At 41.7% G+C, this 144,179-nt stretch overlaps 2 protein-coding genes across 6 annotated transcripts in view; both read right to left on the bottom strand.

The window, feature by feature from the left end:
• Positions 1-49,241: 49,241 nt before the first annotated feature.
• LOC111268410 (uncharacterized) lies at positions 49,242-114,036 on the bottom strand. Of its 2 annotated transcripts, none has more exons than XM_022847391.2 (6): positions 113,306-114,036; positions 73,472-73,989; positions 56,905-57,069; positions 55,994-56,162; positions 55,509-55,781; positions 49,242-51,697 (listed from the first exon to the last, which is right to left on the bottom strand). In XM_022847391.2, the coding sequence occupies exons 2-6, from the start codon at positions 73,970-73,972 to the stop codon at positions 51,183-51,185; spliced, it is 1,623 nt and encodes a 540-aa protein (XP_022703126.1). In that variant the 5' UTR covers positions 73,973-73,989; positions 113,306-114,036; the 3' UTR covers positions 49,242-51,182. The 2 variants fall into 2 exon arrangements, with proteins under 2 accessions (XP_022703126.1, XP_022703127.1); XM_022847392.2 differs by lacking the exon at positions 113,306-114,036 and adding an exon at positions 84,547-84,933.
• A 30,073-nt stretch (positions 114,037-144,109) lies between these two features.
• up (Troponin T, skeletal muscle) overlaps positions 144,110-144,179 on the bottom strand; it is a 7,829-nt gene continuing 7,759 nt past the window's right edge. For all 4 annotated transcript variants that reach the window (XM_022847390.2, XM_086971689.1, XM_086971687.1 and 1 more), the window contains one exon: positions 144,110-144,179. This exon is cut by the window's right edge and continues 246 nt beyond it. The gene's annotated coding sequence lies outside the window, so the exon portion shown is untranslated.

Raw genomic sequence — 144,179 nt, 5'->3', positions numbered from 1 at the left:
GAAAACAGTCGATATGGGCCGTCGTAACAAAAGCGCAACACCGAGCTCTTGCCATGTATCATTTTGTTGTAGGTTTGTGTAAGCTACTTTTTCGTACACAAACCAATGCAGTGTTCTTATACGTTAAGAAACGTTTGATGGAGCACTGATATAGTAGTAGACTATATCGGGGTGTTCGTAGCTGCCAAAACCCCTTACCATTAAACCCAGAGAGGATAGACACGTGATTAGTTTCATAATGCAAGCTTTATCGTATGCTAAAATGCCAATTTTTAATACATATGTTTCTGGATCGTAAGGTGGTATACTAAGATTTTCTGTTCATGACATACACGCTCTGAAGTACATTAGAATAGACTTGTTCTTACATTTTCAGTTCAGCTTTCAATTAGACGCTGACCTCGTTGATATACAGAGTAGAGGTAAAGCTACTGTGGACAGGGGCTACGTGATCCACGTTGAAGGAAACGTTGATCATAAATTTTAATGCTATAAAACCTTAACGAGCATACTGGTCAGAAATTCATCCTATTCTAAAATTTTTCAAATGAGATTATCAAGGTTTTCTTCGGGATGCTGCTGATAACGAAATAAACTCGTCACGTTTCCGTGTTTCTGCTATACTCTGACCGCTTTCAAAGCTACTCTTTAGGTGCATACCAAAAACAAGCCATATTTTATACTGACATTCCATGATAAACGTAAGGGCTTTGTGGGTTAGGGTGAGATGAGGCTATATGGGATCTAGTCTTTCGAACTGGATGCTAATTCTAAAGGGAAATGAAAAAAGTAAATGGCTTCGCAGTACAGCTCAGCTTGGTAGAAATGCGTATTTATGTATTTACGCCAAGTAAAACTAAAGTCGTGTTTCCAACTCGTTGTTGTTGTCAACAATGTATTACATTTGATCGCTTTTGACGTTGTTGGCATGACACATTCAATCAAAATATGCATTATCTTACCAGTAATTACGATTTTACCATGAGGACTTACCATACATAGTTATTGATACCAAAGTTATGCATAGACACGATAGTTATACAGATTTCAGAGCAGTCGAGCTGGCTTTGCCTTTTCTCAGTCCTCGATCAAACTGCAACTGGTAAATGTGTCAGTACTTATAAAATTTTCTTTAGTTTCGAAAAAAAAAAACATAAACCAGTGGTAAACACGACCTTCTACGACGTAGTAGTAAATGTTTATAAAATATCGTCTTTTCTACCACTGGGCTAACGCATTTGTTGGATGAATAAACGGGTATCATGACGCATTTCGTGTTATGTATTTCCCACTAGTGCTGGGTTGGAAAAACAATATTTTAAAGATCCGATATCATTAAACAAAGTATTCCTTTTTTCTACTGATTTTTTTTCGTTTCGCTTTTTGGCCCTTTTACTTTTTTTTGGACTTTAGAGCCCCACAATCTGCAATCGATATTGGTCCTATTATTTTTGATCTTTGCTATATGACACTCAGTAACGAGTTTTGTTACCCCTTTTTCGTTCTTTTTCGTAATGCACCTCTTTTCTCCTGTGGGCTTCTTTCTACTTTTCAGTTATCTGTATTTCAAAGGTGGCAAAACTATAGCTCGCTTCTGCAGCAGGGTTCGTTTCTATCATTGACCGTAGCCTTCGTTCTTTTCTCACAGCGGGCTTGCTTCGTTCGCAGCCTTTTAATACACATCGGGAGTTCTACACGAAATGCCTCGCAGGACACGGCGCGGACCGTTCTGTAGGTCCAAATGAAAATAACCCCTTTTAGAGCCCGACTAATCCAATTGCGCTCCATCCCCGAAGAAGGCGTCGGTGTGAGACTCACACTGACGTCCGTCCAACCGCTGCGACTTGACTGGCTTGCACTGTTCACAATAGTCCACTGACCAAAACGACACTTAAACTTCGCGAGCTAATATTGTATCGCTACCGGTTTTCATTGACTACGGGGGAGGCCTCCTTCTGTTGTAGTTTTTACCGCAACGATAGCGATCTTTTTCCCCAAGAAATCAGTCCTTCAAAGACCAACACAGTCCAAACCTCCCCTAGCAAACGGGCGTAACTTGTCTTCGTCTTTGTTAGCAAATCCCTTGAAATATACCTAGCTAGCCTCGTTCGTCTAGCCGCCCATAGTGTCACTGGGCTTCCCATCAACCCGCTTATTTGGAGCTACCTATTCTTACAAACTAGGCCGCCGGCTAGCTCCGACGGACCAGCAAGCAGCAGCTGAACGATCAAGTCTTCCACTGTTCCATCTACTTTCTGGGTTTGGCTTTCCTTTACTTTTTCGTTGTCACAGTCTTCTCCGTTTATTTCTTTTGCCCCTTTTTTTTCGTTCTCCATCTTTAGCACTGTCTATTTACCAAGCCACTGTATCTTCGTTTCTATTCCGCTTTTCTTCTTACTTTTCCCATTGATTCGGCACTGACACCGATGCCAAACAGTCAACGTGGATGAACGCCAACCACTAGGGGGGACGGGAGCCAAGTCGAGATGGTGCCGTAGATAGTGCGCCGATGAGATGTACAGGGCAAACTTGAGCAAAAGCGATCTCGGCGGGTCTTCCGTTCGTTGTTCCCGGCAGCGAGCGACTACAGGCCAGTTGACTGGTGCCTCCCAGTACTACCGAAGCTGCCGCCGCAGCGTCAACAGGATAAGTTCTGTCGGTCGTTGGCGGCAGGTGATATACGTAGACGAGCAGACCCCAATACTAACCACCTATCTGCCAGCGCTTTCGACGACCAATGACCGGGCGCAAATAGACAGGTTCATTGATCGTCCTTCGAAGTCCGCTGTCGTCTCTTTGGCTGTGCGTCTGACGACTTGATCGGTCGGAGCGGTGTGCCCAAGGTTAGTTTAACGAAGGTTGGTCTTCACCACGACGTAAAACCAGAGGGGCTCTATTTCCTGTACAAATGATCGCTGACCTTTGGCAGGAACGAAAAAACCGCGGTATTTTTATTGACGCGACATGTTTATGTCTATACGCTGGATAAAAGTCTCTTGAGCTGGACCCGTTACGTCGAAAACTATGACAGTTGTATATATATAATTTACTGTGTTATACGGTACAAGCTACCGAATCCTTGTTAGGCATCTACAAAGCGTATCGATTGACATATCTTTAGTCCGATGGAATTATACTGTCTGATAAACTGGTCGACATGAAGTAATGATAGAACAGCAGCAATAATCCTCATAAAATAGTAATTCTGAAACATAGGAATGCCGACAGTGGTTTGTCTAAACCAGGTGTAGTGGAAAAAGATGAACAAATTTTGACCTACTTACTATATTTCCATTTTTCTTAACGATACTTTATCTCATTTGGCCCGGCAGCAGATTAGCCGAACGACCTATGCTGTGCCGTTATTGCGTGGCTCATAGATCGTCATTCTAGTTCGTCTGCTGTAGTAGTGACGAGCCCTTCCGGATGTGTGATTTGAGGTATGGCATTCGCGTAGCTTGAGACCGTTACTGGCCGCATCGCAAAAGGCAAGCCGAAGTGGTCGTGTTTTAGGAGAAGCTCCTAATGTAATACTACGAACCTTTTCGTCGTCAATAATTCAGCCAGGTCAATATAACCAACGTAAGCGGATGAGACTTATAGATATACTTCAAAGGCCTGCTGATTTCTTCCATTTAGGCCACATTTACGGCGACGTTCATATGGGTTATACAGTTGAGCTTAACCCTGTTGCCTACAAAACAGATGACTCGTCCAGTGGTTTCCTTTTGAAATTAGAATCTATCACGCAGAATTCGAATGCAGTGTTTTGCTTTTCTGGCGCAAAGGACACTTTATAGATACGTATCGCGATTGAAGCATAAAAGATATAATTAACATTTCTGAATTTGACATTAACAAGTGCGTAATATAAATAGCATAAATGAAAAAGGCTTCCCATAGAGTTATCATAAAAAAAATACCTGAAACAAAGAGCTGTAGCACATGCTGTGGAGCTGTATCCATAACGGTTAGCTATCAATCAATTAGAATACTTTGAAACTGGTACAAAAAGAACGTTCAGTAGATCGTATGGGCTCGTAATAGTTTCGCCTAGGCGATAGCATGCGTATCGCAAAATATACTTATGATTTACCGAAAAGATGACACAGGCCATTAGGTGCTAAAATTTCGGTTCTTCACAAAGTCATACTCTGTAAAATGTCGGATTTCTAATCCAGAGAACATTTCAGAAAGAACGAAGAAAGACCAATAGGTAAGTTTAGACAAACAGCTACAGGTTGTGTTCCGGGGACATCTATCGGGACATCTATGGCGAGAAGGACGGAACATTTTTGAGAACTTTTGGTTTGGAAAACAAAGACCCCTCGATGGTACCACCACAACATGATGCTAGAGGGCTAGAACTAGGTATACCACGTTTCTCATTGTATCTGCACCGAAAACACATAGGAATCGCTTCGCTTAGTTTTTTTTATAGCTGACCTCCACTACTATTAGCGTTTGAGTATTCCGGTGGTTCGAAATCTATCTTGTTACCCAGCACGACTCATACTGCACCTCCTACTGCCGCCGTGCTTATGTTTTATCTGTTTTCTCACCTTCTCCTGCATTGCTTCTATACTGCATTAAAATGTTCTCCTGCCAGTTAATTCTTCCTAGATTCGACTAAATCATTTAACTGAGTGAAGTTCTACAACTAAGTTGTTTACGCCCACTCGGGACGTTCGAGCAGGAAAACAAAGAAACAGCATAGGCTGAAGTACTAAAAAGTGAACAGCAGAAGTATCCTGTTAGACAGATATAAAAGAGGGCAACAGACAGAAAATATAGTGAAGTTTTGATAATATTATTCGCCCGCTTTTTGGGTACTAGCTAAACTTTAGAAAGAACGCAACTGAATCGAGTGTTGAGGAAAAGAAAATGATGTAAATGCGTTTGAAACAGAAAGATAACTATTGTTTCGCTTTGAGCAGAGGTAACGAATGAAGTTAGTACCATAGTTCCCTCGTGTGGGGTCGGTAGTTTTCCCGCTAGATTTGCTCAATAGCCTCTAAACGGCACTCATCTTCCGTTCAGCATGTAACTTTTCATCATGTTGCTTCCGCCAGCTTGACGTGGACTCGACGTAATGACAAGGACCCTTTGCTTTTTCCATAACAGGGTAGATCGAGATACGGATCGCGGACTCGAAACTGAGTACCATTTGGCCACTTTATTCTCTGTTTTCTATTCTAGAGGTTATCCTAGAATGTGTGGAGTTGTGTCGAGTTTGTGCTAAAACACGTCTGCGCATCGGCGGATAGGCGCCCATTACTGCTTACTACTGGTACAGTAAAGCTCGACATCAACAAAGCAACCAGCGGTGCCAGTCCTTACTGCTAAACCTGTCACTGCTGCTAGCCGAGGACCGACGACTACTGAGGATTCGTTGACGTCGTTGGCGGCAGAGACATCGCTTTAAAATGATTAATGTGTAAATAATGAACCGAGCTGATTTGCCTCTCTATAGGGTTTGCCCCTTTTGTTTTCCTGCCTTTCGACTTTTCTCTTAGTACCTTTCGTCCTGGCGCAAAAACGGTAACGGCAGCCGGACGGTGACAAGGCTCGTCGAGTCGAGGTGCTTTCGTTTCTCTTCTCTTAGCTACAAACAGCTCAGAGAATATTACATCATGCGTAGTATTCTCTAATCTGTTTCCCTGGCGTCGTTTCGCCACCTCGTTCTCGTTACCTCCAAAGTGGGGGGTAGCCGCTATCCAGTGTTCTGACTTTTCTCCACAGTCGTCCTCTAGCGGCTAAGCTCGCATTTGGTTTTGTATTCCTGTTCTGCGAGTAATGTGCGCACCAGAAGCCTGCTTTTCTGTTTGTTCCTATCGCATTTGCTGTGCGTCGTCAGACACAGCTTATAGTGAACTGTACACTAGGTTTCACCCAACGGACAGCCTTTTCTGGCGTCCTTAATAAAAAGCCCCGGGTCCTTACCGAAAGCAAACACAAACAACTTTACTAGAGACTACTAGTTTTGATTTCTTAGCTGTTCTTTGTATCCTCATCCAACAAATACCGAGGGTCTCTGAGCAAGGCAAGTGTACGGTCCTGTTTCGCGCTTAGGGGAATACACATGAAGGTATGGCCAGTTACGCCAGAATAAAATGTCGCCGTGGATTTTTATTTCAGAAAACATTTCTTTCGCATTCGCGATGCTATATACGATTTTCAAGTCTCATATCATTAAGAACTTATATGTATGCCACTGTAATGCAATAGTATGCATATTTAAAAGAAAACTGCTCAAATACCATGAAATGGTAGACATTTTTTTGGAACTTTAAAATGTCACACTTTTTTACAATGTCAGAGCCTGTATGATACATGTATGGTTATTTAGACGTAGCTAATAGTTAGCGCTTAGGCTGAGGAAGCACTATGTGTTTGTTTTGCCTATTCCTAACTTAAGAGATTGTTGTTTATATGCATACGCTGGATAGTTCATACTAACAGTGTATACCGAAAATAACCACCGATCTAACTAGAGGGAGTCCATCTGAGTATTTCGCAAGAGTTGGTGTACTTAGCCTGAGTTACCATTTTTTTTTTTACTAACAAAATAAATTATATTAATAGATATTGTAAGAAATTTATTATCACTATCCCCAGAAACCAGAAAATTCTAATTGGGTGAAATATAGAAGTTGGTCGGAAATATTGATAGGATTTAAAAACTAGCGAAAGCTGAGGACGGGATTTTAGTCATGAACTAGTGATATTTATACTGCATTGTAATATTTATTGTTGCAAGGCCCTACTAAAGGTTTGCAGGACCGTACCCTATTTTCGTTACAACAAGACCTATGACATCACATTAATTACTACCGAGTCCTTAGAATATTCTTTGTAGAGTAAGTACGATTTAATATTTAGAGATGAATGATAGCAAAATGATACGATCGTACTTCTTAGGGTCAATGCTTTACCCTTGAAATAGTTGATGCGAGAAATTCTGTTAAATCGAATACTTTTGCACCTTTCAGCGAGATAGATTCTAGGCTTTATCACAGGTACTGGAAATTTGTGAAATTGCCATTGAAATTTTATGTAGTAATTACTGCAACCGCGCTAGTATTCGGCATTTATTAGACGAGACCCCTTCTACAAAGGTTAATTTCAGATTTTTTTTGCAAAATAAATAGTGACCTATACTAGTGCACAGGTCTCGTCCCAAAAAAGCGGAGCACGATCATTGCATGTAAAATTAGAAATTCTGCTAAAATCTTGGATGAATACTCATGTATATAACAAATATGAATTTTTATATTCCTGTGGAACATAATGTGTTAGCGGCTATAAATCGTTCAGTTAATACGAGCTTCGCACTCTATAAAGGGTTAATAATTTATAACAGCACAATCAGCCCCTTTTAAGCACTTGCAGATATTGTCTTGATAAGTCGGCTCAAAAATTTTAAACTGGCATCAAAACGCTGTGCTTTTTACAACCATCCTTGAATCACTCATATTTACGTAGCCGTACTCATTCATTACCACATCCTGTCGACGCATTTATACTCGAAACCATGTTGGAATACTGCGTTGATCCATAGTAGATTCCTTTTCAGCGAAATTGAAAACCCCCCGAAGTACATTTAGTGCTTACTATATTAGTAAACGCTATGTTTACATTTTGTAAAACGTACCGTATACTTTGGTTTCTATATTCATTTTATAGAACTTCAATATTTGATGCAGATTCTATATCCCCTATCATGACCATAACTGAAAAAATTATCACACTTGTTTCTGTCTGCTTACCATTACATGCGGGTCCCTCTATACGCCTATCAGGGTTGTTTGTTTAGACGTAGTTTTTTCTTTTTTTTATATTTGACTATTTTCTCGTAAAAAAAATCAGTTTGTTACACGTCTGAAGCGATGAACGATGAAAGAGATATGTCAGTTAACTTGTAGGTTTCCGCAAAGGCAAAAATGTATCTGACAGCGGCAAAATGCCGTTCCCTTTGTGACTGAGACAAAGGCGATCCCATGCGAAGTCAGCATATTTGAAGCCAGACACATCTGGGCCAAGTTGTCATTTATTTGTTTAAACTTGTGCGTCTTGGTCGACGGTTTCACGGTGAAGTGGTGTCAAACATTTATTGTAGTAGTGGACTTCAAACTCCAAAAAGTGAAACCCTCCAATCCTAGGATCATATCCTTCAACCATTAAGGGTTGGGAATTTCAAGCCGAAAGTTAGGCACTTATCCTTGCTACTAGAATCTCGCATCTTAATAGAAAAATATCCGTCCATCCCGTTATTAGCTTTGCCGTTTTTCTGTTAGATAATCCTGGTCTGCAGTTCGAACTATTTTCTCAAGCCCGGTCGTCCTCCCGAGCGAAGCTACTGGAACGTGTTTGTCACCGTTGAGCGAAGCTCCACTCTGACAAAGCAGACATTATAACCCTTTTTTCAATATTGCTCAGATCCTTCTGTCTGAGATTTCGTATCCACTGCTTGACTAAATCCTATTTGCTGATAGCATTTCATACTGGTTCGCGGTCATTGATCATGTTAGAAATTTGGTTTCTTTGTGTTCTGCACTGCGGGTGTTCTGTCATGTGAACTTCGAGAAGGACCTATTTCGATGCAGCCCGAGGCCTTGTAATGTTCAACTGATCCAAAGATGTCACGCCATGTTACGTCAAATTAGACTCAGCAAATCTAACACGAAAAGCTATTGAGCACATCGAATTTGTTCGCTTTGAGATTAAAAATCTGTAGCTATGATGAATCACGAAGATGGAAACAAGTTTTAGAAACAACGGTTGCTGTCTGGTAGGTCATAATCTCTCTCGTGTCGTCCTCCATAAGCTAATATATAATAAGCATTTTTAACAGAAATAGCTATTAGGCTGTTACAAGCGAATCCGATGAACTTTGGAACTTTAATGACTTTCAAACTAATCGTTAACGATATTTTCTAAATTCCTAAACGATATTTTTTCAATCTGTGTCGGAAGTACCGTTTTTTTTTTTATCCTTCACACGCTTACTTTAACGCTTTGACAGCTCTGGACAGCGAGATAGATACCGTTCGCGTTCCCATATATATGTAATTGCTTTATCTATGGCTTCTCGAAGTGGATCGACATTGGATATGCTTGTCGATCAGTCGTCCTTTTAAGGGGATCATAAGCCCCGTCCTCACACGCACTTAGGCAGAAAGAATAAAAGGATTAAAGTCAACGATGGATATTCCCTTGCATCATCCAGAAAGTAATTGAAGTATGGGGATGCGGTGTGGCGTTGGTATCAGGCAGGCAGACTGCTCTCGATTGCCATGCCAACGGTCCATGAGTCTTTTGAGAAAACCGAAATAGCGGGCTGCATTTATTATCTCATTTTCGGCAAAGTAGCAAATACCTCTGACGTTTATTGCAAATACCATTATCACTTCACATCAGTATCTACTCGGCATTACCGCAGAGATCCTCTTCAAAGCAACGCCCTTCTTTCACGTGACCCTTCTCCGGCAATCGTATAGATCAAACCCAGCCTTGCCTGTACGCTTCAGGAGTGTTTTTTTTCTGTTGATTAAAGTTATGCATATCGCACGTGGAATACCCCACACGTAACCTATGTAGCCTGAAGCCGTTTCACGGGAGACCCATTTTTTACTTAGTTTCCATGTTTTTAATATTTAGGTTATAATGGAATACGTTGCAAACCTTTTCAGCTAAGGCAATGCGTTTTATCCTCGCGTCTGGTCACTTTTACTAGTGTTCAACACTCCAGTCCTTGTTCTTAAAATGTTTTCACTCAGTGGTTTCGAAAAGATCGGAGCGTTTACCCTGCTACGAGCGCATGGTTCAAAGGTTATTTAATTTTAAAGTCCGCCGGATTTACTTGTAACAGTCTAAGAATACATAGTGCCGAAAGCAAACAAAATAACTAAAGTTGTTTCTGAAATTGTCGGAATGATTAGACTCTGAAGGTCTTCGTATGTTGTACACTTCTGCCGCACTGTTATAATTATTGTGCTGATTAGCTCCGTATATTAATTTTAACCAGGAGACATCTATGTTGGAGAAGGTACACAATAAGAAATCATAATTCAGGCTGAATGTGGGTTCCTAAAAAAAAAAAAAGATTTAATGAAATTTTGTAGTTCAAAAGCAGAATGCATGTTAAAGTTTTATCTTTGGATGTTAGGCATTCTTCGCCTAACAGTAACAGAAATAGGCCCTTTTTTTAATTGATAGGAGTTCTAATTTTCAATTTACATTGATTTCGAACAAAATTTACTGGTGCTTAGCAGCGCAACTGCTCTAATACATCAAATGGCCTCCGGTGAGCAGGCTTCAAAACAGAGCTAAGACTACCGTGCAAGACTGTTTTAATCTGTTCCGGATTTACGTGCTAACAACGTCAGCTATCACACAAATCCATAAAATTAGAAAAGTTATCATTAAAACCGATATTTGTCTATAGACGTGCACCTACAAATGTACATTTAGCTATTCTCTACACAAAGTGCTCTATTTTAATATATTTTATATCTCTCAGTGCGGGAATATTTATGGTCATTGTCTAAAATATAAAGCTTGTATCTCACGCTTCTTTTACTCGACCTATCTGTGCATCGTAAAATTGTATCGTGCAAGCATTGCTAATGTGAAGCACTTCGACATTTTTGATCCAAGTGATTTTGGATAGTAGAAATAAAGTTCTTCTCCATTACTGATTGGTCATATCTGGGTTCTTTGCTCTCTTGGCCGCCGTTCTGGCTGGAAAATTGCTACAGACAATCGTTCTATGTCACAGATGAACAATATAGCCTTATCAGTACCGTAAAAAGTTAGTCAATTGTTATATGTATCTGTTGCTTTGCGTAGCATCTTTTCATAGAAGTTTATTAGGGAAGTGAGTGCAGTAGCCGATATACCAAACAGCAATTGCCAATTTCTACTAGGCGCTAGGGCAGCTTTGAATGGACTTCTGCGCTAGTTTTGAATTTAACACTGGAATAAATACCTTTCGAGATAGGTCGACTTGAGAATTAATGAAGAAAGCCAACCAGCAGCTCGTAGTTGATCTTTGATGGAACAACACGTGGTAAAATGTTTCAACGACTTTTTCCCTAGACGACAGACGTGTCGATAAGTGAGTAAATAGCACACCTGATTCCTGGTCGTAGTATATGCGAATTTGTTTTTATTATAGAAATAAAGTTTTTTTTTCTATTCTATCCGTTGTCCCTATGGCTGTAAGTTTAATTCAGCAGCGCCACAAAAGACACCAGTAGCCTGTCGGCACATTTATCGTACGCTCTTTCAGTGATTGACATACAATGAATTAGCTGGAAATGCTCAGCTTTAGCTTAGACTACTTTGCATCATTTGACATCATGGCATCTAGCCATACTCGCAAATCTGCACAGCGGAGGACGCAGTAGTTAAGCTTATGTATGCACGTCGTCATACTTTATCACCCGCAACTGCATACATATTTTGCTTCACTTCCTCTTTTCTCATATCCTACGTCCTGCTTCTAGCCTTAAATAGGAGACAGATTTACTATTCCGTTCCAGTTTCGTGCTGCTTGCTCGCTGCTAATAGTCACTCAGTGAGTTTTAGCCGCTTTTGCTGCAATGGATATCTTTTCTGCTTTCTCCTTTGCCTAGTCTTTCGCCCTACGTATTCAGCCGTAGGCTCTTTCATTGCGCCCGCGGGTGCCACTGTCACGCACGTGGGGCGTTCCGCAAGCGCAGACCGGCGTGGTTGGCCCGCTCTCACGTGATCGATTCTGATGTCAGTAATACCTCAGAGGTTATTGCTGCTGTACGAAGGCGGCCACACCAGCAGCCTTCGTCACATCGTCCGTCTTGTCCTAGTCATCCCAACCGTTTACGCCACAACCGCTCTTGGCTCTGACGGTTTTTGATCCTCATCCACTGTGATCAGCTTCAGCCCACGCTGTCTTCGGCTCTCTGACACAGTCCTTCTCGTAGCCGTTCATATCCCGTCGGCGTCCAATGCCTCAGATCGACGCATTGGTGCAGGCAGCGCCGAGGCAGAAGTCAGCCAGTGGGACTCATTGCCGTTTTGGGAAGACGATTGGGAAAATACGAATAGTCAACTATGAATATTTCATGCTCCACTGGCGGCATTAATGGTCGCGGGGCGCTGGCAGTTTTTCGCCATCGGTCCTGTTTCAGCCTAAGCAGCTCGAATATATTGCTAGAGAACGCCGTACAAGTGTGCAATGACTTGGCAGGCTTTGTTCACCATCTGTAGTGCTAACAGCTACACATATGGTCGGCACTGCAGTGTGCAACCGCCCTCGTCGGCCATACCGGTGTCCTGCGCTACACGTTATAGGGTTACACAGCTCTGCTTGCCACAGATAGCAGCAAGCAGGGAGTCATAAAGACGAAGATACACGGTGGCCGGCGGAGGCAAGCGTACACATCGGCGGGCAACCATAGGCGCCATTGGCAGTAGTCACCTAATGACAATAACAACGATGCCGAAAACGACAATAGGCCCTCGCTCACGCCGATTGACACTCAAATAACTAGCTAAGCGCGCACTCTCCTACCTTTAGCCCTTATTTATTCCCAAAAATAATATTTATTTACACAACATCGAAACAATTGTTGTAGCGGGTAGTGGATGGCTGAGCAGCACCAATTCGTTTGTGGTTCAATGGCATACCCCCCCCCCCCCCTAATTTATTATCACACATATAGAAGTTTTATACATCATATCTTGTTATAATGTGTACGTGCGACTACCATGTGACACACATTTATATGTCCTTCGTAGATTATAAAGGACATTAATAATTTATAAGACCTTATGGAATTCAACTCGTTTCGTAATGTAGCTCACTCTTATCTGTATGCAAACGTTCGATTGTTAGGAAACATGTAGGAAATATCAAAACGGTCACGTAGAAAACGTGCCTGGAGAGATTTTTTAACGACTATATAAATATATAGCTCAACTTAGAATGGAGACACAACCCACCTTTGGATTTGTTATTTTGAGTGAAATAGCGATTCTTGAGCGGAACAGGCCAGGTTACTTTAGGGTAACATGAGTTGAAAAATAATTCTCAACATCTGCCGCTTTCATTGATTAAGTTTTTTCACAGCGTTGATTTCAAAGTAGATAGTAAAAATTCACTATATAAACGGATTATCCTTGTGTACAATTAACGTAACCGCAGAAGCAAGCGTTACGCGATGCGAGACGTATTTCGCTGATCTGTGCAGTTTCAAAATTTCTATAAATTGCTTGCAAAGATTAGAAAAGTTGACTGCAACAAAGATAAAACAAACTTTCAGAGCTCTCATCCAAGCCGCGCTGTTCTTTCCTTCGGACACAGTTCGTTAGTTAAAAACAAAAAGCATTAAAAAGTCGCTCTGGCAATTAGCTCTGCTTCTGTGATTCAGAGACAAGTGAATCCTTTGTGGCGAGCATAGAGTCTAGTTAGTTCGTGTCTCGAACGGCAGGTGTCAACAACAGAAGGGTACAATGACTTCGCCTGTCTCATGTACCGCATACTCAGAGGCATGCGACGCTCAGTAACGCTTCACCACCTCCTGCTCTGGCAGCCAAGGCGTTATACGTTAAACTTACCAGCGAACCAATGATTAGACGCAGTTCGAAATTGGCAAATAGCTAATTGATCTAGTCAACCAGGCTTGTATGCAGTATAACGAAGGATGAGATTAAACGGTCATGCGTAACTTAAGCGAGAATTCCCTAAGTTGCTATGAAAATCGTTTGACCATGTCTCCGGCATAATAATCAAAGTTAACATTTTCCATAATATGTTCTTAAATGGAAAATATACATCTATAGGAGAGCTACAGACGAGTTGCTAATGCCGTTATGATGCACAGCCCCATATATCCAGCATTAACGACAGGCAGTCCTAGTCTATACTTGAGTTTATTGAATAAGGCGGCATAGGCGCAATTTTAAAGCATTCTTCAGTTAAAAAAATTGCGCGTTTACTTTCGGCCACGATGTTCAAGCCAACATGTTTCTAAAATTATCAAGGGTCTAGCTACAGTAACATGATTGAATGTCTAACGGCAATATCGACTCGAAACGTTTTGTGACAAAGAATTTATATTCGACCTTCTACATGCTACCAATAAGAGGAACTATATTACACTTTGTATCATGTTAGAATCTTCGAAAACTATTGTACATGTAGCATCACATAGAGAAACATATCGACTGTTTGGATGTAAATTCATTAATCACCAGTGTAACAAGCAGGCGGTGTAGGATCGGAGCCGAGGTACGTTAAGAGTGGTAAGACATTAGCTGGCAACGCTGACGGGCGTTTAGACGGAGCACTCGTTCGGTATACGCATGTATGAGGCTCAATGGCCTGAGCTACGCGATATTTGCTCTTATGTATGAGTTGAGATTCAAATCTCGACAAATGCCAATATTCAATTCAGAATAACCGCAGTTCTTTTTAAAGATGCGGATGGCTAGGGATCGAGCCTTCGATATTATACGTTTTGTTGGCTTTACGTGAATTTACGACTAGTTACTAATAGACCTAAGTAGACTGATTTCGACGGAACCCTACTGCCTCTGGGGCTCAAATCAAAGGAGGGACGGACCTCGACACTGCATGTGACATACGCAGATCAAGAAATGAATTCAGTGTCTTAAGAATCTGCTTACTGGAGAAAGTAATAGACGGAGCGGAGGATCACATTTTTTACCTACCACAACAGCGTTTGACTTAGCTTCTCATTCTGTTCAGCATTACGAGGATAGACTCCCTATAAATATCGCTAACGGCCGTCGCGTCGGGGGGCTTCCATATGGGAAAATTTGTGACAGTTTATGTAGCTGTAGTCGTTGGCTTGCTTCACTGTGTACATAAAGAACTCGCCTAAGATGTTGTGATTTAGGGTAAATGCAATGGTAAGCATGGACTGCCCATGCGATGGATCAGCTCAATAATCTAAAATCTGGAGCTCGTAGTTAAAGTCTTAAAAAATTTAAATTCTCAGGTTTCGTGGACGCAGAGCAAAAATATTGATAACAGAAACATATGTTAGGATATGCAGCTGAATTTAGCTTGCCATGCATTCAATACTTGCGGATCTTACTTTTATGCTTCTATTTTTTTGCCTGTCTTGAGCAACCCTTTGGAACGAATTCGGGCATCTGATGCAAGAGCCTGCAATACGGCGCTTCAAGCTTTAGACCGCTATCTTCAAGTCTCAGAAGTTTCTGTTCCACCACCTACAAAGGAACACAAAAGTTCAATTTTTACTTGTCTCCTTTGAATTTTCCAGATTCTTGAAGATTATTTAACGGAGCTACCTTCTGGCTATATATTAGTCCTAAATAGAAGATCCGTAGAAAGCAAATTTACTTGGACTCGTGGCTCTTGAACTGTTGAGTTTACCGGCATTATTATTTTTAGTATCTCGCAGAAAGCACAATGAAAAGTTCTGGCTGAATCTATTTTATATAATAGAATTTCAAAGCGGCAAAGAACGTAATACAAAATTCAGGCTGCGACGTTATTTTCATGATATCCGTGTTCGTCGGAGCAGTCTGAGTGCTAGAGAGTCTGACTGAATTTAAAGACAGATCTATATTGAGATCATCGGCCAGAACAGATTTGATCCGGGGCAAACTCCATCTTTCTTGCAGCCAGACTGTCTTTGAGCAGACAAAGCCCAGTTTTGCGATCGGGTGCTTTCTCTATAATACCTTCTAAGTCGATACCTAACTCGAGACTGTCGAAGTGAATAGAAGAAGAATATTAAAATTGACTTAATAGTTTGACTAGTTGATACGGCAGCTGCGTGTATATGAACAATTTCATGGAAGATGTATGATATTAGATAAATGATGATAGATAAATGATATTAGGGATGTAGGAGAATGCCTATATATATAGGCATTCTCCTACATATATATATGTACATAATCGGGAACTGCATACTTGTTCAGCTAATACTACAAACACCTGGAATTGCTCATCTGCAATCTGCAATTGTGGCAGATGTTTGAACAGCTATGAGTCGATACGTGCTTGTTTTCGAACAAAATCCCATAGTGTCATACGTAGTCAGTTAGGCAAATCATTGTCCTATTTATACCTTGAGTGTCGCGTAAAATTAAGATAGGGAGAAAGACCACAATCTGCTTATATTTATCTTTTAATTAGAATCTAGCAGATGATGCATGTAAATTTAGAAAAAAAAATTAGGTCCGTGTCGTGCGTAGAATTGCTTTAAAGAGTAATGTCGGTATGAGTGCCTCCAGATTATCTCCCATCCCACAAATTTCAGAAACAAATCAGCCAAATGTTTCAAAAAGTAATCATTTGTAGCACAAACCCATCTTCAAGAAAACTCGTCCGCTTACCTATATTTACTATCTGAAGCATTCATGCCAAGAATTTTTGAGGTATGGCTAGATTATTGAAAGCATTAGGCAAGCTCAGAAGGACTCTTATATTTGTATTGTTTCGTTTGTCTATCTTTGCGGTATGACATGTCATGTGTTTGTCATGATGGGAAACTACGTCTTTTCTGTTCACTATCTTTTTCTTTTGTTCTTTAATCAGCTTTCCGCAACTTTAGGTTTAAAACTCTTTTATGGTGGACGTTTAGTTCATTGGCGATATCGCAGTTTTCGCGATCTTTTAAGCTGATAATGCACCTTGACCATGAACGGTACGATATTTTTGGTTTGGGCAGTATTTGAGCTGTTATTGTAATAGGTCTATAAAATATAGCGGATTTTACTCATCTGCGAGGCGTTTCATCCTATGCATGAGGGCATTCTAGCTACGGTGGCACATATACAGTAAGTCAACTGTAAGAAAAAAGTGACACAGGTGACTCGATTCATCGTATCTAAGGTGGTAGCCAATAGAAGCGGTCTATAAAGGGATTAGATTACAAATTTTCCTAACGTCAGGATTTCATCATAATCCGAACCCTATGTTTTGTTCATAATCGACTTCAGCGTTGAAACCATCATATGCGTAGGTGTAATGTACAATAGCATTATGACATGTTTTCAGCTTGCACTACCTTTGAATATATCCGGTCAATCTATTTTACTTTGGAAAGCTACTTATCGCTCGTCAATCACTTTCACAATAATACCTACAATTTATCTAACTACGTACAGAGATGTACCTCTTCGTTTAATTGTTCAGCAGATATTTGCTAGTAGGATAACAGTAAAAAGTGATACGTGTACAAACATTATTAAAAAACGGTCTTAAACTTAAATAATTACTACTCATGCAAATAGTGGCTTCCACTCTAACAGAGGTTTTTCACGCTCGAATTAAAAATAATTTTAGGTATATAATGCATGGCTCTATAATACGCCCACAGCATCAGGTCTTTGGATAGACACATATAATATAATCATATATATTACTAGTAAGGGTTAGTTTCTGGTGATTTGTTTTTATACGTTGCTCGTGCGCAATTGTTACTCGCAGGCCATCACTATCTAACTCGCCATTCTCGTTACAGACCCACGCACCTACCTTTAGCTATTCTTTCATTTATCACTTTTACATAAGTTTTCCTTTTTAAGTATATATGTGTATGTGCATGAATGTGGTCATGTGTAGACCACGGGCCAGTAAGTAATCGGTAGTATCTCTAGATTGAATTGTTCGATTATAAAAATGAAATCGTGCCAATTTGCGGTCCCCAGAATTCTCTGACTATTTCTTTGTGTTTGTCGCTTATCCACTGACGCTCCCTTTAATTTTTCCCTTTCGAGTGCATTCTCTTCGGCTTACAGAGCCCCGTTTATCTGTTTCGAACTAGCAGACTTTCTTCAGTCAACCGACAACCGACCTCGGCAGCCGCCAGCGAGACCTCCACAAACGATTTCGCACTCCTACTGGTACTGCGCGAATTGACAGGACCGATGCAAAAACTCCAACGTTGAAATGACTAGACTCCTTTGCGGTGACGATGGCGAAGAGCCAACGCCACTCACCGTAGAGTAATGTGGCCGTGCCTCCTCGAGGTGGGAGGCCGCAAGCGAGAGAGGGGTTTGAACGGTGAGGGAACCAGAGCCTTTGAACGGAAAAAGCCAGGGGAATAGCACGTCGTTTTCAATCGCGGCAACGGCAACCATTATAGCAAACTAGCAGGTTCTTGTGGAGATTCGTAGATGAACCGGTAGAGAGCTCAAGGAAAAGAAGCAAGAGTCGACGAGTGTGGCGAGAAGTTAAAAGAGCAAAGGAGGAAGCTCACAACGGGTGCGGAAAAATCTCCTCACACGTCTTTTGGGTTGTTGCGCACATGTGCTCGCTTGTGCCGTCCCACTAAAAGTGGCATGAAGCCGCCAGACCGCCAGTCGCAGCTTTGCTTGGCACGAGGCCCCGACACGCTTACGTACTATACATATAACAAGTCTCTACGCCGAGTGCTTCTATACCCTGCTAATAGGCCGGTCGACCGACCGGCCGACCGCCCGTCCAACTTGCCGGTGTATGGCAATTAACGGGAAAACGAGCGGGAACTGCAGCAGACGCTAGAGTACAGCATGATAGAATAGTACTCCCCCTATCCCACCCCGTATCCTTCTTGCCGCACCAACAGAAACCATGAGACATATGTTATGCCCTGGAACATTGGCACCATCACGCAGCAAACGATCGACCGGAAAGCAAACAACGCAGAGAGCTTTTACAAAACCGGGAGTCCTAACGCATGCAAGCATGGCCAACAAAAGAGTTAAGATGACTCTACTGTTACGTAAAACGCACACGAAAAGCAAAGCGACAGGATGACTAGTCGGTAATCGTTTTCGATGTAACAGATGACGAAGACTAGACGAGATAGAGGCTTCGTAAATACGGTGAGGTGGTAAATATGCACTAGCACATAGCCGTTCACCGGTTATAATGACAACAACGTCACAAATATAAGATACGCCACGCAAGACAACGGCTTATCGTTCCTCTGCTGCCTATCTTGATGCTATTGTAGTTAGCATTTCGTGGTTTATTATCAGCCTGATTATGATGCCATGAGGCAGTAGCAACAAAGTCGATAAAGCAGTGCATAAGGGCAGCTATACATGCTTTAACCAGGCCAGCGCGCCCTAATGTACGGATGTCAAATAAAAGCGCTTCCGGCTTTGTTCCCAGAGCATTCATAAAATTTTAGGAATTGTTCTTTTGTTGCTCATCGCACGGTATACGGGAAAGGAATATTGTATACGCTGGCTGCATTTTTGTTTGTGCGCCCTACATACATCTATCTGTGCAGGCCGTAAGAATGGGCCCCTAGTGATTATGATAAATATTGAGAATATATGAATTGTGACCCCGATAATGATGGCGTCTATGATGGGCATCCCTCTTGTTGTAAAGCAATCCATTCTAGAGTTTCGTGTGCATTCAGTATATATGCTCTACTCACATCTGACCTTGTTTTCTTTTTTCGTCATCGTTACAAGACATTACCAAGATGCCTTTTCGCATACTGGCTCCAAGAGCTCCAAGAGATATTGCATTTTGTCAGGGTCGCATCACGATTATCTTAGTGATTGATTCCATTGTTTTTCCTTATGCAGTAATAATGTGTATGGATATTCGTTGAATTTCAGAAGCGCTGAATTGTCTGATGGTGTCATCACAAAAATAGCTCAACGAAGGGATTATTAAAATTGATTGTAAATGTAAAAGAAACTAATAAAGCGTTGATTAATCTCAACTATGAAGCTATATAGGTAAAGCATACATACATACTGAATATCTTGAGGGTGTAAACACGTATTTTGTACGAAATTTGTTGATCGTGTAAGCATACTTCAGGGTAGAACACTTAGAGTACACTGACGGACCTAGCTAAGGCCTTCGAGGCATATCGAAACGACACTTGGAAAAAAAAGACCTTCGTCGCATCCGAAACGTCTGGTGTTGTTTTTTATATTATATTAGGCTTAGCATTGAAAGTGTCGTTTTGCGTAATCTCAATTCAATGGCTGATATAAATATAGATATCACAGTAAAACAGAGGACCATCTTTTTAAATTGTTTTGATGCGGAAGAAGCTATACACCAGTTTTAAGCTCCTTTTGCGTAAATAATTGTCTAAAGATTTTAATGCAATTTAATGCAGTTCTTCTTTAGTTTATCTGCTACTCCTGGCGAAATAAATACAATCGTAGCCGGCTGTAAGCTCCACTCTTTACTCATAATGGTTTACTCCTTACTATTAGAATATGTTTTTTTTCTAACCATTATTTTATACGTACAAAGGGAAGTTTAATGTTTCGTGATTTACACATCCCGTGCTTTCCAGCCAACTAAACTCAATTAGCAGAGAAAATTTAAATGAGCTACATTGTATCTCTTAGTCATTGGCTGCAAAAACAAATCTATCAATAGAGAAATAAATGATCGAGACGCTTTAGAGCACAGTCACCTAGAAATAGACGTAGTCACATACAAATTTCGAAAGTAATCCAAAATGATTCACGACATGTTTTAGCTAGCAAAAGCCACTATAGTCAGATCTCCAGTATTTGCCCGCGTTGTATCTGTCTCTATTATATGAAAGACGATATATACTGAGGCGTTTGCACCGATCGAGTACTTCGAAGTACCACCAGATACGGAAAAAGGCAAACAGAAGCTTCAAAAAGCGAATCCAGTGGTGTCGAAACGTATTTCTGGGGGCCTCAAGACTCTCTTTTTTCCTGTAATGTCATACTTTAACTTGTAGTTAGGAAAGCGCCGTCCTTTACCTATTTAATCTTGTATATACATTCGTTTTGGATTATTTACGCAAAGGTCAAAAACAACCGATTCAGTGTGACACGTTCCTCTATCCAATGAACAACCCGGTGGCGCGGAATTTCCATACAACTCAAGTGAACAGAGAAATAGATAGATTAGCTCTCTAAAGGACACCGTTTCGCTGCGTTGAAAAACGCACAGATTAACATGATCAGTAAAAAAACACGCAAAAATACGCGTAGAGGCTATCTTGGAATCTAGGAGGCTTAAGTTTGATCATGACGGGAGGCCCGACGGAGTCGCCATATTACTGTGTTCATTTGATAAACGTTGACTTAATGTATAACTTGCAGCAGCCGCAACGTGGCAGGTCATAGTTAAGTTGGGATAAGTGAAGCAACATGTAGATTTTAAAAATAATGCAAGTAGGTTGGATATCATGAAAATATTTGTCTAAACTTAAAGCTGATTGCAATTAGGCCTTGCTTGTAAAGGAATATATCATTAAAAATCTCGTCAAACTTAGATATATGACTGTAGAGCCTCGTAAGGTGAACCGCTGTTATAGTTTTTAGTGTTATCAGGCATATATACTGCTATAATTAAGGCTATGGAATGAGGGCTCGCTGAATCTTTAGTGCATCGCTATAGCGTGATCGTAATACAATCGGTTGTGTTTAGAGGGATATTTATTTCCTGCCTTTAAGTGGGGAAACTTAGAAAAGCGTTTTAAAACGCGATATAGAGCGGCCTACAGATAAAGGTATTTATGCTTATATACTTGCGCTGCAACCTATGAATTCAACTAAATACAACTTTTTTATTCGTTTTTATTTTCATAATTATCATGTCAGCAAAATATGAGTTAGTTCGTTATATTAGAGTTGCATTTAGAGATGCAACTAAAATAGATCACCAGAACTGATCTCTAATGCAGAAAAGACAAGTGCTGCTAACCATTTCCGAAAACGCGTACGTACGTGGGTCGACGAATAATATAAAGCTAGGACAATATAGTTGGAAGTGCTCAATGGAGGGACAAGTTAGTCAGGCCAACAATATTTCTATGTAAGTGACCTGCCGATTATCGGACCCTGCCGAGCTTTCGATTTACCTTACCTCATTTCACTATCCCGGATTTCAGGACGGTAGTTAGAAGGGCAAGCGAAACAGGAAAAAGGGCACTTCTCAGACCTGCTGAGTGAGTGATTAATAATTCAATAATAGGCCAGGAGTTGCTTGTTACAGGCCACGGACACTGCGTGGTGCGGTTGAAACAAAGGAACTAGGCACATTGCTGTCCCCAACCCAGAAAGAGAAGCTTAAGGAAGAAGAGAAACAAAACTAAAAAAATTGATAATAAAGAAAAAAGAAACTTATTTTCTCCAAGGCTTGGCCGGAACCAAGTTTTACCTGGTTCGTTCGTCGAATTCACGGGCCTATTAGTCCCTGCTATGCTAAAACAGGGTTTTTCGTTAATACCGATAGAAACTTAAAACTTCAGACGTGAGTGTCGTTTCAATTCTGAGTGTAGACATAAACAAACGTGTCGGCGGGCTGGTAGTACAACCTGCTCAAATAGATAGGGTAGCATTTTAGTATAGTTACATAGTTTCTTGGAAAGTTACTGGGTTTTAAAGTAAACAAAAAGAGAATGAGGAGAAGATAGGTACGCAAGAAGCCAATCCATGTCTAGGTAGGAGCCTGCAAACCGGTCGTGTTTTAGCTTAAACCTTAAGGCTTTCCGAGTAAACTGAAATAAGGAACAATTTTTTTACGATCTCACTCTCTCTCTCTCTATGTTTCAAGTCATAGCCGTTAGGCATTTTATCAGACAGCTCGCTCCTAGACACAAACAAAGTGTGTCTATGTCTGGACTCGATCCTAGATCACACACAAGTACGTTACCCATTAAGCTATCACGGAGACATCCGTTTGGGGCCACACGCTTCTCACGCACAGTATTTGGGCGCTCAAAGTACCTATTTTACGCTAAGTAAACCTATCTGAAAATACTATACTTACGTTATTCTTTACTCTTTATTGCAGCGAGCCTTAGCTAAGTACTAACAAAAACTATATAGCATCCTTCGTAGAGAATATTGCGAAAGCGTCGAATGAAGGTTGTTGTCCTAGTAAAGTAACAGTGGTACCAAAAATGGACCTATTCAAGGCTCCGGCGACGAGATGACAAAAACCTCGTAAACGCCTCTTTATCCCAGTTGGATTAGTTAAACAGCGGAGAGATCTGTTGAAAAGTTAAACAGACGTTCAGCTGTATTATGTGTTTGTCACGTTTGTCCGTTTTATGAACACCAAATTCTCGTCCTATGGAGATTTCATCATAGCGCCACAGAGGTATGGTAAGTGGCAATAGGGTACGAAGCAACTAGAGCATAGCTGCGGTGGTTGGCCGTAAGTTAAAAGTGAGGGCAACTCTCATGAAAGAGTGTAACATTGCACCTACTTTCTACAGGCTGACGACGTTGCTGCAAAAATAGTCAAATGAAAAGAATTCCAAATTATCTGTTTTAGTCACCGACTAAATACCCGAGCAGCCCACGATGCGCTATCGAAAAAAAAAGGAAAGGAAAATAAAAGACGTAGAAGCGAGCCGTGGGCGAAAACTGGAAGGTACGTGTAAGACGAAAGCCTGTCAACGAAACGTATAGACGCAAACAGAAAAATGTGAACGTTTTGAAGTGGAGAAAATCGCAGTGTGTCTGGGAAGCTCTCGGTGGGTGCACATTCGACCGAGGTGATCGAGCATGCTAGTCATCGTAAATCACGATCGAGGAATGCCCGAATCCAGGCAGTTTCAAAAAAAAAAACAAAGCAGCTTGCCGTCGAAGCTTCTGACAAGTCTTATAAATAGCAAAAGCAACGTTATTGTTACTGATCACTGCTCGTTGTTCGTGATGATGCATGCGATGGATCTGTACAGCATGGCTAGCTCTGGAACATCGTAGTATCGGTAATAAAGCCAAGAACAAGCCGAGAGGAAACGTTGGTGAAAAAAACCGCGACACCAATAGATCGAAGATTGGAAACCATTACAGTTTGTAGTGAACATAGTAGTAATACGGCCAGGGGGTCAACGCTGGAGAACGACTTCGAGCGTAAAGAAGGGGAGGTGGCGGTCAGATAGAGAGAGGGAGAGAAGAAAGGGGGGGGCGAGCAAAGAAACTCGGAACTGTCGTGAATCTGGTGTAGCAGTGTAAAGGCGTAAACTGGCTGGTGATATATTGCCGCGCGTACCAACTGTGTTTTGATTGTCCGAAAACCCAAAATATCGAGGAACTAGGGAACGAGTAAGCGTCATCGCATTGTTTTTCGGAGCGACAGCAACACGAGGAGTAATTAACCGAGACGCAGATATAATCAGGTGTTTCGAAGTTATTCGAAGCGTTAACATCTACTATTTAGGTCGTAACAAACAGACCGAATTATCAACTACTGACGGAGGATTTCGATCTGTGTCTCGATGCCCTGGAGTTATCTTCTGTACCATCAGGCGAAAAAAATAACTTCAACAAATTAAACCAGATATTGGCAGCATAGCCGAAAAACGTCAATGCGTTAAAACTATTTAAAAGGCGAGACAGCTAGTATTAAACGATAAATCAAAGCTTTAAAATTTCTACGGAAAGCTCTGTGTATCAAGGTAATAGCTATATTTGATCAGGCATAAGTCCTGCTAGAGTAATGTGCTGGCAAGTAATTTCATTTATGATACAATGTTGAGAAAAAGCATATTGTAGTGATGAGATGTTGTATCTTTACACATCTTTCGTTTACACATTGTTTTTAGTAACAAGACCGCCGCGGAATCTGACATTTCCACTGATGTCTTCACTAGTATATAAGTCTATTCAGGTTTCTTTAATTGAAAGTGTTCCTAGACCTTGACCGACGCTCGACCAAAAACGTTTAACAGGTTTATAAGTTTCTTAAGAATTACTGCAGCTTCCCTTTTCTATAAGAAGCCTCATTTCTGTTGCCAAACGATAGATAGTCTGATTTCTAAGGCGAAGGCTGACACTGCTCACAAAGTTCACACCTTCCATATTTTTCGTACATGCGCCTTGGGTATCTCTGGCCTAAATAAATGTTGTTAGCTTTACATCCGGTACTCACGTGATACAGATTGCTGATTCCTGATACAAAACATACTGAGTCCATGCCCGGCTTCGAAACTGGGCCACCATATATTTATTTGCTAGCTTAGTAGATAGACAGTTTAATATTTTGGGGACTCCAGTTGTAAGTAAAACAGCCGTACTGGGACATATTTTGAAGTGCATAATATTATCTAGTTTGTAAAAATAAATTGATTTCTAGTTAGTTAGTTAGTTAGTTAGTTACTCTTTGTAAAGCAGCACCCTTGCAGGTGACAGAAAGATTAATCCATTAGCACCTATTTATTTGGTTCCTAAAAAGTCTGCGGTACTGTGATGCTCTTGGGAATTAGGGCTACATTGTGAAAGACTAGAGTATCGATAGGTCTGGCCGATAACGTATCTACTTACGGCTAGAGCTGTCAAGCGAGTATGCATATAGAGCATATAGAGTTCAGAAGTGTTCTGGGGTGGACAAATGAAACACATATGCAAAGTGAAGCTCTCAAATTGAGGAAAAATTCAGTGGTATGTTCATCGTAACGGTATGCATTAACTAAGGCCAAGCAAAACCCTGCTTTTTTTTGTTATGGCAGACAACAGCGCGTCGTAAACAAAGATTACCTATTGTCTAATTTTTTTTTTTCAATCAACGATCTAGGTTATTGCCAGTTTCATGCGGTCTCTAAAAAGCGCAAGGAAGATTCTCATGAGAAAAATTGGAAGGCCTTTAATAGCGTTTAGATTTAAAGGGCGTTTTGGAAAAGAGAATATCAATTGTAGACTAGATGGTCCAAATAACGATTCGTTTCTTTTTGACACTTCTTGGTCGTTTTAGGCCTTTGCATTTTTAAAGCCTTTGGCCTGCCATTGGTCCAAAATTGAATCCCGCTATAATCTATTATATATCGCATATTTTAATAATGCTCTACCGAGTTTGAATTTACTAATATCGCATCACGCAAAATTACTGTTAGAAAGTTACTTAGTGATTAAAGAAAGGACATTTTAAAGATGGCTAGTAAACGGTTCGCTGTAATAGCTTGACTAGTGGTTGTATTAGATAAATAGCACTGCCAGGAATGACCCCTTTGGCACGTGCAAAAGAGAGCCATTTGTAATATTTGCTCTTTCGTTTAGATAGAGTCTTAAAAACACAGCATATAATAAATAACGTTCCGCTTTATGCATATATCTAGTATAAGTTGAGGTTATAAAAACCTTTTCAATCGGCTTTCGTTTCCAATACTGTCACTATTCTTATTGTGGGTTCAGCAAAATCCAGTGTTTATGGCCTGGCCGTTTTCATCTAATATTTCCATTGTGTTGTTTTTTTTTTTCTCAAGAAGCAATGTGTCTTCGCACACTTTCTGTCACCGGTTTCCTCTCTAGGAAAGATAAAATGTTACTCGTCACTGTTGGTCGACTCTTATTCTCTTTTCCTTCAGGTCAATAATATCCAGCTGTAGCAACACCGCAATGACCCTACCGTCTCCAAATGTACCTTCGACCGACTCGTTTGACCCTTATCCAGCTACGTCAAGCATTGTCTGCTCCGCCTTACCTCGTTTTGTGTAACTGTTACGTAGCAACCGTACATAGCTACTACTAGCATAGGCCTCATGGGCCGGTCAAATTGTGTGCTTCGTCTTTGGCGCAAAAACTCCGTCCAACGCGGATCGTCTAAGGTCTCCGTGTTGAGTTGGTTGCCCAGCTATCGCTCAGCTTCGTTCAATAAAATTGTTTTTTTTTAGAGAAATTTGCTATTCGCTATTATGGTGGCGGTGTTTTGGCGACCCCCCCAGCGCCAGACGCTTGAGTCTTTGCCGACCAGTCACTGACCGAGAAGGTTTGGAGGGGGTCTCTTCGAGGGATAGACTCTTCAAAGTAAACGGTTTGCGAAGCTAACAGCGAGCCTGGCAGCAGATGACAGCGAAACCAGACTGTTGCTGTTACCCCGGTTGTTGATGACAACGTAGTCGAGTTTTATCGCATGAGAATGAACAGAGGAACGGGCAAGCGCTGTGAATCATAGAGAAGAATCTCAAGAGGATGGACAACCAAGACCAGTGCCATTAGCAGTAGCACGAAGGAACAAATGGATAATTTAATTTAATCTCATTTTCACTACACCCAACAGCCATCGTCATCCGCGAGCCCTATGCCCGCCTTTACCCCTGCTATTCTTGCTGTTACTGAAACTTCGGGCAGCGCCGGCGCTTCCGTCACGGAGCTGGGTAGCGGTAGTTTTGCTCTGTCTTATTTAGCTCCATTGTAACTACCTTGAACAAACCAGTCTGGGATGGGGGCTAAAAGAGCCGATAAAAAAAGATCATTCGATGATTCTTTTGCGGGATCAAGGATTGTGGGAGAAAGAGAAGAGCGAGTGCGGACGAGAAAAGATAGTCGCGTTGAAGTTTCCTTTTTTTCGACGTGCGTCACGTCTGAGTAATTCGGGCCAGAAATGAGATAGAGCTAAAAAGATGTGACAGCGGCTAAATTATGATTTATAAACACTTGAGGCGTGCCAAGAGTTGAGATTAATCCTATTAACAAGTTCATGTAGGTTTATCTAGGCTATTATGATGTTATTGAAGCAACAGATAGATGTGTGTCGTCGTTTATGTTTACAGAAAACATATCAAGTACTAAAACAGCTTGTTTTAATAAAAGTTTAAGTCTTCGAGACAAACATATTTCAACATAATATTTTTTCGGCTTCGCTTTCAACCCTGCTGTACTTCGATAGGTTCCTGCCATCTTGTGTCACGATGTGCGTCTCCTTTATCATGGAACGCAACAAAAAGTATACTGTATAGTTAATTACTCTCTAATTGTTGTCCCATTACGACTTCTTCCAGTAACTATTTATATTATGAAAAGCAAAATGCACACCTTCAATTCAAAATCATTTTAGAAATGTATAGCTTCGAAAGATATGTCCCTTACAGCTTGCTCTGCATTCTGCCATACCTAGAGCATAGTTACTAGGTATCATGAATGTACACGACGTACTTTTTTATGGCTTCGGTATAGCCATAATTATACTAGACATAATGAATCTAATCTATGGGCATAATTTGAATATATTTAGATGTTGCGTATTTTTCATGTTCGTCTCATTATCCGTATATAGTTAAAATAAGCCATTTTCCCTAAGTATTTAGATGGCACATATTATGGTAGCTAGTCCATCCAAAAAGTTATGGTTGTATTCTATCAGATAATATTACACATTGTTATTAGCTATTTTAATTTAATCTAAAACAATGTCTCTATCTGTAGATTCCGATTGTCCTCACTTCCTAAGCAACCAAATCAAATTCAAGGTAGGAGAAAAATGCGCTTGACAGCCACTCAGACCGGCCGAAAATCGGCTGGCAACAACTATAATTTAAAAGGGGCTCTCTGGATGGAGCAAAATAAGCTACAATGCAAAACAAGAAGATTTCGTCGCTTGAAAGCTAGGACCGACGATATACACAACAATAGGAAAAGTAGGACCAATATAAAGTGCCGCTATATACCCTTTTGTCGACTTGCATCAATATAAATGTTGCTATTGTAGTTCCTTTTCGAAACGACTGCTACTCTTCCAACGTCTCCCGTCCTCAGTGTGACGTTTTCCGTGTACTCGTTTATCGCAGTGGTTATCACAGTCGCTGTCTCCTGGTAAGCAAGCATCCTGGCCTCGATGTCTTTAGAAACCAGTTAAACGGACCTGAGCACAAGGCAAGCCCACCCAACACAGTGCGTTGACGATCGACACTGCTGAAAACAAGCGAACAGCTCTCCGACATCGGACCATTGGGAAGTATTAAGATGGGCAGAAAACCCGTCGTGGCCGTTTTACTTTGTAGACGAGCAGCAGGCACCAGATATCTGAGATGCCTCACTTGGCTGATGTATAACAACCTATACAATGGTGGAAAATGCGTCGTTGGTATTAAAACGTTTTTCTTTGAAAAACGAATTAGCATTATAACTACTGCATTGTTATGCAGTCATATAAGGCTTAAAGAGGATATGGAAAAATCTTGCCACCCTAGCAAGTTATTTAACATTGTATAAAAGTTCAGCTCTTATAATTGAAGTGATGAGAAAATGGTCTAGTCGGTTAGCAGTAAAGTGAAGTAATATGTAAAAGGTGGTTACATAGGTCTGTGAATCATCATCACAGCAGCAGTACATTTGAAAAGTTAGTTTGATCACAGGCGAGAGCTGCTTAAAGCAAGAACATCGCGTTTACGCATAATTTATTTATTAACTCTGTTTATTTTGGAAACCTGTGAATGTTTCCGCTTTTCTTTGAGTTAAGGAAAGCCTATTCCAGGCTATAGCAGCAAAGATTTTCAAACCTCGTAGCGCATGCGTCGTATTTCTATGAGAAATTACAAGAAGTTTGCGTTTTAGAGGCTTCGGGTGAGATAATTAACAAGATACCAATCTAGGCTTTTGCGTACCAAACTATTCAAATACGTTAGCAGTTTACTTTATACACGTCAGACTTCTCTATGCTATCGAACTTTACATGCACCACCGGTTCGATCTATGGAGCTTGACAAATATGTGTTAAATGCGTTTCTCAGATGTCCTCTGAAAAATTTGAGATCTTCAGGTAAGTGGGTTCGAAGACCCCCAAAACACTTACATTGTAGCCCTCGCCATCGAGATTTACGGATGATTCCCTTATGAGTTATTTGTCTGTGAGATATCTTAGGGTCTTAGTCTATTTGAAATAGCGTAGCAGTCTTGCAAGCTCGAGTTCCATGTTTCGATAAAACATATATTTCCTATTATACAGAGATTCATTGAAATACTATTTAGAGAGAAAATCTCCAAGCTAACTTTTTGTCCATTACTGTAAAGACAATTTTTATTTCAGGAAAGAACTGAAAAACATCCAGCTTTTATCCTCCCTCATCCTGCCGTTTGTTGCAATAATTCTATTGTAATCGAACAGTTAACTCATTTCTATCTTACACAAGGCAAATTTAACCATTGTAATTCCCCCAAGTGATACTTAGTAAATCGATTTAACAGGATAACGGGAATAATCTTATACAGTTGAAGTAACGTTGGACAGACTATAGGTAAACGCTTATAACCGACTGTTATATTCAGAAGCATCTCTTGGCTTTTCATTGCTTTTCTCTTTCATTCTGCTTTTTTTTTTGCCAAATGGTCATAAATTTTCCTACGAACTAGCAGAGGAATTTTTCCTTTTGCTAGCAGCGCCGCGTATTTCCATGGCAATTGGTTGAACGATACTTTTCCCTGTTGTCCCCAAGTGTATTCGTTTCTCTTCTTTTCGCAGTACAGCATAAGCGGTTCCTTAGTTGCACGAATCCTCATAAGCACGATAAGCAGACAAGCAAGTCATTGTGTCCCTCGCGAATGTTAGGATCCGTCGATAGTGCTAGACCATAACCGTCGTCGTGCCGACAGAGAGCCTAGGGACCTCTTCTATGTGACCGGAATCTGGGCTGATTGCATAGCCTGCTATATGCCGTCGTTTACTACGGAATGTTAGGAATGACGTCCCTTGTTACAGCGCAGAGATTTGCCACGAGTGGCAATTAATATAAAAAAAAAAAAAAGAAAAAAAAAGCCTGTAATCGCTAGCCTCGGTCTAACGATAGCTGTGGGAACTATTCGGGTGTACTTCGAAGATAAGACAAAGGCTAACGCGACAATGATTGAGTTGATAACGAGCATGAAACACATTGTGCCGCTTCAGATTTGCATCGGGTAATTGCTTGTGTCTATACAAATGCAGCGAATTGTGCGTCTCATTTCGTCATTGCCATGCATACGTCTATAATAGTTCGCAAAAGTAAACTCAATGAGGCTGTCCCATTGATGACTTCGCTTTGAAGGCATTGCATCGCTACGTTCAATAAAGGGTCCCTGTATTTCGTTGAGGTGTACTGTTCCTCGTATTGTCTAACGACAACGCAGAAATGAACGACATGACCCTAAAGGGAAATTATATAATTGATTTGCAACCGCACATAGAGGTACAAATACGGTTTTCAATAAACCTTGAGACCTTAGTTGACTCCCGGCGTAATACCAAACTCTACGCAGAATCTTTCAGCAGCACTATAAATAAATCTAGCCCAACAGAAGCGACGCAAATAATTTATAAGTATTTTTGGCAATGCCACTTCAAACATAGCATTTCGACACAACACTATATTGGTAATATTTGCTGGAACCTTCACTTCGAAGTTTTACGACTCTCACATTCTGCTCCTACGGTATATGCTTCGCCTATATCGATACCGGCGGCAAACAATATCAACTCTCTCGAATTCAAGGAGGATACTTCGTCAATGTTTATATAGTTTTCTATGCTGTTTGAAGAAACCTTATGAAACTCTGCCTTGTTTTGCTCTGTACCTAAAAATACGAGAAGAGTGCGTCTATTTGCAGCCACTACCATAGATTTTTCACCTGCGGTCTTTTAGTGTCTGTAATTTCTGCTATAAACCTCACTTTAAAATCTATTATTTTCTTTTTATCTTTAACATCGTTAGTCATTGCGACTTGTTCCCTTACATATATAATAAAAAGGAGGAGCATTAGCCTTCGAGGAACCAGAACATATACTTCGTTTAGCTTAATAACCCTCTGTGGCCTAGTGGCTAAAACCACATAGGAGGACAAAGCACTCGAGGAAAAGACTAGGTGCAGCTACTCCATAAATAAGGTCAGCGTCAATGTTCAACACATAATAGCATACTTTCTTGACAAATTTACAAGCACACAAGGCCATAATAATTTGTGTGCACCTACACTGCGAAATTACAACCGGAAACGCTATGATACTAATTCGTCGGCTCGGCCGCTTATACCATCCTGCTGGGCCATAGAATGTCTTTCCATGTAAATATTCAAATATTAGGATAACCCTGAAGTACTTATGTTATATGTTTCTGAACATTTTTGTAAAGCAATGGTAGCGCTTCATAGCAACATATTAAGAACAGCCGTGCGTAGAATGCAGACCGTATCCGTACGTCTGGAACGATCATGCTCTATGTAAGCGATGCTCATTTTGCCCAAGCTATTTAATTTACTGTGTAATTTCATAGCGTCGCCCTTATTGAGAATACCACCATAGTGATTATCTAGTATTTATTAAGAGCTATTCGTTTAGTCTAGCATAGTAACGGAGAGAGAGAGGTGAGTTTTCGCATGACACCGAGCTAATGGAGAACTCAACTCATTAACAGTTTCCTATCATCAAAATTTTGTCAGGCATATCGGGGAAAGTAATAAGTATTAAATATCTAGTTATCTCTTTCTTAACACTTTTTGTCCGGATCACTGATAATGAATTGGCGAAGAGGCTCTGGGTTTGTAGTACTGTTTAAATATCATTATCTGCCAATATGCTTCATAGAATGGGAAAGTACCCAGATGTTATCCTTCTTGTTCTCCTGATATCGATCTGACTTCTATGCAACACGTTCTCAAGGATTTCCTAGTAAAAGAAATGTATGCGCACATGTCTATTATATCGTATTCTTATTATTTTTCAACGTAAATCTTTTACGATTGGGGCAAATGTAAGCTTCAAGTGAAAAAAAAAGACATATGTTTGCAATTTGAAAGATAGCTCATGCTCTAAATAAACTTTTTTTTAATCTGTAGGCCTGCTTCTCAAAACTATAAATGTATATATTTTACTTTCACAAGCCGACATATCCTCTGCTCTGCGGTTTCAACTGTGCAGATCTATGGAGTTTCATTGTTCCACTAGGCGTCAAGTACTCGTCACACTAGGCTCATTACTTGTAGAATCATGTGTTTGCTCGTATCAATATCGCTGGTGAAACCGTAAAACGTCCCTATGTAATAGCTACCTTGGTCTTCGAGGTCTACACAACCAGCGAAAACAGCCAACTTTAAGTAGCATTAACTTACATTTCGAAAATAATACTTCTTCAAGTAAAAGGCTATGGAATTATTGGTTAAATTATATTTGGGATAATACGCCTATGTGATAGTTGGCATTTTGTTTCTGCCGCTCGTCATGCCTAAGTTGAACCAGAGTATTCCATTTTTGCCTATTTTAGAACAGAGAATATCTGGTTTTTGTTAGTTCTTTTTAAAATATTGTTTCTTGTGATGTTCGTATCATCAGTTCATTGAGTTGGTCCAATGTCCGTATAGAATTCATAAAAGGTTTTTGTTGAAAATACAGGTCTCCGATCTTGCTTAGCTTGTGAGAACTATCAGAATATAGGGCACACGAATTTCAACTTCGCTGTTTATCAAGTCGGCGTTTCTTTTGCTCTAGTTCACAGAACTGACACAGGGGCTGTATCTTAAGGGTAGTCGACCCATCGTGAAGAGTTACGCCGAACATATAGCGATGTCTGGCGTCGACATCGGTGGATGAGGCAAGGAGCAGACGGCTGATCACTAGTATTTACCAGATGGAAATTAGACAATGACTGACCCCTTGCCTGGCTAGCATCACCACCGTAACCACCAACTTGATCAATCGTAGAGTATGGCGGGATTAGACGAGAGGATCATTAGAGTTCTGGGATCCTTGTCTGACAGGTCAAAATATCGTATCATACATATGTACGCACCCATGTACACGCTAACATGTAAGCACTCAGAAGGTGTTTGTCTGCTGGAGAGGTGTCTAAAACCCGATGAGCTCGGCTCATCACTGTGCGATTAGTCTCTACTGCTAGCAACGTCTCCATGCTTTTCTCCGCTAGACTTTTTTGACCTGACTACGCCCTTATATCTTGAGTATCAGTTCATAATTAGTGTAAACTAGGCAAGTCACATCAGTTTAATTAAACGAGTAAGCAAAAATATTTCTCGAAAGAATATACGAGCACCACAAGACCACCAGAGACAAAATACGTTCCAGCATTATGTACTTAACACGGCCTGCGCATCCTTATCACATAATGAAAGGATAACTATCAATAGAAAACATTCGGTATGAAGCCTTAGGGTGAGTTGTAAGCAAGACAAGTAAGATTTGTTGAAGAATATTGCATTTGTCTAATGGTGCTTTTGGGTGGAGCAACTTCCCTGAGAGTTGAATCGTATGCATACTCAACGATGGCAAACTAGATAACTAGCATTATCCTCGTAAAACTCAAATTCTAGACGGATCGTACTTTTTTAAAACTCTCGTCTCTCCCTCTTAAAATAGATCTTTTCTTTGCGCGCATTGGAGACTGTAGACGAGTTCAAACAGCTATTCAGCTAGCTAATTGATGGTAAACGCTAAGAGGCAGAATACCGTACGTAAGTTTCATGTTTTACAAAAAGGCTTTCATTTCATTACCTTGGCTAGGATACAATTGTTATAGAATACAGAGACAGACGAAAGACCTTTTTTTCACAGCTTCCCTACACATAAAGAGAATACCACAAGTAAAGACGAAATCCCGTTTAACCTTTTTACATTATTATTAGGCCACGCCAATATAGCTTTACGTATATTACTTGTATTTCCGGGCCTATAATCGCTGAATTATCGCTGGCTAGCGATACAGCTCTCTTCAAAGAAAGTGTGGTTATCGAGCCATTGAATCTCGAAAAATGGCTCCAATTAAGCACAATAGGAACGGAACAATGGAATAATGATGACGACCAGTGCAACAATAACAGGTTATGTAAGCGACTAACGATATCACTTCAGGAACGTGGTTGTAGCTGACGCTCTTTAAATCGTCACAAATAATCTATGTTGCAACTCTTGGGCTTACGTGCTTGAGTATTGTGAAGCTCGATTACCAACTTCTTCGTCGTCTCTGCTACCCTTGTCGCGGTTATTCCCATCATCGTCTATTACGGAAGAAGACTTACACCACTGGGAGTTAGTCTAAAAAACGCATGACGCCAAGATGCACATTCACGGTTTGCTCAGGCTTCTAAGCCGCGCTTCATCCGACGCAGTAATGGCTCATAAGGGTAGCACGACGAAAACAAGCAAGAAAGGGCACGTCTATGCGTGCAAGTGTTTGTATATATGTGTGGCGGAGAGCAAGATGCAGTGAAAAGGGAAACAGGAAGACTAACGTGCTTTTATCTTCCTTCAAGCCATGTCTTATTTCACATTGGAACAAAACTAGGGCTGGGGCGCCTCAAGGCAGCCAGCCATCGAGTCGTTTCCAGCCAGGCTTGCTCCGCAGTTGCGATGAGCCAGCCTTTGTCTCGTCGCACTTGCGACTTGCCCTCTTTCATACTCGGGATGGCGGAGACCTGGTCCGCAGTGAAGGCGCCGTAAGCCGTGGCGACCCCTAACTCCATCGTGGAGTTCTTTTTACGCTCCTTCGGGTGATTGCCGACGTCACCCATGTCCATCGAGGCCCCTTCTTATACACAGCAAAGCTGGCTACTGTTCTCTGGCTGTTTTGCTGTGCAAGTGGCGGCAGCTGGTCGCGGCACTTTGCGTTTCTTAATCAACTCCTTTTCCGACGCCACCACGACTGATGTTGCTGCTACTATTTTCGGAGCTTTCAATTTTTCGAAAGCGCGCGCCCAAAAAACCAGACACTTATTCTACAACCAAACATCCTTAGCTCGACACCGCTACTTCCTTGCTCGCGATTCTTTACTCCAGGTCAGGGATGACACTTTTGGCGCCTTCGGCCGTTCAGACAAGAATGCACACTTATCCATAATCGAGCTAACACACGCATGCACTTGGTGGGTGTACCAGTAGAACGACGTAACAGCAGCCATAGTTGGTTCTGTCAATGTCCGCACGTATCCCAGTCCCCAAGCGCTGTTTATGGGCTCAGAAAACGACCCATAGAGAAGGGCTTTCTTTTGGGCTCCAACCTCTTGTCCTCTTCTACAAAACAGAGGTGGGATAAGAACGGAGAATCTAACGACATCCCCACACTGCAGTCTCTTGAAGTCTCTCGGGTGACGAACAAACCAAAAGGGAAGACCGCCAAGAAAACCAGATAAAGCAGCCGACAAACCCTCCAGCGATAGAGGCTCACATCTCGCCTCCAAGTGACAAAGAAACTGAGAATAACATTTGACAAGCTGTAATATTAATAACCATGTCGATGATCTGCAGGTCATTTATCTCTGGATCTAAGCGCTTAAAAATAAACCGGGTGAATTCTGCCGCGCATAATCGATGAGACACAAATATGTCGTATTGAGTTCTCAGCAATCGAAACTGACATCTATTCAAAATTATTTTTCAGTTTCCCTGTGGAGAGGAAGCCATGATTGTTAGCCGAAGGCCGTGTTAAAATCAGTTATTATCAATACTTTACTGAACTTTTTGGCCATAGTTGAAACCCGTTGGCATAATGAGCCTGTCTGATGCATGTTGCAATACGCGCTTCATCAACTTACCTAGTAAACAAGCAAAATCGCATTTTGGATTTTTCTAATTTAGATAGCATTTACTTCGTCAATCCATTGTACCTGCAGATGAAAGCAATCATGAACACAGCACGTCTAGTGACCGACATAATACAAATGTATATGTAGTGATGAAACGCGATCTTTCTTTCCTTTGTTCGTTTGTTCAGTCAATTTGATGAAACGATAAACTTGTGTTTATGGTAAGGTGAAGGAAGCCGAGCGAGCAGAAAGGCAAGACCTGTCTACAAGTGTTAATTGCCGTATTTGTCTTGCTTTGATCCCTACTAGCGTCTGATATCCAGAGGCAACAGGCTTCCTATTGGGATAAGGCAGCTATCTTGCTAAACTGCTATCCTAACTGCTATATCGGGCTCCTTCGCTGTTTTCAACCGCAGTGTTGGGTCATTGTGTGTGGCCTTGCATTGCATCCTACAAATTGTAGTGGCCATGCCTTTTTACACGACTCGGTGATTCACTGTTTCTATCACTGTTCAAGCTTCACACATGCCCGTTAGCTGCACGACACAAAGATCCCTTTATATGATCACCGCAGTAGTCAGTTGTCATCTTTGATATAATACCCTTGAAGTCAAAAAAGATGCGTCGTCGAGTTTGCAATTTACCCACAACGCAGAATCTGGGCTGATGGAAATAATTTAAAATAATAATTATGTCGCTCTTGCTAATGAGTGTAATGAATATTACTGCTCTTCATTTGCGGTTGCTAATTGGGCCTTCGTGAGCGTTGTTACTTCGTCTTCATATAAGAATAGATATACCTTTTCTTAGATGTAATTAAACTAATGTTTACCTACTCATCGAAGCCATACTGTTGGCTGTAGATACCGAAAAGAAGCCCAAGTAAACGAAGTATTTGCAAGAAACCATTCATGCAAGTAAACGATGCTAAAAATATAAATAAATATTCATCAAATACGTCAAAAATGAAGCTAGTTAAACGGACGTAGCTCTACCCAGAACTGTGATAAAGTAGTGCTCATATCCATCATTTTGCTAGGGGTTACCATTTAGTCACCGACATTAGGTAACTCCTATTCTTAAGTGCAAGTCTCTGCATTAGCTCGTATTCTTATACCCGCAAACTCCAAGGTCGAGCCAAGTAAAGATAACCAGAAGTGAGATCACTACGAGATAAGAAGTAAAATTAGGTCATATACATATCTGGCAGGTATAAGCATGCTGATAAAAAAAGAACGTATCTCATTAGCGTCTAGACCAGCTACATAACGATTGACGTTAGCCAAACGAAATAAGCCAAAACCAGTCTGAGCGCCAGCATTTGATATGTGACGCTTTAATATCGCTTGCATAGCTTTGTGTACGTGTGTCAGGTTTGTCTTTATGTATAATTGTCTTTTGCACAGCTCGAGCTAGAACGGATTGTTTCAACCGTAGAGGGTCAAGTACTTTGTCAAGTGGCCGTACAAAGGTCTGAAGAAGTAGACAGAGCAAAACACTAACTGGATCTCCGCCTGGGAAATGCGGCGTCGACGTGCGCGTGGACGCGGCGACTGTTCGCCTGATAGGAAACCTTGGGCGGGGCTAAAGCTTTAAGGTAATCGGGATTAGCGAATAAAAGTATAGCTAGATACGACGCTTTACTCAAGTACTTCAACGTGCCTTCGGGATCTTTGAGTAGTTTTCTTAGCTACCTCCTCAGGTTTCTATTGGCGTTTTGCCCCTTTGATCTTTACTCCAGCTGCCGCTGGCGTATAGGCAATCCAAACGATCCCACCACCACCACGTCTTATTTTTTTCCCCATTTCTTCGGCGTTTCCCACGCACCGGTGCGGCAGCCCCACTGTTACGGCCAAGCCGCCGGTCGTCGCAGTTCTCGTCATCGCCATCTCCACCGCCGTGCGTTCGCCGGTGTAGCGGCCGCCACTGCCTTTAGCTTCGGCTCTCGGACTTCTTACCCACTGACACTTTTGACAAAGTAGAAAGTAATCTTCTTATCCTCTGCTGACTCTCCCAGCCCTTTTCGACCCACTGCTCTTCATTCTGTACCGAGTCTTGGTGGCCTTTTGCCCCCGCCCTGGCGGCTCGACTCACTGTCCCACCGCCGCGCCGGTCTGTGCAACCCTCGCTAGTGCTATCCCATAGTACCGTCGCCCGTGACCGACACATGGCAGTCGACTTTGTCTCTTCGTAGTGCTGCTGGAAGCCCGGACGCTTTCTTGCCCTCTCTAGCGTTCCCTTCGCCTAGCTAGTGTTTCGGTTTGACTCTCTTCTGCTCCGTTCACATTTCATTCCAATCAATATTCTTAGCTGTTTCCTTCAAACTCAGATGCCCAGAGGTACACAGATCCCTTTTGTACATGAAATAAAGTATCAGCCACCTTTAGGACAGTATCACAGTCCGCCCGTTACTGCCAGAGTCCGTATCGCCGTACAGCCGGTGAAGTGCAAGAATTTAACACTGTGTGACGCTAATGCGAAACGAGAATAGTTATATTTTGCAAATCTTGTTCTAATTACTAATCAGTAGCATATTAGATAGGTATTTAGTAACATTTTGGTGCGTAAGAGGCTTAGGCAAGTCCTAAGTATTGGCAACGTTATACATTGGCGATTTATAAAGTAACCTTCCAAGTCACGGATACAAAAGTATGAAACACTCGCCATCTTCTCTTTGAAAGTGATTGCGTAGGTAGCCTTCCATATAACGGTATATATAATCTTCGATAGGACCTTCGCTTTAATTTTCAAAGAGCTAATGCATAACATTTATGAGTTATAATAACGTGGTTTTGAAAATATACTACATTTGTAAACAATTCACTTTTTTGCCCCATGTAGGAAAACATATTTTCGAATTAAACAATTATCCGTAGTGGCGTTCTTGTGTAAGTGGCATCCTCGTTCGGGATTTGCTCAGAAAATCACCTGATAGTAAACAGCACCAGATTTAACAAGCAACTCCAAATCACAATTTTTGATCCAGAAAAGTTCTCTTTACCTTTATGTATATAAATAGCCATAGCCTCAAATCGTTTCAGAAAATATTTTTATCACAGAAAATGCTTCTATTTATTATTAGCACCGATGTAAATATCATTTAGAATTATAATAATGGAACACGAATTTGTTACTCGTTTTTGATTTACAAATAGATCTAATAGCTCTCACCACAGCAACTCATCTTCTCTTAAAGTATATTGGCCATTTGAAGAAAAAAAATCTATCACGGTTGTCCCATTCGTGACTTCAGAGGCGTATCAGAAGCGACTGGCGCTCAGAACCGTATCATCAAGTGAGCCAGCCCTACTTTATAACCGGCGGTAAACGTCACGTGACGTTGCGTCATGTAGCCGTCGTCATCGATGAATTCGTGTGCTTCAGTAACGAAAAGTGACAAGTGCCGTAACGAGAGAATAGTCCAGCCGTGTCGCACAAAGTTCACCCAGCGTCCTCCAAGGGGCCGCATTATTACTTGTTCATTACGACGATGAAATGGCCTAGAGGAGATTGGTAGTGGCGGTACCAATGGCGGCAGAGTTCGAATTCCACTAGAGATTCCCTCTAGTATGCTTAGATAACCTCAAAGAAGAACGGAGCCTATGGAATTGAGAAAAGGCGATGGCGATAGGGGCATCTAAAAACGGTTATCATATTGCGTCGACCACTAGGTCCACACAAACTATGCTTTCTTGCCCCCAATACAGGTACCATATGGATGATTTACGCTCCCGATGGAAGCGTTACAGGAAAAAACGCCACGTTTTCTTATTCAATATCTCTGTACAGGCATCTTCCGGCAGTCTAGCTAGAATACGGCGTGCTGAGGAAACGTCTGTAATAGACGGAAGAATCCCGATGCGTACGGAAGTTTTCACATTCTCCGTTTTATCTGCCGTGAGCGCTTGGCGAGGCAGAGATTTCACTGGCTTCCGTTGTACCATCGGACAACCACAGACGCCTAGTATACACCCTATTCTTCTTAAATAGCCTATGTGTATAGTGTCCTTAATAGGTCCGTTGTTTTGTCGGAAGACTTTAATAACAACGTGAGCGTACAAATGTGAATGTATCACTGCCGCTGCCTTTTTTGAATTTGGGGGAGGTTTTCAAACAATCATTATTGTCATCAGTAACAATAAGACATCGTTCCGTGCATCGAGTGGGCTCCAATTTCTTGTCATGCTACCTCTGCACTTCGTTTTCTTTCGCGCTCTCCATTCGTCCCCATTTTCAAATTGCGTCTCATTTGGCAGCCAGCGCCCAGCGCCTCCTGCGGCTCGATTCGTTTGACGGCGTCTTATTGGCACCGTAGCTCGCGGTGCGCCACTTTTGCCATCGCTCTATACAAGCCACATTGCATGCAACACGGGTTGTATTGAGCAGCGGTGTCAACAGCAGAATTTCTTTGAAGAGAGAAAGTTGGGCGTCGCAGTGCCGCACTGAATTTTGCGGCACGCTTCATCGTCCTCCGCTGTTCTAGTCCGACAGAAAAAGAAACGGCAGTTGCGTGGTAGCAGCAAAGATAGGTATCAGCCACGCTGCACACATAATAGTCAGCGGCGCATGTTCGCTAAGGTCCAGTCCTGCTAGTCCTTCCCGTTACTTTGCGTGGCCTAGAACCTCTCCATAGCTTTCATTGCATTTTCTTCTTCTTCTAGTTTCCTCCTCTTAGCTAGAAAAACGTAGGAGACCTTAAGTAGGCCTGCCCTTAAAGTGACAAAACGAGGACACTCAGAAGCGCCAACACATCAATCGCATCCCAACCAATCGGCCACGTGGACGATTCTGGAACAACAACAGCAATAACAACAAACGGTGGTATTATTGTTACTATTATTATTATTAGGAGGCCATGTTGGCTGCTGCTCTGCCGTCAGATCCCTAACGCTCAGTAGAGGCTTGAAAAGTATGAGGCAAAAACAATGTTGTTTGTCCTACCCTAAAGCAACCCTAAAGGACCGTAAACCGCATGCGAGTTCAGGCAAGCAGCAGTCTGGCAAGTCAATCCGTGGTAGGATAGCACAGAGTTGGATACCCGGCAGTTCCAAGCTATAAAATAGCATAGGTCGCGTTCGACGGCCTCAAACGCTCTGGGATCTAGCTCTGAAGAAGAGAAAATAAGTAGACTCACGCTTGTGTTTGCGCTTGTCCATACCTACTTACCACGGCTTCTTGCCCATAATAAAAGAAGTAACACTGACTTTTTATACTGATCACTCACACACATGAATAATGCAAAAAATAATTTTACTTTCTGATGTGGACGCTAAATGAAGGCTATTTATTTATCATCAATATGACAATGAACAGGAGTTATCCATAAATTAAACAAGTCTGTTTGATCATTTGGTTAGTCGATAGTATTTCGTGCTGTATATGTCTGCTGTCCAAACACACCGTTCTCAACGGCTGACAAGTGCCAGACTGCTTGTCCGCCTACGTCGCGTGTGATTTTTCTCCGTATGTACTCTTCCTAAAAGACGCAGACAAATGTAAACGCCGACGCGACCTTTTTGATAGTTCAGACGACAACCCATACGCATTCAGCAGTAGCAGCAGCAGGGGACACATTGCTTTAACGGTGGGTCAGGCTTTTCCTCGTTAGTCAGGACTGTAACAAGCAAAGGAAAGAAAATAGGGTAACGCCAACGTGAGCCCTAGCCCTTGCTTCCTGGCTTGACTAGGATCGCTACCTAATATTATTAAAATATGGAACGCATGCTAAGCGAGTGAACGAAGGTACGGAGAAGAGCATGGAGAAAACAACGCAATGGGAAAAAGCAGGGGGTTCATGTGAAAGGCAACTGACCATGTCGACCCCGGAACGTTCATCGGTGGTGACACGACGTTCTGTCGTTGCTTTGGTAAATGCTCAAAAGCGCCAAAGAACAGGCTTTTATGACGGGTCAAACTGCTGGGAACCTCCAATCCTCTGCTGGGGACTTGCCCTCCCGCGGCGACGAAAAAGCTGAGATTCTCCAAGAAGTGGGAAAATCTCCGCTCTGCGACCGGCCACCTTTTCTGGAAGTTAAGATAGGGTAGGATTGCGGGGACGATGAAGTCGAGCAGGAACAGCAGGATCCATACCGGTTGGGGTGTAAAAAGAAAAAACAAAGGTATGTACGCGGTTGTTCATGGGGAAGGTTTCTCGTTGGGTACCGCTGTTACAAGGAAAACGAAATTAGCGAACGGAAGAGGACTAAAGCGACAAGACGACGACTGCGGCAACTAGCAAAGAAAGATGTCATTTCCCAACCAACGCGTCGGATAGAGGTCAGCCAGCTGTCTATCGGACGGCAAGACAGCCGTAAGGTTAGGCAAGCACGCAAAGACTTGGCAAGCAAAGGAACGGTGCTGGCGGTGATACGTTGATCGTATTGTAAGGGCGGCGAACTAGTAAAGAAAAGGCAAGCCAGGATTGGTCAACAGGAGGGGCGAGCAAATACGAAGAGGGAATAAGAACGCAAGGCGCAGAATGGGGTTACAAGGTCGTCTAGACAACGATGACGACCACTAGACGGACTGTGGACATCCACCACAATGGACACAGGGTGACGAGGCCTCGAAGCTAAAAGTAAGCACGTAAGGTTCGTCAACTCCGGATGAAAAAAAGCGGAATGAAGTTAGGCAGAGCAGCGCAGCGGGGTCTAAGAGCAGGGAAAAAAAAACAAAATGGTTAAAAGCAGGATTGGATTAGGTATCGGAAGAAATTTAGGGAAAACTTAGCCACTGTCCGGTCGGTCGTTCTTAATTGGCAGGTCCATATCTGCTTCGGAGGACCGCCGTTCCCGGAATTCGCAGGGAGCAGTGGCAGTAGACAGTGAATGGAGGCCACAAGATTTCCCCAATGACTTTTCACTTTATAGCTGTTAGCTACAAAGTTAGGCTAGTTACTATTTTTTTATAGTATGCGTTAAGCTCTGGAATAAAGGATAACGTGACATCCAAATCCGCAAAAGACTTAATAAATCTAACCGTTTAGAACATCACATACTGTCTTATATCTTTCACGTCTAGAACTGATATCGCATTGGAAAATTCAAGTGATCGACGGGCCTCGTATGGGGTAATCGTTCAGCATGCACCGCCCGGATTCACAATTAGAGCCTCAAAAAAGTGACAATGTGAAGTAAAATGCGCATCGATTGAGATATTATTTATGCGTTTCATACTGTTTGAAATAAATATAAACACACCAACAAACACTTAAATGCTATTTTATCCATTTATCAAGTTCATATATGGGGAAAGTATTGCAATACTTCATGTCTAGAGAGCTCACTTTTTCCGAACGAGCTCATAATAATACAGTCGTCTAAGTCGAATAAGTCAAAGCCTGCCCATTGCAAAAGTCATTCTTAGTTCGCCCGTTAAGATAACATAAATCAATGTGTAAAGAATGCTTTCAGTTCCAGTTGAGCTAGCTGATATTAAATAAGTCATTAAAAAAGCCCGCAGAAATTTACTCAACAGATGAAAGCTCATGTGATCTCGTAAATCTTCGCAAAAAATGTAGTAATCGCATACTGTTAAGCCATCATCTAGGGGTTTTTATGATATTTTACTATTTAATAATTGGAATGATTGCAGGCATAAAATACCTAAAGAGAACTTCTCAACTCTTGATGTATGTAGAGTTATGAGCTCTAATGGTAAGAACGCCACTTTCCCGTAAATCTCGATTTTTTTTTTGTTCAGTAATTACCAGTGCGGGTAAATGTGGTAGAACTAGAATTGAGTTGTTTGGTGTAGTCCTAGATTTTCCTATCTGAAACATGGCCCATGACGGCGTTGTGAGGCATACGACAGGACCATCAATCGATGACAGTGCCTATAGATAGAAACTTGTGTAATGTAACAACAGAGTTTCCTGTTTAATTTACGGCAAGGTAAGACTTAGTTAAGACTGGCTGTATGCGATACATCTACTCTAGGCGCACAAAATATATCTGATAGTCATTATGCCAATATGCTTATGTATACACCCTTCTATTGTAACAACTAGCGATACTGCAGTTTTGCAGGTTTGAGTAGGAACTGTCAACAAGATAACAAAAATCCTAAATGTCCATGATATTCTTACTGTGAACATTTTGTTGGCCCACTTGTGTCCTACGCGCATCATATTTTATATCAGAAAAGACGTTATATCGTTTATGCTTGATTTTTGTTCGTCTATAAATACATTATATGGCTGGTTTTTGTTCATTGGTTCTATGTTATTCTATGAAATTGGTTCAAGTTATTTTTATTGATGTGTGAAAGTTGCAATGAAAGTTGTTTGCTAATGCTAAACCATGTGTTATACACGAGAAGACAAATATTCCTAGGTGCTTCAGTTGTATATAATTTACATTTTAGATCTCAGATAAATATTAGGCACAACATAACATCGCTGACATCGAGCACGGTTGCTTGTTTTCGCCTTCGCTCTACGACCAACAAAAGCTCAACGAAGAGTAGGATTGCTAGTGGTATAAAGTGGACGCGGAAAGTTTTTTGGAAGATATTTCCAGCCTCCACAGCCCTCATTTACGGCACCGTATTGCCCCTTTTGGTTCGTAGGTGACGCCTAAAGAAACGGCACTTGTAAACAATCCAGAAAGATTCATGAACTATTTCCGGCAAAGTGCGCAGCGAAAACAGATCTGCAAGACCCTCTGTTCCTTTTTGCTTCCTCAGATATGGCTGCGTCTTATATTGTGGGGGTTGATTGAGTCAAATTGAATGCCATTAGCGTTGGAACATCATTTACGGACCAATTGGCGACGGTTGCGGCTACAGCAGGCCACACTTTCTCGTTCGCCTACGTCCTGCGATCCCTGTCTCAGTCTTTATTGTCAATCCTGTACAATACGATGCCAGAAGTGCACTTGAGGTCAAAAGCAATTGGTTGCAGAAGCCAAACGATTCGTTTGCAGGCAAATAGTCGTCATGGTAGAAGCTGGCTCGAAATCCAGAGTTCGATAGACGAACACGCATGGTCGCAGCTATTCGGCCGGCGCTGCAATTTGTCAGCAAGTCGTCATAGGCGGATTAGGCAGGAACTCTGTTGTTCATTGGCTAAGTTGGCTAGCTTGGCCATGTAATCACGTGCTTAAGGGTATTTGTTTGTGATACGTTGGAGATCAGTTAACCTCAACTACTCGCAACAGTAGCATTGCACTGTTCTGGCCACTGCATCGTTCAGCTAATAGCATTTGTTTTTTGTATTGGTTTTTCCTTTCTCTCGGTTGCCAGAGAGGATCGAAATGGCGATGGGTGCGCTTTTGCAGTATGGATCTCCTTGGTCTAACATTGTCCATGTAGATGCCTTCATATGGGTTTACATTTCACAATATATTTCACAGTGTCCGCAAACCCCTACATTAATACGGCCTTCAATGTTTTGCTCATCTTTAAAAGGAGCTCCTTTGATATACTATTTTCGTATTCTAAAAGTTATGTAGCACCAAAATATTTGGTACTGAATTATAATAAATAATAATAAACATGCGTGCTAATAATATAACCACATAGTATTTTGTGTACAGTAACTATTGTACATCAGAACAATCAAACGTCGTTCCATGTTAGTAACGATAGCTATTAACTACGTAAATTATAGTAATTATAAAATTCTATACTACTTTATGTATGGCAAACATTGTAGGCTGAGATCGCGAGAAGAGACCCCATATCCAAAAGGAATCGCCTGTCTCTTGAATAGCAACGGTCATTTCTTTCTCTCTTTTCCTCGATTGACCTTTTTTTCTATAGGGGACGTGCATTAACAGCAAGGATTTGGGGGCTGACATCTGCCTCCGACGTTCGTCTATTCGTTGACACGGTTACTCATTGCGGTAGGATCATTTTCCAGTAAAATAAATAAATATGGTTGTTAGGTGGAAAGCGTTGCAGGGCTGCATAAGCGCGCGATGAGGTAGAATAACATTGGGCGCTCAGCGTAGGTTGGTGGTCAGTCTTGGTGGAGACACCTTGCCAGTGATGCCTATCATAATGAAGGATATATGCTGTAATCATACGAGAAATGGCAGATTGTTTCTACGATCAAATTCTAGACCCTTAGCTCCTCATATCGAAGAATTTCTAAAATGCATGGGAAGAGGATGGCCAGCAGGCCATTATAAAAGATCGTACAACGACATGAAAGAAGCGGGGTGCGAAAGTTTTCTCAGTATTTCATTTTTGTGCTTCTTTTTGCAGCTACAGTACAGATAAGGCTCGAACGGTCATTACGTAAAGGTAACATCCGTACAGCCTAACTATTCATTGCAGGTTTGCAATCGTAAGCTCACTCATCCGAGCCATAGTGATGGTAGCATAACTACCTAGTTTTCATTTAGTTCTCATATATTTAAATTATAATATTTGCTACCCCCAAAGTAATGTTCGGCACGCGATACAAAATTAATTTATATGCATGGAAAATTGTTCAGATATTTATACACTATTATAGTATCAATCTTTAAATATTTTTCGAAAAATCTATGCCATATATTATCATTAACGTAAATAAGATAGCCGCCAGAAGGAGCTTTCTATAACCAGAAATGTTTACAGAAAAAAAGATATATAAATAAATTCTCGGGATTAACAGTCAGAGTTCACGAAAAGAACTCGCAATATAAGAATCGTTGAATTGTGGAAATAGGAAACTATAGCTCCTATTAATCTTAAAAAAGTAAAATTAAAAATTTATTTGTTTTTCTCGGAGAATCGTACACGCGGCATGTCGATACACAATTTAAAGCGCCAGATTCATACATTTGAATATTCTAAGATCTTGTCATTAAATATCTGACTGCTCCAATCAAAGACTGCGGCATTAAGCTTAGCTTTAAAGCCAGACAGCTTGAGGAGCAAAAGGGTCCTATCATTTTGTTTAGAATAGGGAACTAAGGGATCTTCTGCTGTGTTCAACCCCGCTAGAAATGAACTTATCTTTCTATTTCTTACTCTCCTATCTATATATAGCCTACTGACGCAGCGTGCCATTATATTATCTGTATGCTGAAAACGAATTTCAAGGCGTGTCGGTCTTACAGAGTAGAAAAAAAGGAAGAAGAAGAAAAACGCAACAGGAAGCCAGCCTATTTGCTTTCTAGCAACGGATTTGCCCATTTATTTAGCGTTTGAAAGAACTTTCCAGCTTCCTCCGCTCCGACGTCGTTCGCAGGCTTCACCCTGGTCAGAGAAGCTTTTTAGAGTCTAATGACACCGTAATTATACCCATTATGGGTGGTGCTATATGGTGAAGGCATACATATACTTAAATCTGGCACCTAACAGGAACTCGAGAATAAGTCGAGACCAAGTCGGTTACTATCTATGCGGCGATCTTTACTATGAGTTCACCAAACGTACATATATTTCTATATATAAACGCTCCTATGCATATGCTAAATATCGCTATATTTCCTGAACGAAGGGTTGAAAATGAGAGAATTGATTAAGAGTTCTTCGTGTGTTTTACATAACCGATGTCGTCAACTTGTTATTACTGATGGAAGTGAACGGACAGAACAACTAAGGATAACAATCAAGTCCCGATCTGAGCTGATTTCAAACTTATATACAATGGTCTTAGACAAATTGGTTGCGATACTGAAGTATGGCACAAATACGTTGCTACAGTCTTCACATACGGCTTGTCATATGTGAATTCTTTGGCAACGTACTCATTCAACACCACTCTTCTGGGGCAGACTACAATATGATTTTTGCTATTACGTTAGAGTTCAGTGCGTGAAGGAACTGTGTAGTATCACTGAATTGAGCACCATCTCAAAGTAACTAGGATATCTCCTAATAAAATTTAGTATAGGATGTTTTGGACTATTTTGCTGAAAGGATTTTCTGACAAGTTCTTCCTTCTAACGGTGGTATAACATGTTGGATATTAAAGCAAGTTAGGATCATCTTGTTTACGAACGTTTCAAAATATCGATACGAGTCTGCTTTCTAAAATATCTCACTAGTATATAGTGTTTTTTCCCGTAATCGGTACGGTCGAAAATTGCTGCCGTTCATAACTGAGGTTTTCACTGATTCCGAAATCTATAATTATTAGGTAGACTAAACACTTGTTTCGAGATAGGCTGTACAACTCATTCGCATAAATACATTTAACTCTCTCAACGAATCTTGCCCATTCAATAACTGTACTGCTACCAACTTCCACCATGACAAACTGCAGCAGCCATCGATTTTTCTCATTTTTATCTGCTTGTTTTCCTGTTTCTTTCAGAAATGTGGAGTTTGTTTCTACTACGACTACAGCACATAGTGTCTTGACATGGCCGCTTTATACGTCTGTTCAAATTCATTGTGAACCTGGTTTTTAGTTACGTCATTCAATCAAGGCCTGACTAACTGGACGATAGCATTTTTTCATGAGATCCGGGGACCGTCTCAGTTGAGCACTTTACTCAAACACTATTTGTCCCGGTTATGAAATTACCGCTTTTACCAAACTGACGTCTATCGCAGTCTTAGTGTTAGAATCCTATTCGATCGTATCATTTATAGCTAAGAGTGCATCAGATATAGAATACGTGTAAATGGGTTTGGTAAAGAAAAAGTTCGGATAGCCAAAATACCGACCACCAACATAGTTGTCCCTTGACTCCAAAAAATATTAGCCCGTTCTGATACTTCAAAGGGGATAAAGGTGACGCATAACAGACGAGTGATCTGACAATATAATATTTTTTCACAGAGCAATCTATAAAAAGTTTCCACCCGCGACGGAATAATGTCTTCTAATTAGACAAACGGGAAAATTACTGTATTTTTTTTGTAGAATGTCGCTCTTTCTGCTAATTAAACGTATCTACAGGTATCCTCTGAAGCACAGATGTGTTTACGAATGTCATACATTTAACCTAAACGTGAAACAAAAAGGCCAAAGTTAAATAATTTCGCTTTTTCAATGGCGTGTGTGAACACATTAGCCGCTTACAGTCTATGTGTTGTACATTATACCTAACATCTATTGAAATTACAACACGTATCAGTTCAACGGTTTATAATCACTAAGTTTATTCCATTCGGTCATACTATACCTGGCCTCGTTTCTTTCGTTTTCTTGTGTCTTGTCTTCTTTCGTGTCGTTTAATAATTGCTTCTGCTAGTTCCACCACCTTGTTAAGTCGACTATGACCCGTCAGTATTTTGCTAGTTCCTTAATGTTTACCTGTTTACATCACTTGCCGGCGTTCAACCCACTCTTGTCTGTTCCCCCTTGCTGAGCTTTCTTCGCACGGAAATCGTCCATTCATTCCTCGTAAGTATCTGTTATACCTAGTAGACATATCAATTCGTACTATTCGATTAATTCTATCTTCTTCATCAGTATCTGAAGAGGCCCAGATCATTCGTACATAAGCTTAACGCAGACTGGCTCACCGTGAAGCTTCGATAGCGAAGTTTACAGGTGCGTTGTCTGTGGTAAGTTTTGACATATCGTATATTGGCTCTTCAAATCAATGCATTTCACTTTCTTCTCCTATTCATGACCGCCTGTTGCGTACTGCCAGTAATAAAGTAACTTTGCTTCCTTCTTTACCATATTATTTGTTATTACTAGCTGTCATTATCTCTATATTAATGTCATCATTCATCGTTGAGTCATGACTATTAACACTACGCATGTACAAACACCTCGACATCTCATTGCAACATCCGTTTTGCTTTCTTTCTTGTGGTGGTCATACAACTCCTTGTTTTTAGGAGCCGCTTCCCATTTGAAGCCCGGCCGCATATTTACCTCGTTGAGCATATACCTAGCAGCTGTCACACTACCTAATATAGTACAGTCATTGGGCGTTCATTCGTTAATCCATACATGAATTTCACTAGTCATCTATATTATTATAGTCATTCATTTTGTATATATATTTACATCCATCGGTTCATGTTGGGATTCGTTTCCCATTCTATTCGTGTCAAACTGGGTAGGATGGGGGTCAGTGGTGTCAAGCGCATTGCTCACGAAATCCCCGGAGTTCATTTCAGAAAATTGTGGGTGCGGTCAGTATCCTCAGCAAAAAGCCGAAGGGACAACTTTGTCATAAGAGGCCCAAACCAAAATGGTGACAAGATTAAATATATGTTCCGCTTTGATACGTCGCGTTAGACAGTTAAGGGTATTCGTTGATTCAAGCCAGAACGAAAGCGTCTAAGGCTCGGTCGAAACACTCGGAAAGCCATCGCCTTCCACCAATCAAATATATTCCATCATCGCCGTTTGTTACTGACAGCCAAAGTTTAAAGGTGATTAAATTTAGAGATTTGCGGTAACACGACGGTTATAATATAGGGCCCTCAGGCACCACAACCCAACATCTGTTTTTACTTTCTCCTCTCCTGTTACGTCGTCCACTTTTTCCTCTGCGTCTTGTACTGTTGGTTCGTCCAGTTTTAGCTTTTCATTTATCCTATCCCGTAACAGGCTCTCTGTCTAACTTAAACCTATCAAAGATCGCATTGACTCTGTACGGCAACTGAATAGCAGTTCGACGATAGATACGATCAGTCGTCCGAAGGAATATAGGCATGCATTGTAGATGACGACGATCTCGTCCTAAATGGCCGTTCTGCTCATTGTCCACGTTTAATCAGTGTTGTATATTTATACTAGAAGAAAGATGGGAATACAATCAGGAGGAAACTACGACAATCGGCCTTAAATAAAAACAAATAAGAGAATACCTATAAGGTCTTTCAGTGTCTCTCGACGGCACTGCGGGACAGTCCATAAATATCTTTAAACAAGGGCCCAAAGGTAGCGCTACTGGTGGTAATGTTTAATCATTCGCATCTATTTTTGTAAATCATTTAATCAATCGTTCGTATAGAAGATAGAGGTATTATTGGCGTAACGTCAATAAGCCAACCCATTCCGCCCAAGTTCCATATGGTCCTATCGGAATTAATTCGTCGATTCCACCTAAACTCTATAGTGCCAACGACCAAGTCGTGATTAGCAGGGTGAGCAGAATGGGAGACGACGCGGTATTTCTTCGTCGGGCGGCCGCTGTTGTCGCCGTGTTGACCTTCTGTTGCTCTGAGTAGCCTTTTTTCGGCTCGAAGTCCTCGGGTCGACAAGAGGTATGCACCTGGTTGAAGCTTAGCTGTTCCTGGGCACGTTGCACTTCAAGGGCGTGTGCGACCGTCGTGTTGTGAAACTCTGATGGTTCTGAGCAGAACGTTGTATTGATCGCATGTGACATCTTAAGTACGGCCTGTATCCAGGCAAGCCGACAATCACAGGGGATGAAATTTCCTCGCAGCTGACGAACTTCGGGGCTAAGTCCGTCTAACGATCCCGGAACTAGATTAGTGATACGGTTATTAACCAGCTTCACTGATCGCACATTCCGTGTACCTGCAAACGTTGCTGCTTTGATTGTTTGAATTATGTTGCCCTCTAGCAAAATCGTATTTGCGTCCTTTAGACCCGTAAATGCGCCTGTAATCAAAGTAACAAAGAAGCAGCAAATTAGAGCAATAAGAATTTTGTTATGAAGTTAGAATTATCTGGTAAAAAAATTCATTAAAACGATAATAACCTTATACTATGCCAATACTAGCTTTATACAGCGGCAACTCAATAGAATGACACAACCTATCACTTACTAGTATGATTTATATGTACTCGTACACCATATACATTTCTCTATGGCTTTTCTATGTTTCTATACTATGCGCTCAAAGAACTGTATTGTAGGATAGCCTTGAGAAGAAAAGGAAGCGGTGTTTAGATCTTTTCCTCTTTTCACGCCTCTTTTCCTCTAATCAATCTACCCGAAAGTTCCAAGACCATTCGTCTCAGCTAACCATTTCTTTTGCGCCCACAACTGCCAAGTTTTTCCTCATCAAGAGCAGCGTAGCTAGAACAACACTGCAGGTTTGCAGGTAGGAGAAATTGGAAAGGGTAGCAAAATAACGCTCACCGTATGGCTGGCTTACGTCTGCGTTATCAGCCGTATTTTCGATATTAAATTTTTGTAGATTTTTAATACATGACCTACGGCGGATATAATTGACATAGTATCCCAACTGTCTGATTTCCGGTCTTTTATTTCGTCGCATTTTTGACAATACAAGCTTCCTTGTTACACACTACTTAGGGTTGGTTGCAACTTGCAAGCTCACGCACGTGCGCAAATCAGCGGCACAGCTGACAGCAACGCTACAAGAGGCCTCCGCTAATTCAGTCCAATATAAAATGTAGTAAAAGTTTGTGAGGGGGCATTATCGTGTTCTGTCTACAATGGATGTTCCTTGATGACACTAGCTTGGAGTAGCGGAGTTGACTTGCTATAAGTCTTTCGTTTATTACGCTAAAACAGTATAAAAAACAGACGAGGACAGAGCACAAGCGGAATGAGAAGAAGTGAGAGGTAAAGGAAAGGGACCGGTAACTATAAAAGGTCAAGGCAGGCCAAATTAAAAAACTGATGCAGAGAGAAAAGAGCAGATGTTCATCGAGTATGTCTTCATGCTTTTTTTTTATTACTTAAACCACAAAACAATTCTGCTCGACAGAGGGAAAAGAAAAAAAAATGAAAACGCAGCACTCCAACGGCCTCTTTTATTCCTTCTCGTGCAGGACTACTCGCAATTAACCAACAATTCCACCAGTGCTTGCGCCTTCTACGGCTTAGGAGCAAGAAGAACTTTATCCAGGAAACGCCGGACCTAGAAGTTAATCTAGGCAGTAGTTAGGCATAAGTTAAGGTCCATGAATACATGGGACCCCATGTTAGTGTTATGGACCTCGTCAGGTAAGTCACTAAATTTCTTGACGCATATTATCACCAGGATTGTATGGTGGCTTCCTATTTAGTAGCTTACCGTCGCTAGCCGAACATGGCATAAAAGGAGAGGAAGCATTTATAAGAGCTTCTGGATAAAAGTAGCTAGATCTATGTGTACACAAACGACGGTACAAGGATAGAAGGCAATCCGATAAGCGGACAAGAAAGTAGTAGCCCTCGCTGTCACAGCTTCCGCGGTCGTCATGTCCACAAACACTTTCGTGGTCCACACGGCCGTTTTCTACCCAGCTTTGTAGATAGTCACTCGATGCATGTGTACGGCTAAAGAGGCATATAGAGCAATAGAGCGATGAAACGAAAGATATATAGAACCAATATTTCGAAGAGGACGGATGTCGCAAGACAGATGTGTTCAGCACTCACAGGGTCTTTCCAACGGGTAGAACGCACTGAGGGACCGTGTTTGTTTAAGCAGTGTATAAGGCTTTGACAGACGAGGACCCTTCAAACTCATAACTCCTTCCAGATGTCAAAAATAGCAGAATCAACCCTTTAAGTATCCGATGACAATCTGATACGGACACAGCGAGAGAAGTTTCGCTAAAATTCGAAATGAACGTTCCGTAACTGTCTTGAAAAAAGGCGGTATCATTTGTTTGCTTCATCATCACTTGACCTCATTTGAAATTTTCTTTGTAACTCTAAGCTATTTACCATACTCGTACGATAAAAATCTATTAGAAACAAGTGCATCTTTTGCAAAAATCTGGCATTGCTTACGATAGCAAAAAGTGAATGTGCGTTACCTATGTATTTCAGATTTATTTGTAACGTCAATTACGATAGGACAAAAAGGCCGTTACACACAGTTTATTAATGCACTCACCAGAATTACCGATCAGAGATGGTATTTAATATCCTATAGCTAGAATAGGCCTGAAGTAGCAGAACCTGTCACCTGTAGAACAAGTTCCGAAAGTCACACTACGGTCATCGATTTCGTTTTTTTGCGTTCGGTGAAGGAAACGTATGGCATAACAGTGTTAACATACTACATTTATCACAACCTTTACTACTTTTGCAGTTGTTACCATTTGCTACCAATACAATAAGCTATAGCAATAATAATAGTAATAATAAGAGAAACTATAATAGAAAGCGGGAAACGGAAGGCTTTCAGGGCTGATGGGCAGGACTGACAGAGAGACTGAATGCGTGGGGAAATGCGCGCTCTAGAGGATACAGGCACAGGAGGGGCAATGGGGCCGATGAGGAGGAAGTTAGAGCCCAGTTGAGGGCTAGCCCTGCCAATACCGACCGTGGCGGCACTCTTTTTCACGAGAGAACGACACCCAGCAAGGGGGACTAATGAGCTATTGGAACAAGCCAGACATGTCATCAGTCATTCATAGTTTCCTCGTTTTATGCCTCGCACAGCGAAGGCATACAGACAGAATGAGACGCACATGGATATACACAGGAAACAGGCATGCAGTGACGCACACTCCACCACATGTCCTGCGTATTAGCGCCAGTCCCACGTGCCCGTTAGACTCTTTGGCTGTGTTCTACCGTCTCCCGGCATCCATTCGTCTTCACCTCGGGCGCCTTCATGTTTCGCAACAAAGCAGGACAGCTGAAACCAGCCGATGAAAACCGAAGGTCGTCTATTGGCTAGGGTAGTATAGGGACGAACGGTTAAGAAAAAGGGTAGTCGAGATGCTGGCAGCAATAAAGAAACGACACAGACGGCTGAATAGTAGTAGTACAAAGTCACATTCATGGGCGAAGATGAGCTGGTGGAAGCTGTGAGCAAAAAGCAGAAGGCAGTGGCTACGAACTCAACAACGCAAGGGCTATTGCGAGTCGAGGAAACGAGCTATGGTGCTGTGATGTCAGTTGTCATGGCGTAGAGTGGAAACGTAGGTAAGCTGCGTTAGTTTAGGGAAATGTAGAACTTGCAATGCTGATTATTTATTTTTATTCCCATTTTGTGCTGCCCGTCATCAAGATGATTCAAGCAACGGTTAAAGAAAGGTATGATGACGAAGCTCTAATCGGAGCATAAATCGGATAAGAATTATGTTAAGGTTAATTTCACAAAAGCTCACCTGAAAAATAAGGGAAAGTCGCGTGATAAAAAATGCTCTATCTACTGTTAGCTTATAGTATAGTAAAGCGCGGAAAGCGGTTACTGAATCAAGCAAGTTAGAGTTTGTCATCGTTTTATTATTTAGGTTTGAAAGTAAATTATACCTTAACTGAGTCTAGTATATCGAAAATAGTCGACTAATGGCTAACCAGTTCCAATCTCTACCTGGTTCAGATGTAAGTAATTATGGTAGGTACCATGGTAGGCAAAAGACAGCTTTACTGATTCAATTTGGGCTTCTTTCGGAATGTCTCGCGTCGGATGAGCAACGATTGTCTTTATGTGTGAAACTATGGGTTTGTATGATGAGTGATCCAAAGATGTCTGGTGATTAAATGTCTGCACACCTGAATCAAAAACGCGTACGACTGAGTTACTGATAATGATGCGATCGACTTTGTTTAATCCTCGGAAAGCAAACTGTCCAATTGCATCGGATTTCATTTGGTCGAACGCTAATTCGGTGACATTTTCCAGGCCGTGGAACGCGTCTGCCTGAATTGTGTCTACACGCAGTGGCATATAAATTACGCCGACGTCGCGAATATCATTAAATGCCTTTGTCTTGATAATCACTAGAGGATTAGCATCCAACGAAATGTGCTCAATATCTCGCGAATCTGTAAATAATAGGTAAATATATATATATATATAGAGTAAATAATAGGTTCAGAGGTTGCAGAGATACACGAGATATTTCAGTGTTTTTTCTTGATAGTACCAGGATTCACGTTTGACGCCATCTTGGCGCTCCGTTAGGGTTCTGATAACATGAACGTACTGGTATGTTACACTAACTGTAGACACGATCACTAATTACATTAATACCTACCAGCAAATGCGTTTGCTTCAATACTCTGGATTCGGTTGTATCCCAAGTTAAGAAACTGGATATGTTGCAGCCCCGAAAAGCTATAACTGGCTAGCACGGTTAAAGGATTATTTTGCAGACTTAGCTCTTCCATATGCTTTAGGCCTCGGAACGCGTTCGGAGCTACTACCTGCAACAAATAAAGCAAGTCAGTGGGTCCCCTGCAACAACTTCGTAATCCGCATCGAATAAATGTGACGGCAAAGAAGAGAACGCATGATGAAGACACGTCACGAATATATAAACTATACTACCGGGCTACAGTCACTGGTGTAGCACGTGGTCAATGGCTTTTACAATAGAAGGCGTTTAGACGTGTTTGCCTTTCGTCTCTTAATGCCAGTAATAGCCGTTTTCTTTTCGCTCTTTAGCTTCTTTACGTTTAGTCAAAAGGATGCTATGTGATTAGGTATAGTCTTGCGCCAGCCAGTTTAGGCAAACAGAAAACCCCGGCGTGCCCAACTTAACGACCCTTCTGAGACCGCGCACTCGCCATAACACGCCGCTGTTTGGGACTATCATTACCATAGTTGACGTGCTGTAGGCGCTGAACATTACTCGTCTATGGCTTTCGACTGGTTTATGGTCATGTCCTGCGAGACACTCTGTTTGCCAAAGAGAATACAACATTCTTTCCCTTTCTCTCTCCCTCTCTCTGTACCTTCCTCTTCCAGTTTTCGTTCACTACTTTCACAAACACATGAGCCGCAAAAAACTAAAGGCCCGCTCGTGTTTCTCTGCATAAGGACCACCGTCCTATGCAGCTGGTCGCTAACTAAGCCGTCCTTGAGCTTGTACGCCTTTCTCTAAGTCCTGCCGTTGTCTATCCTCATATTCTCCCCGCATGTGTCTTATCCTGTTTTCTGTCTCACCGTAATCTGGTTGTTGTCAAGCAGAAGCTTTTTGAGGTGCCTGAAGTGCTTGAACGCGTCAGTTGGGATGAGCGAAATGCTGTTGCTCATCATCTGTATCTGCCGCGCATCCTTGGGTATATACTTGGTGGGGAGTGAGTTTAGTCCCGCTTCCTGGCACAGGATCTGTAAACATAGCAGAACAAGAAAAAATACAAAGTGAGGTGAGTATTCCACGAGTAATGAAGAAAACTTCATACGCTCGGAGATATGTGGGTCAATACGACTTCGACGAATGGTATCTAGCACCAACCGGCACGGTAATGAATGGATGGCATACAGCTGTCCAATACCAACAGCGACAGTGAAGACAAAAGCGCCGACTCGTAACCCCGCCGACATCGCATATGATGAGTTCAGCACCTCTATTTCAACTTTAGCTAAAGTAAAAACACGGATAGGGAGAAATAATCTAACACGATCACGTTTGACTTCATTTACATATACTACGCTACAATTTCACCTATCATGAGAGCCAGGACAATTTATGTCTCTCGTTATTTCCTCATTTATGAAGGAGCACAGACAGTGTTGCAGAGGTATATATAACTAAGGTCTAGTAGCTTGCGTGCCTGCATCATACTACTAGCATTAATACATGGCGGTCGTACTAGCAGTAGTTGAACGACAAAGGAGGCCCATACATTTACATGGACACACCAGCCTCGGTGATCAGACATCGAAGAGAAGGTGAAACGAGGACTGATAAGAACATGCCCAAGATTGGATGAAAGATGACGACACCGACGATCAAAGCGACGGCGCGTGGCGGTCGGCGATTTGGAACATCGTTTGGTACGCGAGCCACATCACACTGTACGGTATAGCATACACGCTCTTTCTCTTTCATACACATACATGCACATATACACATATATGCTCAGGCTAGCGATCAGCGGGTGTGGGCTGCACACGCCTGATGGTCTATGTAAATTTAGTGTCGACATCAGCTCTCGCTTAGCGTAACGCAAGAAACTCAGCCTAGCATCGTAGAGAGATGCATTGTTCACTTGACAAAGGACGTAGGGAAACAAGCAGCAAGACCACGGTAGCATCGGTATAGGGTAACTGCGCATGTAGTCAAGAGACCGGCATGGAAAAGCAGCTGAAAGGACCTCATCAGGAAGTTTACTCAGACCACGAAGAAATTAACGCTTAGAAGGAGGAGAATGCGAACGAAGCAACTGCAAAAAGGAGCGTCAAGAGCAGAAGAACGACCGAAAGCGTGACCGGAGAGATTCCCAGGAGAAGTCTTACAGTTCGGAGAAATGCCTAAATATTATACCAGTTCCGCTTACCGGGTCTAGTTTACTTTCTTCCGTGATCTCACCGTCCTTGAACCTCCTCTGCTCTTTCACGTATCGTCCTGTATCCTTGGGCGAGTCAGCATTTCCCAATAATGAAAAACAGAAACATAATCTGCACCACCAGTGTACGATAGAAACGCGTATAACGTTGCCCTATAAGATACCCGGCGCACATTTTTCTCAGTAAACGTTTTATGCTGGCCACATAGACCATCATTCAGAGGTGGTAGGGGAGCTGCTCGATCATTCCCTCATCTGACTGAAGGAAGGCGTTAGTCAAGGAGACAGCACTTATTAAATGATGATTCTTTCTCGACTACTACAACTGCTGTTACTTTTGTGCAGATTTTACTTGTCCTGTTTTCTCCAACAGCGCACATACAAATAGTGAATGCTGAAGAAACATACGCACACAAAGAACGCTATACACGAAAGCAGTGGCTCGTAAAAAAATCAAAGCTCATATCGCCAAAGGCTTTTTATTCAAGTCCTCGGTTCGCTACCCGCTTACTATTATCACCGACCTCGTGCTATTTTTGCATCCACTATATCCCTAACCATGCTAGGTGTCCCCCCCCCCCCCCCAAAAAAACCCTACAAGTTAAACTGCCCCCTCACTTGCTCTATGGTGAGAGAAAGTATCAGCGGTGCCTACATTAGCATCTTGTGCCTTTGCGCTGTTAGTGTACAATCTCCTTTCGACCACTACCGCTTTGACGAGAGCACACTCGCGCACTTTGACCTAAAGAGCACATCGCCATTGTCAGTACGGCCAACGTTAGCCGAACGACGTTGAAGGGCAGACGAGTGGGACAAGACGATCTTTTCTTGCAAGTCTTGAATAACGTTGACGCCACTACTAGCATCATTCTTTAGTTCTTTTTGCTGCCGCTTTATTATCATCGACGCCGTTCCCGTGGTCGCTACTAACGTTCTCCTTCCTAGGATTCACTAAAACTGACGAAAACGGAAGGTCACAACTCCTCGAGTTTCTCCTTGCCCTTCCTAAGCACAACCAGACCGCAGTAGACACACTCGACTCACCGCCCCGTTTTCAAATACCCCTTTTGCCTCCCAGGCCCTCACTGACTACAACAACTTTGGACGCGACGAGGAGGGTCTTTGTCCTAAACTTGTTTAACTTGGCCATCAAGAAGCAGCCGTTCGGATCCGACCCGCCTTGGTTGAGTGAGTGTCGGAGGGCTGTACCTAAAAGGCAATACTCATCCGACCAAGGTAAAAGAGAGGACAGATCCACTCTGCCTTTGGCAATTGAGCCTTCGTGGCTCGAGGCCCCAAGCTAGTGCTCACCGTCTATCTTGTTTTCCCTCTAGCGACTAGCATTCAGTAGTTGAGTTCCTCACGTGAAACTTGCTTCCATGCATATTTTCAAATAAGAAGAGCACCGCTTTGGCTCCTTTGTAGTTCAAGGACGACGACGTTAACCTGTTGGTAATCAGTAATACTCCTAGCTAGCTCGTTCCCGACCAGTAAATAGTGTTCGTTGCTGGCACGTAGCGAGCCTGACACGAGACGCGAACATTACAAATCATGGTGGTGCAGATTTTTAGACGGTTCGTCGTACTTATGAACTTAGTACTCAGATTACTCGACATAGCGCGAAAAACATACATATATGTATATATAGATGATTCATTTTCGGGATAACGTTAATGTTTCCTATACATCGAACAGATGTGTGGATGCATCTTTTTATAGTTGTCAATAGAGATATTTCTGGGTATATTGAGGCAATCTTATTTATTTAAAGAATTAATGCGACCCGTTTTGTTTTATAATATTTAACTTAAGAGTGGTATTTTGCTACTTATTCATTTTAAAGTAAAATAATCCACCTTACGCAGCTAGCTATAATTCTAACAACGAAAAACAAAGTACCACAGTCTCTAGCCTTAATTTTCAGGTAGTGGACGAACTATTCTTTGAGGGGTCCGTTTTCTTTTTGTTTAACTAAATCTTGTCTCCGTTTTATCTGTACGCATTTTGATTTTTTTTATATTGATTGTTCTATAAGGCCTATGTATTGCAGGTCACTTTTTTACTTCTAGAGCAGAAGTCGAAGTCAGCTTTAGCCGATATTAAGTTGGAATTGCACGTTTGACGTTAAATGATTTCCAAATTTTATAGTCTTGGGCAATCTTTGATATTGACAGTAATAATACCGGTACCAGTCACGTTGTTCTTAATTCGGTTTCCATGAAATTAGCTCATATATATATATATATATATATATATATATATATAATTAGGTGTAAGCAAAAAGTAAATGAAGCATCACAGAGTTTAGAGTAGGAAAAGACAGAAAAATGATGCGCAGTGTTCAGTGAATTGATATAAACAACTTCAGATATAAGCAGGACCGGACCGCAAGTTCGTTTTACAAGGGGGACACCCATACTATCGACCACCATCTTGTTTTAGTTCAGCTTCGTTGTGAGTCCTCATCTCTCGCTACTGCTGCTGCTTCTGTTGCTGTGGCGGTAGAGAAGCTGCCAGCAGAGGTGAATTAGGCCAAAAAAAAACTGAAACTCTAACAGCAATCGCCGCCAATGAAGTGAGATTTAAATAGTATCCAATTGCTTGCAGGAAAATAAACAAGTTCTTTACGACAAGCAAAAGACGCCTGTCAAGCAGCCTTTAGCTGGTAGCCGGAAGTTCCGTTAGCTGGCCACCGCACGTCAATGGTGACTGCCGGAGAATAGAAGCAAAAAAGAGAAAGGAATTTAAGAGAAAACCCTTCATAATATATTTTTGCTTGCTTTCCGTTTCATTCAGAATAACTTTAAAGTTACCTACTTTAGCCATATCTTCTTTGGGCTTGTTAAGGGAAGGTATCTTATATTAGGTGCTTTCTATCTGATTAAATCGAGACGAGTACGAAATGTGGTTTGGTAGCAAAGAGGTTCGGACAGTAAATAGAAGCCACCTACTGCGGGTTGCTACTGCCTCTCTTTCTGCGATGTTTAAGCTAACTTTCTACATTGGCGCTTTTCAACTGTATATCAAGCTGTATCGCTTATGAAAAGAACTTGTCAGTAGTGGATTTTTTCAAGCGTGCGTACAGAGTACATAAACTGTATCAGAGAATAGTTGTAGTTCAAACTCACCGTTTTTTTTTTTCTAAAAAAGTTATGAAGGTCGGCGACATAATTTGTGAATGTTTATTCATGTCCACTTCCTCCTGCTACTATGTCTGTCCTGAATACTACACAACAAGTTTACTGGGGTCCCTTTTGTCGTTTAAGCTTGTTCTCGGAGATTTACTGAGCTAATCTTGCGTTAAACGCATATAAATGGCCAAATATCCTTAGCCTCACCGAATCTCATTTTGTCGAAAGACTTTCCACTTTCGTCTACGATTGTTTCCAGGTAAATTCGCCGGTATCCAATCCTTTGTGCAACGCAGGAACTAGGCTTGAAAGGCTATATATAGGCGGGTAACACTACAGTCTAGTCACAAATCTCGTACGTATTGAATATGGGTTGTGATTCTTTAACGATAGTGATGATAACATTGCGCTTTGGCTATCCAATAGAGAATTTTCTATCTAGGTTGTAGTTAGATCGGGCACGCGATGTTTTCACTCACCAAAGCCGCACATATATTTAAAAGTAGGTTTCAAGAGGTAGCAAGAAGAAGGTAAATAAAAACTTAACTCGGTACGTATAACTATTTATAAATGGAGCGTTAAATCGAATGAAAAAAAAGACAACTTTTTTTTTATTGTCATATTTTTAATACTCTATCAAAACAAAAACTTTTAGGTAAGGAGCAGCTTTGTTTTACAAAAGGGGAAATACGCCTTTACACAATTGTTCAGTAAAGGATATCAATAGGAAAAAAGAGTTTCATTCTGTATATTTTTATTTCTTAAGCTTTCGACAAACTTGGATGACAATCAATACAAAGTCAGATCTGTGGATCGGTGGTAATTTCTGCAAATACCTTTTATGTGTACGTCAACGATGGCTTTAGTAGTTCATAGCCTTACCCTTTTAGGCTCTATTCTATTTCCTTTGTAACCAATAATTCTGCCAATGGTTGATTAAAATAAAATTGTATGATTAAGCCGTAGCCTATTAAGGGTGCAGTGAGCTGTAAGATGTCATCAGTCAAGTGATGCATCAAAAATTATGTAATTATATTGTAATATAGTAAGATTCATAAATATATTTTTATTAACCGATCAAGCAACCGCAGATGCTCTTCGAAACGTCTAACATCAGGGCTAAATCTTGTTCAACGTATCGCCCAAGTAACTTAATCAGTTTCCTTCATGTGGAATACAATGTGTCATTATATTCCACAAGAATTCTGCAGTCGATTTATGTAGGACCCTGTCATAGCCCAGTTGATCTCTTGCTATAAGTTTTGAGAGCCTTATCAGACAACACATCAAGCAGATTGATTAGGCCAGTATCAATCAGCTACGAAGCTGAGAAGGGCGCCGTAGATCCATTGGACGTAAATATTCCTAGTCAAACAACTATAGGAATGCCTGCTTCATCGACTCTTAGAATCAAACGAAACTTTTAACTATTTTAGTATGAGACCAAGTGATTTGCAAAGTGATGTCCAACCTTAGCGTCCACAAAAATCACCAGAACGAAAAGTTTTGGTCTCTTCCAAGATCATCACGTGTCAAAAGAACAGACTTTTACGGCTTACTTTACAAGTTCTGCATGGTAGTGTAGGCACTTAAATGTTTAGCTTAAATGGTTAACTAATAATAATGTATCACATTGTAAGTCAGACTTTTTGTTAGTATGACATAAGAACCATGAAAACGGTCTTTACATATGGACCAGCGGAACCGATCATATTCTGGATAAGGATTGGATAGAATGAATCCAATGTGCCGACCTATTAGAGCGAGATGAAGTGAATCCGCGTCAGCGGACATATAAATGCAGACGGGTGTATATATTTGACTAGAACTAAATGATACGTCTGTTACGACGGATGTAGTGTACAACTATTTCCTTGTAAGGCAAATGTTCCCCATATGTCTAGTATAACGCTGTCTCTCACTAGGCTCGCTTCTTGATATTTATATATATATATATATATATAGTAATTCAACGAGCGTCATTTATGTGCCCTTTTAGAAGAATATAATAGAGTTTTTCATCGCTGGTTGGAATGATAAACAACAAATAAACTAGTGACCGCATCTCGCGATGATTGCTTTCTATGTCGTATCGTTATTTTCAATGTATATTTGTTATTTCCTGGTTGCTAGAAGTGTCAACTCTTCAATGATCTCTCTATAATTTAATTGATGCTTAGCTTTGATATACGCTGTCAACATGGATGCCAACAACGTATATTAATTGAAGACCTTTTTTTTTTGGCGACACTAAGTTACTGGGCGCTGCGGGCGTCACGATTATGTATTTAACAAAAAAAATTAATTGATATTACAGTGTTCATCTGAACATGCTGCTACGATCAGCAGAAACGGATTCGTTGGGAGAGTTCGAGCCACCGTATTTTAGCCTGTTAATTGAGTGGTCATTTTCTACTAGATCTTAGTTATCTGTTCTGAAAGGATAAACCAAACAGACGCTGTTCTTTCTCAGTATCGGTATTTAAGCTTTCATTACTAATTTTCGATTTTATGCGTGGGCCCAACTAGAGAAGAATGTATTAAGAAGATTCGTTTACTGTAGTTGAAACATAACATTTAACTGAATCAGACTCTGAAGTTCATAAAATCGGAGGCGTATTAAATTCGATTGCCCACCTAGATGCTCTCGACGTGTGCAGATAGTATCATCCGAAATAGATACCCTGTCTACCTCTACCGAAGTTCCGGGTAGCGTTTAATGTCATTATATATATTAGGACAGTAACACTCACGTTTAAGTTGGCTGAGGAACTTACCCGCATTATAAATACAATAAGAAGAACATGCCTCTACTACACAAATGGAACTTCGATCGTTTACAATTTTTTCATGGAGATTTTTTTGTTCGGTAAAAATATGTTTTCAGTAGCAGCTATCAAAAGAATTATATGATCACTATGTATATAGGGACGTATCTGCATCAGTGGTGAAACATTTTGCTAGGTGGTTCTTAGCTAGTACGGCGTGCAAATTTAGAGATGGTGTTTGTCGTGGACATCGATTTCAACTGGGCTGGGTCCGGGTTGAAAAATATAATTTCACTCTGAGCTCTTATGCTTCTGTCAATTTAAATTTCACTACCGAAATTTGCTTGGTATGAATAATTTGCTAAAAGATCAGAGCTCGTTATGCGGCTAAACGGACAAAATGAAGCTAGATTTTTAAAAAGTTGGATTTTCTTTTATATTTCATAAAGGGCTAGGGGTGGGAATGTGTAATTCTATCAATAAGTCTTGTTTTACCGCAGCCTAGAGAAACAAAATAATGCGTCCGTTATCCGATCTGAACTACATTGTCTAATAGTAAAATGGTCAGAGTTAATCAAAAAAAATATTTTTTTACAACCATGTAATTTACCTAAGGATCAGCGCGATATATTAGTGAATATTAATCACAAAAGAGTTTCTCATTATTACCAAAAAGTTATTATGCTGCATTTTTTATAGTTCAGCATTTGACAGGTACACCGTTTATAAAATGCTGATAAATAGTAGTACGAAGCTCTTCTCAATTCATGACATGTTCTAGCATTGTTTTAAAAACGTTCTATGTCTCTTTTTGATTTCTGCATTGTTAACATTTACAACAGTATGATGATTTCCAGTCACGATACATAAGAGAGGGAATTCCCCCCCCCCCCCCCTTTAGCGCTTTTTAGGCTACTTTGGCTTTATGAACGCGGTTTATTTTCTGTACAGAAGTGACTAGTTCACGGATGTTTATATTCACATACCGTTTACCTCAAAATTTATGTTTTTCTAGCTCAGGCTAGATTCATGTTCATGTTCATGTGATGCAGAATTCCACGACAAGGAGGTATGTCACAAAAACACCTCTATCTCTATGCTTTATAAACTTCCTTTTGGGTAGGCCGAACTGTCGTCAGCGCCCAACGAGCTTTGGCACTAAGTCTTCTTGGTGCAACCACTTCTCACCTTGGTAAGCTCGAGAGGTATTAGGTCATCGTTTGTAGAGAAATTCGTGCTCAGGTTCCAAGCATAATTATGACTAATGCTGCGCGACCCGACAAGGCAGGACCTTTTGGTAATCTTGTTGGCAAGCATTAACCAATCACATCGGCATGATATACCATCTGTTTTAATCATTATCATGGTTATTTCCTGCGTTAGTTTGCCATTTCATCATATTAAGTTTCAATGTGTGTATACACGTTTGATAACCCATTTTTATACCCTTGTGTTAATTATGCACATACAGAAGAATTGCTTGATCCTTTCTTTAAGAGAACGAAATTCCCAGATTCAGCGCTATAGTTGCTGCCCAAGCTGGATATTCTGCAAGCGTGAAACCCATTTAGGTGAGAGAACAGACTCTCAAATACCTATGCGTATACCTAAATTGCTTCCGTGCAAGGTCTAAACGCTATTCTAAAAGTCTAGCTATTCTAGGTCTAAAAGCTATGTATTTTTTATACAATTCTTCTGCCTGCAAACCCTTTTTGCTTCTTTCGTACCGTTGTGTCGGCTAGTCACCATCCAAAATGGGAGCTACCCCGTCTTTAACTACCTGCCCCAAGCCACTGGCATCAAATTTGGGAGAGTGTGTGCAGTCTAACAGTTACTATCAGAGGGTGAAGTCTATCATCTTGTAGCTATTCACTTTCAGGCGGTGACTCCCTCTTGGCTCATTTGCTCGACGACAATAGCCGCCACCTTTCTCTTTATTTGCTTTTCCTCATCACTTTTCGTGTTTGTGTCTGGTCTTTATCGGCATAGGAACAGAGTTAGCTGGGACGGAAGATGCAGCGATGCGCCGGCCTTGTCAGGTTATAGCCTCTTTACCCGGCCTGCTCCATCATTCTGTCTTTACCTACTCTGCCACGGCCGTTTCGCTCCTGTGTACCGTCCGACGACCGGCGGCGCCGGCTCAAAGCTCAGCGTGAATCAACTAAAACTGCTTAATGTGCGTCATCATCGACGTCAGCATCAAAAACGAGCTCATTGCGATCATGACAACAATTACTACCCATATAGACATAATCACAATCATCGTCATTTGAGAGTTTCTCAAAAACGTAAACTATAGAAGGCGCTATTGCACGTAAAAGGAAGAAATAGCCAGTGTTTCTACCTGTACTTTTCAGATGGCTGACCCATCGCTGGCGTTGTGGTCGACATCGGTCGTCTCAATGCAATGAGAACGCTTTTACCGCTGCTGTTGCCTTTAACGCCACCGACTACGTTGAAATAGTGGCCCGGGTCTCTCGGCGGTACGTGCATGGGACAGTCAGTGGCAATCTCACTTGCCTTTCTGCTAACATAGCAACACCAGCCATGACGGCGCTCGTTATGCGGTAGCTAGCTCATAGTCATGATCCACCTTTCTCTTTTATTAACGAGCGGGTCTCGTTCGCTTGTCCACCCCTGCTGTCCGGAGAACAGTGATATGACGATACTAGCCTACTCGCGTGTCAGAACTTCCTTTTTTCAGGCTTCTCGTAGTAGTCCCGCCACCCCACCCTTAGTCACAGCGGGTCATGAACCGTATCTTTTAATCTTGGCTCCTAACCTCCGCCGCTCACTAAGTCGCCTAGAAGGTCTGCAATATAAAATTCTGTAATGTATTTGTATAGTAGATTCGGTTGAGTCGGTAACGTACTTGCCTACTAATCTAAAGGAAATGTAGCGATATTGGACGTAAAACTCGACACATAAAGATTCGGTTGAAGAGAAAGCCGTTCGCACCCGATAAACTAGGTGACATTGCAGTGGAGCGCGTTCAAAACTTCTAATAAGCATTGGACCTTCATTGCGTTGCAAGTGCCGTCCAGACCACGACGGTATGCGAATCGGAGTAGTGCGTACAATGTATGCATTATGAGTGCGAGACCATATGTATTGCAGAAGCAGAAATCTCCACTCTATCTGCGTATTTCCACTAAAGTATCTTGCCGCTCGTTCGCTCTGTCATTTAGCTATTAAGTGGACTGATTCTCGCACGTATCCGTTAGGTCCTAACCGCACACAGGGCACCGTCTAGCCAGGGACTCATGAAAATATTTATAAAATGGCCTGCCATTCTAGGTCATACGCTATGCGTATTGCTAGGGCATACACACAATGCAGCTACCTGATGGAGACTTCCAGCCGCTTTCCGCTGTTTAAGACTATATCACACAAAAAACACCTGTAGTCCCTCTTTGTTTCGGCTGGTTCTCTTTTAGCAGGCAAGTGTGGGACACAAAAGGAGCAGAAGGAAGAATAAAGGAACCCGACCAACTAGACAGCCGGAACTAACTGCGACAACGTAAGGATCAGGAAATTTAGTTACCCTGAGTGAATATTGTGTGCTAGATCGTATACTTCACGTTCATCAGAAGTAAACATATTGCTCTTTGATAGAAGTTGGTTTTTCTGTCGGCTTCCAAGTTCAAACTTTCTACTAGTATAGGAGCGTACATGCGCAAACAACTAAAACTGTGCGCTTTTTCCTAACACTACAGCTAGTTACGTAGTGCCAAAGACGCGCCACAAACGTGACTGAGAGACGAGACGACAGCGGTAGAAATGGAGCAATGGCGAGGGTTAAAAGAAACACAGAAGCTAACAAAGATCAACACTCGGCACGAAGTGCTTAACTCATTAGCCATTGGACACATATGACTATGATGGTATGCCCTGAGCGATATCCGTAACGATAAAAGCGGTTTATCCATATATTATATCAACAGCGGCAGCAGACTTCGTATCGCGTTGCTCAACTCTTACACTGAGTCGTTCACGTTACAGCCATAGTGGCAATGAGAAATGTGCGAATTTACTTGTAACCGTTTTTACCATGAACTATGTGACGGAGAATCGTATTCACATTATATTAGGATTTTTCGCCGAGTAACGGATAGTACATAATTGTAGCCTAGGCCTTCTGCGGAGAAGATTCCAGTCCAATTATTGTTGAAACGATCATAAGCCACCACCTAAATAGCGGAAAGCTCTAATCGGCCGTAGACAAAACGATCTAGCGAAACACACGTTTGCGATTGCAAAGTTACGTCTAAAAGGAAAACAACATAGGTACATGTAAGTACAGCGCAACAGGAACTGCCTTAGAGGGTGGGACCTTTACTGCTAAAACGATATTATACAGAATTAAATTGAATGCGTTAAAGTTCTGCTCCGAAAAGTGTCCCACAGCCATCGGAACAACGGAGGTCCTTACTTCTTAAGTACGATCACCGATGTTCCTTGCAGTGATGTTGTAAAATGCCTATAATAAAAAAAAGAGCTCTGCAACGAAAGCGATTGAAGGAAAAAATGAGGACTTTGTCCGGCCGTCGTAGACCCTAAGATCCCATCCAAGTCAGCAGGTGGATCAGGGCAAATCTCGATAGTCGAGAAGGTGGAGGATGACAAGAGAATAACAAGGAGACTGATCTATCATAGAAAAACAGGAGGCAGCATCTTAGCAAATAAAATAACACTTGCTCGGTTCAAGAATCACTTCGAAGTGATACACTTTAGTAGCCAGCCAAGTCGCGTAGTTTCCTGGAACTCTGGGATTCTTAGTCTGAATTTACAGAGACAACAGACATGTTCTCTGTGCGTTCCAACGGGAAACAGACCGTTTCGTTTTTAAATTTTTAGCAAATCGTCGAACATAAAGCAGGCCGACTCAAATCATAAGCTTGTCAATTTCAGCAGTCTGAAATATATTTGAATGTGGGGTATATTTAAATGAATCTTTTATGTAGCCTTTAAATTAACCACTGCAGATTAGGCATACGGCTAAAACTAATTCATTGTAATGGATTCACCACAATTCAACGACTGCCTTTCGGACACGAGATGAGGCCGATCGAAGTCAGGCGCTCTGTTTGATCGCAATTAAGCAGCATAGCGAAAACGTGTAATAAAGAATAAATAAAGAGATAAGCGAAACGCTCGACTTCGGTTCTAGTAGAGTAAGCTCCTGGATTATACGTTGATGTTGTCGACAACTGACAGTCGTCTGCTAGTAGGCTCATTACGAGGGGAATGAAGCAGCGAGAATAAAGGACTGAAAGTGTACAATGTTAAAAGGCGCAGACAGAAAAAAAACTAGTTACCCTGCGACATAAACTAGTCTCAATAATGGCGAAGTCGCGTCGTAAACAAGGTCATGTGCTAATATCATAAGTCATCACATATTTCTATTTAGAACACACTGCATAAACTGCACGAGAAGTGTCGCCTGTTTTCCCGTGTTAACAACAGCAGCAAGAACAAACAAAATTAACGCTATCGCTGGAAAGTTTATTGGATCGTATAGTGTATCAACAGAGAAAATAACGGTCACTATATATCAGGTTGTCGAAAAAATATTGACCGTTTTTCTAGCCAGATGGTTTTAAAGTTACATATTTGCGGCGATAGCCTTTACTCAAGGTAGGACGCTTTAAGAATCATGGAAATTTCTACAGCGATTCACTACATTTTACAACTGCATGGCACAGACGCTACTAGGTCCTATAAAAAGTGTGTGCTGTTTATGATCAACCCAAAGATAGGGTTGTCGTGTTTATTCTGAAAAGCGGACTACATAGGGTAATAGTATGCAAACGATAGAAAACAATATGCCTCACAATCTGGACAAAAGCGGAAATTCCCACAAACAAAGAGGGTGATTCTATGTGCTTCATGGGATGGGAAGGGAGTCGTACATTGCCACCTGACAAAAACGATTGATTCGGGCTTCTGTTGTTTATTTAGGACCTTCCACCATTAGACGATTATCTGTTTCGGTTTCTGTAGGAGTCCTTTTATGGCGTTAAGTTAATTGCAAGAAAGGTGGCAGAAGGTCATTGATTGAAATCATGCATATTTAGTTTACTAATATTATTTGCCGATATTTTCTTTAGTTTCAGGTTAAACGATACATGCTTCTTCGACAAGCCAATATATATGTATATATATATTGGCTTGTCGACTATATATATATATATATATATAGTCAGTAAACGTCTAAGCACACAGATGGTAGACAGTGCCCCGAGAGAACACCGTAGATCACAACTCTAGGAGTAACACAAACTTCGGAAGTCTCTCACGGATTGGGCAAACTGCACTTTGTATCGTTGGATGCCCTCCAGGGCGTTGGCTGTAGTAGGCTGCATAGGTTTTTGTTAGGGAAAATGTTCTGCACAGCAGCCTAGCGGAAACAAGTCGGTTACGTAACTAGAAGCATCCTACATAAGCAGACACACCAAAATGCAGTCCCATCATCACATGCGTCAACACAGAAGACTTAACGGGTATAGGACATTAAACCTAATTACCCTCACAAACAAAAGCACACCCGACAAAGGATTGGCAGAATAGACCCGACTTCACTGGTTGCGTGGCACGCCTACGACGGCGGGACTCAGCATGGCTAACCTGCATAAGGTTGATCAGACGAATGCCTAAAAGAGTAGTTGCATAGGCACTTGATACCAGACATTGGGGGAAAGGCAGATGGCCAAAGAGGACTAACTAAATAGTCGGTGGGATGAGGGAGTACTGAACTGCAAACTGTGTCTTCTAAAAACAAGCAGAGAGGAACGTAGTATTCAATTCGAAAGTTTTTGTATTTTGTTGTCGTCTTTAAGCTCGGCGGCATAACACCCATAGCCCCTTACCGTTGGCCTCTAACAGATACAGAAATTTCATTAAAAAATATAATATTTTCGCAATTTGTATCGTTCGTGGTAAACTGTTATTTTTTGTGGGAGATGAAGCAAGAAGTTACAAGGCATGCTTATCACAGGACACGAGTTAGTTATGAAATGCATAAAAATTGAATAGCCGTTAACCTGAGTTCTAAACGATGCTACGTTTTCTGTGCTTTTTCATATGTAAAAAAATTTAAAAAGTAAATCAGTTTTTTCGAAACATCAGAGAACATCTGATCGTCTAATACGTCATATGTTTTAACAATTTTCTTTAAAACATCGAGCCCTGCCTGTCGATCGGTTCCTGTGATAACTTGGCAGGTTACGTATTTGCCTGCTAGTCTTAGAGATACGTTGTGGCTTAGGTTTGAACCCGGGCATAGACAGATATCGTTTTACCCTGAGGACGATTCGTACGGTAGAATAATACCTAACGATGCTATTGGATGTGTTGATGGAAACGGGAACCAATTGCTAAATACATTACTTTACACTATGAGATAAGAATAAACCACTATAATTGCACAAATGCAACTTTTTTTTAACGAACTAGCCTAAATTTAAGTAACGTAAGTTCACTCTCAAATTTTCTTTCAAGGAACTGAAACGTATTTATTGCTTGCGCGCTTATACAGATGGTAGCATCGTTTGGTCAACTACAATCTGCCGGAGGCAATGGCGCAAGATCCCGTGACAGATTTTCTCTTTACTTAGGAGATGTTGTAACTTAGAGCAGATGTCACACTAGTAAAATCATTATAGGCAGGACGCATTTTGTGTGGTGCTTAAGGGAGAATAAAAGGCCACGTATGAAGTATGAGAGGACATATAATTCGAATTTTACGTGGTCGAATAAATATTCCGTCTCAAAAAATACGAGTCTTATAGACGCGCTTTCGATTCTTGCATTGCGAGTTTCACGCAAACTTAAGCGTTGCCAAAGTGTAGTTCCGTAAATAAACCGGATTTTATATTGTGTTTTAGTATTCATCTTTAGTTAGATATCGAGTTAGTATTTTGTCGACCATAACGAAAGTAAAAAATATTTTATGGTCGCATTAAGCTCAATGCTTCGACAAACGTAATTAGTAATGCTGGGGCTATGTGTTTAAAGGGTGTATTTATTACTCGTGCTAACAAACTATTGTTGGACCCGACTTTTCGACATTGCCTGTTTCGTCGCCTGCCGAGACACGATCTTCGCGTGCAACGATTACACAGCCAGTGGCAAAAATAACTATGCGAGAAGAGTCCATATGTGATAAGACGGGTACGCACACAATGGCATCAGCGCTTGTAGCAAATTGTGTCTTCCTTCACTCTGCTTCAAGCAGTACAAAATGCTTGTAGAACTACTAGTACAGGATCATTAGAGGTGCTATTTAGAGCGTATACGAATTAAGCATAATACTCCGATTTTCTACTATTCGCTCGAACTGAAACATTAACTACGTGTGGTGTTAATAAACGTAGCGGTACGTAGTAGGGTACGTATACTTTAGGGTACTACTATAGTACTTTGCCAGGGGCTGATCAGATAGCTTTGTCTTATGATAGATCGTCACGTTTCTATCCTTAATCGCGGTAACTGTGTCACGTGCATGCACGATAATGCGACCTAGTGTGTCGATGACATTGGACGCGAGCAGACGACTAAACCATTTCCAAGATTAAAGAGTATCTCTGTCTATACCGAAAATATGGCCCACCTACTTTTCTTTTCTTGATTCATTTGCATATGGGCAGGGTAGCCCAAAATGGTATATTTATAAAGAGGCTGCTCTCGCCTAAAAATTTGAAAACCCACAAAAGTTTTAGATGGATTTTTCATTGTATAAAAGAAATATGACGCAAAAAAAATGTCAGCTCCTTAACACATCCCATGGAACACTGTGTAATAAAAAAAATCAGTTTTATTCGTAACGTGGTTATGTAACAAAAGAGTTACGTCAATAGCGAAAGCATCAACTTTTCTGCCATCTCTGTGTCATCAGGACTAATATGCTTTCCGCAGCCAGAACCCACATGCGCGCCTTTAAAATAATCAAGCAGTTTCGTCTACTCCGCCATTGTATCGACTGGCTAAATGTATCAAACCTGCCATATTATATAAAAAAAAAGTTCAAATACGTTGAACTTCACGCATAAGTGCCCGATCCCCCGCCTGACTATCTGCCCAATCCGATCAAGCAGCTGCTTCTAGGTCATTAATAAACTCTCATTAAGCCAAATCGAAATGTGTACGTATTATCGTTATAATTCACTACCTCAACAACTTAGATATTTGGAACTAAATAAAACTAGGTCCGCGGTTTGCGCTTGTGTCGTCATCAAATCGCTTGAACTCTCGTCTTCTTTTTTTGTTTCTCTGTCTCTTTCTTGCACGCGAACATGTTGTTGGTATTGTTGTTAATACTAGCCTGTTTGTTGGGGTAGCACTTGCATCTGGGTGGGCAAAGAGTGCTGGGGGCAGCAAGGCTCTTGCTCTGCCCTACGCGTCCACTGCTGTTTTCGTCATGGCTATTTGAATTACTTGAGCTGGTTCCGGCGTTATTCAAAGTCATTGAAGCTCCAGTAGAGCTGCTCAGAGTCCCGAGTAGAAGACAGACGACGAGGGCGAAACCTGGCCATCTGCCTAGCCCCATTCTAGCCGACCATAAGGACGTCAAAAATGTTCCACAGCGTAGCAGACAAGATCGGTTGTAGCGCTGCCGCTGCTGCTGCCGTTGTAATTGTGGCTGCTGCTGATGCTGTTCCTTTTGTATTCGTCGCGTTTGACCATCAAACGTCAAGCTACGTATTCTATCAATGACGCTTCCGTCACTACAGCTGCAGAGGCGGCCGATGTTCTTGTTGGTGTCGCTGTTTCGGCTACTCGCGCGCCCTCTACTGTCATGGTGACCTACTACTGCCGACGGCATTATACAGCAGTGACTACCTGGAACAACAATTGACAAGGGGATAGTGTAAAGTGTTAACATAGTGAATAGGAATTAACTCGGTAATTATTCCTTATTTTTATCGTAGTACTTCTTCAGTAACTTCTTTTCTTTTATGATGAACTATGGTCGTATACGAATAGCTATCTGTACCATATGTAATATCACATAGGACGACGCAAGCCTCACGGCCAACTACTATTACTTCCGAGTATTGTCTTTCACGCGTGATTAATTGGCAAATAAAAGGTTTCTTATAAAAATATGCATGTCCTTGTGCGAATAGGTTTCCTCTCACATTTCTATAGGTCAAGAACAGCACTAACATTCGAGAAATAATCTTCTTTGAAGCAGTACGTTTGTTACAATGCTCTATCTCTTTTCAGTTCGGTAATACGGACTTCTTATTATTAGTATTACATCCTGGGAATGGCTTCCTATCACTCCCTGACATGTACGACTCTCGTGTAAGCCAAGCATACAAAAAACATTTATAGCGGAACGCAGCACCTGTGCTGCAATGAATTTATATTGAAGGCCGTAAGGTAACTTAGAAATATGGACGTAAAGTTACAAAACGTAAAGTAGCCTTAATGTTTGGAGCAAAAACTAAAGGCATTGTTCTTTTAGAGGGACATATCTGTATTCTTAAATGCTGTAATTGAGAAAATAAGCCAATCGAATACTATTTTAATCAGACCAAAGGGAGATAGATGATCGATGCGGCCGGTTAATGTTATCCTTCGCAAGTGAAACACTCCGGCGGAAGCGAAGCCTTGATTGAACATTGATTGAAAGATATGATTATGATTTCGCGATCGTATGGACGAGATAAAACATAAGACCATATTTTTTAAGCGAATGAATATTAATGAGAATTTTGCCTAGGTTCTGTCTTAATTTTTAAGTTGAATGTTCAACTTAAGCTAATAGTTGCGTTCAAAGGAATCGGTTAACCATTTAGGATCTACTAAAAGTCTGGTAGGATTTGCTTCCGAAAGAACCCTTAGTGCCGAATACTATAACGTTACATCGATTGACCCAACGAAAATGATTCCATCAAATTTGAGTTATGTTTAGAACAATGGCTGGAACTAACAGATCGAAGCTCTGTCATTTCCATAATGTCTGCAATAAGAAATTTTATTGTTCTAGGCTCTTAAGCATTGCGCTGGTAGAGCAATATGGATTTGTGTAGTAACGTAAAACACGAATCTTTCGGACAATTTCAAAAGTTAATGTTTTAAGCATGTTTAGATAAAACTAAGTATTTTTGTCTAAATTTTAGAAAACGACACTAAAGTTAAGTTTCGCTTCTAAGGTCCAACATTTATTTCTGTAAATAGTATAATATAGTTTGCTGGATTTTTTATATGTCTACGATTATTGAATATAGCTCGTTATGGGTTATATAGATGAAATACGTTTTAGATTTGAGGAATACATATAACTTTCTTTTATCCACATAGGTTGTATAATATCTGTGAGTAGATATATAGGTATCTATTTTTGTCTCCATTGAAAACGATAGCTTTATGAGATATTGTTAGTTATTACGATTATTGCAATTACTCCTAATAGGATTGGCTTTTTATTTACTGCTGCCTATGTAACTAACTAAATTGATTTTGCAGCTTGAACTCTTTGCGACCCAACCAGGTTGATTAGTTCTCAGTTTGGTGTCATAGCTATTGAGCCCGTGACGTACAGGTGCATCATAATGCAACGAAACGCTATAGGCTGATTTCGTCGAAGACGAACGAACACAATTCACAATCAAATTTGCTCTTTATTTTTTCTGACTTTTTCCGGGCTAGATCTAAATATGACAGGAGCTTTCTAGATTTTTCAATCAATATACTAAGTTAACTAAGTTGCTTGTCGGATCACAAAGTCCATCGAGGAAAGCTGTCCCCTATGAGAAGTCCGCACGGCACGTGTTCACTGATAGGACCCTGATGAGCTACACCAATGGTGCTACATAACCAAAGGTATTCTCTCATAAAAATGAGCGTAACTACGCTTTGCGTTGTTCAAGAACTATGAGAATCAGGGACGAAATCGGTAGAGTATTGTAAGAAGCAGAACCAGTGCGATGCACACCGGTTTATTTTCCATGGCTCGACTGTAAATCTTATTGGTAGAGAAAGCATTGAAGTATACGCAAAGTAGCAAAGGCATACAGGACTGTAGAAAAATCATAGGTAGCCAAAATATTGCAGGTGCTTGGCAATGGTCTCGAAATCTTACTAGTGAATAAAAGATCAAGTTAAAAAGGCAACGCTTTTAATATAAGGTCATTTTTTATGTCTAAGTTGTTGTAAATAGGAACAGGCGACAGGCTGACATCAGGCGTCTTCCTGATAAAAGCAAAAGAAGAAAGTCAAAATAGAGCAACTTTAACAACTCTGTGTAGTTTAGAATGCCATATTAATGAGGCGAAACGAGACTGCTTAGCTATTCTTGACTAACCGGAATATCGGCAGCCGAACTCGTTGAGATATAAAGGTTGTCGAGTTGATCCTTCTATGAGGCGTTTTCAGATTCCCTCAAAATCTCCGCTTTTGTCTCCTATCATCATGTTGATAGCTGGTTTCCAAGACACAAAGCACTCCTGTATAACCGCCGCATTGTTGGTTCTGTTGCCGCCATATAGTCCTTCGAGATAGTAGGATCCTCTTACGTAGCACTCCTTCTCTACATGTATCCCTTGCTCCTTTTCCTTTTCGCATCACCACCTCTCCTTCATTCTGATCCTTCGTTCTATTTATTTCCTGTGTCTATGTTTTTTTTTTATCTGTTTTCCCTATTGAACTTTTTACTTTTCCCCTGAAGATATCCAAATAGTGTGAGAAAGTCGGAAACTGCGCGAGTGCACCTTCACTTGTTGGAGGGTGTCGAGCACAGGAGAACGAGTCTCCTGGGGCGAATTCTCTACCGCTCGGCTAGTTTCGTAGAGCGAATCCAAGGGCTGAAGAATACGTCGGGAAAAAGAGGACAGACAGGTCCGCCGTTGTCGTTCAGGTCGCAATGACAGCGGAGGGCGCTACCTTTCACACTCGCTCTTGCTACCAGTGTCACCGCATCCACACGACTACAACCACTATCGTAGTCTGCTCTATTGAACAGCCGCATCAGCATCGGAGACAATTTTGCGCAAGCAATGGAAATGAGCGAGCCGACTAGATAAAGCAAGCAAAGCAAAGGAAGCAAAAGCTTCCTGTTAGCTAGCCGATATTTGGGTGGCTATGGCTTTTAGGCTATGTGTCTTCGGCGGAATGAGCGACGGGGTCGGAGGAACAAGCGGTCATGGTTGTTGATTTCAGTGGCAAACAGGAGCCAGGAAAACCTCGGAATTTTCACCGCGTCACTCGACCGATTTATGCTTACTTCAGCGCTCATGAACCGGACAAACGAGAGTAGGGTTGCGTGCAAAAGCTTAGCTCACCTTTTTTCTCGTTTTTATGTTCGGCCCCTGGATCCTAAGCTTGGACCATCTCGAAAAGCGCAGCAGTCAAACAAAACGATGAGACGAACAGAGGGGGGTTGATTCTTGAGTAGATTTCCTGGGTTAGCAAAGCTACGCAGATGGGGAATACAGATCGAAAAAATTCGCCAAGCTTTTACTTCTTGGCTAGCAGTGACTCACTATATACGGTAGGAAAACACAAGCAGTGGTTATAAAGAAAAGACTGTAGAAGAGGACCTTCCATCTGACGAAGAGCAGCAAACCACAAAGAAGATTTTTGAAAGCCGTCCCTGATTGGTGAACTTTTCAAATAGCACGATCGTGTGCATGTCTTCTTCAACATCAAATCCGTTATAAGCATGAAAAAATGAATCTAGTTGCAATTCCTTAACAAAGAATTTGAGATCCCAAATTTCGATATGTACAAGGGGTCGTGTACACTTCAGAAAGTGGACAAGCCTGAAAAATTAAAAATGTACGAGTTTTCAAAATAAAGCCATTGCCTATTATATTCTTAAACTGAAAACACTGGGGATCTCTATGTTATGAAAACTCGTGTATACTGTAAAGTCTGTTCAAAACACGAAATTGTTAAATTAAAAAAAAAAATTGACCTACGTAATATCTCTATCATATCTTTATTTTTTTTTTAATACTCTAATGGCCAGAAAACGATTCGATTCAGCTCCTTCGACGGAAAATCTATCGAAATCCATTATCAGAGATATCTTAGCCCTAACAATTGAAAAGTTTGTGCCCGTGTACACAGAGAATATACGCCCGTGAGTCGATGTCCGTCTGTTTCTTAGCAAAGTCGCATGGCTCTATCTCACACTATCGTGTTTACTCACGTTTATGCCAATTCGTACGTAGAATATCGCGGCCTATTATGGCGATATGTCCAGTGTCTATACTGTACTTGAAGATGGGAGAAACAGGCTACGAGATGATTGCCGTTATGGCAAATGGTCCATCAGCAAATGAAACAGCTCGCGTGCCTACGTACCGTTCAGCCATCAGCGGTTCAAGCAATCGTCCTTCATAACACAACCAGAGTCTCATATATTATAGCCTATTTCATAGTCAGACAAAAGGGTACGCAGTTGCTAACTGTGTGGGGCTGCAGGTACAAGCTTACTGTAGAATGGGTATATGTAGCACTCGTTAGATGACGGACATATCTACTGAACTAATGTTCAGTATTCGAGATGGTGATGTGCCGTGACATGACGCGGAATCAACCTACAACCGGAAGCGAGTTCATAAATGAAGAGAACGAAACGAGATGAGAGGGAGAGAGCGAGAGAGAAACTGCCAACTCAATGCACTTATTATAATAATAACAATAATATTACCTCTTGCTACGGCCAGTCAGACAGTGTGATAGTTATAGCACGTACTATTATAGGCATATACCTTTATAGGCAGATAGCGGCTACTGGCGTACCACAGCCTTCTGCTTGATCAGGACAGACATCAGGTATCAAGTAACCTACAACGCACGTAGCAATGTCCAATCAACAAATATGTTGTGTGAGTAATAAAACACACAATATATTGTCGGAGTAACATTTAGTAACAACATATTTTCATTGGCAGAAAAGGGTGGCTAGATGCAATACCAAAGGCGTCAATCTGTTACGTTTACGACAGACTAAACTTGACTGGAACACGATTACGATAAACATTAAAAGAGTCTGTTGTCCAAAACCATTGTGAGACGTGTGTATTGCAGCAGAGGCTAACATCGCTGGAAGTCGACAGTGAAAGCAAATTTCAAGAATAAAAAAGCAAGAGGGGCAAAAAGGCAGCGTCGAACGTATACCGGCGCGTCCTTCATTCGTGACACGACCGACTGGCTATTGTCCCCAGCTGTCCTCTAGCTCATGTAATACGTAACTGCACGTGAGGCGTGCTTCGTCCATCCCAATCGGCGTCTGAATTAACTTACGCTCGGCTGCCCGTAAAATGAATTCGAAACCAGAACGAAAATCAAAGCAAAGTGCGCCACAGACGCGGCCTGTGGTGGCCTCGCCTGCCCTGCATTTGTAGCTCTCTTAGTTCATACACAAGCACACATGTACACGTTGATACATGTACAGCCACACAGGTAGTAACAAGTCGAGACATCCTCACGTTTCATATCACTACTTCTGGAGAGTGCGTGACAGCTTCCTTACAAGTCAGTCACTGATCCACAGGTTGCGCTCGAAAGATCGAAGAGCTTTCGATTTGGCAAAGTCTAGCCAACTTGTTTTGCTAACACGTTAGTACAGCACGGGTCGCCACGTCCCTGGATAAAGCCGAATGAGTAGACTTTCGTATACCTAACAGTAGGGTGCAATCTGTGAACGCAATACGTTGACAGAAGGTGGCCCTACATTATGTTTTGTAAGACTAATCAGCACGACAGATTAGGGAAACAAAGTAAGTGTAATGTAGTCGTTGCTAACCTGCATGCTAGTACAAGCACGCCAGCTCTCGATCTGGCAGTAATCTGGCAAGCAGTTGTTGATTGCAGCAAGATCGTTGTCAACCCGAAATAATGAGCAGATTCACATAAAGGTCTTCATTTACATTTACAGCCTGGAGTATCCTGTTGCGGGACAGAAAGTTGTAGCGCTACTACGACAAAAACGGCAATCTAACAATTAGGTCGTCGTTTTTTCCTGCGTAACCCTCTTAGATGGGCGGACAGGAGTTTGCTTCGCTCGTATAACGTGTGAGGGCACGGACATGAATCGCGTTTGACAAATAAGGATGCTTCATGTACCTATTTGCCAGCATCAAGCCAACAGCTAACGATATCTAAAAGCTAAAGGACACGCAAAAAAAGAAGACAAATCGTATTAACGCAGAACATCATTGAAGTTATTCATCATACGTGACAGCTGGATCTCCCGATTTACCTACATAAGCGCATATGGCGATCCGCTTTTTTACTATCACGCTAATAGTTGAGAGAAAAACTTGAGTTAGGGTCAGTATTAGCAAGATATGTTTGCGTCCGAATTTTTTTTCTATTACGTTGTTATTTAGGTTCAAAGATAGTTATTTGACAATTAAGTTGCCGTCTTGGATTTAGGACGATCGTAGTTTGTGGTAGCCTTTCTTTGCACGCATCTATTTGTTAACCTCGGAATCTAAATACATTGAAAAGATAATTTGTACTGTATGTGTTCTAGTAGTATATTTGTTGTACATATCTCGCTTCTGTATTTTGTTAAAATCAAACGCTATCGTTTTCGAGTATGATAGCACAATTTTCAAGAGGAGTATAATAACGATCAACGTCGGCCGGATATCTAGCGACTACCATCTTAAATCAGATCAATTCTGTTCTGAAACCCCTTTGAAAATGGCGATCCTAGCTCATCGCACTAAACAACGGGCTTGCACTCTTAACATGTTGCCTACTAATACTACCTATAGCGGTTTCGTGTAAACAATTGAGAGGACTTCGTTACGTAACAGTGTAAATACCACTTCCGTAATTACCGAACATAAAGTTTATTACAGCATTGAAAATATATCGATGGTCTCTGAAGCACTAAGCCCAGGGATTGAAGGCTCCCCCTTCTGTTGAAAATGACCTTGGCATCGTGTGAAATGCAGTTTTATTATTTAATACACCATTTCCCTAAAAGTGTGCTTCCAACATAAAGGTCAAGAGACTTAAAAACGTTTCAGTAGAAACCTATCTGTTTTTCTTTTTGACTAAAATATGGAGCCTTTATCAAGTATCATCGCGTTTCCAAGGGGATTTTCAAATGCAGTCATATTAAAGTAACGAGCTCTTTGTAACTATGCGGTAAGAGCATTACACTGGAACATTTACCGAGTTAGAACTATTTAGTATGCCACGACATAAAACGAGAGTTTTTTTTTTTTACCATGATTATGTCAGTGACATCTTATTAAACTAAATTCGAAGGCAAGTATGCAAAATGAGTTGGTGAAAATTTGCTTTATTTAATAAGTTAAGCTTCACTATTAATTGTATTTCTTCAAAGAAGGCAGTTATTGAAATAACATAACTAAGAACAAGCTATAAAAGTGAATGTAAGTAGCCATACGTCTTTAGTCGTAATGGTAATACAGTATGTCATAATGTCTAAAACATGACTCCCAGTTACACTATGTGTTCTAGCATACATTTCAGCGTACAGGCTAATACCATGAAAGAAACGACGTTAACCATCGATGCTAAAAATGCTTAAGGGTGATACAAAATTTATTTCATTAACTACGCATACATTTCTCAGAGCATCCGATTGCTTGATATCGTCTGATTTGTCTTTATTTTTTGAGTACATTTTACGTGAAATACTCTTATTTCGCCTTATTGTCGGTTAGACAAACGCCGCAGATCCTCAAACGAGTGTATTTATATTCTTCCCTTCAAATATAAGCAACACAATTTAATATTATTGGCCATATTGGTTTTATACAAGCTTTTTTTTTGCCGACCTATTTTGCAACGTAAATACAATTATTATTATCCTAGTGAAAATCGAAGTTATGAATTAGCTACATAGGTAATCCTCCCCACTGAAGTACACATGCAGATAGAAACATATCCGGAAATAGAATCTAAATTCAGACAGTATTTTATCAAAGGGAGGATTGAGCGAGAAAGACAAACTTTTCATCCTGTTTCGATCCATTGATTAAAATGTGATCTATTCTATGTTTATACCACGTACCAGCCTAGCCATCTCGCACTGACAGCGCAAGCGGAGAAGGTTATACTTATATAAAATTGGGGTTTGTCGAAGACGAAATCAAGGAAAGCACCTCTGGCCTCGAGCAGAAGACCACTAGCACGTAGTAGTAGCATGACACGATCAATATCTCACGCGTACAAACAGGGAGATAACAGTACAAAGAGAAGCCCCCAGCGCCTGGCTTTTTCTTGGCTTGACGGAAACGGAGGCCGCGTTGGTAACATAGCCCTACTTTTCTATCATCTGTATGACAGTTTTACATTGACTAAGCTGCATCTAGGCCGGAACTCTTTGCGGCTGCCACTGCTGAGCTGCCGACATGGGCTCACCCATTCAAAGGCTAATCTGCTACGTAAAATTAGCCACCCCTAGAAATAGCTAGTTCTATAGATATCCAGTGACTAAGAAGTAGAAGGACTAGACTAGCAACAGTGCTGATAATAACGTAGGTAGCCAAAAACGTCTAGGCGGAGTACCCATTCCCTCAATAGTCTGCCTACCGTAGACGCACACAAATGATGGACAGGGATTAGTACAATGAACGGCTTGTAAAAAAGCTGCAAAGGCTTTCGCTATCCGATTTTATACTCCGGATGCAGACACCGATACGACAGGCATGTAGACGCGGGAAAAATCAATAGCTAACCAACGGCGAGATTCTATTTGAAATACCTAAAGGAACGACACGAGGAGCGAATGACAAGGTGAAACAGCGCCTTCAAGAGCCGATATTACTGAATCTACGTTGAGCTATACTTTTTGTCGGCAGGATTTGTAGTACACACACAAATATCCATGGATAGACTCGGATTATACCATCGAGTTCTAGTAATTTTTCGTTTTTCCGATATAAACACATTCGAGGCAAATAGGGGCACGCTTTTCACGTCACGGAACACAGAGTTTTATGATCACTGCGTTAGATTGTACCACTTACTAGCAATATAGCCCATCGTGGAACCTCTTGCGGAACCGTCGACTGAAGGTCGATCCAAGGCAGCGTCTCGCCTGGGTAACGTCGCCCAATCGTTAGGGTTGGTTTTCTGGGTCGAAAAACTCACGAATATCGCAACTAACGGGTTTTCTTAAAACGTTTCACGATCGTTGCTTTCGTTTTAAAAAGACATCGTATCTTTGCACAGAAATTTTTTTTCGTCCCGCGAATGGTAATCTCTCAGTTGGTCACTGACCCGGACAAGGCACTTACATAAGATTGTTTCTGCTTCTGCCTATTGCAGTACGGCAAAATATTACCGTGACACACTACCACGAGTACCTGAAAACAATTCGAACGCAGCGAACGTCCTTCTGGCAACACGTTATGGATGTAAGCCGCTTATGAGGGAATACTTATTACTTCGAAAAAACAGTATACGGTCCAAAAAACTGTGCTCCTGTCAAATCATCATTGTAAAACGCATCATACGGTCTACTTTGAAATTTCTTTGTAGTTTTTTCTTTAATATATTATATAATTGTTGGCCGCAATTCTTTGCAACAATCCTATGAGATCGATTCAAATCACGGCAATGAACAGGCCGTTGATGAAAGACGACAGCTAATTTTCGCTACAAATAATCAAGTAAAATCTTTTATTACACTTAAATATTTGAGTGTTATTTTTGTCCATGCACACATCCTCCACAAATGAATAGTTGTAGTTGGCGATGTATATTCGGTTAGATTTTATGCAGAATTTGGGGGGTCACCTAGCAGGACAGATTTCAGTCTAGCTTTCATGAGCCGGTCGCCGCACTCCGCACGACATATGGCCGAATGCCCCTTGAACTTAGTCTAGTTGTGTCCAGGGACAGCCACAACCGTTACTACTTTATACATGCAGTGTCTGCCAAGCTTCAAAGTTTTTTTTTAGACGCCGAAACCCCCCTCCCTAACGTTGCCGTGGCGTTCTCTTGCTTTCTAGTCAGCTGCCTTGCTCAGTTTAGATAGCGTCTTGGTCACTCTGATGGTAGAAGAGATCAGGGGCACAAGAAGTGAAGAACTTCTTTTTCACTCACTAACAAGCGCACACACAAACACAGCAGGTGCTGCCAAGCAAAGCAGAAAATGGCCAGCTACGGCTACTAACCAAGAAGCACACGAAAGCTTCCCCCCCTCTAGTCGCAACTCTAGTCCAATCTCGAATCTCAGTCAGACGTAGAGGTCGCCGTTGCTACCCTCGCCTCCCGTTGCTAAACGGGGTAGACTCAAAGATGCGCGATACCGCCTAGTGCACTGTCGTCTCTACTGTAGTACGAAGGCTGCCACCATGATTGGTATTGCTTCAGGCGGCTAGTAGTGGCAAGCACCGTATAGCCTCTGTCACGAAATCAAACGGATCTAGGAAAGTTAACTCTCACCATTTCATTCGATCCATCGGTGAAGCGAGTCAAAGGCCATCAGCTTGCAAGCGGCGGCACAGCTACGGCTGTCAGGGTCATTGGGGTAACGGACGAACGCCGAGAGCCAAGCAGCAACCAACGAACTGGAGGGCACTAAATTCTACCGTAGTAGAGTTATTGTTGCCACTAGCTTTGATCGTTTGAACGTCGCCTCGCTGTCTCACCGTTCCGCTTTCCCGATCCCTCTCGGCAATGGCTAAGCTATCAAAAGAGTTGGATTGCCATTCGTTGGCATTGCTGCATGGTCCGTCTGTCCCAACTCGACGTCAATAGCTGCCATTTGGTTGTCGGCAACGTCAGAGCCGGTGTCTGATCTGAAAAAGAATTGGTGATGGAAAGTCGTATCTTTTCTTTGCCAACGCGGATCGCTGACGGTATATATCGAGCATAAACCCCAATGACTCTCTCTCGATCTGTGTCACAAGAAAACGGGTAAACAGGAGTAAGTGGAGCTCAAGGGATGGCTAGCAAGTGAATACTAGAATGTGATCACGAAAATGTTCGCCATAACCTCTGAAGTCAATCAAGTCACAAACGTCGCCATTAGGTAGCTGTTTATTCGACTTATATAACGATCGCAGTCCTGTAAATTAGGTACGGTGAATGGACATGGTAGCTCGATGACCGAGCAGCTCAAAACGAAGTTATCGTGGCGATACCGCCAAAATCTATGCATAGCAAAACATTCATCATCTGTTGATAGTAATGCGTGCTATATGAAATGGAATCTTTTGCGTAAACATGTCCTGTATGCTGTACTCTACGGCGTAGTTAAACGGTATATCATCGCGCGCTTTCAGGTCTGTCTCCCTTATGTCCATCTGCATTTGACAGAGTGCAATAATGCTGTAGGCAAAAGATAGTAATGACAAAAACATTTATATGAAGGGAACAGTGCATGACCCCAAAATAATGAAGGGGCGCAATATTTTCTTCAAAAAAAAACGGACGTCCCGCTGAACCGATACGGAACCTCTTTTACAATGATCAGCATGAATATGGGAGCGTTAATGAAGGGAAAAAACCATCCATATGCGTCGCTGCAAGTTTATTCAACGAAAATTCTCGCTCAATTAGAACACTCTGTGTTTATGCAGGTATACCTAAAGCATATCTCTTGAAAGGTTTTTACCTATAGACCTATCTACAGCGTTAGAAGAGAGGCGTAAGAGACTAGACATGGGCAATAAAATAATTATCTTTTTAGCTATCCATTACACTAACATTGTAGCAGCTGGAAAATATCAAGAGTAAACAAGCCGAGTTTCTCTGTTAATGAGTTCCTCTATTTCCCTATTACACTAACAACAAATACAGTTTGGTTAGAGTCATTCATAGACTAGATGGTATCGTTTCCCCCTTCATATACATGTATCTAATGTAGTATCACTCGAATTCTTCATATGAGTTCCGTTCAATTCAGGACAAATATTTGGAGGTGCATTTAACGCAATATATATTCTTCATATAGTAAATTTGTTATTTTCAGCTAGTAAACTGCCCAGCAATAGTCGTCGCTGCCGTTATCAGGAAACGAGAAACCGCTGGCTAAATGGAAAAGCAACCGGCAATTCATACATACGTACCTATAATCTTTTTTCGAAGCATTTTGACTTCTGTTTTTTCGACTACATCCGAGCCGTTTGAACTATTCTAACCCTATAACCGCGTTAGTCTGACGTTAGGCTGACCTGTTTCAACTCCCTTTGCCTAAAGATAGTGTGAGAAAGGATTTGGGAACGAGGGGGGTTCTAGCCTGATGAGTGTTCCCCCACCTCGGTTGGCAAGCGCTCGTGTGAAACGCCGCAGGGCAATGCACTTGCTCGAAACTATGATAGAGAAAAAGATCTGGTGGAAACAGGGTCCTGGAAAGACTCAAACGACGACGACGCCGCCACTGCTATCGCAGCAGTGTAGTGTTTTGCTATGAGCCGTTCAGTCGCTTAAAGCAATCGTCCTTTTTCCATCTCTCTGAATGGCACTACCAACCACAAAACCCAAAAGTTCCCCTTTAACCGGCCATTCAGCCAGAATGCAACGAAGCTTGCCGACCGGCCGCAGCCAGACACTTGCCAGCGAAAAAAGCGTCTTGTCAGTTAGGGTGCGCGCCGCCCTGATCGCAGAGCGAGAGCTCGCGCAGGAAGAGAGACGGAATAACCTAAATTAAATGATAATTTTTATGCGGCACGGCTCCCTCTCTCCCGTGTGCTAACTCTATTGCGATGCTGCGAACGAAGTGCCCCCGTTTTACGCGGGTGCTGCCACCCCCAATTTCCTACTACTAGTCGACCCATTGGATAGGGATAGTATGTTGGTCGAGTCAAGATGCCGGCTCAAAGAAAAGCAGTGGATGCTCTCGCCACTACTGCGTGCCGCGTTCTCAATGAATTTCCAACAAGCCACGAGCAGCCGTTCTTTCTCCTGTTAGCGTACTTGGAACAAGGTGGCCGGCTGGGAAACGTTTCTCGTTTGTTGGCTTTATCTCTCAATCTCTTGTTTTTTCTGCGTTGTTCAGGAGCGTCGCAGGAATTTCGTAACGTCGACTTGCATACCAGTGAATCTGACTAACTTGCAGGTAGGCCACATTGGCTGAATAAAACGAAATTCATGCGGTTCCTTTAGCAGCTTTGCATCTAAAAAGGTGCGTAGAGCACTGACATTGGCTGTGTGTATTTTGCAGCTGTACAAATAATAAATGCATTAAACAAGACAGTCTAACAAGAACCAAATGATAGTGTGCGCCTGTTTAATTTTTGTTTTATGTTGTGACATCGTTGGTACCCTATCTGGCCCCGTGCGTCTATTATCACTGCTAGGGTTTCTAAATTTGCTGGCCATGCGAAGTCCTCACGGGCTCGTCGCTAGTTGAGCTATTTGGTGGATTCGATGACTCCATCCATCGCCTTCGCTGCCATTGATGGACTCAGCCTGCCATTGGCTGTAGGTCGTTATCAACGTCCTTTTTCGCAACTGAACTCTCTAAGCCACACGCTTCCTTTCACTTCTGTATTGTTGTTCTATTGTATGAATGTCTTTGAGCTCTTCAGTGATATCGAATAAACCCCCAACGCGCCACTCCGCCAGAAACACGCCGATGTTGCTCATAAATAGACTAGCTGAATTTTTTGTGCGTAGCATGCTTTTTCCGCATGGTTTCCATCACGTCTCTAATCCTGTACAATACATATGTGAATTAGTGCTGAACTTTGAAGACGTTGTTCTTCTGTACTGTTTATTTTAGTTTGTCTAGTCATTGCACAAGACTGATGCTTGGCGACCTAGGCGACATAGGAACGTGAAAATAGACACTTACATATAGTGGCCGGGGGCATAGATAAATCATGTTGTCTCTGAGAATACGCAGATCGCCCACTACGTCATTCAACCTTAACCTTGTATCATGCCGCTTCGGCAGCCGTAGAATTATGTACTCCCAATCTGGTGTGCACAAGAACCGCAGGTCCAGAGCGCAACTATTCATCTGCAATAACCGAACAATGCCTCGTGACACCTGCATACACAGTTGATGGATCTCGCTTATGGCGGTAGATTACTGTAGGCGCAAACGGTATAAGATCACCAGTACAGCCATTCAAGATAACAAGACTGCGAATAAGAACCAAAGAGGGCGAGGGTTTAGAACTACTTGTGCGCGATTGACAAGAAGAAAAGAGCAGGAATACTGATCAGGTGTAGTACAGTCTCGCCTATCATTAGAAGGATATCGATGAAAGATCAAGCTAGTCGGCTTAACAATGGCTTTTTAATAAAAGGGGATTCAGGTGAGCCCAATCACAAGGAAGTGCACAGAGAAAATTGTATTTTTCTGGAGAGCCGCTCGAATCTTCTTTGAATAGTTTTATGTTATGGATACATATTTTCCTTAGGCGAAAAAGCAGCTAGGGAAATATATTAATGCTCATTCTATAGTCATAAATGAGTAATTGTAAACAATGGACAAAGGTATTTTGTACATTAGGTGTACTTTGAAGTTACCTAAGCGTTAAAATGATGTAGTTTCTTTCAGGCTTAATGTTTTCTTTAAAAGGCAATTCTATAAATAAAACGTTCCAATGCGACCTATTAACGTTCTACTGTGCCACTGACTGACGTTCCGGTATGCTGAAGTTACCTCAACTGTTCTTTTAATCGTTTAATGAGACTGTTCAATTTTTTTTCTAAGCTGAACATAAAAGTGCACACTTGTGTAAAATGTGGCCTTATCCCTATGAAGAACGTTCCTTTTATTCATCTCGAAAACATGGGATTCAGGTTAGTGAACTTCATCCGTCGAATGCGGTTCGTACACTTCTATTTGCGTTACGGAATACTCAGCTGGCTGCCTTCTGGTGGTTCTGTCATATGAACAAAGCTTCGAGTAAAAATTTCCCGTGTGTAGATTTAGAGGGCTGCAAAACCAAAAACAAATGAAAGGAGAAGCAATTTACGTGTCCTTTCCATCTAAACAATACCTGCACCCCAAGGAACTTTCACAGCGAACTCTAATTCTGCAAAAACGCTTCGCTTGGAACGTGATCTCGAGGATAAATTATGTAACGCAAATCATCAGCTTACATTATCAGATAAGAGCTGCTATCTCGTGCTCTGAACTTATGATTTTTGTTATATTTCTTGAATCATTCAGCTGTCATGCGGTACACGATGACACAACGACGGACTAATAATGCTTGGCCCGAATAGCCAACGACACATCAGAATGGCAGAATGACCAACAAGGGCAGATCAGGTATGGATTTGACTCAAAAAACGAGGATATTGCGAGCAGTATACGGCTCACAGCAGATTAGCCTAAAGCTTACTTCGAATAACTGCGGTTATTGCTTTAAATGTATTAAGTAGCTTACTACCACGTTGTACTTTCAAATCCACAAAGAGGATGAAGTAATGAGTGTATAAGCATACCCATGCCACACTAAGTCTACTGCTTCACTTAACGGCAGACTCCTATATCGATACAAATATGTCGTCTAATATAGGTCGGCTTTTGAGCAACTTTCGATTTATAATCGGCTTCATGAAGTTCGATCAAAAATAGACAAACAGTTGAGTAATTTAAATATTTGTAACAAACACTGAATCTTTACAGAGGTCGACGTTACTAATCAAACGAGCACAAACTATGAAAAATTGAAAATCACTCATAGGCACATAGCATTTAACTTTAGTGAAAAGTCAGAGGGAAGTGTACGACATCAACATATAATGACACATGGCAATCCGTATGATTGGATCGCTGCTCCATCTAACCTCTGATCAGCTCCGTCTGCTAGGGTCTAGTCTGAAAAGTTGTTGCTACGCTGATTCGCAGCCTGCTTTGAGAGTAACGGGCATCGAGGCGGATAGCTTTTTCTTGTACTACTCAGAATTGTATTTACAAGATACAGTCAGATACTCTTGCTTTTCCAGCAGCAGAAGCAGCAACAACAACAATAGCACCAGTATAGGTTATGAACGACTACTGCCACGATCACGGTGACCAGATCATTATCCAACCACACTCACCGTCACTACCCGTAGACTGCCACAACGTGATTGCAAAAAACCCGTCTCTAAAGAGGACGCGCCAACCCTGTTTATGCCGTTGCTCCTACCGCAGATATTAATAACAGCCACAGCAGCAACAGCGGTGGTGGACGCAGGGAAACCCTAGCGTTGTCAAATAAAGTCAACGTCAGTAGACGTTTGTAAAGGAGCCTCCGCTACGAACCTTGCGATAGCCAGAGCGCTGTACAATTTCCGTTAAAGAATCGGCCAACGGGCCATACGGATGCCCGCGAATACACAGACACACGATGCACTGAATATAAGCCACTATATGTGCGTCTTTATTAAGGAACAATAGACGAACAAAATTGAATTGGGCCATGCTGTAACGCCATATACTAGACATCGTTGCTGTGCAGAATGGTCGGCCTACTTCGTTTGTGCACGAAGCTGTGGTCATGCCTGTGTGGAGCAAGGAAACTCGATGCCCTCCTGCCTAGATGTGCACTACTGGAAGAAAGTGCTGTGGCAGATAAAAGGCAGAGATAAATATGTTAGGGGAGCGAAAAAAATGTTCCTTGGCTTGCCGTTTGTTCCTGCTGCGTTTCTATATTGTCCCTCCAGTATGGCTCAATAAGTTGGGACAGTGGCGAGCTAACGGTGGGGTTGTGACAGGCGAACGCCTTCGAAATTAAATTTGTTCACACTCATGCTCGGCCGCACAGAACGAAGGGAAGCATCTCAAGCAGAAGTCACTAGGGAAAACAGAATGACAGAGAAATACGACAATTATCCAGAAAAAGATCATTGTCATTATTACGTCTTCCGTTTGTTCGAGTTTTGCATGCATACAGTGTCACATAAGACGAACACCTTTTAGGGAGAATGAAATATCTGCATGAAGCTCACAAAGATATATCTGTTAAATGATATACCTTAATATAGAGCGGAAACGCACAGTAGTAACTAAGATGTTTTGGCGTCTTTTTTATTCAATGCAGCAACCAGCCCTATTTTAGAAGGACGGACACCAAATACACTCTAATATAGGATAAAAATTAAATAAAATAGAATAAAATAACAAAGAGGAGGCGATAACAGCTGCAGGTTAGTCTTTGCTTTCTAGTCTGCTTCTGGCTTTGCAAGTACAAGACGCACTTCCTTTCGATGAACATGACCGCCATCACACGGATGCGACTGACTGACCATGGAATAAAGCGTCTTTGAATGGGTACAAGGACGTGCTGGACGGTGTGACAGGCATGACGGGCTACACTTAAGTGCGGCCACTTTGCTTGCAAAATAAAGAAGCCACTTCACACGTCGGCAAACGCCAAGTTGGAGGTCATTTTTCCATAAGCAACGCGTCGTTCTTTTTGTTGATCGTTGAACGATAAAAAGTGCAAAAACGCGAATATTTAGAGGAAAAACCGACCGCAAAACTGGAATTACGCATCTGCGATTAAAATAGTAAACTTTATACGTCATCCCTCGTCATCGCTATCAGGTCCCGGATGCCCGATTTCACAACATGTGCAGCAGCGCCGGCCACTCTCATCGCGACTCTGTCTTCTCGCTTGTCTTCACCCTCTTTCAGACACAGGCTTTTTCCTACGTGTCTGAACCTATGCTTAAACGTAGGCTTCCTAGGTTTGGCTCTTAGCAATCAGCGCAGTCGGTGCCTAGGCTTCTCGTTTGTCCATAGCAACGTCGGCTGTCATATTCGTGCACTAAGCGGGCCAACATTTTCATCCTCCTTTTGTCCGCTGTTTTTGATGTCCATTTACGCTTGTTCTCTTTTTAGCTGTGGTATTCCTTTTCCTGTACAAGTTTGTTCTCGCTTCTATTGCTCACTGGCAGTTCTCCTAAAGTCTTTTTTCTCGGTTAGTAGTTGGTGTGTGATGCCGTTTATAGGACAGCGACCCAATAGGTACTGACGACGACAGACGGCCGGCCGGCAGGTGGGGGTGGCTATGCTGCTGGTACCAAGATACAAAATTGCTAATAACTGTAGGGGGTCCAGTACGTTGGCGAGACGTCTCGGTAGTGAAGGCAGCGGTGAAAAGAGAGCGGGAAATGACTGTGCTACCCCGGCAGCTGCCGCTGCTCTAGTACGATGGTCGCGCTAGAAAAAAAAAAGAGGCAGCGACCATTCATTCGGACGTCTCGCCAACGAAGGTTGAAGGGTGACTACGTCGCGGGGCAGCAAGACGCGATTCGCCTAGCAAAGCCGTCTGCCTCGGGCATTCATCTCGCGGCAATGGTCGACGGTGGCGGCGATCGCAGCAGCCGTCGCGGGTCGCTTACAAAGAAACGAGCTTCATTGGAATTTGTGCTGACCGTATGAGATATTAGCGAGGAACGTAAAAAAAAGAAGACCACGGCGTACATGACGACAACGAATAGTAGAACGACGCTAGCAGCAGGCTGCACAATGAAGCTCAAAAGAGCCAGACTGAGTTCTCCTACTCTATCAGCTAGATAGTCTCTCAGTCAAGCCGTGCTTCTATCTTTGCTCCCTCACAACCAAGCCCTTCGGTGCTATGAAAACAAACGTCAGCTTGTTCTCCATGCTACAGAAACTCTTGCAAATAAACGAGATCTTTTTCCCTCAACTGCTGTCTTGCGCAGCAACCAACCCATTAAAGGCCTTCGCTGGAGCAGGCCTTGTTCGCGTCATCCAGTTTTTCTAGTCCTGCTGCCGCTTTTGCTGGTGTTGCTGCTGCTACTACCGCTTCCATGTACCCTCAGACACACTGTGATATCAAAAGAAACTAAAGCCAGTTGTGATACCGATGTTGGCAATAATAGTAGCACTAGTAGCTCATCTAGATTGAAGGTGGACTGGTGCCGCTTCTCCGTCCTCGACTTGGAAGCAAAGCTTTGGAGTTTCGCTTATTTCTTTAAAGCCAGTCGTCTTGTTCTCACTCGTTCATCCTTATCCGCCCGAGCTTGGAGCTCTGAGTCCTTAAGTAGTCGACATGCTGACCCGGCAGTTCTCCAAAAACCGATGAGCTTCATGATGAGAATGCGCCGACCCGGTTTTCGCCCTGCGGAAGTGCGTCTCGCCCATCTTGAGCGTTCCTCTAATAGTGACATATGTGCTTAGTGTGACCATTTTGGAGGACGCTGACTGATATAGCTATCTGCAGTTTTGTATAGTGAACACTCGCGTACATGTGCTACTATCATGTAGCATATAGCGTATTAGAAAAACTACTACACTTTTCAGCTCTGTCTGCCCCAAGCAAGTTTCTCTAGAAAATGGCGAGACTGCGTTTTTTAGTTAGGCATATGATAACGAAATCAATTTTAGCTAAGATATAACACTCGAACGATTGCAGATACCATGTGAGAAGCTCCCACAGGAGAGACTCTCTGACGATGGAGTTGTTTCTCCAGTACAACTCTGGTGAAACATTTGTTTTAAATATAGCGATAGAAATACAGTAACGTGCTTTAAGTCCAACAGGCTGTGTGTTCGGCCGTATTACCTCCAATGACTGACTGTCTTTAAGTTTCATTAGTGCAGATTCAAGCTCAGCCTTACCTATCGCTGTGTTTCCGTCTGTTCAATCAAGTTTTCTCTAAGTTCCATAGTAAAAGTAATGCTCATAATAATACTGACTAGTATTATTATTACTACTGGTTTACGCAGCACAAACGAATAAACCTATATCACCAGCATCAGCAATAATTATAGCGTATCGTCCAAAGAAAGCTTTTTTCATCCATCAGCACCTCTTACGCCGTATATTAGAACCGCAGCTATAGCCTTAACGTCAGTCTTCGAGTAACTTTGAGACTGTACAAGCCATAACACTAAAAACAACAACAATGAAGAACAACTTCAATGAGTTAGCTAGAATAAACATCGGACGCTGAAACCAGATTGAGGGAGAAGGCATGAATAATTAACCAATCGTTGCGTTTGAGTCTCGGTTTTCAATACAAAACAAAGCTATCTACGTCTCTCAAGAAAGGAGTTGTTGCGAGCTGTTCTGGACCTGCACCTAATTTCGCCTGCTGTTACCTGTCCTTCTCAGTTGACCCTACTGGAGCACCGCTAGTAGATTCGGTTGACGTCAACGACTACAACAGTGGCCATAAATCAGTGAAGATCTTCAGAAAGAAAGGGAGAAGGTCTGGTACCCTTTCTCGTCGCTTTTTTTTATTGCTGCTTGATGATGTTGATCCTCTCAGCTGTGCAATGCTCTCGTCGAATTCCCACTTACTTACTGGGTTGGCGATTACGGGAAAAGGGAAATAGTTGGACTGACCCAACTGCAAATCGAGCTGCAGTAACAGCCAAGAGTTCCAGTCAGAAACATGTATTCAATTCGCAAGTACGCGATGCACATTCATCGGTGCTCAGCCTGCCATCAGTGGTAACGCTTCGGTTAGCTCTCTGAAGCGATCATTTCTACGGTATGGCTTTTGAGTCGGCAAAAACGGTGAGGGTAAATCGGAAGAGAATAAATCGCTCTTGCCCATCCCGTCCTTTGCATGACTAACAGGCCAACATAAGCCGGAATGCCTTTTCCTGACTTTTTTTGGCCTACTGGGCAAAATGCTTCGCGATTTCTGTGAATTCAAATGACCGATCAACGGTGTTGTCGTCTCTGACGCCGATTCGAATAAACATGCTATGAGCTCGTCGGATAGGGCTTTAGGTAAACGCAGGTAAAGGGGCTCACTTCAAACGATGCAGGGTTACCAGATTCGTCGAAACGAATTTACAAAAACAATATTCCTAGAAAGCATCCTGGTCCAGAGTGCTCAAAAGGTTAAAGAAGTTAGCTATTATCATTCGTTATATTGGATCATGGTACGACAGAGTGGCAGCATTTAAATAAGCAAGAGAGCTAACACATTATATTAGGTAAATTAGTGCAAACTATGAAGAGCCTAACCCACTGTTAGCAAAGGGCTTCTCGGAGAAGCGAGCCTACTGCTACGCTTCGGTCGCTGTAATCATATTATGATATACGAATTACTACAATCAAATTGTTCTTGCGTGAAGCGGTCTTCTGTCATCAATCAAAAAGATAAGAAAGAACACGAAGACACGGAAACTTGGAAAGTGCAGTCAGTCCATAAAACGACTGCATTAGTGGGTTAAAACCGCAACACATGAGAGTCGTAGATACGGTATAAAATATCGGCGTCAAATGATTCTGGGTAGTATATTATCGAAAGCTGAGATTCATACGCATCAAAGGTCTCAAAGAGATATAAAAAGTGCATGAGTGTTTGGGACATTCCCGCCGTGCATTTAGCAAAAATGTGTAACCAGAAAACTTCACTGAATCATATCTGGCCAGTGTAATAAAACATGTTGTTTCTTACCGCGAATTTTAAGCGTTGCCTTAATTATCCGTAGATCTTAAATGACCATAGAATATGTCGTTTATATCCAGGAGTCATAATACTGGAACACAGTTGGCGTTTTAGCCTTATGATCTGACTCCAGAGCGCCCAAAATTATCTTTTATATCGACCACTAGATCCAGCCAAGACCGCTTTACTTGTCAATGGATTGACCAGCCTGTTTGGCTGTTCATGTACTTCGCAAGCTGGACGACTTCAATACCGTGTGACAAGCACTGAAACCAAGGCCAAGCTGCCGACTTCTTGTGACATAACAGCACCTTTAAAAAACGTTAGTTGCAATGTCACTACTATGTCCTATATATAACCTCATTTCCATTCGCCAAAAAGATCGATTTCGTTGATACATTAACAGTTTTGTTGACCCGTACCTTCCCAACGAGCTTCCGATGCTTCATCTAATCTCAACTAATCCAACCGAACGCCGAACTCCGAATAGCAACTGGATGGTGCATAGTTGTTCGCTCTATAGACTGTTGAAAGATTCAGATCGTACGCGCTTGCTCGAAGAGTTTCCACTCATTAAGAGACCCATTACAGCATTGAGGAGCCGCAGCAAGACAACGAGTAGCAGAGGTTGCTTTGACGGGAGGTTTGCCTGGCATTGACAGCACGGTTTACTAACTTTCAGATCTGAAAATCTAAAGCTCAGCGCTTAGTCAGGCAGGCCTTCTTTGTACACAGGAAGAATCTCTTCGTCTTATCGGCCGAACTCGACTGAACTTGAACGAGTGGCCCCGTTGAACGTTATGTTTTCTTGTATCTTGGTTTATGGCTCTGCCTATCTCAATTATTTCTCCTAGTAATTAAAATAAAAAGAAGCGTCTACCACGTCACAAGCAATGTTTGCTAAATCAAAAACAGCGATAGGAGAGTTCCGCCTATATCTTCAGTGTAACCCTAGACGTCTATCGCCATAGCATCGTATAGGTTGGCACGTATACCCATATAATATCCAAATAGCACGCTGGCTGCACTCGAACGAATTTTTCCTTTCGGTCAAATAGATTAGACTGAAAGCTATACCAAAGTCCGGCGAAACCCTTGTACAACGCTTGGACTCTTCGAAGTTCCCTTTCATTGGTAGGGAAGAACACTTCCTGTTTTTCTGCATTTTTTTATGTTGAGAGTGAAGTTGTGCGATAAGTCATGTGTTGGACAGTTGATTAGGTAAGAAGAAGGCACACGAAGGCGAGGAAATCCTTCTAAGCCCATAAAACTATTACGATGGACAACGGATAAAGTCTATTTCACTAGAAGAAAATATTAGCAACGAATGCAGATAGCCAGAGAGAAACTTTAGCGGGACTATCAATACTGTGACAGTTGTTTGACAATCAGTTCATATCAGTTGGCTCACTTTGATCGAAAACTATAACTGCAATCTCTGCGAGGCAAGGAAACCACAAGATGGGATTTTTCATTGGTTGTGGTTGTTAGCTTTTTCTCAGAATTAAAGGGAGCATAAAATTAATTGAGATTCGATATTTCACGCACATGTTTCGCCCATTTCTTTCCAGGCATGCTTCCCCTGATTCTCTTACTTCATCACTCTTTCCCCTAGAAGGACGGGATCTTTATTCATTCCTGTAAAATGCTAAGTCCATTATACCTAGTCAGGTAGTCCATGGACGTTTAGCGTTTCGGATGGTACGGCGACGCAAATTAAAAAATAAACATGGTCGGGTGCAAGGCCCGAAAACGACAAGCTGTCTCGCTACCGCTGGCAGAAAGCGGAGACGTGCAGGAGCTTATGGGCAAAGCATCGGCTGCGTCGGCATCAATTAATGACAGGGGAGATGAATGGAAAACAAAGAAATTTCTGTGACCATGGCTCAAAAACAGTCCGGCACTCGTGGTAGTGTGTGCCTAAGTAAAAACCGATGGGTTAAAAAGGGAGGTCAGTTATCGAGGTTTGTAGTAGTGGTAGCACGACAATGATACTCCTTTTTGTCTTGTGGATTTTGCGACCGTTAGGCTGGTTTAGCTTCACAGAATTCTAGCATCTTGTGCTATGACGCTGGGCACGCACTACGAAAACTCTACTTAGGTTAAATATGTCGCACCAAAAAGTAAACACGAAAAACAAAACGAAGCGCCATAACAAGTATATTTCAGGAGCGAGTGGGTATGAGATCCATTTAAGTGACTGTGAACCATGCCTCCCTACGCTGATCAGTCGTAGAAAATGCACCGATATGTACCATCGTCATTACCATCAACATCGTAACATTGTGATTGTCAATATGACCATCATCTCACAACCAAGGACCATCAGGTATACTTAGACCGAAAGCTTATATACCTCTATGTAACATTTCTGTTTTCAATAACAACATAGTTTCCGTTTGAGTGTGTACATTTTCCTTTTTACGCTTCATTGATAACGTTCTCTGCAGCAATTGTTTCATCAACTTAAGCTACGATCATCTTTGGCCTTGAAACCGATCCGGTCTTAGCCTCGTCGGTTGATAGAGGGACATGGATTCTGGTGCTTTAGTTGTTTTTCCTTATTGTGCTCGAATGCAGAAATATATACACACAGGTAGGTACACGCGTTCAGGGTCAGGCTGCTGTGGTATAGAGTACGATATAGCCTTGTTAGGCGAGCTAAAAGTTGCACCAGATGTCCAAAGACTCGATCATTTATGTGTGTTGCTTCTGCTCCTTCAAAACGGCATCGCTCGTTACGATTAAGTGCAACGGCATTCGCTGTCTCGAGGCAAGAGACCCTTGGCGGGCGTTGAGGATCATTGTAGTGGTGGCCACTACGACACACCAAGAAGAGTAGAAGATCACGCATACATAGGGATGTGCTGTAAGCGGAGAAGACGGAACGAAGAACGCGGCTTTATGTGAGAGCAATGCAAAGAAACAAAAAGAGACCTCGAAGTAGAATATATGCACAGACTCACATAGGAACCGAAGATGATGAGAACGCGAGTTAATTAGCTTCGAATCTAGTTTCAAATACCCTCCCATAACTTGCTCCTCAGACAGGAGTGGGCCGCGACTATAATAACAACGACGGCGATGATGGCAGCGTTGTTTCATACATCCTGATGCTACAGAGCGAAGGAGCAAGGTCCCAGTGCTCAGCTGTCCTTTGCTGCTGTTACTGCTCTTGCTGCTGAGGCCAGTGCTGCAGCAAGTCCGTTTGGAAGCAATACATGCGTCGGTCGGTCTCTCGCTGCTGGACCCGATGGACTTTGTTTGAAAAAGAGGAATTTGTGAAAGAACCCTGACCCGAGCAGCGGAGGCGAGCAGTCCATGCTGCTGAGTCGCCGGAGACCATCCAGGGTCGACGACCAGCGCTTAAAACGCATTAGAAGTGTAACCACGATAATGAAAAACTCACATGCGAAGCGGCATCGAAAACGTAGACGAATAAAGGAGTGAAGCAATCAGTAATACAACGAAAGGAGGAAAAGGTGACAAAACTCTCCTTAACCACAAGAATAGCCAGGCCCAATTTGCAACCGTGCATGGCATTAACTGGCAGCATATTTTGTACGATGTGATCCTATAAACGTATTTGTGAAGAGGTTTTGACCGCGTATTATCACATGCATGTACAAGTTCATGTAAATCGAAATGATTCACCAATAACTAAACATTGAAGCCTTCATATAAATTCTTCTAGTCCAATATTGAATGGAAAGTAGAAAGAATAGATGGAAAGGACGGTGGTCCTTTTCCCTGTGCATAGAGTCGAATAACCAAAGGACATACCGATTGATTATTTCTTCTTATGGACAAACAGCGGAATAGCCATCGTTTTCCACTGTTTTACATCTAACATAACCAAATTCATTAACGGAATTAACCGTAGCAGAATTTTCTTATTCTGGGTTCCGTATAGTTTTTTAGACAATGAGTCATCAGTTGGCCTGATAGAAGACTCATCTGCTACCTAATCGTTGGGCATTTTAAAACGAACGCTTTCTGAAGCTACAAAAAGGCTATTTTATTATAAATATCGTCCATTACCTCTAATCTCCGTTGCGTCGCCTCTTAAGCCACTTATACTTCTATATTGCCTAACGCATATTGCTACAATATTTGTGCTTGTTTCTAGCAATTTTTAGTGGCCACTTCAATCTCTACAAGCTGACTTTGCACTTCCTTGATGATGTGAAAGGACGATGAAGCTGCAAAGGTGTGGAGTTCCGTCCGGTGCATAGTAGCCGTCATCAGCAGCTCGGGCCCTATTCTAAAGCTTTCACTGGAAGCAAGCGGGTTTAGGTAACTTTGTGTACTTGCAAATTTGAATGTGAAAGCAAAACGCTAATAAGTTAACGCCGCAGCTAAACACGCGTTCACTTCCTGCTGCCTTACTGAGCAATGTTAGACAAAACGGACGAACGATTCAGATCATGCAAAGGTTTGCGATTTCTTAAGCGCTTAACTAGAAGTTTTCACACGATGGCCGAAATCCAAAAATTCCCATCATTTATATAAACTGTTCGTAACGGTACGGTTCGATCTACCAACTCAGACCGCCCTCAGTCAAGTTGACAACGTAAAGGTTCGAATATCTTGTCCCTTCTCAGTGGCCTGATGTATAAAATCGTCGGCCAATGTTAGTTTTTTTGCTATTTTCCTGATTATTCACAACTTCTGTATAATTTAGATTGACAGCCATTATAGTTACAGCAGTAAGTATTAAACATGAAATAATGCTTCGACGTATAGTATTGAGCAGAATATAATCTAATATATATATATATATGTATAGTCAACATAAAGGTTTAGAGTTTTACGTCCGACACTACCCTTGAAAATTGTCTCAGATCGCTGGCTCCTAGTACGAAACCAAGTGTGCCCAGTATACTGGCTTGGTGATAATCGTTATATACCTCAATCGACGCACATAAATTGAAGGAGCGCTATTTGACAAGATTTTATGTAAAATGTTAACCGGATGAAATCGGCTTCGTTGACCATCTCAGCCCATATAGAAAGCACAATGTGGTTCGTCTCATATCTGTGATGAATGGAGGGAAATAAATTGAAGCTGATATTCGAGAGAGAAAGTCTCAGTTTTTTTTTTTGTCATTTAACGCAGGTTGTATGCGTTCGAACTCCCAGTATGATTGCAGTGGGCAACTTCTGACTCCTTTTTCACCGGCATTGGGAGCATCCCCTAACACCATTTTTATCTACGCAATTTTAAGCTTGTGCCCTAATCTATTATCGCATGTATATTTTTCGGCAAAGTTATTCTAATCTATACGTACCTGAGCAAGATGTAAGTTAATAACAGATGTGTATACACTCTTATAAAATAGTTTGCGCGGCTTCCAATCGTCGAATGCGTATAGCTGCATCCTGCGCCTGCCATAATTGCTATTAATTACCCACTACGAACGTTCGTTAGATTAGGAGATCAAGGGTACTGGAGATATGCTTCTTATGCCGCGTAAATGGAGCGCCGTCTTCGTTGGACAGGTGGAAAAGGTAAAAACGGTGAATACCATTTTCGTTGCAATCAATTCTCCTAGACCAAACGAATAGATACGGAGTGATACATCGTACATAAATCCAGTTACCTGGCATTGTGTTTTAGTGGTGAGCAAAGGCGCACTCTGTACACAAACAGTTTCAGTGCTTTGACCGTTAGGTCAAAATTTTCGGTTATAGAGTATGCTGAGACAGGCATTGGCAGATTTATCTAGAACTCGATTTATTTTTCTTTATGGTCTTTTCCGTTTTTCTCCAATTACCTGATTTGAATATTATGGCCCATTCAGGGTCAGGCAAGTGCTCTACGAAAATAATTTGCATAGAACCTAACTTCCAAGGATGCTATCTCCAGTGAAGTTTTTTTTCTTTGGTAATGCCTTTGGCTGCAGTTTCCATTACCCATTGTATTCGTTGGTGGAGGATATAGATTGAGAATTCGTTCTGCTTTTATTCATCCTTGAGCCGATGAGTTTGAAAGGTTGTGTGTGTAAAACTACGTTAACCAACGTAGCAAAATACACCACAATTGTCGCGCCTAAGTTTTATCCAGAACGATGATACACAAACTATACATAGATTATTCCGAGTGCAAATCTATGGTTCATAGGAATTAGATTATACCTTTTTCCCTATACTGTAAGATATTTTGGTTCGAGTCGATTCTTTGTATCTGACAATATATAGTAATCGCTCTGTCGACTGTTCTGACATAGCAAAGGCAGTTTCTTATACACAAATATACAGGCATAACTAACGTATTTATCATCCGATTATTCAATGACTTACCGAACTTCCGAATGTACAGGATTCCCAATTAGCCATACAGGATGGTCACGCATAAGCTTTGTTCGATTAACTTTTTAAGATTGTCCTTTAACATATGAATATTTAACCATACCATATCCATCGGAAGTATACAATTGGAGCTTTACCAAAACCGACTTGCTAGAAGTAACTAACGGTGCAGTAGAATGAATCAGCGCTTTCAAAAAACGTGTGCCCAACCCGAAACGATTGCACTTATAGTTATTTGACCGATTCACGGGTTGTTCGTGCAGAAAAAAAAAATTCAGGTTTAGATTGATCTGTCAGGCCGTTCGATAAGTCAAGCACTCATAGCTGTTTTGTTATACAGAAGTGGGCAGAGTAACTAAGCATATATTTGTATCATACAAATCGTATTTAGTTATCCATAAGAGAAAATTAAGCCAATTTTCTTAAATTTGCCCCACTGAAAGAACATGTGCTGTAAATATGGTACAGCATGTAATAAGGGCCAGTAATTACTTAATGCCGATCCCATGAGATCGTGTGTTACTCTGCTGTACCAGTTTAATCGCCTACAAACGTGACACAGAAAACCTACTGGACACCTGTGGATCTTTACGTATCGAGCGTTGGCGGCGTCGAGCATAAGACGTTGAGGCAACAGGCCAATTGTTAGCCATGCTATCCTTTTTGTCCTGCTACCTCAAAGCTGTTCTGAAAAACTGGCCCATCTATAACTTGGTGCTCGGTTTAAACAACTAGACGATTTTGGCGTCGTGACACAGCTACGGTACACATTTTTTTTAATTGCATAAGGTCGCTAAAGTTCAGTCACATGAACCATATTTAAGCTGCTACAAATCTATGGAGGAAAAAACTGGTACTGCGTTACAAGTAAAAGCGAACCAAATGATATTACGAATGTTTAATTTCATGGTAGATCGTTAGACTCCATTTGTCTAGGGGTCTAGAACAGACATGATCGCGTTCTGAAGTCGGCTTATGAGCTAAAGCACAGTAATAAAATCCAGCCGAGTTCGAAGTCCATGCATCGACGTCATAAACAGAATACTTTATTTCGGAGGTGGGAAAAATTCATATAGCTACTACGGAGTTATTAAATAACCCTACCAATGCCTCTTCGTACGTTCGAAGAAGTAATTGTTATTAATAACTATAAATAAAAACTATAAATACTTTATAATTAAAAAAAAGTAAAACTATAAATAATCAAAGCTACTAGAAATAGAGCTTCTTTAGAAAGAGAAGTGGACCAAATAAGGTCATCGAGGTCTGCGACAAGGGCATAATTTCAAGCAACAGCTATATCGCAATCGCTATTTCGATCTTCTTCTTAAGTTCTAAGATGTTATCTCAAGTTATCCTCTAACTTTTGTACGATTCCGCCCTACCTTATTCTATCACACAACGCACAATGTATAACCCTTTTGTGAACAAACGAAATAATATGTTTCTGTGTGTTTTAGTGTATTAGAAATGTTTGTCTCTCCTAAATAGTGCAACAACTCCGATAGAGCATACAGACTTGTGATCGGGAATCCCAAGGAATTAGGTTAAAGTCCTTCCTAGGACAACCGGTTCCAAAGTCCGTGGATGAGTCAAATTCATCATCACGATTTGTAAATACGTCAGACCGAATTCTCTTTTCTTTATTATTATCTTATTAACATTATTTAAATGATTATGCAGTACGTTTTTTCAACTGACTTTTGTGGCGCTCAGACTTGCCGAAGTCCTGACAATCGAACTTTTTGAGCACGGAATACCAAAAGTGCAAGAGCTCAAACTGATCGTAATGAGGCTCATGACGCCATTTTTAAGCAACGTAAGCAAAAGCTTAGCCGTTTTACGTAAGTAAAATAGTTAGTCCAATTTTTATAGGTGCTACATATAGTAGATTGCGATATACGGCATACAGCTGTTGAGATGTATGCTGAAGAGGCTCTTCTCGTAAATAAAATGTATCGCGATACGTAGGTAACATCAAAAGCAAATAAATAACATGCGGCACATTGTCTCCAACCTGGGCCATCGTTTAACGGACATCAGCCTACATGACTGAATGATAATCCCTCAATCTCTTAAGGTCTAAAAGCAACGTTCGCCTGATTCATACGAAGTGTGAGTTAGGCCTGCTTGGTCAATATCCAACGGGCAACATACCTCTTGACTAATACGATGAATCCACCAGTAAGCTGTGTTAGTTTTTAAGTGTGCTAAATAAAAGTACGTGTGCGGAATTTCAGTAAGCGTCTTTAAGCATATGCGATGCAAACAATACCGTGCTTCAATATAGGTGAAGATCAATGCGGTATTTCTTGAAAACGACCTGTCGTTGCAACGTTTAATGAAGCGTACTTAGCGTTCAACTGCGGATGGATACCTCCACTTAGCCGTCCTATATGTCAGCTTCGATTTCTTACGGCGTTCCTTTTTCTTTGAGAACTACCTTTTAGATTCGAAGGTTTCCCTCGAACAACTCTCACAACCACCCGTACCTTACGGAATAACTCTCTCGTAACTCCTTCAACCTTAACAAGGTTTTTTTTTACAGCTACATAGGACAGACATACCCTTTGGCTTATCCTAACCACCCGCTCGCTTGCCTATCTGAAAGAAGATGTCTATGGTCATCAAATCTACTCGGCAGTTGTGGATTTCGAGGCCGCCTCACTTTTTGTGCTCCACTTTAGTCCCATGCTTATTCCTTAGGCAACTGCGTCGTCTAACGCTCCTGTTCTCTTTAACGGCCCTATAGATTCCGCCTCCTTCTCCTTTGGTGAAAGGTCCTAACGCTACCTATCAGCGGAATGGGTGTACTTGGCATCACCGACAAATATCTCCGCTCTGCCTCTTCCTGGGAGAGGACTTTTTCTTTTTCTTAGGGACTCGTTCACCTACCTCGTCGGTGAAGCAGTCACTCTCTTTACTTTTTGTTGTTGAACTATTTCGTCCGGGTTTATTCTTCTTTCAACATACCACTTGTCTTTTCGACGTCAACCGGATTTACATTGACTTTGGCGACGTAGAAACCCTACTTGATTCAGGTAGCCCAGCGGCCTGTACCGCCGTTGGTCTTTATGAAGCCAAAGGCTTCGTTCATTACCACTGGCGCGTATTGAAAGCCTTCCGCACTTTCTGCTCATTGAATATGAATGTTTATCTCTCTGTAGGTAGAAGCAACAAGAAATCTGAGGATGTTTGTATTGCGTTGAGACGGTATATGTGCCCTACGTTTCATAGCATGACCAGTGTAGTGCCAGATGAGCACATGTTATTGAAGTTTTATTTTACGGGTCATTAGGTGGCAGTGCACTAAACTTTGTTCAACGGCTAACCTGTGCAGTTAATTTGAAATTAGTAATTAATTATTACCAGAAAAGAGAGAATAATGCGTTACTTATTACGCCCTTCTTACAGAATGCCTATTCCAGTGAATGGTATCGAAATTCGTTTTTTTGTTCTACGCTCATCTTAGACGCTATATCTTAAGTTAATTTTATCTGTTTCCATCCGCCAGTACTCTTCATACTGTTCCTATTAATTCGGCACATTATTATTAGAGCGGGTCTGGGTCATGCTTATAAGTTTTTTCTGCGAAGCAGAGACGAAAATTTTAAGCTAAAAGCCATCAAAACAACCGATACGTTGCCAAAATATTTTCTTTTTTTTTCTTAAAACGCATTCATCTGGATGGCTCGCGCAAAGCAGGACAAATGGGAAAATGAGTGCGATGATGAAGTGCGACGCATGAAGCCATCCCGGAGTCACACAGAACATCGATGCATCCGCTTCCATGCTCTACGTACAATTGCAATTAGTTCTTTGTTTAATCTTTCAACGGGATGCGAAACAGATCACCATCTTGCTGCTTGCAAACAAACAGCATGCACAATAACTATTTAGTCATATGGCCTCAAACGTTCGTAGAACAAAAACCTTAGGGACACGCACATATATCCCCCACATGTTGCTCCTATTATGCTATGGCGCTAAGCTTCAGCTGCAACTAACTTTTTCATATAAAATGAGCGTACTAATAACGAGAACATCCTAGTCCGTAGTAAACTGAGGCGGCAGCCTAATATAATATTAGATTTCGAAATGCTTTTGCCACCCTTACTATATTCAAAATGATGTCGTGCATCTTCAGAAATGTATAACAAGACAACAACTACTAGACGTAACAGGACTAGCTGACCCTGGGCTATTACCAGTTAGATAGCAATATTGTTGTGCAACAATTCAACTACTCGAAAACTGGCGCTACTCGAATGTCCATCGATAACAATAACTGATTATTATGTCAGAATAGATTCTAAAGATACTATAGCAATTGTCAGTAAATCGACATTTGGTTCGGATCCAATGGGTTCGGTCGACTGGGTCGGGCCTGATGTGTCGTCTGTCCCTTAAGTTCTTGTTGAATATAATTTTAGAGAGCGGTAGCACAGCATCTATGCAGGCTTTGCATGGGTCGCCACTCTCAAAATTTTGAGAAAAAGTTTGACAGCATTTTCGACCAATCTCGCGCATTGTTGCAAGCCCTCTGGAGAACCGATATATGTTTGAATGGTTAATGTGTTTCGGCATGCGTCTATAATGCCAGCGAAAAGATGTTAGCGCGTTTAGAATGTTTGCCCCAGTTGAAACTCTCGTTTTGATCTGTCTCGATGCAGCTTTATATCACACCATTTAACCAACTGTAGCTCCTTTAGCCGACTGTGGCTTTCAATAACGACTCGACCTCTAACTTTGCGCCGATACCACTGGCAGGGACCCGCCGACCGGCTGGCATTATATTAGGGTCAGAAAGGGACTTGCAAAGAATCTGAATGAGAACCAAATTTATAGCGTACATAAGCATAGCTACTAACGCTACTGTAGGACGAGTACTCTCGTATGCAACGAGTGCAAATACAGCGCATATATACATTTAACAAAAGTTTTTTGTAGATAAGTGTCGTTTTTGCGCTATCGGTGGACGGCACTGTTGTCCGGTGTACTGCAATATGGCAAGGAAGGCAAAAATATTGCACTGGATATCAAGCAAATTGCAAGGATTTCGATCATCGGCAGGCGGCCTTAATGGATACTGGTTCTGAACAAGCTAGCAAAGGGTGGACGTGTTCTTATGCATTCTGTGATAATGGCGGAGCATTCGATGTCACCGGAACGCTATCTAGCTCTGGAATAGCCGGTATCTGGCTTTGCTGCGGAGAGCTGTTCATGCTGGGCAACGCGTTGTTCTTCATATTTCGCTGGTACACTATAATTGAAATATCCTAAGAGACCTAAGACAGAGTTATATCTAGGCCATGAGCACATGCGTGATTCTGAAGGGTAATCTGACGATTGAGGGACAACAATAACCAGGTCAGTTCTACATTTCGGCGTAACGCGATCGTTGAACGTTTTTCTTGTTAAACAGAACAACAAGTCCTATATCGTTTCGAACATACTTATGGGTCGCATCCTACACATTTAACATATACATAATAATTTAACGGCCTAATCAAGTACGGGTCCTAATTAGCGGTAGAAGTAATGAATTGTTTAGTGTTAGCAATGTGGCGCATATTACATGAAAGTCCTTGACCTTCAGTTATGATTAAATAGTATATACGAGACATAGTAACTGAAAACTGTTTACTTATTTTCTCGCTGACGCAAAGTGTAGGCTCTTATACAATATCGTTTGATCCGAATCTAGTCATCCCATATTTGTCCATGCATTGAAATCGCGTCGAGGACTCTTTGCATTAGTTAAATTCACTTGGAAGTCAAAATATGAAAACAGCCCAGCATAACGTGCCTCCTTCATGTGTCATATGGTCATGGGCTCAATGCTGCGGATGTCAAATGGTAACAAACTGCAAAAATTGTCTTAGAAGTGGCATTATTTTAATAAGGAAGACGCCTCTAAAGGACATAATTGTCGAAATGAATTAGGGAAAACTTGTCCCGAATAAGGACATAATTGCCGTACAACTGTTCGAGAAACCAGCAAGTTATTTTAACTTAGATACGCTCACTATAAAAGAATTTTCTTTTTCTGCACATGTACACAAATTGGGTGTGTACGTCTATGTGCACTCAAAATCGGGCCATTCACAGTCCTGTGTACGTCACCAACGAGTCATATATGCACATTCTACATAATGACGACAATAGAGTATTGTACCTATTTATTAACGTAGGCAGTTTTTTTTTAGTGTACGTATGCGTAGGTAAACGCAACGATTCCTCATTGTTATGTTAAACTTTTTTCGTACATGCGCATGTACAGATGAAATTGATAGGCTTTTCTCGGGAACGGAATAGTTCGAATAGAGCAAAATCCAAAGGGTTCGAAGAAGGCGAACAAAATCGTCTGAGTCCCAGCTAATCTAAGATTAACCGAAGTCAGTTCTTGGACCTTAATAGGGTAAACAATCGTGAAACGCCAACAGCGCAATGGTCGGGCAGAATTTTCAGTTCAAATAGCTGGAGACGTTTGATCGAAATCAATGGAAGAAGCCCACTCTACACATAATAACTTTAATTTAGATCATAGTTACTTGTCTGTGACTTGACTTACAACGACTCGGGTTGTACGCAAGCTGCACGAATCTTATTCATGGTGTTTTGACCCAGTTACGAGCCGAATCGTTTTAGACAAAAATTGGTCGTCTGTCACCTATGTGTGTGTTCCTATTGCGGATGCACTGAGTTTGTTGACTATAAAACAGGACTAACACGAAACAGGACACTTATTTAAACAGTTTGACGAAAAGGAATCGCAAATCTATCATGTTAATCTATCGTTCAACTAGTCTACATAGCCAATAGCTGTGACATTTATTATTTTCCATAATATATTATGCATTACTATCACACAATTATGTTTAGTATGGGGCCTCAATATTTCTATTAAAGAAAAAATAAATCTAAAAGCTTTTTAATGATAATCTTTGAGCAGTGATCTGAAGATGAAGGAACCAAGAGTCTCACAACATGGCCTATTAGATGAAAAAAATACAACATTTAGTTAGCTGTTAATATGCATGAAAACAATGGGCAAATCCGTATTAGTCTGTAGAAAAGTCGCGTGTGGTTCACATGAGACGAGCCTTCTATTTCAGCACCCTGTATACCGGTCTGAACCCTATTATGAGGAACAGAATCGATCGTACGATTTTTATTTACACCTCTGTTAATATCATTGACGGCGACTCCTCTACAACGATAGTGGTTGTGTTATTATTCGTCGTAGACAAACAACGACACACCGTAGTTCACAGGGTGGAGTGGAACGCTAGTGAACGAGCTATTCAAAAAATCGAGTAAAACGATGCACACAGAAATGTTCTAATTGTAGCCTATATTGTGCGATTAATTGCCTAGTCCTTTAAAAAGCTGAGAGCAGTTTGCTATAAATAACAGCATCCTCAGCAGTAGCCTTAAGTGTGCTTTTAAAAATTTTGAAGTACGACCGTAAAACAAGCGAGCTTCAGCAATAGAAATAATACTGATCGTCGTAGGAAAAATGCGTGTGCATACTTGAGCTATTTCTGTGGTCTCGAACGATTACCACAAATCAGAGATGGGTGTACAAAAGCCATCTTTGTCCTTTCTTTGAAAGGTTTAAAAAGTATCGATTACAAAATGGGCCTTAGGAGGTTATCAGACGAGCGGGCATGTCCTAATGTGATTTTGATGATGATCGTAACCACCACGAGTGCGTGTGCAAGTCGGCGAACCAGTAAGCTAGCATTTCCACGCGCTCTCTCTATGGGCTTTCGTCTCGCCCCACAATCTCAGTCCGATGACAAACTATGAGTGAATAGAAACGAAAACCGCTGCAGCGCAAGGGCACCAAGATCCGGAAAAACGGTTGCCAAGTAAAAAAACCGAGTGGAAGCCTTGCATCCTGAACTAGAAGAGAAATTGGCCGAATGATGCGCCCAAAAAAGTGTTTTGGTGTCACGTACGCAGGCCAGCTTGGTGTCATACCACCGCTGCTCTGGCCACTGACAAGCGCCGGTGTAGGACAAGGAAACTCGCCGAATGGAACTGCGCGCCGCAGTACTAAATGGCTCCACATGATTGCATGGAGCGCTAGGTGTCTTTTGGATCTGGCTGGGTGTGGCAACAACATCGCGAAAAAGCCGGTGTTCCAGCACCTCTTCCACCCATCTCGCTTTGATCGTACCCTCCTTTGTCTCCACCGCTACTCCATTCTTCTCGACGGCCTAATCGCAAAGCCAAAACGACCTAAAGTAACCGAGGAGGGAACGATCGAACGTGAACAGAAGTACGCACACAAAATCGAGGGATGAAAGAGACAGTATAACTGGAACAGAAATTCGAGAGAGAAAAACAGCGAGGATGCATACTTACATATTCCCCCTTCCATTAGTCCACCAGGTTGCCTTGAGCCGTTTCGTCTTCGCATTTTTCGTTCTTCATATCCTCTTTGCGCTGCTCTCTTCATCTTACTTTTATGTCTTCCGCTTTTCGCCGTCGTTTGTTCTTGCCTTAGTGAGATTTCCCCCACCTCGATACTCGTCTGCATGTAGCCTGTAACTGGTAAGCCGTTCCTAGTTCTCTCGATATCTCTCCCTAATTTTGAAAAGCGTCCTTCCTCGTACCACTTCCGCAATGATCGGAACGGAAGGAACGAACGGCGATTAGAGCTGCGGAAAAGAGACTAAGGTATCGCGGGTGCGGAAAACGCCGTAGAACGCAGAAATTGTAATTGGAAAAAGATGCGTGCCACTCTACGTTAAAGCTAACGCAAAAATACAGATATACACGTATATATATAATGTACACATAGCACAAGAATACACAACACACAGGCGCCGCGCATAGAGGACACGTTGCCAGTTAACGCAAGATTAAGTGAAGAGAGCATCAGTCATACACAAACGCGGCCCGACCGCGCTGTTCTAGCCCGGTCCGAACTCAGCCTATAGCTACGTAGACACGGTGCCGTACGGACACAGTGGCTACCAAACACGCGATTTTCCTTTTTGCTTTCACCGTCGGCGTTATATGGCAAGACATGGTCATTTATGTCAGGCTATTACTCAACTGAAAGCCAAAAGCAGCTATCGTAGCGGACACGCAGAACCACAGGATGCAGCACGCAGGTCCTTTCCTTTTATCCTTCCCTCCGGTAATGGGAATAAGTTCCTCGGTAGCGAAGTCGAAGGCATCAACTGCAGCGGACTACCAATAGCCGACCCAAAACAACGATTACAGTAATGGTTAGATAACATCCGCCCATGTATGAGACTATACGAAACACAACCTAGCAAATTGTGGTTGCGGCTTTTCGATTTAGGTTGGCTTAGTGGTCATGGTGTACGGTATTGGTTTTCAAGTTGTTTTTTGGTAGGTGTATTAGTACGTACAAACATAGCAACAGGTGGACAAAAAAACTATAGTGCCAGTACAACTGATATATTAGCAACAACAGCAGAATAATAAACAAGACAAAACAGAAAATATAAATAATTACGCCACCAGTCGCGGCATGATTGCTCTGTGAGACCTCGTATGTCTCTTATTGATCGTATCACTGCAATTGTCGTAAGTCGTATAATTTTGCAATGGCCCCTAATAATTAAGTATTAGGTTTAGTGTTATTAATAGGAAGTGTACGACATGTAGAGACGACAAAAAGTTATACGATTTGTTACGCGGACGATGTTTCATTGCGACGTTAAACGTAAAGGGCAGCAACCAGCGCAGAATTCAAGCAGTCGTTCATTCCTCGATGGCTGATAGTTCCGTTAAATGGCTTGGTACACGAACCCAAAGCAAAGTCCTCTCCTGCCGACGCTGCCACAAATGGACAATGACGCCTTTATTGAATTAAATAGTTGAACGATAGAATGATACGGGTAAGCGATACGAAAGAGCATGATACGGTTAAGCACCAACGCTATTGCGGGCCCTACAAAAGCCATTTATAGCTGTGACAATCGTTGGATGGAACTAAAGCAAATTACAAGAAGTATCTTGACTTTTGTTTTTGACAACACAGCCCGTACGCAGCCGTGTATATAGATCTTATATTGGCATTTCGGGCGTAAATATCAACAAAGGGAATGCTGCAGCAGTCACTGAAGTAGTGGAGATTTAAAGTTTGAGGATTTCATACTAGGGATATCGCTTAAATATGCTTAAAGGGAAACACTCAAGAAATACCGAAGACTCGAAGGTAAATGAACTCGACCGAGTCCTACGAAGACAAAAATGCTGTCTCAGCTTCACAGCTCTAGGAAACGAAAGGAACGAATTATAATGAATAGAAAAATATGTCAAGAGCAAATCGCCACGTAGTTACTATTATACATTCAATACACGTATTTTGCTACAGTTTTTGCCGAACAAATGGTCTGCAGATGATAAGCCATAAGGCCGGAAACATCGTCCAAGCCGGTGACAGATACGAAGTGGCAGGCCATTGCGTTGCAACCGTAAGTGCTATTGGTAGCAGTATTAGATTGTGGGCGCCAGGGGGGGGGGGGTGAAGCTATTAATGGGTCGTGCAAAACTGGTGTCTGCGAGAAGAAAAATTGAACGAGTACCGTGCGAGAAGCAATACAGCAAGCATGCAAGGTCACTAAATCTGAACCTTGAAGACTTCGGGCTGACAAGTCGCCTAGGCCATATTACGACGACGCATGCAAATATCCATTAAAGAACTGTGGTGACGATGCATAACCACCTGGCCGGTTAAAGGCGTATCGCTTTAGGAACCCCATACTGAGCTGGGGAGGGTACATATATATGCGTATATATAAGATATTACGTGGACAGTCATCATAAACAGCTATCAGTTGGGACGCTGTTATGGTGTGAATACCTTAGCCGCTAGCCTGTGTATTATCAGTGTTGACGATATATGATTATATACATGGGGACTAGTAGTTCCCGTAAATTGATTTCACAACGGTTCAGCGCACAACAGTTCAGGGCAATCGCCTGTGCTTCAACTAGCGTGAACTTGTTGACAATTTTGTAAATATTCTAGACGCATAAAAAAGGATGTTCGCCCTTGTGCACATGATGGGTTTTTGTTCAAATAGACAAGCAATATACCCAAACAGATTGATAAAGTTTTAGGGAAGAAGTTATCCTTCCATTTCGAGTTCGAAATAAAATTAATATCATTGCTAAATGTGATGATGAAAATTCAACTTATCATTGGGCATCTGCTAAGCCGATGGTCAAATAAGCAGTTTAACTAACCGCGCGATCCCTGTCGTCTGGTATGGTAGGAAATATCGACAATGCATAGGCGATACTTTTTTTGCAAATTGCTTGTCAAATGACTATATTCTTAAAAATTAGAATAAGGATTTCCAGCCTGTTTTTTTAGTTGAGATCTGATATTCTCTTCGAATAGTTCGTCCACAAACAAACACACAAGTCACAGTTAAAGGGTCGTCGGAGTTTATTCAAGCCTAGAGGAAGATCAAAATTTCCTCTGCTTATCCTGTCAGAATCCGAACGCTCGCTCGCTCAGTCCCAAACCCCGCATCATCGTAGTTAACTTTTGATAACTTACCTTGCAGTAATTTTCACTGACGACTCAAATTCACCGCTGCGGTGGTAACCATTAACACGTCGACCGTTTAAGTCATCTTTCAGTAACGAATGCACACGTGACACAAAACGACACAGAAGGGCACAAATAACGTTTGGGATACTTAGCTTCAAGGCGTCGTGATTGATCTTGTTGTCGTTGTTGCACTTGATTGTCACGAACGCATAAATTCGTTGGTCTTTAATCACCGTGAATTCTGCCACTGGACTGCACTAGACGCTAAACGATTGTGGTTATACATGTGCGAAGAGTCACAGCACTCGTCGCCAACAAAAGCCCAATGTAGCACGTATAACTGTTGCTATGGTTATTTCTGACCATCACTGTCAATCCTCTTCATCCTTTGGCCAAAGCAAAACTCACTTTTGAGCTGCGACCATAAGATCCTTGAATGTATGTATTCGTCCAGTAGTGTAGTCCTGTAGAGTCGAGCAATACGCACTGGAGAAGGTTTATCTTCTCCTGCAGTAAGGGAAAATAGAAAGAAGCGAGCGTAGTGAAAGAGAGGGATGCTAAAATACGAAAATGGCAATTGTAGACTATTGAATCGAACTCCTCCTCATACGACGATCATTGTGGATGAGTGGAGTACTTTCGTTGTTTAGGTGTTTCTGCTGCGATGTAATTTGTTCCGAGGTGCATATCCTGACTCGCCGGCGTGCAAACCTCGTGTGCGATTCCCTGGCCCGCTAAAGCCTTGTTGTCCTTGCCACACTGTCGTACAGTACGGCCCTCCTCCTCGAAGGAGTTTACCCTCGCCGTAGGATTCAGCCACCCTCTCTCAGGCTGGGTGATCCAGGCGACATCTAGCAATTGTACGAGCAGAGTTTCGCACAGTGCAGGGACCATGTTGCATCGAACGGGAAAAGGACTGACCGAAAAAAACTAATATCAGCAGTATCCGCAGGTACTGCGTAGATAGTCAATGGTGCACGTATCGTAGACGGCGACCCTCGGATTTTTTAAATTGTGGCTTCCCTCAGTAGTTATCGCAGTAATTTTAAGTTCGATCGCAATAACGGCACGAACGCCTTTAAATATGCTATTAATCCAATTCGCATTTGTAGGTCGTGCCGCTAGAACCAAAGTTTGCGCTATCAAAGATACAGACTAGCATCCTATCACTTGCACCGGCTAAAGTAAATGAAAAATATGAGACAGTAAAGAAAAAGCAACTTAAGAATATATAGATCTGCAACGATATATATACACAGTCTCGTAAAACTATGAGATGACGTTTGCAGATACGTAACCGGTTTCTTGGTATCGTTTCGTAGTAGTAGTAGCAGCAGAACAAGAATATGCAGGTAAATCGCCGGCCGGTGAGAATGGTCACTTGGGAACGATCGAGCTCGATTGAAGGTTATCGATCGCTCATGCCATAGCATGTAGACATCTTTTAAATCTAAAAAGCTAACATGTTTCTGTTGTATATATCAGATAAAAGATATTATTATGAAAATAAATTTATCAATATAAAGCATTTTAATCGCAGTCATACAGTGTTAAACAGATATAATTTATGCATTAATTTAGTTCTCAGCTCGCATTTTCAGTACGCATAGATAAACATATCTATACGTAATGAAGATACTTTTCCAGAATGAGTTTGGAATTAGGGTTTGAGATGAAATTCTACTTCCAAAGGTCATTGGTAGATGTCGGGACAACATCCTATATCATCTGTCACAATTTTCCTTAGAATTTACTGAGTGCCAATTATTACCTCGTCACGCACTAAGGGAATCGTACTAATTGAAAAATGCATAATAACGTCTATACACTTATAAGCGTAACCAGTAAACGTCGAGGTAGTGCCGGAAATGTCTGGTCTTAACAATCGCGCTTTTACGTTTACTAGTCTCAATAGCGCGAACAGGAAACAGGGGCTTTGACCGCCACAGTTGGCCTATTTTATTGTTTAGCACATCTAATTTCATTGTTGAATCCTTTTGAGCTTTTAACGTCACTTATCGCAAACAATCTGTCATTTCTAAACGTTTTCGCGTGTGCTTCATGCATCGAAGCGGGCTTAAATCCACTACGTTTAGTACTTTGAGTTTAACACGAGGATGCAAATAGGCAAAATTGTGGAGTTGGGAAGGTACTACCATATAAGCGTGTAGTATGCCTTTTTGGTGATAGTCAGTCTCACTATAAGCATACGGTCGTGACAATTTTTTTCGAAAATACTCTGAAATGTGGTGCATCGGTAGGAACGTACGTCTATGACACATACACTTGCGTATATGAAAAGTGTATTTGAAATTGACGTTTAAGTATACTTAAAGGCAACTTAGTAGTTATAATCTCCTCGTATAACTAGCAATCGGTGATATGTTGTAAGCCCGGAAAAGTGCTGGCCCATATAGCCCTATAGTTGCCATTGATGTTACCACTCTAACTGGCACGTATGGAGCAACTTTAGTGAGTCCAAGCAAGTCTCATGTCGATTCAAAATAGTACCCAACGGTTTTGTGTTAAAGGTACGTGTTATAGGGACCTTAGGATACTTTCTCTCATTCAAATATCACTTTTTACAAGGCATTACATTACTACTACTAAAGTACTATTCACAACTAATGCGCTTGTTGAACTACCTCGTGGAACTTCGTATGGACTCTAAACGCGAAGTTAAAATATATATGGTAAAATAAGTTCCGCGATAGGTACTCAGAACGCAATATTCGTTCCGTAAAAAAAGATTGTAATTGATCATAATGCCGATTATGAAAAATCGACATTTATCCTATAAAGAGGAAGTTCCGACATCTGGAACAAACTCTTTTGCACAGCTTGTCGTCCATATATAGCGCAGAGCTGAATGGGTCTCCCACGAAGTATTTTGCTTATGGAGTTTCAACTGGTTCTGGGTCTGTGAGATTGGACGTAAAACGCCATGTGCATAGAAGGCGATGCTAATTGACCTACCTAAACCTCGATTCCTGAATGATATGGCTGTTACTTACCACTTTTGGCAAACAAAAGTCATATCATGGCGTTGTCTGTGTAAAGAGAGGATCGAAGACAGCTAGGAGAGAATCAAGAACTTTTTATCTCCCAGTTGTAAGTCTTAGGTAATCGATTCCAGAAAAAATGTTTGCCTAGTTATACGTAGGCACAGAATTGTTGGCTTGAACGCGTTCATAATCTTGAGCTTCGTTACGTTACAAGAAACACACGGCTAGATCATTTATGTAACCAGTTACTCTCTTTAGGGTTACACATAGAACATCTATCATATGTGGTTTTTTTTTGGGAAAGAACCGTAATGTATTTTGCAGTGCGCATCTTCGTTCTGTTAGATAAACACAATTGAAAGTATAAACATCGATTGCAGACGAACAGATTCGATATTTTCCGGCACCCTAAATTTTATTTCACTCGCTACTTAAAGCTGAATAGTAAATATGAACGCATGGTCTTATCCGTTGCTAAAGACATAGATAAAATGCTTCTAGGAACCTCTTTCAACAAAGACGACAAATCCACATCAGTCTATTAGAGTCATGTCGATAATATAGCGGGTACTTTACACAAAAGGTCATATGCTTAATTTTAAAAAGGTCCTAGACTAGGGTGAATTTTGAGGCTCGAAAACGCTTCTTAGGAAACGCACATCCAGCTATAAGTATTATATTATATTCCTAGTAAAATATAGTTGTCAAATATCTAAGTATGGTCTATCTTTTTTTTTATTAGTAACTAAAATCCCTGAACAAGTACTTGTCCTAAGTGAATGGACGAGCCAAGGCCCGTCTCGTCCTAGTGATCAAAGGTAACTCAATATGGCCTGTGTCGCTGCTGGGAATGTACAAACACGATTCTACGCATGACGCATAATGATAATCCTTAAAAAAAAAGTCTTTTTTAGCATGCTTTGTCGTATCGGACGGTCGTTTCAAGCCCCAGCAAAAACGCGCTTGTAGATTCTGTCGAGGGCCATGAAAGCCCAAAACGTTATGGCTATTGTGGGTTAATTTTCGAGTGGAATGACTTTTGTTGAAGCCCCAGCTCAAGGTAGGCGACCTTAATTCAACTACCCTTAAATCGACTTTAATTAGAACCACTACCGCTTTCGTATTTTTCGAGCGGTTATGTTAGTGTCGGTTTATGCTGAATTATGTTTTTGCACCCTTTTACAAAAATACAACCGAAAGATGATCGATTAAATATTTATTTAGGTGACAGTCTGTAGGTTGTTGATCCGAATAAGCGCCCAGGTAAATAAATATAGTAACGTTTAACGATATTCCATTATATCTGCATATTCGGCTCTTGGCTTGGACGTACAGCGTTGTCCTGGTCAACGGTCGTAGCTTGCCCAATGTTTGCAGCAGTATAATCAACAATCAGGATAGCAGCAGCAGCAGCAGTGGATAAGGTGGCGCGGAAAAGAGTCGACGGAGCGTCAAGGTCATCAGCCTGCTCTGTCAGTAGCAGCTCGGTAGTCCTATGGGGCGCCAGGATCGATCACTCGTCTCACCATCTGTACTGCAGCCGCGACTAACACCCCTTAACCTCATCCACGTCACGATCACGTACAACAGCTCACTACTGCTGCTGCTGCTCTTTTCAGCTTTTGCTAGTGGTCCACCCGTTTTCTTCGCTTGTGAGGTCCAACGGATCCGGTTGGCCATTGAATGAGCTTTGCTAGAGGCTCAAAAATCGCAGCGGAGTTATCACTAGGGTACTGGCGAAATGAAGAAATAGTAACAGCAGGCCAGCCGTTGAATGGCGATAGACAGTCCTCCTGCCTATGCACCGCAACAGATATGCGCACAGAAGGATACAAATTAATATATATATACATATATATATTAATTATGTATGGATAAAGTATCGCCTGAATACACCTAGTTTTACTAGTTGGCGAATAGTGGACATAAAGTTGCCTTTCGATAAAGCAACTAAGGACACGTCTCCATATACACCTTGACCCTTGGAGGGATACCGAGGGAGCCATAGGTCGTATTGCCAGGTTCGCGTGAGCTATCCGTGCAGATACACCATCTCCTGCTAGGATCCCCCTATACGACAATCTCTGCAAGAGCTGCTGCGTCATAGTGACGCTAGATATACTAGACTGACAGCTTATTCAACCAGAATCCTAATCCAAACCGTGGTGGCTTGGAGGCTTGGTTGTTCAAATGCGATAGACGGTTTTCTTTGGCTCGCAATGAGCGTCTATCGCACAATTGCATCGAGGTAAGAAATGAGAACGCTTGAATTCCTTTGTTGCACTTGTTCTATAGCCTCTACATGGGTATTAGTTACAGTAGGCGCTGGGAGGCACACACATAAATACAATACACGCAAGATTACAGGTTTTTATTCTTCTTAGGGGACCCGACCAGTAAGTGCCGGAATTGGGATTAGTGAACTGGCCTCTACTTTCAAGTAGATCATTGAGACCACTTCTCATAAGTAAGTCACAGCAGTAGAAGTCACGCAAAAATAAGTAAAGGTCATACATCGGGCGTAGTATGCTTTTGAGCTACATTGAATGATGACTTAAGGAACTATGTGAAGTTTAAAATGGCTGTTGCTCCAAAGACCACTACTGGCTTAATACTCTCAATGGGACGAAATATGCTTACAAACACCAAATACATGCGAGACATTGCCTAGGCAGTTCGCATATGAATACAGCATAGCATAGACTAGGTATGTGTATGCATGTGATAATTTCCTACGTTCCTAAATATGGCTGTTAGCGTCGTCGTCCTCGAGTGCATGGGTCCGCTGGGAATTTCTGATGCTCTATGATCCTACGGCCTACCGTAACTATGAAGAGACAAACCGGAAGCCGAGAAAGCGGCGTCGAGAGGAAATACAGAGCCTGTATCAAAATGTGCGGCCGGTGGTCTTACCGCACCTAGTCATGATTCTAAGTGCCAAACAGAACATGAATTACGAGTTGGAGTCGAAAGAGGAGATATAAGAAAGAGTGGCAGGGGATGAAGGGCGCAAAGATGGCCTGCAAAGCGGGCCTAAGGTAGCGTAGCTGCGTTGAGTATTTTTACTGTATGGAGTGCGGCCATGTGTTTCGTTTGGCTTGCTTATTCCTTACTGATTCGAAAGCCAGGCAATAGAATTTGATGCAGTGTTGGACAGCGGCCACCCAGTCGTATGCGGGTTGATCTGACTAAAACCGATAAGAAGGGATAAGCTCGTTATACCCGGTATCCACGGCTCTCGCTCAGTTATTATAGTAACAGGCGTGGCAAGTAGCACAGTGATATGCTATGGGCGCCGTCTATGGCTGGTAGTGGGTGAGGCTTATCCTAACTTAGCACAGCGAGATCGCTAGATCTTGCACTCCGCTTGCCGGTGGGGTGGTTCGATCGTTAGCATTGACAGATTAGCTGCCGATGTTCGCATGCATCCAAGAAGTAGAAAGAACAGCCATTGCTTTACAGGGAAAAATGAGACAGGAGAAGCTATTGCTTGCAGCGCCCAGCCGCCATTGCGTCAAGCGCTAGATCGACACTACTTGAAATATATAGCACGGGAAGGTCTTCACATCCGCACGAACAGTCTTTATCTGTCACCCGGTGTGTGTCACCGGTACGCTCCGCTGTGTTCCTATTGGAAGCAGAGCTTGTGGGTGAATAGGCTAAGATATGCCGGTGGGTTTAGGAACGAAATCGATTTTGGGCGCCGCGGAGCAGCAAAGTTATTAAGCGATGGTCAGTAGTTCTTACTATTCGTTCTTACTACAATACAACTGGGTATATAGTATTAGTCCCCGTGCATTGAGTACCGCTGTCCAATTCGGCAAGATTTTTCCAACAGTACGCCGCGCTGTGCTACGTTACGTATACAGATGCTGCCGATGATGTGCGACAAGACAACGTAGTGCAAGAAACAGCGGCGGACGAGCGGCCGCGATACGCGACCTGGCCTTTCCGAAACTTATCGTCACTGTCATCGCATCCCTTATGGAAGCATACATGAGCGCAGCACGCTGTATATGCGTTTGCCTGTGTGCATGTAAACCGAAAGGGGTATTTGCCGGCTTCCGCGTATGCTTTCTTGAAGATCATGTATGCCAATGTATGCAGTGATGAGCCAAACGAAGCCTGGCAAAACAACGGCAGCGCACGGCCAAGCGCTACTGTGCCGTATAGGCGTGCAGTGACCGCGTTCTGCAGCCTGCCGCTTGCAAAGAGATACGTGCGCAACGCCAAAAACAGAGCGGATGCGAAGGGAGATAAAGCGACAGTAGCTGCTGGCTTGAAGAGGAAGACAGAAAGCAAGATAGGGAAAAGATGAGGGAAATATATGCCAAACGGCGTCTTTGAGCTTGAGGATGCACGCGGGCAGGAAGAAACACGTTGCCGGCTACGACAGAAACGATGCCGCAAAACATAAAAGCATATCACTCCGTGCTAGCCAGCCTAACATTGGGACGGTGTCGTCCGCGCAGCGACGTCGCAGCGGAAGCGGAACGTGTTTTTCTGTCCGAAAAAGAAGCAAAAGGCTGTTTACTGTAAGTATCTCTCTCCGCTACTCACCGCCGTGGGTACGTACCATTGGCTTCTTTCTTATCCATTCTCGCAGACAATGAATACAAGTGGCGTCACTGCGATTCATCGGTAAGAACGACAGTTGAATGTGGTTAAATGGGCGTTTAGCCTCATACATATTAGAGGGTGGTACCGAGAGGAAACCGAGATGAAGAGGCACGTTTAGACACTCGATAGTAACGGATAGAGGGACAGTTTTTTTAGCCGCATCGACAACCACTATAAGTGTTTGAACGAACTAAGTGAACGAATGATTCGGGCAAGCGTGATGTAAGTATACTTTAGAATGACGTTGAAAAGAAAAGATAGTTCTGGAAAGGGGTAATGCTGGGTGCCATGAAGATTATCGTTGTTTGAACTTTGACGACGGATGTTATTGTGGCTATCGTCGTCGTTCCTTGACACACTTATAACGTATGGTTATTGACATTAATACGTCATGAATGGCCTCAAAAACCACACGATCAGTTTGTTTAGGTTAGTCGAATTTATGAGATAAGGTTGACATGTTTTTGAGGACTATAACTGCATAAGCCAATATAAACTAAAACACATGTTTACTGTGCACACTTTTCCTTTCGTACCTTCCTAAGCTATGTTCCTTTTATTGTCCTCCACAAACATAACTAACTCCCCGTTAGTATAATTTCGGGCTCCTCGAACTCGATATATCTGTTACGGCTTCTGTATGGGCGCTAGAAGGTGTTCTGAAAAGCGCCTACTTATCCTTAACATTTGCTACTTTTTTTTTTTTTAATTAAAATCACTCACATACTCATGAAGAGTTCTTCAGAGATTGAGGTTGCATGAAATTATTTCCGATCGTCAAGACGAACAATAGAGATGGTATTATAGATTAGTTTGCCTCCAACAATTAATTCTTGTATAGCTATATAGGGACTCGCTGCCGTAAGATAAATCACAACTAACGTATCGTTTTCACAGTAGGTATGCAACCAGTATATCTGAGTTTTCATTACCGAAATTGTTGAAATAGGATGGTGGAGATATGCTAATGCTAATACTAGCTTACTTCAACTAAAGTGAGTTAAATTAAATAAGAGCTTTTTTTTTTCAAGCTTGCTGCAAGCTAGTAGTTGCAATTGTTTAATTTGTTCTGTTAACGGGATTGTCATTATTGAAACACTTGCGCTGTAGGGGGAAACGGAACACCGCCTCGTTGAATGTTACTGTCCCTTGAAAGTGCTGCTGATGATTCCCATACACTGAACCGGTTATGAAAGGTACGAAAAAAAAAAAAACTATGCCATAGATGCGGCGTATCTTCAATCCCCAGTTCCCTTGAAGGTTTGTTTTTGGATAAGGCGTAGTAATGCCCGGCGTTGACACCGGGAACACGGGCTTGTCGAGTTCGATCGAAGAGTGACTTGTCGGTAATGCCTATCCAATTTTAAATGGCTTGGATGAATAGGTCGCGAATGGTCGTATATAATATCGAAATAAAGTTATTTTCATAGAAGCAGTTTGAAGGTAACAACGCTAGATTTCCTTCATTTAGTTCGTATAACTACGTAAAAGTAGGTTACAAGTCCTCGAAACAAGATCATATTTTTAGTTGGCATGATCTGATCTAACGACCATTAGCTCAAAAGAATCTGCTTTGGCATTTGCTCTTGAAAATTCGATCATTTGCTATCTAGAACGAAAACAAACACGAAACCGCGTGTGATTTTGTCACGCTCTGAAGTCGTCTCGAAATTTCTCAACAAGAGCAAATTCAGACAAGAACAAATACATATAGGGGACGGCCCAGATAGAATTTCCACTTAGACATAGCATAAATATGCTAATTACTGGCCACACATGGTCTCGGAGTATGCTAATTACTTGCCCGGCGAACTGCTATGGAGCAATAAATCTTTTATTTTAACTCCGACTAATGAGAAACCTTGTAGAAGCAGAGTTTAGATTAGGCTTGATCGGAAAGATTTCCTCGATGGCCTGTTTATGGCTCTTGAACTTCCATATTTTTTGAACGCTAAACTTTGAATCTACAAGTTACCGACGACCACTGCCAAATTGTAGCCGCACTACAGAAAAGTCTTCATAGTCTTGCAATGCACTAAACCTCATCTGTCATTATCAACAAATTACTGACATGTATACCTTAATCACTTATTAGAGAACTCATGCATAAAAGGCTTAATTAAATCCCACTGCGCCTCATAATTACGATGCATCGCGTCTATTTCATTCTTTGGTTCGACTATAAAATCAGTGTATTTCTCAAAAAACCTGACGAAACACATATCAGTGGTCCTGCACTGTTGCTCGATGAACTACACGATTATATGATATCAATATTTCGTACGGCTGAGCTTCAATAACCTATGTTTTTAGTGCATCTCCTCACGCGTCCCGCTATGATGTAGTTAGTGTCTTTACGCTTTAGTAAGTTTGGTGTCCTTTATATCCGTCTGGACAACTTTCTTTTTTAACGTTCTTGTGCCATGACAAGTTTTGTGTTGACCCCACGCATATTTGTTTTCCCTATCGATAATAAACGGCTTTATTTTATACAATCCGTTTGATATGGCGGACAGGTGCCTAATTATGTTAGTCACCCTTTTCCTTAATGTTACTAAACCGACAATTGTCGAGTAAGAGATTATGTTTGGCGTGTTCCGTTACGTGCCCTGTACGCTGGAAGCGGTAGAGAATAAAGAATTCAACGCAGTTTTCGAAACCAATGACAACTGCTTTCACCACAATAAGTTTTGCGAGAGAGGACACTGCCCGTAATTACAGCTCACAGTCTGCAGTGTAAGGATAGATTTAAGAATCCTACGAGAGGAAATCAACGCTTTTCGTCCGTTTTGTGGGTTGTTTTTGACTGTAATTTGGTCTCCATGCTAGTATAACCTATTCTATTTTGTGGAGATCTTTATTCTGGAGATAGGCGGTAGTAAGACCTCTATTAGAGAGATTCTGTGTATCTTACACTTGACACATTTTGCCTTCATTACACGTGATGTAATTATCATACCTCCTTCGCAATATACGTCACCGACCTCATTCTGTACAATTTTAATCCTTTCGATTACTTAACTTTAGTTTTTGCTCATATTTTACATATCATACATCTTGTTTAGACTACGTGGAAGAAAGAATTTTCCATTGCAGAACGTTCGTTTGAACACATGGAGAAAAGCACAAACAAAATGATAATGGACTAACAACTTATTGTTCTATTGTAAAACCGCTTTGGTCGTTATAGTGCATAACACTGCTATTCCCATGACTTTTGAAAAAGGCGCCCTTTTCACCCGCTGTCAATTATGGCGCATATTTTTTTGTAGTGTATGCAATTTATATTTGGTCGTAATCTACTGCTTAACTGCAATAGGCGGCGGGGCATGGCGCACGAACATTAGCGACAGCCCAGGCGGGAAAGTAGCGCCAGCTTGTGATCGTCTCTGTTCCGGGTTAATGCATCGGCTGCGAAGGGCCACTCCAACGCAAATAGTTAGGGGAGTCAAATAACTATTATAGGGCCGTTTGACAGTTTGTCTGTTTCTAAAAAATGCGCCTCTTATTAGGCTCAGTTGCTAAAGCCTGCGTAGTAGATACGTATATTCAATACAGGAATAGAGAGTACGCAAATAACCAACCTTGGATTCGCCTTATAAACTACATGTTCTATTGGGCTATCTGTGAAAATAGCCGGGTATTAACAGGCTTCATTACTTTAAACTACCATACATGTACATATTATCAATAGATACTTTAGTGATTAAACTCTGTACGCAACTTTCCCTTAACAACAACAAGGGCAACCATTGTCAATCTACCCCTGGAAAATTCTGTGGACAAATATAGACGTTGTTCCGCTTGATTAGACTTTAGAACAACAGTTTATGATAGGGAAGACAGTTAGCGAAGTTTTCAAGGTGCAGGGACAGATCAATGAAAGGTTAAGTTTTTAAAAATACAGAATTATGGTAAGTAAGTATATCTGTATATGGTTGGAGCTGATTTGCGGCCAACTTCATGTTAGCAAAGTCCTGTCATGGCAAGGCAAAAAATCGTTTGGAGCGATTGACGACGCTTTTTTTTTACCGCCAGATAAGGAATGTTTTTTTGGTTCACCAAGGTACAACACACATCATATAAATCCACTGGCAGCACTGCCGGTAACATTACAAGCCATGTGTTATTTTAAAACCCTATAACTCTAACTGAAATTACAGCATAAGTAAACGATTTTTTTATGCTATTTAGAATAGACAAGTGCCTTTTCGTGTGCTTTTCGATCGTTAGATCTCGCAGCTTTTATATCAAGTTCGTTAAGGGTCGCGTTAGTGAAATCACGACGCGGTTTTGGGCCTGTCCCAGTAGATCGTTCCGTTGAATTAGCCGTAGCGGTAACTTCATTTCTGCTCAAGCCATAATAACGCTTTGACTTAACTGACTCGGCCATTTTGCCTGCTTGTCTACGCCTTTTGTTGCCAGTCCCACCCCTGTCAAACTCATTCCCTTCACGTTTTCCTATTTATTCTGCTTGAAGCTATTACAGAGAATAATCTTTCACTTCCATACATCTCACACATCCGCATGGTTGTCCCCCTTCCTTCAGCGCACACTCGAAGATGAGAAGAGCGTTGGTCGCTGGACGCTTGGCCACATGTTAGTCTCGCGTTGACGCCCACAAGGGCTACGCGCGTCTGAAGGAACTGTATGTAAAGATATCGCCTAGACGACGACTATAACGACTGGCTTAAGCTGACGCCGTTTCTCTGTTTTGGCTGCTGCCGCCACTGCCTTTGCCGGCAATGGCGGTAGTCTGTACATCGGGGTTGGTGCTGCTGGTTTGCAGTAGCAGTAGCTTGGTTGGCAGTCTACAAAATGCAAATAGCTAAACGAGATAAGATAACGCGGACACCCCTGGGTGGAAGCGTCGATTCTCTCTGTTCTCTTGCGTGCCAGCCTCCTTTCTGGTTCAGTGCATCCAGAGTGACGGCACGAACTGCCACGGCGGTTGCAGTCGATGTGCTTCGCCAGCGACAAACAGCAGGAGCAGCGGCAGATGCCATCTTTGGTGATCTCAACTCAAAGTTCCTCCCTCAGCAGTTACAGGATTATTATTCTCCGGGGTCCACAATATTGAAGTTCTTTGTTTCCTTCTGGCGACAAACGACGAATCTTTTACTTTACTCTACCACCATCTTTTGCACCTTACCTCGATGCAGTGGACATATAAGGCTTTTCCAGTCTGCCCGTCACTTTAGCCTATGCTATTGCTAGATAGGCGATTTCGAAAACTCTCTGCCCATAGACCTCATGAGAGCCTCGTGGCATATATATGTAATTCGTATACAGAATATACGTACACTACCGTCTTCAAAAATACGTAGATGAAGGCCGCGTAGAAGGATGCATAGGAAAATAGCTTCTTCCTCTGACCAAGTTTGATAGGAAAATGATCATCATAAGCATCATTTTTATGTATACGATGGTAGAAGCAGCACGCATGAGCTTATTATGGATCTTTTTAAGGCTTAGCCCAAGGTATATTCACGGTAATGTGAAAAGTTATGACCGCTTCTGTGAAGTCACCTTGCTATTCTTTCTGTGATATTCCAGTCAACATTTCATTCTAATATGTGAAAACCCTATATTCGAAGTTACCAAATAGACGGGCCGCTCTTATATAAAATAACGACAGTCAGCAGCGGAAACCTGCGGGAAGCAGTAGCAAAAAATGTACTGTCCGATATAGGAATAACGAAACGTGTGTGTACAGTTGGAATAACATAAATGGAACCTCATAACTTCGATCTCTGTGCAAGTCATGCCATTATCGTAAAGGCAAAAATTTCAGTCAGTAAAGGATGAACTGACCACGCAAGAAATACTCACTTCTAATAACGGTCATCGGTAAACCCAAAAATACAATCATCTTTCCTACGCTTGCCGGTTTTTGATTTCATCTCTCTGCAGCCATAGTAGACACTGTGTATCTGTAAAAAGAAAACTTTTTTTTGTACATCATTCATTGCCCTATTTTCAACAAATCGCCGGAGCGATTTCCGCTTGAAATGTTAATGCAATAAGTTTTTGATACGTCCGGAGGCTCAGGTTTCGTGAAACGGCATAACGTACGTACAAATTATGGTCTGAACGGATGCGGACTTGATCGATAACGGCCCTTTCACTTTGGTATTTGGGCAACGGTAAATTGACACGCCCTTACCACAGGAACAATAATTAATGTTTAATTGTGTCGCACTTATTAATCTTATACAAACGAAGACTTAGCCATCGCGAATATAAGTAGGAGAATCGGTCGTTCCCTGTTGCTAAAATACATTTTCTCCATCGAACTTACCTGTTCGTGCCCACTGCTATGCATGGCCGACCAGGTAGAGAGGTTAGAATTGGCCTAATTCCCTTAATGAAAGTCATCTACTCAGTCGACGCTCTCACAATGGAAAACCTAGATATTGTCGCAGAGATACAAAGTAGGAAAACATGCTTTCTCATTCATTCGAGTTTCAAGTTCTATGCAAATATGACTGAATCTCGAGTTTCGTAGTACGCTGATAAGATTCTTACGAAGGAAAGTACCTTTTCTAATGCAAACAAGGCATACTGCCCGAATACGTAGAGAACAGGAAGGAAACATATGAAAAATGTGTCAATGGATCGCGAAGTTCGTGGACATCAAATACACCCTCCTCAGTTTCGGAGTTAGGCTCAGGCCACATCCTAACACTTTCATTCCATTAAAAAGACAAACTGAATAGCTTATTGATCGCTCATCATATAAAATGTGATGAATCGAAAGGCTGGTTTAAAATTGTTTGCAATAGCCTACAGATTACAGAGTTATGAATTGCACACCGCACATTATATGTTTTTATATTGCGTAATATCGTGGCTCTAGCTTTTCTTGGACTATTGTTACTACTCGAGATTTTTTCAGAGCTCAGTTGCCTTAAGTCAATAAGTCTTTAGAGGGTGCCAATCACTGTTAATCATCAACATGGTCAACCTCAGCTTCAAGTGGTCAGAACGTTTTTGTCTCAAGTCGTCTCGTAACTGAATTATAAATACCCATTAACTTTTAATACAATTATCCTCGCAGCACGGATTTTTATAACAATGCCGCATATCGGGTAATTACTACAAGGTACTTACGTAATGTTCGTAAGAAAACCTGCATGAATTATCGGAAAAAATCCGGTCACCTCTGGATCTCTTATTTAAATCAAGTTTACTACAATTCAGCATAAGTCGACCATGCAGTACTCTTAAAACCATTGTTGAAAATACAGAGGGAAGGCTAAATCGTCTGGGCCATGGTATAGACTGCAATACTACCAAAGTGAATGTTGTGTATGTACGTTATGTTATGTATGTAAAAAAGTACGCATGCAACAATAGACTGGCGTTATAGAGATAGAACCAGGTAGCAGAAAATGTCCATGTAATACCTACTCTGTGATTTGCAAGCAAGTGACAAGGGTCATCTGATCGACCCACACCAAATCGTCGCAACGTGTCGGTGTTAAAGGCAGATTAGCACCGGTCCTTACAAACATTGCCTTATTCCCAGCCTATTTGTATGGCGCTATTAACTGGCGTACTTATAAAAATCTACCCAGTGACTATGCACTTACGAGCTAAGACTAATTCATTTTATAGGGAACAGTGTGCAATCGTGCTACGTACCAACTCCTACAACCAACCAACGTGGCATCGCCTTACGAGAAAACAGGGTTTAATCACGAGGCTTTCTGAGTAACGCAAGAAGCCATTGGCGGACTGCTGCCATTAACATGTGCAGAAAATACGCGCGAAATATAATCATAATACCCTTGTCATCATTTGACACATCAGGGCTAAGTGGCTATGCTTTGTTGAAAGTGTGGTAGAACTACACGTTACGGGAAACTGTAAAAAGTTGTAGAACTTTTTTTGTGCCCTCTGGCAGATCATCTGATTCCTAACTTTCAATTATTTATCATTGCATGCGCACCGACGCCTAAATCAAATCAACGATCTCGCCGCAAACAGATAAGAATTTTAAGAATTGCCGAGTTATTGAATTTCGGGGTTTTTGATTATTTCTTTTTAAGCTCTTGGTAAATAGCCCCGGGGAAAACCAGAAACTTTATTCTCAAAATACAGTATTCCTGTTCAAAACATGAAAAAAGGCATGCTTAGTTCCACCAGAAAAATGTTCCTAAATCTGCGTCGATAATATTATATTTAAATTATGTTGACACAAGTTTACCTGTCAACGTACCGTGTACGCAAGTTTCGTTTTCGCAACCTAATATTTATGGACTCGACCGTATGAAATGATTTTTCCCTTGAACAGGGCTCACTAATATCCGTGCGTGTGTGTGTGTGTTGTAAGTTGGCCTTGGTGCAAAATGCAACATATTTACATACGATTTACAATACCTACCCCTATAGGTTCTAAAGCGTTGTGATAGAACTGTAGTATGTCAACAAGACGATAGGTTGTGTGATACGAAGACGTAGGTATGAAAGCGTCCTTCCTTCTTGAACCACGTTCATGTAAGCCGCAGAGTCTTAAGGAAAGTTTTGTGGTTCTGAAGGTAGCACCTTACTGCGCTGTAGAAAGTAGTCATTGGAAGTTACAAAATGAGTAGTCTATGTTTCTTAAGTAATAGCCTTTAATAATGCTATTAAAGAAACAGCGTTCTTTACGTTATCGGGAAACTACAAGTTCTCTACAGCAGCGGGTACAGCGGAAGAAAAAAACATCTACCGGAAGTCAACATTTGTTTACTATTTAGATACAATACCTTGTATTCGTTTTTACACACGCCATTCAGTAGGCTTGATTTCCTGTGAAATTATTTAGTGGTGGGCGTAGGCGTAGTCCGAAAACTCTGCGCTTTTAGCGCAACGGTTTATAGGGAAGCAGACTAATTGAAACCATGCTGTAGCAGCACTTGATGCAATCACTTAATAAATGTTTCGACATTTGTGTGCGCAACTGTCTAAACACTGCGTGGGACGAGCACATTCGCCCATGATCGGCTACTTAGCTCCTACGACTTGAGGATTATCGTTTATATTTTCTTGCTCATTTCTAATAATAAATGTATTGAAGTACTGAAGATGACTATACGTCATGTGGCACCACGATTCAACAACAATGGCTCGAACAAACCTTGTGAAACTATAAATTTACGCAAGTGTTGTATAAATCATAGAACGATAACCTGACGATCGTATTATACAAATAGCACTATGAGGGAATGGTAGATTGTCAATGGTGCCTACTCAGATATACGCAGACTTCAAATCCGAAGCAAGATGCAATTTCTCGGTGTACGTATTAGCCTTTCTCAATATTTTACCTACGTTTAAACTTTCAACCATTAATTAGTCAATAAAAACCAATAGCAACCATCTACTAACTTTGTTGACAGCGGATTGATTAATGTATTGTTGTGTATATAAGCGTTTGTCTCTAAGAGATAAAAACACGGTTCACTGAAAAGGTGCATTCGAATTACCTCTACGGTTCAGCGTCTATGTACGATGTATATATAAACTGAGAGCCTCTGTAGGATGGCCTGCACCGAATGTACCTTTGTCAACGCTGCGTCTAAGTACGAGCAGCTAAACGTGGCGGTATTTGTATTGTGAACATCGTCACACAGTTGCTATTACAAGCGAGATGCGAAAGTAATCAGTTCAGTTATAACAACACAAAGGAGCGAAGGCATGATAAAACAAAAGTTGTTGCAGGTATCAAAGGTATCTGCTATTATTCTGTTTGACGAGAAGCCTGTAGTCGCGCGCCGTATTCCCTTCATATCGTCAGGAGAGACGTCAGGAGCCGCTCTCTGTCCATTGCTCTCATTCGCGTCTTACGTCACTCACCACTCTGTTTGCATTGTCAAGCTCCTGCAACCTATCCTGCCGCAACGGCACATCTTCCACAAAGGCGCTGTCGCACCTGTACTAAAAACATTTTCGTTCTTTTTCCGGTCTGCTTGATTTGCCTACAGCATGTCTATACAGCTTCATTAAAGTTTATTTTAAACAAAAAAAAATTCGCAGAAGTACAGCCCTCTATTGCCTTCATATTCCAGATGACTTCAATATATATCCACATTAAGGCAATACGAAGAGCCAAGGATATGTTGAAGGTGTTTTGCTAAATGATAAAAAAATCACAAAACGTCTCAAAATTATCGGCCAAACGCAATAACGACGAAACACTGAGGCCGCTTAATGTCAGAAGCAAAACACGATAATGACGAGGTCACGATGACGTGGGCTCCAGTACAAAGCATAAGTTTAACGGGTCTGCCAACACGAGAACTAACGACATTTTAGTTGGCCCTGTTATACGACCTTCGAGCTGCTGGTGTTAGGGCTTCGAGAGCTGTTGACAGCGTCACTGCCGATCCGTTAGCACTGTTAGTCTTTATCCGCCCAACGCTTGTGACGGCGTTAGGCTGTTAAAGAGTAATGAGGGAGCATGCCCGCCAATATCAACATAACGCCATCGAACCCGCCTGAAAGATCACCTCCGCTCTATCCTCTGCCCCACTAGGAATGCTCGTTAATTTCCTCGCTCTATAGCCTAGCCTTGCTCAGTGAAACGGGTGCATTCGCCGATTCCTCTACTATACGTTTATGCCCGGTAAGCGTGCTGCTAGCGTTGTTCCTTCGGTCCTGGAGTGTCCTACTATGTCTATGCAGCCTCTTAGCCCGATCTATGCGTGTCTGCGTCTACTTTAGCGGCTTTCTGAGGCCTTCTTTGAATCATCTCCAGGTGCCCTCTGCGTCAAGTCATGGTACACTGTGTGTAGTGAGTCTCCTGTTCCTGCCGGCCTTGCTATACGCTCAAGGCTGGAAATGCCTCCAGTTCGGACCATCTGGCTTGTCCAGATGATATAAGTTTTTCCTTCGTACCGCCCCAACGTGATCGACTAGAACTATTACTAAGAGATAGCCTTCAGTAGTCTTATGTAAAACTAAAAACATCTTCGTTATTTCTGCGGTCCGCTTGATTTGCGTACAGCATGTCTATATAGCTTTATTAAAATTTATTTTGAACAAAAAAAATTTAGAGAACCATAGCGAAAAATTATACTACTTTACGGTTAAATGTTATAGTCTTAATAGGCTGTTATGTTAGTAACTGATTCAGAAGTTTTTTGAACATCACTCAATGGCCAGAGGTCATAATTGATAGCAACTTTAGCAGATTATGGATTTCGCAAGCATTTCTTGGTACTAATAAACATACATTATATTAGGTTTATTGAACTTCAGTGATGCGTGTGACCCATATTTACGCGTATCTGTTAATACCGCTGAGCCTCGAAGAGGCACGGCGGCCATTTACAATAGCATATTTTATACACAAGTTTCCAGGTCTGTAGTGCAGTGACAGCATCTGGCGAACCAAAAAATATCAGCTGCGAATTTTCGTACGGTTCGTTCGGTCTAATGCCACTGTTCGAAACACTCAGTATTGCGTTGAGGTCAGGTTTTTTTAATAACTGGAAGTAAATACAGATGAAATCAGTGGACATGAAGTAGGCCAATTGAATCCATTGAATGTATTCGCGTAGACACAAGTTGTCAGTAGAGTATACGGATCTTATTTTAGCTTCGTTTAATACTACGATGAATGAATATGGCACAAACTGTTTAACATAAGATCGGAAACATCCAAAAACCTACCCATCTCTATGAGATAGTTTGGTTTTATTTAGACTATTTTTTTTATTTAGACAACTAGTTTTTATTTAGACGCATATTCAGATAGTAATAAAAAAAGGTAGGGGGAGAAATGTAGAAGCACGTTTCTATGAGGATACCAAATTTTGGGCTTAGTTCCATCAGCGATTGAAAATATCAGCTGATGTTTGTAATCCCTCAATATACATAAATATTACAGCTCTATAGGAAACTTGTTCGGCTGATGTAGTTACTTTGGGATCCGCGTGGCATTTGGAAAGCCAATGAAAAAACCTCGAATCTACAGTTTTACAGTTCAGAGCGGTCAAAGGCTATAACTGGTGTACGGTTTTACTTACATTCCAATACCACAGTGTTTCCCTTCTATATATATTTACTATTTAACCACTCGCCAGAGGAAGCCATATAAAATTTAGATAATTGACGAGAATGCAAAACTACAAAAACCGATTTGCTTAATTGAAGAGATCAATTTTTGTTCTGGGGCTTTTGTAGTGGAACATTGTATTGTTAACGTCAGCCTAGCTTCGCTTAAACGTCAAAGGCTTCATTGCCGTTAAGTAAGTTTGAAAGCAAGTGTTTTCTTCACATACGTTTCCCCTCTTCACGAGAGGTTTACGCTAAGGTCTATTAACATTTCTTTACTAGAAACCTATTTACCTGGAACACTGTTTGGAACAGTGTTAAAGTAGATCGTACGGTACGATCCCTGTTTGCAGTAGATTCATACATCTAACGGTACAAGGTGAATTTAAGAAGACTGCGCAATCGAATCTTCATTAGATTTAGAATTAGATGTCTCTTCAACATAATCACCCTTATTGTATCAAAAAAGGCTAATTATTTATGGATTTATAATAGTTTAGCTCAGTTAGTTTTTAGTTTATGTAATTATCGTGGTAACAGAATAATGATCAGACCAATTTTACAGATATATGTCTCACGAACTCAAGTTATTTTCCAGCAAGAAAAATAAGGCTCAATACCTAAATACAGTCAGTTAAGAGGAGTTATTCTGCCTGCAGTCAGCTAGCATGTATTCGTTTTTAGGTAAAATATCTGTGACTTAATGTATTGTCAAACGGTAGAAAACGCGTAGCTCTGGATAATGGAACCTTCCAGTTTCTCCATAGGGTACATTTCAGGTTGCTTGAGCTAACCAGAGAATATGTTTTTTTACAGCGAATTTGTTTCCTTTTTTCTAAGATGCTACCTTTATATGCACAAACATTCGGTGGGCAGCTTGGAATTATTCTAGCCTTTAAGATAGCAGCGTTTAGGTTGAGACAAACACTTACTACAGACTCGATGCATTTGTTCAGATTTCTTGTTCAGATCGGCCTTAAACCGCTCACTTCAGAGCCAGTTGCTACAGCACAGATATTGTACATTATTGTAGAGATATTATAGATATTGTACGTTATTCGAGGTAGTAGGAACAGAACCAGGAGACACGCGCGTTCGAAAAAGTTCCAGTAGCTTTATGGAAAAAAATTGAACATTTATGAGCTTAAACATTACTTGCATGTAGCCGTTTAGGAATCTGTTATGTTAGTTTTTTTAGAGATCAACGAATAACTCTGAACTCAAGATGGGTCCAGCCTAAGTACAAGATATGCGCTAACTTTCATCGAAGTTTGTTGTTAAATTGAGTAATTACAAAAATTAATCTTCTTGCTGGGATCTACGTTGAAGCACGTGAGCGTTATGCAGGCCAGCATCGAATCGTGTAGCGACCATAATCTTCTGTAGTCCATACACAGCTTCATGAATACGGTAACTGACAGCATCCGTGGACGTCCGCCAGCGCTGTTCTGGCGATTGCAGTATTTTTTTTCGGTGAAAGTTCTGTCTCTAATACGTACTATGAGATGCAATTTTTATATTCATTACCGGTGTATTATCGAAGTAGGACATATAACTTCTACTCGTTCCTCTGTCTGCCATTTGTGAATTTAGGTAACCACAGTAATCTCTGGTGTATAGGCTGTTTACTTCATCACTTGCAATATGAAATCGACGAAACGCTCTAGATCGAGTCTATTCTGATGGTCATCTATATTATTGCTTGTTGTCTGGTGTGTTTGAGTTACTTACTTGTAGTTACGTTACGGTATGTAACATTTAACTGACGTTACCATTAAAAACCCCAAGGGACTATTCAAATATCGCATCATATTTCGTACTTGCTATGGGCGTGCTAAAATCCTTTGGATGACAGCCGTGGACACTAAAGGCCTGTGCATTCCTTTAAATACGCGGTTCTCGTAGTTAAAAAAAAACACGTATTTCACCTGTAGTCGCCCTCTTATATGAGACACTGCCTGTCCAAAACGCGGAGTCCTTCTCCGTACCCATGGCCATCTTCCAGTTCGACTGTTGCTATTATTAGCAATAGCAATAAGAAACAGTTTTCATATTATGTAAAGCCAAATAATTCCTACCCAATTTCGGTTGATCAAATTAATAGAGCCATCTCTATTCAGTACTTCTATATAGAACTGGATACCCAAATTCGAACGAACGTTGGCGGGCTGTTTGTCGTAGCAAATATGTGTTCATCCACCGTTCTGGCTACTTGAAGAAAGCTAACTCTATCTGAGGCAAAACAGCAGGTGCATCATAGCAAAGAACATGGCTTCATTCTTGGAAAGCTTGTATGCTAGGCACATGCCCGCCAAAATTGAAAACCTTTTTTTGTCCGAAATCGAAGATCTATGGAATTATCAGCTTTCATGCGCCTTAAGAAAACACTACAGAAATTTTTATGTGGTTAACGAAGTAGCAGTCGTTTTGAGGAGAAGAATGTCAATGAATGAATGAGTTAAACTCATTTATGTACCTTTGTCAGGTAACATTCCTATTCCTCCAGATAACATGAAATATGTTTATAGACATACTTAGCATATTGAGCTCTATATGCTACCTTACGCCATACACATGACAACTGCACGAGCCTGGCTAAAACTAACGTCATAAGGCGGTCCCTAAAATAGAAGATCCAGAATTCACGAGGTTACTTATTTAGGACCTACCAATGCTTGCATTATACATGATACACTATGATACCGCCATCCTTCGTTTAGTCACTAAGCAAGACTATCCAGCTGTTAAACTTGTGGGCGGCGAGAAGTATGACACCGGTCACAAGGTTGCTTACACCTGGCATAAGTATAATATTCATCAGATTGATGAAACTCCTTCCATGAATTTCCCAGCGCGTTATTATACCTGTCAAATTTGTTTGAGGTTCTGAATGCTATGGTTCCAGTTTGACAGGATTTGGAATTCATCTCTACGAACTTTTGATCCAACTAGGTTTTCCTGGACCAGTTGATATGACGACACGTTGTGACAACAACGAAAAGCCGTGTCGATAAACCTGTGACGGCTTGTCCAGTGTAAGATCAAGGCTCTTTTGAAGAACGACGCCGTTATTCGCTTCAAATGCTCATCATTTTTACTGTGAGATCATCCTACATTCAGCTCATACAATAGGTGGATATTGGCGCAACTCTGAAGTCACAAAGCGGCTGCGGGAAACATCGGTAGAGGCTAAGTGTTGAACACGAAACTATTAAGACCTTTCTATTACTTTTCTATAGTATGTTGGGAGAAATTTTGGTTCTATTCGAGGTTAGCAACCCTAGGCAAGCAAGTCGATTCACATATGTTAGCGCTCGCTCCGTAAGACAGAACGCTGGCAGCTTCTAATAAATAAGACTAAATTAAGACTGCACAAATAAAAGGGTACAGCCGAGGGCAGCTTTGGAATCTACACAAGCTCTGTAGGTATTCTGCCTAGGGCAGCTTAAGGTTCGCTTGATATCGGCAAGCAGGGTCTTGTATGCCATTTCCCTCCTGAGCCCGTGTTGTTGGGTATCGCACTCACATTCTCCAGAAAGACGTTTAGTTTCCCTGTCAGCAGATACGAGAGAAGTCGATAGCAGCAGCTTTTCTTCGTAATTTCTCGACTCGGGTCGTCTTGGCTTTTTGGAATAACACGAAGCGTTGCATCCTGCCAATAATAGGGAAACAGTTCGGAACGAAAACGTTCATTGAACAAAGCTGTTAAGCACAGCGTCAGCTCTGCGGCGCAGTGGAGACTTTTGCACCGATGATGAAAGCGTTGGAAGCAAGGCTCGCCATGGCCTATAGAGCGTCGAAAAACTTCTCTCCGAGAGTCAGAATGTACTGCTGGTCTCTTGGTCAGATTTATGCCACCACAAGCCGTATTCCAATGTCGCACAAAACCATGATGTTATTCTCTGCATAACGCGGGATAATGTTTTCACCTATATGATTGTAATACATTGAGATTCGCTTATTGGGGCAGCCACGGCCCGTTCTCTTCTACGCAAAACAGTGGGTGGAGTAAAATCCTGCTAAGTTGAATGGGTCGATTAAAAAAGAAGAGGAATATCAATTGCCAATTTGTCGATTGGATAAGCTTCAACGATTTGCCCATCCAAGCAATGTTTGAAACTTTTCCCTTTTTTTTGTTTAAATGTTTTGGTCGTTTACTTTTTTTGATTTTCTAGCCTGCTATGAGCCCAAGATTGATTTCGCTGAAATTCTTTCTATGTGACGTTCCTGAACTACACTTGAGCATTTACTAAAATCATTCGACGAACCATCACGATTAAAATATTATTTGCGTATTAAAGAATGAATATTTTTGAAAATGGCTTGTTAATAGTTTAAGTTTCGAATTAAAGTCAACCTAAATCGCGTTGAATGCTAACTGTCTCGGACAAACACAAAAACTTATCTTAAGTTTTTGTTGATACGGATCCTTTTGATAAACTTGAAATGACATAGATAATTTTAAGTTGTCCACCTACACTGGCCAATGACACGCGCTTAGGTAAAGGTGCATATGACACCTTTTTCCCATTGCTGGGCTCTGATTAGGGTTCAAAGATATATAGTGTTCCGACGTAATTTTTAGAGACCGCAATCTGAAGACTGGAAATGTTAGCCAAAGAAATACTATAGGGTACAGGTTCATTAAAGAGCGAAGCCTCTTCTGCCTCTGTCCGACAGTTGCACATCTTAAAACGACCGATTTTCAATTTCTCGGATATTACGTTTTACATATATGTTCGTTATTACGTGTGTCGTGTACATTTATTTGGGAAAACTAACGCTGGACCGGCTGCCAACGAATGTGTCTGAAACAAATAAGCACTCAAGAGTTACTGAACACTTTTAGACGTAAGATGGGGTTGCCGGTGAGTGAAGCACCGTCGGGTGTCTCATATCACTAAGACAAATACTTAGACGTGAAGCTCACTACATGTGAAAATTTCTTAAAAGAAAAAACTGTTTGAAATATGCTTTCGGTCTTAACGGAAGACGCCTATTTTGCCGCGGATAGATAATGCGTGTTCGAATAACAACGAAGACATCCTTGAAATAAAAGGCCAGTGAACGTTTCTTCAATTGACCTTTTCATCAACGGTAAAGGGGCAGTGGGCGGTAGGGGACGACCTAGTGCTTCGTGTTCAATAGTAAATAAAAAAAGGAGGATGCAAAAAGCCTCTGTGTTAAAGCTTCTTCACTGAGCAGTTCTGATATTTATAATAGAAAAGTAATAAGTCTGAGGTCTTCGTCGGCTGTGTAACTCGAGTCTTTTCATAAAAAGAATCTCACAATTCCAAACGGGAAGATCAGTATCATTAAATAAGCGTGTTTGTGATTTCTGACTGAAGTTGCTGACTTATTTTTTTTATAAATATTCCACTTTGCGACATAAACCTGTTTCGAAGTACCACTGCGACTGGCAACAACGTAGATCGTCGATTTCTGGTTACAAAGGAGGTTTGCCTTCATATTTAGATAACTCTATCTAGATAGATATCTAGAGATATTTGGCTTCCTATGGATTTGAGCTCAAAATGCCCGACTGACAGGCAAAAGTGTTACTTCTCCATTGTTTATTAGCAAATTGAAAAAGCTGCAAATCTTCTCGATTTAGCTGGCGCACTTGATATCTGCATCAAAAGTACAATAAAATACCCCCATGGCATATCTATATTTTCTCTTAATAAGAAACTAAACAAATTCGGACGCTTTCCCGCGAGGCGTCCCAAAAAAGATACTCCACCATTACTTATCAATACGTTATCAAAAATCACTCGATGCATCAAAAGGTGCAATATTTTGGGTGAAATGAGTGAAATCTAGCTGCAGCCGTAAATCGAAATTCTCTTAAATGCCTTAGAATTGCTCAGTTCTTTTTTTTGAAACTCTGTTATGGTGTTGTAGGCAGGCGGACGAAGTGTATCATCGGTCGCAGAGGAAACATTAAAATGGCAAAACTATTTGTTACTAGCCGATGGCCCACATTCTAGTACATAACTCGGATCAGGCTTTTCCTGTTTGGCCTCGTGTTCGTCGGTCCTCCCCCAAAAGTATATTCCCGCCTTCGCCTTACGTAGAAACACACATACTTGATGAACACATCCATGTTTACTTTTCGTATTTTCGCCAGTCGCTAAGTTTGCTTAACTTGGTCAAACAGACTAGCCCGTTCCAGACGCAAGCCTCGTTTATCACTGGAAGCACGTCGTATTGATAAATGAAGTCTAGCCAATACGTATGCCCTGTCACAGCCTATATTTAAATGAAATATAATATCAAAATGTATATTTTTTTGCCCTTTACTAATGAGTCTGAGGAGATAGATGTTAATTTAAGAAGTAACATTACGTTCTACGATAACCTGTATCACGTTTCAGTAAAAATGTAAACATGGTTCACTCGTTACACGTGTAGTTTGTTAAAAGCTTTTTGCCATCTCTGACAGCTCTATATAATGATACGGCACAGAGAACCACGCTTTAAACAAGTTCTAAATGTTTCGTATCTGAGACGGACGACTTGATAGACTGATGATATGCTGGTCACAATAAAATGGCGCCATGTAAGCCACGGCCATTTTCGATTCACCGCATATTGACTTAACAAGAATTAGTTACGCCTATTTGGTTGGCAGGTGCATTTTAAACACAGTTTTGGCGACAAGCCGTCTCCACGGCGCGCACCCTTCAACCGTTCAGAATATACGACTTCACAGAAAAGCCTTATATTGCAAAAGCAGGCGCAGACTTCGCAGAGAAACAGAACCGACGGGCTAGTTGTAGTGTTGTAAATCTAACTTGAGCTAGATACTCGCGGTTTTGTCCAATATGAATACGTTCTTATCGTATACCTTGACTTTATCGTATATATTTGTTGTGAGATAAAGAAACGTCAGATATAGATGGACGGTCCACCCGAGCATAGGTGAGGGCACCGAGCTCGAACGGGGATAGCCATGAAGACATGTGTTTATTTTCTAGTGAAAACTCTGTGGTTTTTGAAATTTTTTAGTGATGTTTTTGATGAGTTTTTAAATTCAGCTTATCGCGTAGCTAAGCTTCAATATCATCACATTTCCTACTCACAATATATATTTTAACTTGGCTTTCAGACATTACTACACCCACAGTGAAGGTATTGGCGTTGAAAAATATCAGCTTTTAAAAAGGAATACACGAAATTTACACATGTATTTGAACGGCTTGGTCTAAGTCTGCGTTAACACCTACGTAATATTATTCCAGAAGTATTGTTTTTCCACTCGCGAGCACGTGAACATAAACCCATACACAATCGAAAAGCAACGGCACAATCACAATGTGTAACGTCATAGATCATATACAATAGTTTAACAGGTTCTCAACTAGCACTTAATTCAACGAACACTAACAGCGTGATCCGGCACGACGGATCGTAGTGGCCCTGGCATTCTTTTATTCACCATCGGACTTTTCCGGCGACGGAAATAAAAATATCTTTCTTTTTCATTTCAGCGCGGCGTTTACATCATTGCCGTCGTTTATGTAGCTGCACCTCAATAGCTACAGGGATTCGTATCTTCACGTATACGAGCTACCGCCAGCGACACGCCAACGCATAAATAGTATAGAACAGCAATAACAAAGGCACCGTTTAGGAGTCGGTTGAAGGTTGGGCTTTAGTCGGCGTTGTACAGCCGTATGAAGCCGTACACGCATCTGGCAGTGCTGGTGTTACTCTCGATGCAGGTGGATATGTTGACAGACATAGAAGCAATTTCCGACTCGCGTCGTTGTCCATATTTTCGCACGAAGGCTACTGCCGCCGCTGCTGCTGTTGTTCACGTTGTCGTTTCTGTTGTTTTCCTAAAACAGGAATTCCTAACATTACTACTGCTGCCGCTGCCGCTGCCTGCTCTATTTCGGTCCTAAAACGTTAGGCCGTGAAGGTCGGCTTGTGACTGGCTTTTTCCGTTCTCGGAGGCGGTACCAGGGGCAGTCGCCTAAATATTTCGCTGTGGGGCATCCTCGTTGTCGCCTGCGTTCCTGGCCGAGTGCGCCTGTTAACAGACTAGCAAAGGCCTGGCCAAGCTAAGGTTTTGGGAAAAACCGCTACCGAAGCATCTGCCAAGCAGAACAATATAGACAACCTCGGCTGGCGAAGGCGCCTATCCAGCCACGTGAACGAGGATGGGAACGACGAAGACAACTGTCTTTTCTTTCTCTACAACGAACACGAGCAACGAAATGAGCTAGCTAACGGTACGATGGGATGGAATAACTAGGTATGGAGTAAGGAGGCATCAACGCTGTAAATGCGCGTACACAACGGCCGCTAGACGACTCAACGATGGCTGCTACCTGCCGCCAAGCTGGTCGACCTCGATGCCTCGACCAGCATCGCTGCTGTCGTGGTCCTCTACGCCAGTGCTGCCGCTAGTGGAAGACAAAAGGGCATTTCGGGAAGCAGCACCAACAGCCGGATACGTTATAGGATGGGCGTCATGAGGTGAAACGAATGGCCATAGCCTGACATGATTCTACCATAGCGGAAACGAAGCGAAGACCGACGCCAGCGGGTGTTCGTCAAGAATTTCTTTGTAGCGAAGGCAGCGAAGCAGAGGGAGAGAGAAAGAGGCAGGGCTCTGAGATTGCCACACGTACGTTAGCGTGCCGTTGACTCTACAGCTCGGAGCCATAGGGTTCAGGCGGTCAGCGGCCCGGTGAACGTTCAGTCAGGAAAGCAGTGAGCCAGCGTTGAAAAACCCGTCTCCCTCTTCGCCTGCTACGAGCCTAATTCAGCCTGCAGTCATTGCTGCCAACGACGAGGAAAGTCATTAACATGGCCTTTTTAATTAGCAATACCATTACCCGCTGCTCTGCTTTGAGAGGTTCGCCGCCGTGTAGCCGCTTACGGGCTCGTTCTTTGGACATTCGTTGTTATTTTAAAGAGACATGCAAGATCGAACGTGTGGGTGAGCGGGCGAACGAGTTGTGTGAAAGGCGAAGGGACGCCACGAGTCTGGAGCTAGTAGCTAAGCGAAGAAGAAACGCCCAGTGCCAGAGACACAGTGAAAGCTCGAGAGATAGGGAGAGAAATAGATACAGCTTGTGTACGTGGGTGTGCAAGTATCGAGGCTAGTCGAGACAAAATGACTGTGGCCAGCTAGAATGTGGCGAAGTGAACGCAAAGACAGAGAAAGCCTGAGATGGACAGAGGGCGGGAGAAGCAACCAGGATACCACGAGAGTTTTGTGGTCAACGCTGAGAGAAATAGGATCAGAGGATTTAGGGCGATAGGACAGTATACCGTACAGCATGGCATAGTCGGTAGGTTCAAAGGAAAGCACGATAAAACGTAAAGGGAAGCACACAGAAGTAAGATGGTGATGGAGATGGTTGTATTACGAAACGAGCATAGCAGCAGACGCAGCCTGAACATAGTTCACAGACACGAAGGGATTTAAGCAAAAGGCACACTCTACCGTTACGATACCATCGTGTACGGTAAAGACGATGCTATGAAACATCGAGCGCAAGGAAGGACCGACAAACGCGCGAGCAACTGGCCAAATGTGCCCTGCAACCAAAACAACATTTTAGTAGCCCGACGGTCAAAAGCGTGCGACAGCAAGAGAGCAACTATTAGAGACGGTGACGCAGGACTAGTAAGCAGCACCCCAAGCCAATCCCGACCATCGTCATTTTCAGCCACCACCTCCGTATTTTCGCTTGTACTTGGAGGCCAGGAACGTAGTGAGCATAGCTGAGAAAAGACTGCTTTCAACGTCTGGATACTTACAGTAGTAAACAACGTAATAGATTTCGATGAGACAGCGATGGGTTAGGACAGACGAAAAAACATAAATAGGCAATGAGGGAAAACGTACTGCACGGTTGAGCCCGATTGACGAATAGAGAAAAGATAGAAGGGGCAACGGAATTATACGCTAACGGCCAGCAACTGAAACAGCGTCCCGACGCGCTTCTCTGAAATTTGCTACTGCTGGTGTCGCAACTGCAACAGATATGCAGTGATGAAGTTGTTAATATGACCACCAGAATACTCTGCTATGCATTTGTGCAATAGGGATACAGTACTACGTCGTACTAGGTTGTATGTAAACTGTCATTTTATGCTTGCCGTGGAATCGCACACCCTAAGATTAGTCTTAAGGCAAAAATGTTCTCATTCCATTTTTGAACCACTCGTCTGTAATAATCGCCTGTGCAGCAGTCTCTCGTCCAACATTTATTTATTTCTAAGACATTCGCGTGCTAATTATATATATATAGGTATATATATATATATATACGCTCGTATATATTATATATATATATATATATATATATATATATATATATACGCTCGTATACAAGCTGCGTTATTATTTGAGATAGAAGTTCTTCATATCATTTGAAGCTTTACCAAAAATCAGGAAAATAATCAAGCTTTTCTATTATGATGAAGGAGCTAGGCTGCAGTGAACGGAAGCATTGTGATATCACAACATTAGTTGTCGGTACTCAATTTCATAGTAAGCTAAATGCCACTGTAAATCTCGTTAGAGCATACCATAGGTTAAAGGAACGCACATATAAATGCTCAAGTGCTTTTGCGTTTTGATTATACCTAGTAATTCCGTTCAAGCTAGTTTAGCATCTCAGCTATCCGATAACTACCTGCTAAGTATATTTCTACAAAGTTTTCTTCCTGTCGTACGGCCTTTTTTCAGTACACGTAATGTAATAGTATCAACGTTAAGTAAATACACGGTAGGCTAAATTGCCCAGGTGAGTCTAGAGATAATTTACTCAAATTGATGTACCGTCGATCTTGAGCACAGCATTTAGGAAAACAAAAAGCTGAACGCAGCAAATATGGTAATAAGTTGACACTTGTGCACTGTTTTCTCATACGACTGAATATAATTCAGTCGTATAGTCTCGTAGGCCTATAAAGCTAGAATATAAATCACCCTTTTTGTATTATTCGTTATTTTTCGACTATAATATTCAAATGAACGCAGAATTACTTCCCGTTTTTTGCCCAAAGCGAAAGATCTGTAATAATTACCTATTAACGCTATTTCCTATGTTTACAAAAGAAACACATGTTTAAAAAACGAGTCCTACATTTTAGGAAGAAGCACATACGTATGTGACAAGCGGTAGCGCCAGCGACAAGTCGTTTGTCAATTAGGTTGTTTTTTATTTACTTAGCGCCTTTAT

Source organism: Varroa jacobsoni, unplaced genomic scaffold (assembly GCF_002532875.2).
Source record: "Varroa jacobsoni isolate VJ856 unplaced genomic scaffold, vjacob_1.0 scaffold_1281, whole genome shotgun sequence".
Classification (NCBI taxonomy): domain Eukaryota; kingdom Metazoa; phylum Arthropoda; class Arachnida; order Mesostigmata; family Varroidae; genus Varroa; species Varroa jacobsoni.
Note: the sequence above shows the minus strand (reverse complement) of the source record. Positions and strands in the feature narration are given on the sequence as shown.

Coding starts and splice junctions, on each gene's coding strand:
- LOC111268410 (XM_022847391.2), bottom strand. CDS start 73,972: ATGCCGTCGGCAGTAGTAGGTCACCATGACAGTAGAGGGCGCGCGAGT. Junction 57,070..73,471: donor AGTGCTACCCCAACAAACAG/GCTAGTATTAAC, acceptor CTATGTTTACAG/ATCCTGTGCCAGGAAGCGGG. Junction 56,163..56,904: donor TTGACAACAACCAGATTACG/GTGAGACAGAAA, acceptor TATTTGTTGCAG/GTAGTAGCTCCGAACGCGTT.